General features: G+C 48.2%; 2 protein-coding genes across 2 annotated transcripts in view; both read left to right on the forward strand.

Annotated features, from left to right (window-relative positions):
• The window catches only part of LOC147115344 (TPR and ankyrin repeat-containing protein 1-like), a 136,084-nt gene extending 131,935 nt beyond the window's left edge, over positions 1-4,149 (forward strand). The window contains exon 16 of the mRNA XM_085993999.1: positions 2,107-4,149. Coding sequence (XP_085850125.1) covers positions 2,107-2,228 — 122 coding nt within the window. The 3' untranslated portion in view covers positions 2,229-4,149. The remainder of the gene's footprint in view (positions 1-2,106) is intronic.
• A 20,264-nt stretch (positions 4,150-24,413) lies between these two features.
• On the forward strand, positions 24,414-105,000 carry LOC147115346 (serine/threonine-protein kinase DCLK3-like). The gene is made up of 5 exons (XM_085993815.1): positions 24,414-24,814; positions 83,155-84,965; positions 96,024-96,156; positions 98,725-98,892; positions 103,417-105,000. Exons 1-5 carry the CDS (start codon positions 24,478-24,480, stop codon positions 103,656-103,658), a joined length of 2,691 nt encoding a protein of 896 aa, XP_085849941.1. The 5' UTR covers positions 24,414-24,477; the 3' UTR covers positions 103,659-105,000.
• Positions 105,001-144,179: the final 39,179 nt, after the last annotated feature.

Here is a 144,179-nt window from a genome sequence, read left to right on the forward strand (position 1 = left end):
CAGTCACTGTCTCTTTGCCCAGTGTTTCCAGTCACTGTGTCCCTTTGCCCAGTGTTTCCAGTCACTGTGTCTCTTTTCCCAGTGTTTCCAGTCACTGTGTCTCTTTGCCCAGTGTTTCCAGTCACTGTGTCCCTTTGCCCAGTGTTTCCAGTCACTGTGTCTCTTTTCCCAGTGTTTCCAGTCACTGTGTCTCTTGGCCCAGTGTTTCCAGTCACTGTGTCTCTTTTCCCAGTGTTTCCAGTCACTGTGTCCCTTTTCCCAGTGTTTCCAGTCACTGTGTCTCTTTTCCCAGTGTTTCCAGTCACTGTGTCTCTTTTCCCAGTGTTTCCAGTCACTGTGTCTCTTTTCCCAGTGTTTCCAGTCACTGTGTCCCTTTTCCCAGTGTTTCCAGTCACTGTGTCCCTTTTCCCAGTGTTTCCAGTCACTGTGTCCCTTTTCCCAGTGTTTCCAGTCACTGTGTCTCTTGGCCCAGTGTTTCCAGTCACTGTGTCTCTTTTCCCAGTGTTTCCAGTCACTGTGTCCCTTTGCCCAGTGTTTCCAGTCACTGTGTCCCTTTGCCCAGTGTTTCCAGTCAGTGTGTCCCTTTGCCCAGTGTTTCCAGTCACTGTGTCCCTTTGCCCAGTGTTTCCAGTCACTGTGTCTCTTGGCCCAGTGTTTCTAGTCACTGTGTCCCTTGGCCCAGTGTTTCCAGTCACTGTGTCCCTTTGCCCAGTGTTTCCAGTCACTGTGTCCCTTTGCCCAGTGTTTCTAGTCACTGTGTCCCTTGGCCCAGTGTTTCCAGTCACTGTGTCCCTTTGCCCAGTGTTTCCAGTCACTGTGTCCCTTTGCCCAGTGTTTCCAGTCACTGTGTCTCTTGGCCCAGTGTTTCCAGTCACTGTGTCTCTTTTCCCAGTGTTTCCAGTCACTGTGTCTCTTGGCCCAGTGTTCCCAGTCAGTGTCCCTTTGCCCAGTGTTTCCAGTCACTGTGTCCCTTTGCCCAGTGTTTCCAGTCACTGTGTCTCTTTTCCCAGTGTTTCCAGTCACTGTGTCTCTTGGCCCAGTGTTCCCAGTCAGTGTCTCTTGGCCCAGTGTTTCCAGTCACTGTGTCCCTTGGCCCAGTGTTTCCAGTCACTGTGTCCCTTGGCCCAGTGTTTCCAGTCACTGTGTCCCTTTGCCCAGTGTTTCCAGTCACTGTGTCCCTTTGCCCAGTGTTTCCAGTCAGTGTGTCCCTTTGCCCAGTGTTTCCAGTCAGTGTGTCCCTTTGCCCAGTGTTTCCAGTCACTGTGTCCCTTGGCCCAGTGTTTCCAGTCACTGTGTCTCTTTGCCCAGTGTTTCCAGTCACTGTGTCCCTTTGCCCAGTGTTTCCAGTCACTGTGTCCCTTTGCCCAGTGTTTCCAGTCACTGTGTCCCTTTGCCCAGTGTTTCCAGTCACTGTGTCCCTTTGCCCAGTGTTTCCAGTCACTGTGTCCCTTTGCCCAGTGTTTCCAGTCACTGTGTCCCTTGGCCCAGTGTTTCCAGTCACTGTGTCTCTTTGCCCAGTGTTTCCAGTCACTGTGTCCCTTTGCCCAGTGTTTCCAGTCACTGTGTCCCTTTGCCCAGTGTTTCCAGTCAGTGTGTCCCTTTGCCCAGTGTTTCCAGTCACTGTGTCCCTTTGCCCAGTGTTTCCAGTCACTGTGTCTCTTTGCCCAGTGTTTCCAGTCACTGTGTCCCTTTGCCCAGTGTTTCCAGTCACTGTGTCCCTTTTCCCAGTGTTTCCAGTCACTGTGTCCCTTTGCCCAGTGTTTCCAGTCACTGTGTCCCTTGGCCCAGTGTTTCCAGTCACTGTGTCTCTTTGCCCAGTGTTTCCAGTCACTGTGTCCCTTTGCCCAGTGTTTCCAGTCACTGTGTCCCTTTGCCCAGTGTTTCCAGTCAGTGTGTCCCTTTGCCCAGTGTTTCCAGTCACTGTGTCCCCTGGCCCAGTGTTTCCAGTCACTGTGTCCCTTGGCCCAGTGTTCCCAGTCAATGTCTCTTTGCCCAGTGTTTCCTGTCGCTGTGTCTTTTTGCCCAGTAGGCATGTTTAACAATGTGCATCACAAGTGATATATTGGTTGTTAAATTTCTCATGTATGTACAATAATATTTTGCCAGGAGTTGAAGTTAACCAGAACACAGCTGATTTTGAAGAAGGCTTGGAAGACTGTCAAGAAAACTTCGATGAATTACGCTCCAGGAAAAAAAGGAAGTGCTCCAAAAAAAAGCGAAAGAAGTAGCTCGGGACCAATCTTGTACAGTGGGGGGGCGGGGGGGGGGGGGTTGTAGGAGTAGATCCGAATATCACTGTATACCAGCTGTCATAAATCACATGTATCTCTTTGATCCTGCAGCTTGAGTGTAGACACATTATTCTGCATTTGCCGATAATTATATACAGAGATAATTGTTAGATTTCTTTTTCTATTTTCTACCGACTTCATCATCTGCATCTGGTGAGCCCTTCATAAAGGCCAGGCTTTCTCAACATACTGACCTGGTGGTACAGTGTCCCTTTGCCAAGATGGTATGTTTAAAGAGATGTACTATTGATACCCCTTTTTTTTAAAAAAAATCAAAACACCAATAGACCTATTCATATCAATATGTTCTTTCTCATCCTTGAAAAAGGTGTTGTTGAGTATCAGTGTTTAGGTCGGAGGGATATCTGCTGGTGGGAGTTAGTGGGACCGATGAGCCGCAAGACTTGTGCTGTTGCCCCTCTGAACCAGTCCTGCCGATGAGGTGATAACATGCTCGCCATTAAACAAAATCATCTCCGAGACATAACCGAAAGGATGTCAACATTGGTCATTTTTAACTTTTGATAATTTTTTTTAAGCAGGGTACCAATCTCTCCTCAAATGCTCATTCAGTGTACGACCACTAAATGCCAGTGCCTCCTCATGGTAGTGCAGAGATGATGTTTCCTGGATTGTTTTAGACCTTTTTTAAACATTTCTCATTATTATTGCACCTCAGTTTACGCGAGGCTGTTTGTTGTATTTGACATTTTACATTGATTTGTCGGTATGTATGCAAAACAAAGTCATTGCCGAATGTATTGTAGGTTTATCATTGAAGTATGATTGTAATATTTACCTGTATGAATTTAGTTTTTGGATTCTTTTATGAAGTTAAGCCGTTTGTTTTAAGGTTTAAATGTTTTTGCTTACATTTGGAATAGATGTTTATAGATAGATACTTTTGGACCAAATTACTTACTTTAAAATAAACTTAAGCTCATTCTCTTAACAACCGAAATGTAGAAAAGGCATGTGCGGTCTACTCCTGTTAATGCAAAGTAACATTTTCGTTGAGGGAAAAAAAACTCTCTCTTACCCAGTAGTTTGAATTCAGCAATTCAGACCGCAACGTGAGGTGATTTTTGCAAGATTGAAACTTGAATTAACATCACTTGAATGAACGATGCCATTTCGAATTAAGAGCAGGCCAATTTGTAAAAATCGCTTGAAACGGCCAAAAAAAAAACTTCCAAATGACTCTTACTGAAAGTTTGCAACTTTTTATCAGCGTTCGCAAGTTGTGAAATCTCTGGTTTAAGATTTTAGGGGTTTGTTTTTGTTTGTTTTTTTAGCCATTTTTATCCTTTATTGTTGAAATGAGAACCTGTCAAGCCAGCAGATGTAAATTAATCTTTTTTTGCACGCATCTGGTCAGTTTACGTCTTCAGGTGAAATGAGCGATTACCAAACTGAATCGCTCTTTCCACGTCCATGAAATCTAAAACCAGCAGTCTGAATCAATGTCAGGATAGCAGTGCTTGCTCTGCAAGAAGCTGCCTTTCAAGATTAAAACAATTCACTTCTTGAAAAGTTCTGGATTTTAAAGACAAGAAAATGAGCAAATAAATTGCTCACCAAGTTGTGCATCTAGGTTTAAAATAAGTGTATTTTATATTTTGCCAATCGATTTGATTTTCTCTAGGGAATCGTGGGTATAATGTTTTACCAACTGACTGAAGCTTTAGTTTTTCTACACACTGTCCTTTTGAAGAGTACTGAAGGAGAATTTTCTTTCTAAATCTTTATTTTTTACTGAGATGCCTTTTCTGGTGTCAAGTTTGTAATAATTGTTCTAAAGATTCCAGTGTTTTTGGCCTGTAAGATGTTTTACTGAAGTAAATCATTTTCCACAGAGTGTTTTTATTTTGTGACATTGATTGCTTAATCTGTGTAAAAAAAAACAACCACCAAGAAAAACCAACAGGAGGGACACTGTCCAACGATGGACTTAAAGCCAACAGACCGACAATCTTGTTTTTATTCATTCTCATTATATTTTTCCAAAGATATTAATGTGAGCTGATTCATTTTCTGTTTGTGTTCATTTATAGGCCCGTGAGTGCCACCAAAATTAAATTGTATGATCAGCGTCTTCTCGCTTCCAGATTATGTGCCCAAGTCCCGAAGTGTGTCAGGAGGCCGTGACCGCCTGACTCAGAGGCAAGCGTACAGGGCCTTGGTGAGACCACACCTGGAGTACTGGGCACAGTTTTGGTCCCCTTATCTAAGGAAGGATATACTTGCCTTGGAGGCGGTGCAACGAAGGTTCACTAGATTGATTCCTGGGATGAGAGGGCTGTCCTATGAGGAGAGATTGTGTAGAATGGGCCGATACTCTCTGGAGTTTAGAAGAATGAGAGGTGATCTCATTGAAACATACAAGATTCTGAGGGGGATTGACAGGGTAGATGCTGAGAGGTTGTTTCCCCCTGGCTGGAGAGTCTAGAACTAGGGGGCATAGTCTCAGGATAAGGGGTCGGCCATTTAAGACTGAGATGAGGAGGAATTTCTTCACTCAGAGGGTTGTGAATCTTTGGAATTCTCTGCCCCAGAGGGCTGTGAATGCTGAGTCTTTGAGTATATTCAAGGCTGAGATCGATAGATTTTTGGACTCGTGGGGAATCGAGGGATATGGAGATCGGGCGGGAAAGTGGAGTTGAGGTTGACGATCAGCCATGATCTTATTGAATGGCGGAGCAGGCTCGAGGGGCCGAATGGCTGACTCCTGCTCCTAATTCTTATGTTCTTATGTGCTACCACTGAGCCAAGCTGACACTTAAGGAAACAGGGAAATGGGACAGAGTTGATAGCTTCAATGAAAGAGCCAGCACCACACAGACACAAGGGGTTGAATGATCTCCTTCACATTCCACAGCTTTGTTCCCCAAAATTCAAAGGATTAATTTGTATTTTATTTGTTGATGTTTTATGGTTTTTCAGCCATTCAAACTCACTCCTTCGACAGACCAGGTACAATCTAACCTTTTGTGGACTCTACCCAACACGTTTAATCTGTTGTGGAAAGGTTCTGCAGAAATACGTTTCCAATGGTAAAAAGCAAAATACTAGAATCTTAACACATCCACACCAGACCCAGCAACACTGGCACCATCATAGAAATTACAGCACTGAAGGAGACTATTGAGCCCATTGGAGCCATCGGGGTCGATTTCCATTGACCCGTGGAGTCGGGATTGGAGGCGTGCGGGGGGTTAAAGTCCCAAATTCGGGGGACCCGCCTCCATGTAAATTTCAAAGGAGGTGGGTACCCGCCCCGCACTGGGACCCGCCTACCCGAGGCAGGAAGGGATTAGTGCCAATTAACTGCCTGTTAACAGGCAGCTTTTAGCCTAATCCCTATTTTTAAGGTTGAAGTGTGGGATTCCCGATGGCTCCAAACCACGCCAAGTTAGAGGAGGCGGGCCGTCGGGTTGAAGGACTTGGAGGGGTCGAGATGTCGGTGTTCAGGTGAGTGATGTGTGCATGAGTGCAAAGGTAAGTGTGTCTAAAGTGTGTAAAGCAGTTTAAATTACCTTTTCGGCCTTCCTTCAGGTCTCGGGAGTCCATCATCTAACCGGCACAGAAAGCAGAATGGCTGCGAACTGTCAAAAGTGACAGCCTGCAGCTCTCTGTGCAGGAGAGATTTCTGAGTCTGTGTAGAAGGACTCAGGTTAGAAGTAAGACTGTCAGTGTTTGACAGCTTCAAAAAGCTGTGAAACACTGATATTTCATCTGTCAAAACCTCTTGACAGATGAAATTTCAGTCTGTGACATCACCTGTTGCAGGGTGGCCCTTAATTGGTCTGCTGAGTCCGCTGGCCTCTCGATGGAGGCGGGACTACAACCCCGAAAGTTGTAGTCCCGCCTCCTTCCCGACTTCTGAATGAAAATCACCCCCATCATCTCTGTCCCAATCCCCTGTTTCGTTAAGTGTCAGCCTTGGCTCAGTGGGCAGCGCTTTCATCTGAGTCACAAGGTCGTGGGTTCAAGTCCCACTCCAGAGACTTTAGCACATAATCTAGGCTGACACATCAGTGCAGCACTGAGGGAGTGCTGCACTGTCAGAGGTGCCGTCTTTCAGCTGGGACGGTAAACCAAGGCCTGGTCCGCCCATCCAGGGGGACATAAAGGATCCCGGAGCAGCAATTGCACAAGAGCAAGTTGTCCCGATGTCCTGGCCAACATTCAGCCATCAACCGACACTGCGCAATACTGATTAACTGGTCACTTCTCTCATTTGCAGTTTGTGGGATCTTACTGTGGACAAATTAGCTGTTTTTCTTTATATGCTTTCAGCTTGTAAGTGGCACTGGCAGGCCACCTTTACTTCCCTGTGAGGCCGGTAGAAGGCCGCCTTCTTGAACCGCTGCAGTCCTTGTTCCCACATGGAGTTAGGTTGGGAATCCCAGCATATTGAGGTTGGGAACCCCAGCAGTGATGATGAAGGAATGGCGATATATATCCATGTCAGGATAGAGTGTGACTTGGGGGTGTTGTTCCCATGATATTGATGCTCTTGTCTTTATCGGTGTTAGCGGTCGCAAGAGAGAGAGTTGCTTTTGAAGTAACTTTGTGAGTGGCTGCAGTGTATCCTGTAGATAGTACACACTGCAGCCACAGTGTGCCAGTGACTGAGGGGGTGAATACAGGAAACTCTTTCTTAACCGGCAAAATTCAAGAGTAGGCTCAGGTAAGTTTTACTATATATTAGTGGCTGTGTAACCGGGGTTCCTGGATCTGTGGCCGTGTAACCGGGGTTCCTGGATCTGTGGCCGTGCAACAGGGACTCCTGGATCTGTGGCCGTGTAACCGGGGCTCCTGCACCTGTGGCCGTGTACGGGGCTCTCGTACCTTTTACTATACCTCTCTGTAATCCGGACTTTTTGATCAACCGGCACCACGCCGGTCCCGTCGGTGCCGGATAAAAAAGAGTTTCCTGTATTGAGTCCAGTGGCTGGGTCGCCAGTCAAGCAAACTGCTTTGTCCTGGATGCTGTTGAGCTTGTGTGGTGTGGTGATTAACCCATCACAGCCCTGATTTGAGCCTTGTAGATGGTGGTGAAACTGAGGGGTCAGCAGGTGACCAGAGTACCCAGCCCACATGACAACTGACTACAGTTCAAAAATATTTCATTGGCTGCAAAACACTTTGGGCTGCCCTGAGGATGTGAAAGGCGCTAAATAAATGCAAGTTCCTTTTCAAACACTCAGCCAATTCTCTTTAGATTTAATCTCTGTCTCAATATCCGAACAACCCTCTGTGTGGAAAAGTTTTTTCAAACTGCCACCCCATTGACCCTCTGCATCTCTGCTCACTTTGGGAACTCTCAACTGTTGAGATAGGCCCCTAGAGGGGGTGTTGCAACTCCGGGATCAGTGCATTTGCGTTCATCTGCATCTAAATCACTTTGTATCAATGTTGAAATGTCGGTATAATTGCAGTCCAACTGGCACAGTATTAGCTAACTTATTTTGAAAGGTGAAGTCATTCCTAAAATGTTTCACATTTCATGTTAACTGTTCAACATCTTCTGATGACAGTCTGGACCTCGGAGCCCACTAAAGAAATACGAAAACGAATTCAAATCCAGTTTGGAAGCTGGAATGTAGATCCCGTACACCTGGAGTACTGCGCTCAGTTTTGGTTTCCGCTTCTGCGAAAGGACATGCATGCCTTCCAGGCAGTGCAACGAAGATTCGCTCGATTGATCCCTGGGATAGGAGGGCTGATGTATGATGAGAGGTTGTGGAGAATCTCTGGAGTTTAGAAGAATGAGAGGGGATCTCAGAATCACAGAAACCCCACAGTGCAGATAGAGGCCATTTCGGCCCATCGAGCCTGCACCGACACATATCCCACCCGATCCCCGTAACCCCTACACCAACACATATCCCACCCTATCTCCGTAACCCCACATATTTTAATCCCCCTAACACTAAGGGTCAATTTATCATACCCAATCAACCTAACCCGCACATCTTTGGACTGTGGGAGGAAACCGGAGCACCCGGAGGAAACCCACGCAAACACGGGGAGAATGTGCAAACTCCACACAGACAGTCACCTGAGGCCGGATTCGAACCCGGGTCCCTGGCGCTGTGAGGCAACAGTGCTAACCACTATGCCACCGTGCATTGAAACATACAAGATTCTGAGGGGGATTGACAGGGTAGATGCTGAGAGGTTGTTTCCCCTGGCTGGAGAGTTTAAAACTAGGGGGCATAGTCTCAGGGTAAGGGGTCGGCCATTTAAGACTGAGCTGAGGAGGAATTTCTTCACTCGGGGTTGTGAATCTTTGGAATTCTCTACCCCAGAGGGCTGTGGATGCTGAATCATTGAGTATATTCAAGGCTGAGATAGATTTTTATACTCTAGGGGGAATCGGGGATATGGGGATCGGGCAGGAAAGTGGAGTCGAGGTTGAAGATCAGCCATGACCTTATTGAATGGCGGAGCAGGCTCGAAGGGCTGGATGGCCGACTCCTGTTCTCATTCCTTATGTTCTAAATACTTCCTACTCGTTCTACAGTACTGGTTGTCCCCCGTAGAGGGAGCTCTAACACCACAGAAATGTTAGCAATCCCTCTGGCAAACAGCAAGTATCACTGGGATGAAGGAGTGATAGACCTGAGTGTCCTTTCCTGCACCAAGTCTCCCACAATATCAGCAACAGTCTGTTCCAATCATTCAGGATCGACACCTCCAGTGTCATTTTAGAATCAACATTAAGCAACTGAATAAGGTATTTTTTTATTCATTCTCGGGATCTGGGCGTCGCTGGCAAAGCCAGCATTTATTGCCCATCCCTAGTTGCCCTTGAGAAGGTGGTGGTGAGCCGCCGCCTTGAACCGCTGCAGTCCGTGTGGTGAAGCTACTCCCACAGTGCTGTTAGGGAGGGAGTTCCAGGATTTTGACCCAGTGACGATGAAGGAACGCCGACATATTTCCAAGTCAGGATGGTGTGTGACTTGGAGGGGAACTTGGAGGTGGTGGTGTTCCCATGCGCCTGCTGCCCTTGTCCTTCTAGGTGGAACGGTAGCATAGTGGTTATGTTACTGGACTAGTAACCCAGAGGCCGGGACTAACTAATGCGGAGCAGTGAGTTCAAATCCCACTGCAGCAGACCAGGGAATTAGCTCAAATGGTAGAGCGCTCGCTTAGCATATGAGAGGGAGCGGGATCGATGCCTGCATTCTCCACTTTCCTTTCAGTAGAGGCCAATTCATTAAATATATTCAAGAAGGAGTTGGATATATTTCTTACGGCTAAAGGGATCAAGGGATATGGGGAGAAGGCAGGGACAGGGTACTGAGTTTGGATGATCAGCCATGATCGCATTGAATGGCGGAGCAGGCTCGAGGGGCCGAATGGTCGACTCCTGCTCCTATCTTCAATGTTTCTATGGAAGAGGTCGTGGGTTTGGGAGGTGCTGCCGAAGAAGCCTTGGTGAGTTGCTGCAGTGCATCTTGTAGATGGTACACACTGCAGCCACGGTACGCCGGTGGTGGAGGGAGTGAATGTTTAAGGTGGTGGATGGGGTGCCAATCAAGCGGGCTGCTTTGTCCTGGATGGTGTCGAGCTTCTTGAGCATTGTTGGAGCTGCACTCATCCAGGCAAGTGGAGAGTATTCCATCACACTCCTGACTTGTGCCTTGTAGGTGGTGGAAAGGCTTTGGGGAGTCGGGATGTGAGTCACTCGCCGCAGAATACCTAGCCTCTGACATGGAAGAGCATGTTATAAATGGACAAATGTCTTGCAGTGACATGGATAATGAAGTGGGTTTAAATAGTACACGATTGTGAACGTAGTTTTTAAATTTCCATTGTCCTCAATCTGCTGAGCATGTGAACTTGGTTTTAATCCTTGATCCTGCAATTGGAACAGTGTGACTAAGCACTTGGATAAATATGAACTAATCAGAGAGAGCCAGAATGGATTTGTAAAGGCTAAGTCATGTCTAACGAACAGAGTTGAATTTTTCAGGAGGTAACTAATGTAAAGTCTGTGTGTTCTAGTTGTAATTAATAACACACAGGCTACAAGATTAAAGTTCAACAGGTCTCTACTGGTTGGAGGTCAGGACTATATCTGAAATACATCTTACTACACGGTACTTATATACCGGTATTACGTATACAGCAGCCAGAGAAAGTAGTACATCTCTTAAGGTGGAACAGGCTTAAGTTCTCTTAGGGTGGAACAGGTTACATACACCACAATCCTCCCTTTTTAGCTTAATAGTCATATCCCCATTTAACATAACATCATAACATATACACATATAACTTCAGGTATAAACAGTTCAAAGGTTCAGTCTCTCAGGAGGCCTTCTGATTCAGTCTGGATAACGCCTTTCAGTGGTCTCTGATTCTTGTTGCTGAGGTGACTCTGCTTGTTGGTTCCCTATGTATTGGACGTCATCATCAGGTACAGTCCCTGCCGAGGTAGATGCTTCAGGTTCATTAACGTCTTCCACAGTTGTCTCTGTCGCAACCATGGGTTCGACTCTTGCTCTTGATTCTACCAGTTGATCCGCATGACGCCTTATCACATTGTTACCAATATCTACTGTGTACATCAGAGGTCCTTGTCTGGCCCGAATTGTTCCGGGCTGCCATTTTTCGTTTCCATAGCCCCTTGCCAACACTGGTTGTCCTACTTCGAAACTTCGAGTGGACTTGTTATTAATATGCCGGAACTGTTTGTTTTCCACTTCCCTCCGCACATTTGGTTTTAACAAGTCCAACCTGGACCGCAACCTCCTGTTATAAAACATCATGGCAGGACTTTGGTTAGTCACTGCATGAGCGGCGTTTCGATACGCCATTAGGAAATTGTCCACCTTGTGCTGTAGCGGAATCTGATCATCGTTCATGACCTTTATTGCCTTTTTGAATGTTTGGACAAATCTCTCGGCCAGCCCGTTTGTCGCCGGGTGATATGGGGCAGAGGTATAATGTTTCACCCCATTCTTCTTTAAGAATTTTTGGAATTCTTCCGACACGAACTGTGGTCCGTTGTCCGAACAGTTCTGTTCTGGCAATCCGTTCCTTGCGAATATTGTTCTTAACACCGCAATTGTCTTTTCTGAAGTAGTGGTATTCATCTTGATCACTTCTGGCCATTTGGAATGTGCGTCCACCGCAATTAGGAACATGGAGTCCATGAATGGACCAGCAAAGTCAACATGTACGCATTGCCATGGGGCTGAAGGCCATTCCCATGGGTGTAGTGGTGCGATCGGAGGTGCATTTTGCACTTTTTGGCACCCAGCGCAGCTTTTCGTCAACTCCTCTATCTGTTGGTCAATACCCGGCCACCATACATAAGCCCTAGCAAGACTTTTCATCTTAACTCCCCCCAGATGACCTTCATGCAGTTCTTTTAGAACTCTTTCCCTTAACTTGGGAGGAATAGTCACTCTTGTCCCGTACATTAAAGTACCATGGCAGACGGACAGCTGGTCTCGCCTTGCCGAGAATGCCGGAAACAGAGGATCACCACGTGTTGGCCATCCTTTCACTGTCACCTCGTAGACTCTGGACAGTGTCGGGTCGTTCCTGGTTTCTCTTTCAATACTTGCATTGGTGACTGGTAAACACTCGATGATGGTCGAATGAAATAACTCAACAGGGTCAACTTTCGTCGTTTCTTCTTCTTCAGGTAGTGGCAGGCGCGACAGCCCATCAGCATTGCCATGCTGCTTCGTACCTTTGAATTCTATTTGATATTGATGTGCCCCTAGGAAAAGGGACCATCTCTGGAGACGCTGTGCTGTCATCACTGAAACACCCTTCTTAGGGTTAAAAATGGATACCAACGGCTGATGGTCTGTCAGAAGTGTGAATTTTTGGCCCTGCAGGTAATGATTAAACTTCTTCACTCCCCATACAAGGCTGAGAGCTTCCCTATCGATCTGCGCATAGTTGCGCTCAGCGGAGGTCAATGATCTGGATGTAAACGCGACTGGCCTTTCCGTGCCATTTGGCAACTTGTGTGAGAGTACTGCCCCAATACCATATGGAGAAGCATCACAAGCCAACCGAATAGGCAGTGTCGGGTTGAAGTAAGCCAACACTTCCTCTGAGGTGATCAATTCTTTGCTTTTGCGAAATGCCTTCTTACAGTTTTCGCTCCATTCCCATGGTACCCCCTTCTGTAAAAGAGCGTTTAGCGGGTGCAGTACCGTGGATAGATTTGGTAGAAATTTATGGTAATAGTTAATCAATCCTAGAAACGACCTCAACTGAGAGACATTATCCGGAGCAGGAGCCTTTACAACTGCCTCTATCTTGTCAGGAGACTTATGAAGCCCCTCCCGGTCAATGACATGACCACAGTACGAGATCCACTTCTGGAAGAACTCGCATTTCTGCCGATTAACTCTAACTCTAAGTCCATACTCTTTCAGTCTGTTGAGCACCAGTTCCAAGTTTGCGAGGTGTTCTTCATCACCATCACCTGTAATCAGAATATCGTCCAGGTAACATTGTGTGCCTGGAATTCCCTGTAATACCTGCTCCATGGCCCTCTGCCAAATTGCTGGAGCCGATGCCACTCCAAAAACCAGTCTATTGTACCGGTACAAACCTCGATGCGTGTTGATCGTGAGGTATTGGCGTGACTCTTCTTCAACCTCCATCTGCAAGTACGCCTGCGCCAGGTCTATCTTGGTGAAGTGTTTCCCTCCAGACAACGAAGCAAAAATATCCTCAATCCGCGGAAGCGGGTACTGCACCGTGTGAAGCACCGGATTAACGGTGATTTTGAAATCTCCACAGATGCGAACCTTCCCTGGTTCTCCTGGCTTGTTGCTCGAAGGACGTTTCATAACGGGAACAATGGGCGTAGCCCACTCACTCCAATCTACCTTAGACAGTACACCTGAACGTTCTAGCGCTTCCAGTTCCGCTTCTACAGTAGGTCGTATTGCATAGGGTACAGGTCTGGCTTTAAAAAATTTTGGTTGTGCATGTTCATCAATCTTGATGTTTGCCGTAATTCCTCTGTGTTCCCAGTCCCTGCTGGAACACCTCTTTGGCATCATCCAATATTCTGGACAATCGTTTAGGTTTGACATCTGTTTCCCCGGAACCTACCGTTAGTGCCTTCAAGGAGTGCCAGTCCATATTCATTTTCCTAATCCACTCCCGTCCCAGTAGTGGTGGACCTCCTTCAGGTAGCACATATAAGTCCATTACTTGGCTTTCTTCGCCCTTGTGGACCACTTTTACCTCTATCTTTCCGACGGGCTACACTCTTTGCCCCGTGTAGGTTTTCAATATAATCTCCGTATCCCGTAGGGGAATATGTTGGAATAACCTTTTGAAATCTTTCTTATTCATGACCGTCAATGCCGATCCAGTGTCCAATTCCATCTTTACTTGGACTCCTGCTATCTGAAGGGTGACCCAAATTGTCTGGAGATTTGCATCCTTACCAACGTTGTGTACTCTTAAGCTACCCAGTTCATTACTGCTAGCGTCTGAATCTGACTTCTGTTCGTTCGAACTGTTCTTTGTCACCTTGTGCACCTTTATGTATTTTCCTTGCGGTGACTTTTTGTTGTTGGTCTTCTTTCCTGACCGGCATACTTTAGCTATGTGGCCAAGCCTGCCACACGTTCTGCATTCTTGGTTTTTAAACCAACACTGGTTCTGATCGTGCGTTGTCTTTCCGCAACGATAACATTTTACAGTACTCAAACCCAATTTATTTGTACTGAGTTCCGGTGACCATAGCTGCATTACTGCCGTGCCTCTCGCTGCGGCTTCGTGTGCTGCTGCCATAGTGACCGCTTTCTCAAGCGTCAGCTCATTCTCCTCGAGCAATCGCTTTTGTGTATCTTCTTTTACTAAACCACACACAAATTTATCTCGTAGCGCCTCTGTCAATCTCGTTCCGAATTGACAGTACTTTGCTAGCTTACGCAATGCCATTAAATATTCAGCATTGCTTTCATCCTTCAGCTGCCTTCTGCTGTAAAATTTAAATCGTTTCGCTAGCATCAGCGGCGTGGGGTTTAGGTGATTTTTCAGGACAGTAACAATCTCCTCGAACGTCTTATCCGCCAGTTCATCTGGTGATACAAGGTGTTTCAATTGCCCGTATGTCTTCGCACCCATTAAGTTTAATAATGTTAGTGCTTTCTCTGCAGCTGGGATTTTATTTGCTTTACAATAATTTTGTATGCGTTCTACATACATAGCCCAATCTTCGATGTCGCTATCAAAGGTATTAATGTTCCCAGGTTTAGGCATCGTTGCAATTTAATTTCTTTTTATTTTTATCCAAGATGGCGGCTTCCGCGCTCTTTTCTTCGTCCTCCGCCTACAAAATGGCGGTTTTCCCGCGCTTGGCGGTCTTCACCCTTCCCCCGACGCTGTCTCCGCTTCACCGCGGCTCTCGCGCCTTCAGTTGCCCCCAGACGCTGCGCCTTTTTAGCCCGAATGCGGCCCGGCCCTTATCACCAGCCGCGATCGATGTCCCCGCGCTGCGCCTTTTGGCCCGAATGCGGCCCGGCCCTTATCTCCGGTCGCGATCGATCTCACCGCCCTTATTCCTCCGTCTTCCCTCCCCGTCTGTACAGCCAACGTGGCCGATTTTCTGGTCGCGTCGCTGCCCGGCTTACCCACTACCGAGGTAGAAAGAAGATAGCTGACAGCCGCTGATGGAGGCTTCGAGTTCAGGGTGTCTTCTGCACTCTGGTTTCTCGATGTCTGCCGCGCGACGTGTCTTCCAGCAGGGTGATGAGGGTGGAAGCCTCTCTTCGACGTCCGTTCAGTGGACGAAGCCGCCGTGGATATAACTGCCGCAGGGTAAGAATCCCATCCTCGTCGCCACTGTAAAGTCTGTGTGTTCTAGTTGTAATTAATAACACACAGGCCACAAGATTAAAGTTCAACAGGTCTTTACTGGTTGGAGGTCAGGACTATATCTGAAATACATCTTACTACACAGTGCTTATATACCGGTGGTCACCACCGGTATTACGTATACAGCAGCCAGAGAAAGTAGTACATCTCTTAAGGTGGAACAGGCTTAAGTTCTCTTAAGGTGGAACAGGTTACATACACCACAACTAACATGGTAGAAAAGAGAGTGTCTGTGGATGTTATTTATATGGATTTGCAGAAAGCATTCGATAAGGTTCCACATAAGAGGCTTAATAAAAATGAGAGCGCATGGAGTTGGAGGCAACCACTGACATGGGTAGGGAATTGGTTAGGACATAGAAGACAGAGAGTAGGGATAATGTGTATGAACTCGAATTGGCAGGATCTGACTAGTGGTGTTCCCAGGGATCTGTACTGGGCCACAGCTTTTCACTATATTTACAAATGACTTGGATGAAGGGAGAGCGAGTCATATATCCGAGTTTGCTGTTAGAATCATAAACTCATCGAATGGTTACAGCACAGAAGGAGGCCATTCGGCCCGTCGAGCCAGTGCCTGCTGTATGCAAGAGCACTTCAGCTAGTCCCACTCCCCCCGCCCTTTCCTGTAGCCCTGCAATTTTTTTCCTTCAGGTACTTATCCAATTCCCTTTTGAAAGCCACAATTGAATCTACCTCCACCACCCTTTGGAGCAGCGCATTCCAGATCATAGCCACTCGCTGTGTAAAAAAGTTTTTCCTCATGTTGCCTTTGGTTCTTCTGCCAATCACTTTAAATCTGTGTCCTCTGGTTCTCGACCCTTCCGCTAATGGGAACAGTTTACCTCGTCTACTCTATCCGGACCCCTCATGATTTTGAACACCTCTATCAAATCTCCTCTCAACCTTCTCTGCTCCAAGAAGAACAACCCCAGCTTCTCCTTCGAGCAGAGAAGACCGGTACCTGCTCCGCTCCACCCTGGCAGGGGAGCTGTAAGATAGGCCATAGGCCTCTCATTTACATTTGTAATGCATCTAACGGCTGTTTGAGTGGCCACCAGGGACACCTGAAAAGTCGTCCAACCCAACTTTAAGATGAACATCTTCTAGGCGTCCTTGGCACACAGGACATTGGTCGCCAGTTTTCCGTTTCTAAAATGGGTGCAACAAGTCCAGTTTCGACCCCATTATCTTTTCATTTATCTCATTGCTGTTTGTGGGACTTTGTGTGCAAGTTGGTTGCCAAGTTTGCTTCCATAATAACACTTCAAAAGCACTTTATCAGTGGCGAACATGCAATGCCTAATGTAAGTGCAAGTTCTCTCTTTCACGAACACAAAATGATGTGTCACATCAAAGGTGGATTGTCTAATTGCTATGTAGAGACTCCAGTTGGAAGTGTATCGGGGTGGGATTGTACTCGGCCATGAAACTCGTCCACTAAATTACTGATACTGCTGAGGCTCGCACCTGAACACTGGCCCTCTACCTATGGAATTGTGTACAAGCAAAGATTCAACATCAGAAATGGCGGGGAAAGGAAAAAAAATTACAAAAAAAATAAATCTACAGTTTTATTTCAAACTAAGGAGTTTGCGATTAAATGATTTTGAAAATAAAATGAATTTTAAAATGAGCTATTTTGGATGAGCTGTTATGATCACAAGTAATCAAAAATTTCAGTCCCTGACCATATCCTGCAGTGATAACTCAACCTGCAATATCACCCACCTGTCCTGTGCCCCCAGTTGTTTGTACTTCCTACTGTTTTATTCATTTGTGTTTTCTTCTAGTGATAAATACAAAGAACCGACATCAGTTGTACTGTGGACTTGGTGCTAAATTCATTGATGATGTTGGTGCAGATTTATTACAGCGACTCTATAACAGAAGAATTAACAACTGTTGCTGCGCCGCTGCTGTACACTCAAGATAGTGATCTGAGACCAGACTCACCGCCGGCCCGCCGAGACCAGGCTCGCCGCCCGCCCGCCGAGACCAGGCTCACCGTGAGCTGAGCCAAGAGCAGAAAATGGTTGAAAACTGAGCAGGACAAGGAGCACCTGTGGAGAGATGTTGATGTTTCAGGGATGGACTCTTCATCAGAACAGGGAGATAAAACAGATGAATAGCATTTAAAAATGAACTGAACTAGGGGAAGGGCAAGGGGGAGAGGGCAAGGGGGAACAAACAAACATAGGTAAAGAAATGGAATGGCCTGTAAAATGATTAAGTGGAAAACAGGAGACGGCTAATTGGCATAAGAGGCTAGGAGGTCAAATGCGAGAAATCAAAGACAAGATACATACGAGACACAGACCGTGTGTGATTGGTAAAGGGATGGGGGATAGGCTGGTGGAAAGGGAAGTATCAAAAACTGGCAACATGGAGCAGACTCCAGGAACCTGGCAGAAGAAAAATGTAGGTGGACAGGAATGGTGAAGCACTGTTTTCTGAGAGGGGGTCTCCACCCCAAGCACCAACTAGAGGAAACACTCTTTTAACCGACAACTAAATAACCGGAAATCTCTGTTAACCGGCAAAATTCATATTAGTGGCCGTGTAACCGGGGCTCCAGCACCTGCGGCCGTGTAGCAGGGACTCCTGGACCTGTGGCCGTGTAAAAGGGACTCCTGGACCTGTGGCCGTGTAAAAGGGACTCCTGGACCTGTGGCCGTGTAAAAGGGACTCCTGGACCTGTGGCCGTGTAAAAGGGACTCCTGGACCTGTGGCCGTGTAACTGGGACTTCTGGACCTGTGGCCGTGTAACAGGGACTCCTGGGTCTGTGGCCGTGTAAAAGGGACTCCTGGACCTGTGGCCGTGTAACTGGGGCTCCTGGATCTGTGGCCGTGTAGCAGGGACTCCTGGATCTGTGGCGTGTAAAAGGGACTCCTGGATCTGTGGCCGTGTAACCGGGACTCCTGGATCTGTGGCCATGTAACAGGGACTCCTGGATCTGTGGCCGTGTAACAGGGACTCCTGGATCTGTGGCTGTGTAACAGGGACTCCTGGGTCTGTGGCCGTGTAACAGGGACTCCTGGATCTGTGGCCGTGTAACAGGGACTCCTGGATCTGTGGCCGTGTTACTGGGACTCCTGGATCTGTGGCCGTGTAACAGGGACTCCTGGGTCTGTGGCCGTGTAACAGGGACTCCTGGATCTGTGGCCGTGTAACAGGGACTCCTGGACCTGTGGCCGTGTAACAGGGACTCCTGGATCTGTGGCCATGTAACAGGGACTCCTGGACCTGTGGCCGTGTAACCGGGGCTCCTGGACCTGTGGCCGTGTAACCGGGGCTCCTGGACCTGTGGCCGTGTAACCGGGGCTCCTGGACCTGTGGCCGTGTAACCGGGGCTCCTGGACCTGTGGCCGTGTAACCGGGACTCCTGGATCTGTGGCCATGTAACAGAGACTCCTGGGTCTGTGGCCGTGTAACAGGGACTCCTGGACCTGTGGCCGTGTAACAGGGACTCCTGGGTCTGTGGCCGTGTAACAGAGACTCCTGGACCTGTGGCCGTGTAACTGGAATTCCTGGATCTGTGGCCGTGTAACAGGGACTCCTGGATCTGTGGCCGTGTAACAGGGACTCCTGGACCTGTGGCCGTGTAACTGGAATTCCTGGATCTGTGGCCGTGTAACAGGGACTCCTGGATCTGTGGCCGTGTAACAGGGACTCCTGGACCTGTGGCCGTGTAACAGGGACTCCTGGACCTGTGGCCGTGTAACAGGGACTCCTGGATCTGTGGGCGTGTAACCGGGACTCCTGGACCTGTGGCCATGCAACAGGGACTCCTGGACCTGTGGCCGTGTAACCAGGGCTCCTGCACCTGTGGCCGTGTACGGGGCTCTCGTACCTTAGTAAGTATACCTCTCTGTAATCCGGACTTTCTGATCAACCGGCACCACGTCGGTGCCGGATAAAAAAGAGTTTCCTGTACTCCACCCCCACCCCCCCTGTAGGAAGGCAACACTTTGGGTTGGGTTGGCCTAACCCTCAAGGCACTAAAAATCAGCTGAATAGAGGGCGAATTTCCTCTGGGATTCTGCTGCCCCTCTGGAACGTCGAGGGAAATGCCGATTGTGCGCATAAACGGGATTTACGCTGACGTGGCACAGGAGAAACCCCAAGTAAGTTCACCTCCGGTGAGCCAGTGTCACCCACACCCCAACAAGTTGAACTGTTTGATGCTCAAATTGTTATTTCCCATAAAGCCTGAGACATCTTTTTTTCATAATTTTAAAGGTATGGAGTGTCTACGTGGCAGATGCACTATAATGTGGATAAATGCGAGGTTATCCACTTTGGGGGTAAAAACAGGAGGGTAGATTATTATCTAAATGGCAATAGATTGGGAGATGGGGAAGTGCAGAGGGACCTGGGTGTTCTTGTGCACCAGTCACTGAAGGAGAGCATGCAGGTGCAACAGGCGATTAAGAAGGCAAATGGTATGTTGGCCTTCATATCAAGGGGGTTCGAGTATAGGAATAGGGATACCTTACTACAGCTGTACAAGGTGCTGGTGAGACCGCATCTGGAGTATTGTGTACAGTTTTGGTCGCCCCATCTGCGGAAGGATGTTCTTGCCATGGAAAGAGTGCAGCGGCGATTCACCAGGCTGATACCTGGAATGGCGGGAATGACCTACGAGGAGAGATTGAATAGTTTGGGCTTGTACTCACTGGAGTTTAGAAGATTGAGAGGGGATCTCATCGAAACATATAAAATTATGGCAGGCCTGGACAGGCTGAATTCAGAGAGAATGTTTCCAATGGCAGGGGAGCACAGAACCAGGGGCCACAGTCTAAAAATAGCGGGCAAATCATTTAAAACAGAGATGAGGAAGAATTTCTTCACTCAAAGAGTGGTGAGCCTGTGGAATTCCCTGCCACAGAGGGCTGTGAAGGCTAATTCAATAAATATTTTCAAGAGAGAATTGGATATATTTCTGAAGGCTAAGGGGATTAAGGGTTACGGAGAAAAGGCGGGGACGGGGTACTGAACTGGTAAGATCAGCTAAGATCTCAGACGAAGATCAGCCATGATCTCATTGAATGGCGGAGCAGGCTCGAAGGGCCGAATGGCCTACTCCTGTTCCTATCTCTATGTTTCTATGTTTCTATGTCTACCGAAACAGTCCCTACAACTTAAACACAGCAGATTCAGAGTTTAGTTTAGAACAGGGATAAATGGGTCATTTTCTGGTTGGCAGACTGTAGCCAGTGGGGTGCCGCAAGGATCAGTATTGGGGCCTCAGCTATTCACAATCTATATTAATGACTTGGATGAAAGGACCGAGTGCAATGAATCCAAGTTTGCTGATGATACAAAGCTCGGTGGGACAGTAAGCTGTGAGGAGAACACGGAGAGTCTGCAAAGGGATAGAGATAGACTGAGTGAGTGGGCAGTAAGGTGACAAATGGAGTATAATGTGGGAAATGTGAGGTTATTCACTTTGGTAGGAAAAATAGAAAAACAGAATATTTTTTAAATGGTGAGAAACTTAAATGTTAGTGTTCAGAGAGTTTCAGGTATCCTCGTACAGGAAACACACAAATTTAGCATGAAGGTACAGCAAGCAATTAGAAAGGCAAATGGCATGTTGGCCTTTATTGCAAGGGATTGGAGTATAAGAGTAAGGAAGTCTTGCTACAATTGTACAGGGCCTTGGTGAGACCACACCTGGAGTACTGGGCGCAGTTTTGGTCTCCTTATCTGAGGAAGGATAAACTTGCCTGGGAGGCGGTGCAGCGAAGGTTCACTAGATTGATTCCTGGGATGAGAGGGCTGTCCTATGAGGAGAGATTGTGTAGAATGGGCCGATACTCTCTGGAGTTTAGAAGAATGAGAGGTGATCTCATTGAAACATACAAGATTCTGAGGGGGATTGACAGGGTAGATGCTGAGAGGTTGTTTCCCCTGGCTGGAGAGTCTAGAACTAGGGGACATAGTCTCAGGATAAGGGGTCGGCCATTTAAGACTGAAATGAGGAGGAATTTCTTCACCCAAAGGGTTGTGAATCTTTGAAATTCTCCACCCCAGAGGGCTGTGGATGCTGAGTCGTTGAGTATATTCAAGGCTGAGAGATAGATTTTTGGACTCTAGGGGAATCGAGGGATATGGAGATCGGGTAGGGGGGGGGGGAATTGAATTGAGGTTGAAGATCAGCCATGATCTTATTGAATGGTGGAGCAGGCTCAAGGGGCCGAATGGCCGACTCCTGCTCCTAAAACTTATGTTCTTATGTTGACACATTAGTGTATCTGACTCACTGTGATCTGCTAATATATGAACTAAATACTGTACACAGTTGTTGAATATTATACTCATTTTACTTGTGAAATACCCACTGTATGCAACAGCTTCATGTGAACTAGCCTCTCTTCATCACAACAAAAATGAAAGATATACATTTTAATAAGAGCAACAATTGGGTGCCATCGTTTGTCATTGATTACAATCTGGAAAAACACGAGCACTATTAGCCCAGAATTTGCTGGAGTGGGGCATCTCGCGGCGAGCTCCTGGAGCGGGGCATCTCGTGGGGGGCACCTCGCGGCGAGCACCGTGAGCGTGGCACCCCGCGGCGATATTTTTCCTTATCTTTCAGCTCCAATGAATGTTGTGCTGCATATTCTGGACAGGACAGGTCCAACAGTCTATCTCCTTAATCAATGAGATTTAAGGATAGAAAAAGAAACAGCAAATGATGGCAAAGGAAAGAGGGTGATTTAGAGTTAAATTAGATACAGAAAGGGAAATAAAGAGAGGGAAAGAAAGTTTCGATTAAGAGAGAGATTTAAAAAAAAAGACCAGAAAGGAAAAGTAAGAAAAAAATTTAACATTTAAATGAGCTCTAGGAGCAATTTACTACCTGCCGGAGTGAGATTCCACAGTTTCAATTGTTCCCTTTCTGGGCCTCCGAGGTTGAGTGGCTTTGCAGGAACATAAACCGCGTCATTAAAAAGGGTCCATATGCCATGAAATAGCAGCCCTAACTTTCTGTGGTGAGTTTAATTCGTATTTACGCCGCAAATGCAGCAATTTTTTGAAATTCACAGGGCGACTGATGGCAGAGACAGATGGCGGAGCACATTATGGCAATTCGCAACTCGCGCTGTATCGCTTGCTCGCCGCAAATTGCTGGAGTTTTACACCCTAATAATAGCAGGCGCATTAAACGCGCCTGCTATTTGTCAGTAAATTCTGGCCCATTTGTTGTTCTGAGTTAGTTTAACATAAGAAATAGGAGCAGGAGTCGGCCATTAGGCCCCTCGAGCCCGCTCCGCCGCGCGGCCCCTCGAGCCTGCTCCACCACACGGCCCCTCGAGCCCGCTCCGGCGCGCGGCCCCTCGAGCCCACTCCGCCGTGCGGCCCCTCGAGCCCGCTCAGCCGCACGGCCCCTCGAGCCCGCTCAGCCGCACGGCCCCTCGAGCCTGCTCCGCCATTCAATGAGATCATGGCTGATCATCGACCTCAACTCCACTTTCCCGCCCGATCCCCATATCCCTCGATTCCCTTAAAGTACTGCTGTAGATTGGAGTATGCCCCGTCCATCCTGCTGTTTGATGTGACACAATTAAGGGTTTGACACTGAGATCTGATCTGCACGGAAAATATGATGATTCATTCAAATTTAAGCTGTACTCGTGAGTTCCTGCGGGTGGAATGTTATCTGGAATGCGTCAATCCAAGTAAAATGTGTTTTCTCCAGCAGACCCCTCAGATAAAACTTTTTTCTTTGAATCTATTATCTTTGAACCACTCACTACGTTGCCCCGGCAACAGTTTCAACCATACACGATTTAAAAAAAGAATCATACACACGATTCCCTGAGACAGGCAATTATATGCCCAGCGAGAGCTGAAGTCCGGCACTTTACAAAGTCGTGTTTTGGGAATGAATCAGTGCGGTGGTCGTGCTTTTGCTGGTTGCTGACTGTAGGTCAGACTCTCTGCAGGCTGTGTGCCCATTTTATTCCAGTAATAACCCCCCAATTCACTCTCGCCCTCAGTGAAACAACAACTTGTATTTATATAGCGCCTTTAACGTAGTAAAACGTCCCAAGGTGCTTCACAGGAGTATTGTAAGACAAAAAATTTGACACGAGCCACATAGGGATAAATTAGGGCAGGTGACCAAAAGCTTGGTCAAAGAGAGCGGTTTTAAGGAGCGTCTTAAAGGAGACAGTCTTAAAGGCTGTCTGTGTGGAGTTTGCACATTCTCCCTGTGTTTGCGTGGGTTTCCTCCGGGTGCTCCGGTTTCCTCCCACAGTCCAAAGATGTGCGGGTTAGGTTGATTGGCCATGATAAAAATTGGCCCTTAGTGTTAGGGGGGATTAAATATGTGGGGTTGTGGGGTTACGGCGATAGGGCTTGGGTGGGATGGCTGTCGGTGTAGGGACCGGGTGCTAGGGTTTGGATGATCAGCCATGATCTCGTTGAATGGCGGAGCAGGCTCGAAGGGCCGAATGGCCTACTCCTGCTCCTAGTTTCTATGTTTCTGTGAAAGCGAGGTAGCGAGGTGGAGAGGTTTAGGGAGGGAATTCCAGAGCTTAGGGCCCAGGCAACAGTAGGCACGGCCACCAATGGTGGAGCGAAACAATGAAGGGTATTTGAATAAAAGCTTCAAAGTTGGTGACAGCCTTTACAATGTACTTTGCTCGCCGGTGCAGTGGAGCAGCGATCGTTGCGGGAAGCGACGGCGGAGGAGTCTAAGTTGCAAATCCAGTTAGGGAGCGAGACAGCTGAGGCTTCAGTGGGCTGCATTCATTCAGCAGGAGACTGACTGGCTGACAACTTAGCGTAAAGCAAAAGGAGAACCTGGTGCATCAAAACAGAGAGGAGGGACGGGGAGGGGAGGGTGCAAGCGATTGGGCCAGAGGCATTTCAAGGGGGGTGGCTTTTTTTTGGGGGTATTAGCAACATTTGGAGGAGGAGGAGGAAGAGGAATATTGTTCAGCTGGTAGATCAAAGCAAAGGTGCTTGTGACAAACCACACTGCTGCTCAGACAGGAATACAAAGTATTTTTTTAAAAACTTACTTTCTGCATTCAAGAAACTATCGATTTTTTTTTGGAAAACGAATTAACTTCCAATATTTGACTGGGACCAGGGCAAACACTGCAGGGTCAACTGGCAGCCAACACCCCCTTGAAACTTGGGCAAGAGACAGAAAGAAAACTCCCCCCCCCCCCCCACACACCAAGTGAGGCTGGAGCATCATTTGGGGAAAGTTGGATTGGATTGACTGGAGGAAGGCTGCTGTTTTTGCAGAAGGTGCCCCAGGAGCTGAGTGAGCGACGGCCGATGTCCAGGCTGGGGCTCCAGCACTGCGGGGAGCGGCGGCGGCCCCGGCTCGTCACTTTCTACAAGAACGGCGACCGCTATTTTCGGGGCAAGGCGCTGCGCATCACGCCGCAGCGCTACCGGTCGCTGGAGGGCTTGCTGGGCGAGCTGAGCCGCTGGATCCCGCTGGCCAGCGGAGTCAGGCGCCTGTACAGCCCGCCGGGGGGCCGCGCCGTCAGCAGCCTGCAGGAGCTGAGGGACGGCCAGGGCTATGTGTGCGCAGCCTTCGAGCCCTTCTGCAGCCTCAGCTATGGCCAGGGCAACCGGGAGCAGCCAGGAGCAACGCCTCGCACCACAGGTGAGGTTGGGCTGGGCAGGGTTGGGTTGGGCTAGGCTGGTTTCGGCTAGGCTGGCAGGGCAGGGTTGGGCTGAGCTGGCAGAACAGGGCAGGGCTGGGCTGGGCTGGATTGGGTTGTGCTGGGCCAGGCTGGGTTGCTTTGGGCTGGCAGGGCTAGGCTGGGCAGGATTTGGTAGGGCTGGGCTGGGTTGGGTTGTGCTGGGCCAGGCTGGGTTTCGTTGGGTTGGGCAGGGCTGGTTTGGTTTGGGCTGGGCTGGGTAGGAGTGGGCGCATGTCACCCATTTGTCACCAGCACCTTTCATATCCATGTGCAAAAAAAAAATGGTTTCGAGGCTCGTGTGTGCCTGCCAACTGCACAGGGCGGTGCCCGTACGTTGGCGACCAGACCGTCAGCACGGCTCCCATCTCCTCTCCCACCACCGCCATTCCAATGCCCACCTGTGTCAGCTGTGGCTCAGTTGGTAACACACTCGCCTCTGAGTCAGAAGGTTGTGGGTTCAAGTGCCACTCCAGGGACTTGAGTACAAAAATCTAGGCTGACACTCCCAGTGCAGTGCTGAGGGAGCGCCGCACTGTCGGAGGTGCCGTCTTTCGGATGAGACGTTAAACCGAGGCCCCGTCTGCTCTCTCAGGTGGATGTAAAAGATCCCATGGCACTATTTCGAAGAAGGGCAGGGGAGTTCTCCCCAGTGTCCTGGGGCCAATATTTACCCCTCAACTAACATAACAAAATCAGATTATCTGGTCATTATCACATTGCTGTTTGTGGGAGCTTGCTGTGCACAAATTGGCTGCCGCATTTCCCACATTACAACAGTGACTACACTCCAAAAGTACTTCATTGGCTGTAAAACACTTTGAGATGTCTGGTGGTCGTGAAAGGCGCTATAGAAATGCAAGTCTTTCTTTTTAGCAGTAGGATTTTCTGTTGTTTTGCATGTCACCCATTTGTCACCAGCACCTTTCACAGCATGTGCAAAAAAAATGGTTTCGAGGCTCGCGCGTGCCTGCCAACTGCAGACAGGGCAGTGCCCGTACGTTGACGACCAGACCATCAGCACTGCTCCCATCTCCTCTTCCACCGCCGCCATTCCAATGCCCACCTCTTGCCACTCATAGCGATTTGGACACCGCCCGTACACTGGGCAGGATTTTCTGTTGTTTTTGCAAGATCAGAAATTCCCCTTGTTGACCAGCAGGACTTGAGAGCTGGGAGTGAAGCGAAGGGTGGAATTGGGAAAAGAGAGTGCCAGTGTGCACTGGGAAGGGTGGTGGGGGGGCGGTGGTGAGCAGTGCCAGCATGAAATGGAGGGTTGAGTGATGGTGGGGAGGGGAGCGGGCCTTTGTGTCACTGTGACTGTTGAATTGTTCATGCAGCTATCAGATTTAGATATATTGGCCCAGAACTTGGTGTCGGGGGCTTGCCGCGCGTGCAAGCCCCCCGATGTGCACTTACCCGGCGCGCCGACATCTGAAACCTGGCCCGCAGTGGATTTCCTGTCACAGGCCCGGTTCTGATGTCGGCGCGCTGTGCTAACCTGACCCGCGGCGTAGTTAGTGCGATGCGCCGGCTGGGATCAGGTGAGCACTCTGCAGCCAATCAGGGGAGGAGAAACTTCATTCATGAGTTTGATAGTAAAGACTGTCAAACTCATGAAAACTACGGGGGCCCAAAACACTAGTTAAACTTTAAATAAAATTTTAAAAAACATCCCACTGATTAAATTAACTATAAATAAGTTAAAAAAAATATTTTAAACAATTAATCAAATTTTTGAAAAAAATAAATTTTTAAAAAATAGGGTCTAAAACTAAACTTACCTTACTGTAGATTCTTTAAAAGTAATAAACCTGTGGAAATTTTTTTTCTAAATTGTACTAAAAGACCACTTACCTGTAAAACTAAGTACTTACGTGTGGTTTTTCAATGCGTAAAAACCGGAGGCCTTTACACACGCGCAACTCTGTAAAAATACAGGAAATCCAAGTCGCACGCGCTGCCCGATACCGCGCACGCATTCAGCCTCTTAACCCCTTGGGTCAGAGGACAGGAAATGCCGGTTTTCAGCGCGTGCGCTGTGCATGCTGAAAACCGGCAATTCCTCCGGGCACACGCGTGAGTACCCCGTCCGTACTCACGCGTTGTGACAGGAATTACTGGGCCAATGTAATACTCCACAATAGCCTGCAATTTCTCCGCAAGAAACAAGGGGCAATTCCCTCAAATAGTCTAGTAGCAGTGGTGCGATGGAAAGCAATCCATCAGATCTGAACTGATTCTGGTCCTGTTCCCTCCTACAACTTGATGTCAGCACAAACACGTGTCTCCAGCTCAACATAAGCTTCTTTGCAGTGTATCCATATATTCATTGGAAGAAAGAAATACAAAACTTCCCAATATTTAAGCAAGGGAAAGCTTGGTTTTTTTTTTTGCGAATTGACCCATTCAATCTGGATGAGTTTTAAAGAAGAAATGTATAGGATTTTAATTCAGCACAGAATTTGTCCTTATTGGTGTGTGTGTGTGTGTGTAACGTTCCCTCCAATACATTGTTCTTTAATGAGTAAGCAAGTGCCACATATTGTATAAATTATGAAGGCACATCTTCTACCCAAGCTCTGATGTGTTGTAACTGATATTGGAAGCTAATACTGTGTGAAGCTTCCTGCTTCTTTTAAGGTGGAAGTTAAGGTTGTATTAAAAGCACTGAACTTTTATGTTCTCAACAATATTTACTTTCTGAACAAAGGAAAGGTGCATTTGCATTCTTAAAGTAGGGCGGTTGTATGATATGGAAAGAGGAAGTGAATTCCAATACCCCTCATAGAAGCATAGAAAACTAGGAGCAGGAGTCGGCCATTCGGCCCTTCGAGCCTGCTCCGCCATTCAATATGATCATGGCTGATCCTCTATCTCAATACCATATTCCCGCTCTCTCCCCATACCCCTTGATGCCTTTTGTGTCTAGAAATCTATCTCCTTCTTAAATATATTCAGTGAATTGGCCTCCACAGCCTTCTGTGGTAGAGAATTCTACAGGTTCCCCACCCTCTGAGTGAAGGAATTCCTCCTCATCTCAGTCCTAAATGTCCTACCCCGTATCCTGAGACTGTGACCCCTCGTTCTAGACCCCCCAGCCAGGGGAAACATCCCCCCTGCATCCAGTCTGTCTAGCCCGGGCAGAATTTTATACGTTTCAATCCTCGCTGTCAGGATCGATGTTCCTTAGCTACTCCATGAACATTCCTTACAGTTGACTTGCCAGACCCCCTGGGAAACCATTCCTCAATGTTCCCAACTAGGACGTTATCTGCGTCTAAAGGCATTTTAATCTACCTCACCCCTTTCTTGGACAGTTAGAGAAATTTATGCCAAGAAGCAAGTTAGATTAGTCTGTCACCCAGCATTTTGAAAGTAATAAAGATAAAATTCAAATGAAAAAGGAAAACGTCATAGGTGTACTAGATTTATTTTTACTTTAAAAAATAAATAAATTCCCAAGCGCTTTACCACCTGGATCAGTGGTTTCTCCTGCCTTGGGTATTATGGTCTGTTAAGGGATGCCATATTTTTATTTCATTGGGTTAATATTATTCTGTGATTGAACTTGTGTTGGCACATCAGAAAATCACAATGTTTTAACTTACATTCAAAGCAGACAAAAGATCAGAAGTGAGTGAGCATTTTGAGTTTGGTTCAGATTAAGTATCTATAGTAAATATTCATAAAAGGCAGTATTATTCACTTTAATATCCTGCTATAAATATTGAACATTGCTCTTTATTGCACCTGCTTTGAGCATGCACGCAGTCTTTTATTTCAGACCCAGCATTGGCAAAACAGGCCTTTGTTTTTGCCCTAATACCAACTTTCAGAATTAATGAGCAGCCACTCTTGAAACTGCCCCTTTTTTTATTTCTTCCTATGATGTGATTCCTGTTGTCGAGCCTCCAACACCGAGGAGCAAGGTGGCTGTTGTGTGTATTTTTGCCTCCCCATCATTCATTTTAATAACAATAGCACCGCATATTTAGCAAGTGCCAGACAGTCCTTTTATCAGCAAGTCTGAAAGTTAAGACATGGGTTGATGAAGTACTGATGATGATGAAGAAGGATGCTATGAATGGGCTGCCTTACTATATACTTACTCGTAGCTTCAATAAAGTTGTGTCTTGCAAGATTTTCCACTTATCGGCATGTAGTTTGGAAAAAAATGCATCTATGTTCCATGTACTGTATCAGTGTTTTTTACTCATTAATTTACATCTAGTGGGAATGAATTGCACATTGTTCAGTCAGTTCTCTGCAAGTAAATTACATGTCTCGCTGTAGAGAATGAGTAATATTTGAATTTATTTGCACTATTTGGCCAATTCAAACCTTGGAAATTGTAGAAGTGATCCCTTAGAATTTAATGCTGCCATTTTAGAATTCTGAAAAAGAAATAGCTTTTCAACTCTCTCTAAAACACTTAACCCACTGCAAGCGACTCCCCCAACAGATTTGTTGCAAGTACGGGGTATGTTACCAGATGTGTCCGTTTGGCTGTAATGATAGCACTCTCGCCTCTGGATTGAGGTCCGTTTGGCTGTAATGATAGCACTCTCGCCTCTGGATTGAGGTCCGTTTGGCTGTAATGATAGCCCTCTCGCTTCTGGATTGAGGTCCAAACCCCAGTCCAGGATGTGAGCAGATACTCTAGGTTGGCAGTACTGAGAAAGTGCTGCGTTGTCAGAGGTGGTGGTTTTTGGATGAGCGGGAAGCCCGAGGTTCTGGAATCATACAGCACAGAAGGAGGCAATCGTTCCATCGTGCTTGTGCTGGCTCTTTGAAAAGGGCTATCGAATGAGTCCGACTCCCCTGCTCTTTCCCCACAGGCCTGAAAATCGTTCCTTTTCAAGTTTATTTCCAATTCCCTTTTGAAAGTTACCATTGAATCTGCTTCCACCGCCCTTTCAGTGCATTCCTGATCATAACAACTCAGCATTAAAAAAAGAATCTCCTCATCTTCACCCTAGTTCTTTTGCCAATTACTGTTTATTGGCCCTCCTGCCGGTGGAAGTTATGTCTCCCTGTCTACTCTAACAAATAGAGCCGTGTGTAAACCAGGCTACCAATGTGCTATCACCTGATTTATACCACCACCCAAGATTAACTTCATACTCATTGGGCTGGATTTTGCCAGCCCGGGGGAGGCGGGTTTGGAGGCGGGACTGCCGGTAAAATGGCAGAATCTGGGGGCGGGTACCCATCCCGCCCCCAACCCGCCTCCGTGCCATCTTCCCGGGAGGCGGGTACCCGACCCGCACCGGGTCCCGTCTCCTCGAGGTGGGAAGGGGATTACAGCCACTTAACTGCCTGTTAACAGGTCATTAACAGGCAGTTAAAAGGATTATCCCCATTTTTCCCACCAGAGGTGCGGGCTTCCCGAAGGCTGCAAAGCCCGCCAGGGTCACCGAGGCGAGCGGTGGGTCTGCGGGGGTCGGAGGGGTGCAAAAGTGTGCTGTGAAGGTAAGTGATGGGTGCACGTGTGGAGAGGTAAGAATGTGAGGTGAGTGGAAAGTGATAGAAAATGTTTACTTACCTTTGTTTCTTCCTGCAGGCTTCAACAGTTGGGGATGCGGAGAGTCTCGGATCTCACCGGCAGAGATGACAGAATGGCCACTGCATTCTCCGATGCAACAACCATCTAATTTCTGCTCACAAAAGAGGTTTGATGAGTCTTGACTACAAGGACTCATCAAACAACAGAGAATGTCAGAGTTTGACAGCTTCACAGAGCTGTCAAACCATGACAATTCATCTGTCAAAAACTTTTGACAGATGAAACGTCATACACTGACGCTCTCTGTAACCGGCTTCCCCTTAATTGGCCTGCTAAGCCCGCTGGGCAGGCTTAACCAGGTCAATCAAGGGAAAATAGCGTGGGTTGGTCAGAAGTCGATGGAGGTGGGACTGAAACCCGACAAGCAGCAGTCCTGCCCCTAACGCGCCCCCATTGATAAAATCATTCCCATTGTCTCTGAGCCGTACAGACAAGGAAGGTGAAGCTCTAGTTTGTGCCCACTGAACTTAATCGGGCAAACAATTAGCTGCATTACCCCAATTGAGGGAAGGGAGAATGGATTGGAGTTCTCGTCTCTGATTGCTATCCAGTGGCCCCTACTCAAAGTGCACGTGTGAAATGAGAACAGGGCCAGAATTGGCTATGGAGTGCTTTACAGTGGGAAATCTGCGGGCACTCACTGTCAAGACTCACCCATGGGCGTTGGTCACTTGGGCGAGGTGGCAGAGGGCAACTGTCACCTGCGGAGCTATACCCCAGCAAGGGAGTCGATGTTGCCCGAGGAAGAGGAGAAAAGTTGGAGAGGGCAAAAAAATAAGTCAGCCTAGCGATCACTGCCCCGGAGAGGAAACGCAAAGGAAATGTCCAGTTTCTAAGCAACGGTTTGTTAGATAAACAACAGCAGGGGACCATTCATTGAACTAACCAGATATTTACTCCAGCTGGACGAAAGTCTGTGTTCCGCCTCGGAGTAAATAGTCCCTTCAGAGTGTGTAACTCTTTCAGGTCCTGTGCGGATCCAGGAGTGGATGTTTTTTTAAAGGTTTTTCTTTGTCCGTGTGCAGGAAGCCATTCCAGGTTTTGTAAGCTGATTGGCCATTCCGGAGGGCCACTCGATTGGAGCACTTATTCCTGCCATTCAGTTTGATGCTCTTCCAACTCTGGACAATTCAGGCTGGCAAATGCACCCAAAGCAGCTGGCTGGCTGGCTGAGATGCATCTATTCCCAGAAACCTCACGTCACTAAAGCCCCCTCCAGGATATCCCTGGAATAGGATCCCCGCAGTCCGGTGCTGTTTTCGGAGGAGTTTGTGGGGTGATTTGAATGAAGGTGTTTAAATTATGCAAGGCTTGCGAGTAACATAGAAATGTAGAAGATAGGAGCAGGAATAGATGGAAACAGACTGTGATTGAAGCGTCTAGAACAAAGGGACAATGATATCAGATTTAGGACCGAGCAGGAGAAGATTTTTTAGAGGGTTGTGAGGCTGTGCAATGTATCGCCAGACCTAGTGATTGAAGCACAGACTATGCAAACATTCCAGAGTAGATTAAAGAGGTGGATGAAGGAAAGTGAAAAGGGATATGAGACCAGGGCGAGAACTACTGATCATGTAGAGGATAAACACTGACACAGACTGCTTGGGCCGGCCGGCCTGTTTCGGTTAAAATTAAATAGAAATTGCATTGCAGGTTTTGCCTGTTTGGCTCCCGGTCAAGCAGCACCTCAATTTTAAAATTCTCATTCTTGTTTTCAAATCCCTCCATGGCCTCACCCCTCCCTATGTCTGTAATCTCCTCCAGCCCCACAACCCTCAGATCTCTGCGCTCCTCCAATTCCGGCCTCTTGAGCATCTCCGATTATAATCGCTCTACTATTGGTGGCCGTGCCTTCAGCTGCCTGGGCCCTAAGCTCTGGAATTCTCTCTCAAGCTCTCTGTGTCTCTACCTCTCTTTCCTCCTTTTAAGACGCTCCTTAAAACCTACCTCTTTGACCAAGCCTTTGGTCACCTGTCCTAATATCTCCTTATATGGCTCGGTGTCACATTGTGTTTGCTAATCGCTCCTGTGAAGCGGCTATGGACGTATTACTACATTAAGGACGCTATATAAATACAAGTTGTTGTTGTTGTTTGTTTCGCTCAATCCGTGTCAGGTTCGTTAAACCAAGGCCTTGTCTGTCCTCAAGTGGACGTAAGACATCCCATGGCACTATTGGAAGAAGAGCAGGGGAGTTCTCCCAGCGTCCCAGCCAATACTTAGCCCTCAACCAGCGCGTTGGGATGGCATGAGGTTGTGAAAAGTGCTATATAATTGTAAATTTGTTCTTTCATAAGAACATAAGAAATAGGAGCAGGAGTCAGCCATTTGGACCCTCGAGCCTGCTCCGCCATTCAATGAGATCATGGCTGCTCTGATCTTGGGCTCAGCTCCATTTCCCTGCCCATTGGAACCCTACAACCTGAAGTGTGTTGTATTATGATGATAGATTAACGTGCAGCTGCAAGGTCAGGGTGGCAGAGAGCCACAGGATCTGTGGCTGCCTTGAGAGGCACTTTGTTAGATCTTTCTACAGCCAGGCCACATGCTGCTGGAGCCCAGAGATCCAACAGCCCGTAGGGTGACTGCAAGGTGAGTGAAGCCTGCCGCCTCACAGCTATTTCCAAACCATCGCCAATTCCTTCCAATCCATCCACGAGAGGCTCTGGTGGCCAAGGAGGGAAAGATGTGGTCAAATGAAGGAGACTTGCTGAAAGGTGGCACCTATCCTCCAAACTTGCTGTCCCCAGTTCCTTCCGCTGTCTCCCGCAGAAACAGAGCTTGGATCATTTCTTCCTGGGGGGGGGGGGGGTGCGGGGGGGTTGGAGGTAAGGTCCTTGAGACTAAGTGGTTCCCCCACTTGTCTGATTTCTCTCATGACAGTTGTGATCAGCCTTCGTCTGCGATCAGGACAGTGAAGAATATTAGCGCACTTGAGTCAGCCCCTGGAATCGCACCCAGCTGAACAGGAGACTTCCCTCCTGGCCTTCACCTTGCCCAAAGCCACAGTCTGTTCTTTGTAGTGAGTGGGAGCTGAGCTTGCAAGTATGAATGACCACCTGTTAGGATGGCCCAGTACGAAGGGACATTGCACCTTGTATGATGTGCAAGAATGCTGTGGAAAGGGCCAGAAGTTGGGCTCATGCTGCATTCCCGCGGGGCCAGAGTGTCTATAAGTGCATCTTGTGCAACACTCCTCCTGTAGAGAAAGAGGCTTCATCCGTCCAAACAAGGATGTTGTTCCCTTGGCACTTTGGCACATTTCAGAAAACTGCTCCCAGGTTCAGTAGACCTGGGAGATGATTGTGAACTGTGCTGCTAACTTCTTCCATGCTGCTTTCACAGTGACCCTCACGAGAAGGTGAGCCTCTGTCCTGATCATAGTCAACATCCTTTACAGGACCTCTCTGAGCAGGACCTCCCAGGGTTTCTCTCCCGAAAGAGGCAGCCTTGGGCACTTTGCTCCTTTTAGCCATGCTAACTGTTGCCTTGATGGCCAAAAAGGGGTCTCCCCGCCAAGTGAGCATCCTCTTTTTCATATGCAGCTGCCTTGTCCAACTGTGTGACTGGCAGTCCATCAGCTTTCAGGCTTGACTTCACGGGCACATTGTCCTCGTGCTGGGAGCCCAGACAAGTGAGGGAGGGCGTGGGGCCTGTATCAGGACCTTGGACACTACAGGTGTGCACAGCCTTCAGTTTGGATGGTGCTGGAAAATTGCAACTTTGGTGCAATGTGTAACTCCTTTCCGCCGAACTGTACAATCTTAGTACAAAAAGAAAATACTGCAGATGCTGGAAATCTGAAATAAAAACAGAAAGTGCTGGAAATACTCAGCAGGTCAGGCAGCATCTAGAGTCATCTTTTGTTTCTTAACTTGTCCCATTACCATCTCCTTTTGCCTCGCACCATCATCCCTTTTGTCTCTTAATCTGCATCCTATCACAGACCTTCCCTTTTGTTCTTTCCTCCCTTTCCCTGCCCCTACACTTGCTTAAAAACCTGCTCCATCTCTGATGAAGGGTCATCGACCTGAAACGTTAACTCTGTTTCTCTCTTCACAGATGCTGCCTGACCTGCTGAGTATTTCCAGCATTTTCTGTTTTTATTTTATGTAGAATCTGACATGAATCAGTCACTCATGAAAGAAAGACTTATGAAATAATGCTGAGCGGCCTGCGGGTGGCGCTGTCCAGGGAGAGTATAAATACTCGGGCACGGGCCCAGCTTGCGCAGGACATTCTTAACAGGAACTAGTGAAGGACACAACTAGACCTCCATGTTGTAAAACAGTTGATTAAAGCTTTGTTTAACGCTTAGACCAAGTGCCTAGTAGTTTTCTTACGCCACAATCTTAGTGTAATTGCACCTCTAATTAAATTATGATGAAATTGAAATACAGTGGAACTTAACTAACGAACTCCTCGGGGCGGACAGTAAAGATACAGGAAACTCTTTTTTATCTGGGACCGGCGTGGTGCCGGTTTATCAAAAAGTCCGGATTACAGAGAGGTATAGTTAAAAGGTACGAGAGCCCCGTACACAGCAACAAATCCAAGCTTCCCTGTTGCTTAGCAACAGCTGCAAGAAGCCCGACCACAGACCAAGCGTCCCTGTTGCTTAGCAACAAGTGCAGAAACCCCCGATTACGCAGCCAAGAATCAAGAAACGGTCACTAATATGAAGAAAAACTTAACTGAGCCTACTCCTGAATTTTGCCGGTTAACCGAGGTTTCCGGTTGTTTGGGTGCCGGTAAATCGAGAGTTTCCTGTAGTTACATCAGGGCGCTCACTATAGTTGGCTTTGATGATTTGCTGCATCAGAAAAATGAAGAAACAGCCAATTTGAATTGAACAACATTTAATTCTGTTATAAACTATACAACGTGGATTGCTTCATATTATTCCTGCTTTCTCCAGCAGACGCTGTCTGTATCTTGTTGCAGCAGTGCTCTTTGCTAAGCTGAGTTCTTTGCAGATTGCGTCTTGTTATTTTTCCGTTATGGTCCGCATCATCACTGATTTGAAGTTTTTGTTCGAGACAGTCTCTTACTCAACATCTTCACGCCTGTTGCCTGGCTGCAGTTGCCACCTGCCAGTTTCCTCATTGCAGATACTGCTAGATGCTTGTTGCTGTTTGCGTGCAGTTGACGACCCATCTTATCAGGCAACGAGTGCAACGAAGGTTCACTAGATTGATTCCTGGGATGAGAGGGCTGTCCTATGAGGAGAGATTGTGTAGAATGGGCCGATACTCTCTGGAGTTTAGAAAAATGAGAGGTGATCTCATTGAAATGTAGAAAATTTGTCGAAGGCTTGACAGGGTAGATGCTGAGAGGATGTTTCCCCTGGCTGGAGAATCTAGAACTAGGGGGCATAGTCTCATAATAAGGGGTTGGCCATTTAGTACTGAGATGAGGAGCAATTTCTTCACTCAAAGGGTGGTGAATCTTTGGAATTCTCTACCCCAGAGGGCTGTGGGTGCTCAGTCATTGAGTATATTCAAGACACAGATCGATAGATTTTTGGATACGAAGGGAATCAAGGGATGGGGCTGGAAAGTGGAGTTGATGTAGAAGATCAGTCATGAACTTATTGAATGGCGGAGTAAACTCGAGGAGCCGTATGGCCGACTCCTGCTCCTATTTCTCATGTTCTTAAGTTCTTGTGTTCTTGTGTGTGATGCGGGATTCACACTACAATAGGTTATCTTTCAATTAGCTTCAGCTTGAATTCCATCGTTGTGTCCGGGGCAATCCTCCTTGAGTGTTTGTTGGAGTAGGGCTGGTTTCCATTGAAAAAAATCAAGTCTTGCTGTTGGGATCGTTAAAGCTGGGGGTTTGTTATAAATAGGATGTGTTCTAGTGAAATGATACTGTCCGCTCAGTGCACTGACTGGCACTTGTAATTACTTCGATTGCACAGATGTCGGTCAGTTAGTTAAATGTTGCACGGACTTTGCCTCTCCTGCCCTATCTAAAAGGCCGAGAACATCAGGCTGTCAGACTGTATTGTTCAGGCTAAAACTAGTAATCACATTTATTTAAGTGTGATTTTTAATTACACAGAAGCGGAAGCTCATTTCTCTGACCTCTCCAAGTACTCCATTGTGCCACATTTCTATGAAATGCACTGTCGGAGGCGCCGTCTTTCGGATGAGACGCTAAACCGAGGCCCCGTCTGCTCTCTCAGGTGGACGTAAAAGATCCCATTTCGAAGAAGAGCAGGGGAATTCTCCCCGGGTGTCCTGGCCAATATTTATCCCTCAACCAACATAACTAAAACAGATGATCTGGTCATTATCACATTGCTGTTTGTGGGAGCTTGCTGTGTGCAAATTGGCTGCCGCGTTTCCTACATTGCAACAGTGAATACACTCCAAAAGCGCTTTGAGACGTCTGGTGATCGTGAAAGGCGCTATATAAATGCAAGTCTTTCTTTCTAACTGATTACAAACCAGATTAGCTCCAGTCACAGACGTTTATCTACAGGTAGCTGACGTCTCTGGGTAAGAATGGGTCAAAAATCAGCGACCAGAGAAACCCCTGGCTGTAAAGTTTCATACAACAGCGAGGAATTCAAATACCCTTGAAAGTCGGACAGCAGCAATTGCTAAAATCTGTGATATGTAATTGCTGACTGAACTTGTTCATTAAACTTGTACATATACCCATGTTATACTTCAGACAACCACCTAAAAAGAAAACTAAGAAGTACATTTTTTAATGTTGAAATGTTTTAATAATGTTAATGTTGAACACGAATGAAATAAGGAATTGCTTTATGTATAAATACACTTTTGGCCACTAATGCTTTACAGGACTGGAAAAAAATGTTGCAGGCCATCTCGCCAGCCCGGAAAAACACACACATCCTGATTTCAAGCTGTCTGAATTTCACAATAAAACATATTTAAAACTTTTAAAATGTTTCTTTCTTTCTCTTTCTCTGTCTCCTTTCCTTACTCTCTTTCAGTCCTGGTCTTTCTCTTCTCTCTATCTCGCACAGACACGTTCCCCGGTTGCTTGGCCTTTCAGACAGACACCCAAGTGCTTTGGAAATTCCTGGGTGAAGATAGTGTCCAGTCTGCGAAGGTTGCCAGGTTACTTTGAACCCTCTTTGAAACTCTTGCAAGTGCACTTGGTCATCCGGTTTGAATAGCATTGTTCCCGACCAGCAGCCCGGTTGCCTGGTACTTACTGAACTGTCCTCCACCAGGGATCCCAAACTCCGCCTCCGGCTTCTTAAACCACTCTCCGATGGTGGAACAAAAAGAGTTCTTGTGTTGTTCTCTGCGGGCTGTGTACACTGCTACTTGTCAAAGAGAACCCTGTGCGGAAGCAGCGGTAGGTGACCGTGCACAGGGAGAGACAACTAATAGTTGCAAGTTGTGTTAAAACCAGTGACTCTTGACCACTGTCTAATGCCAGTTCTGCACAATGGTGGGTGCCCAGATATTCCTACCTCAGGCTACCTCCGGAGCATCGGTGAGTTGTAACCATTCAGTTTTATACGCATGTTAAATATTGCATGTGCTGGGCTTGTTTGTAGATTATAGAGGGACTCTTAGAAATGAAAACAGTGGCAAACTGGAGTGTAGTATTTTTTATTAGAGGAGATCTTTGCCTGGAATTTAGTGATTTGTTTTAAGAGAACATTTAGTCCACATAATAAAAATGACTATAGTGCACTGCTCCCCCAGCTGAAGACTGTCTCTGTCTAGACCAGCTGTCCCCGCGGAAGCCCAGTCCGTTCACACTTGAGCGAGTGCCGTCACATGTTGATCACCTGACACCATCATCCCTTTTGTCTATTAATCTCTCCTGCCTTCCATCCTATCACAGACCTTCCCTTTTGTTCTTTCCTCCCCTCCCCCCTCTCCCCGCCCTACACTTGCTTAAAAACCTGTTCCATCTCCAGCTTTTTCCATCTCTGACGAAGGGTCATCGACCTGAAACGTTAACTCTGTTTCTCTCTCCACTGATGCTGCCTGACCTGCTGAGTATTTCCAGCACTTTCTCTTTTAATTTTAATTTTATATTATATAAGAAGAAAGAACTTGCATTTATATAGCGCCTTTCATGACCTGGGGCTTTAAAGCCAATAAAGTAATTTTTGAAGTGTCGTCACTGTTGTAATGAAGGAAACACGGCAGCTAATTTGCAAACAGCAATGAGAAAATGACCAGATCATCTGTTTTCTGGTCTGAGCTGAGGAATAAATATTGGCCCAGGACACCGGGGAGAACTCCCCTGCTCTTCTTTGAAATAGTGCCATGGGATCTTTTATGTCCACCTGAGAGGACAGACGGGGCCTCGGCTTAACGTCTCATCCGAAAGACGGCCCCTCCGACAGTGTGGCACTCCCTCAGTACTGCCCCTCCGACAGTGCAGCTCTCCCTCAGTACTGCCCCTCTGACAGTGCAGCACTCCCCCAGTACTGCCCCTCCGACAGTGCGGCGCTCCCTCAGTACTGCCCCTCCGACAGTGCGGCGCTCCCTCAGTACTGCCCCTCTGACAGTGCAGCTCTCCCTCAGTACTGCCCCTCCGACAGTGCGGCGCTCCCTCAGTACTGCCCCTCCGACAGTGCAGCGCTCCCTCAGTACTGCCCCTCCGACAGTGCAGCGCTCCCTCAGTACTGCCCCTCCGACAGTGCCGCGCTCCCTCTACTGCACCCCGACAGTGCAGCGCTCCCTCAGTACTGCCCCTCCGACAGTGCGGCGCTCCCTCAGTACTGCCCCTCCGACAGTGCGGTGCTCTCTCAGTACTGCCCCTCTGACAGTGCGGCGCCCCCTCAGTACTGCCCCTCCGACAGTGCAGCGCTCCCTCAGTACTGCCCCTCCGACAGTGCAGCGCTCCCTCAGTACTGCCCCTCCGACAGTGCAGCTCTCCCTCAGTACTGCCCCTCCGACAGTGCGCGCTCCCTCTGTACTGCCCCTCTGACAGTGCAGCTCTCCCCCAGTACTGCCCCTCCGACAGTGCGGCGCTCCCTCAGTACTGCCCCTCCGACAGTGCAGCGCTCCCTCAGTACTGCCCCTCCGACAGTGCAGCTCTCCCTCAGTACTGCCCCTCTGACAGTGCAGCTCTCCCCCAGTACTGCCCCTCCGACAGTGCGGCGCTCCCTCAGTACTGCCCCTCCGACAGTGCAGCGCTCCCTCAGTACTGCCCCTCCGACAGTGCAGCTCTCCCTCAGTACTGCCCCTCCGACAGTGCAGCACTCCCTCAGTACTGCCCCTCCGACAGTACAGCTCTCCCCCAGTACTGTCCGTCCGACAGTGCGGTGCTCCCTCAGTACTGCCCCTCCGACAGTGCAGCTCTCCCTCAGTACTGCCCCTCCGACAGTGCAGCACTCCCTCAGTACTGCCCCTCCGACAGTACAGCTCTCCCCCAGTACTGTCCGTCCGACAGTGCGGTGCTCCCTCAGTACTGCCCCTCCGACAGTGCAGCTCTCCCTCAGTACTGTATGGAAATTTCAGCCTAGATTTTGTGCTGAAATCTCTGGAGCGGGACTTGAACTCACAACCTTCTGACTCCGAGGCGAGAGTGCTAGCAACTGAGCCAAAGCAATGGGTCCAAAACTATGGGCTGTAAATATACCTGGGGTGGCAGGAATGACGTGTGAGGAGAGATTGGGTCAATTGGGCTTATACTCGCTGGAGTTTAGAAGAATGAGAGGGGATCTCATTGAAACTTATAAAATTCTAACAGAACTAGACAGACTAGATGCAGGAAGGATGTTCCCGATGGTCGGGGAGTCCAGAACCAGGGGTCACAGTCTAAGGATAAGGGGTAAGCCATTTAGGACAGAGATGGGGAGGAATTTCTTCACCCAGAGAGTGGTGAACCTGTGGAATTCTCTACCACAGAAGGCAGTAGAGGCCAATTCATTTAATATATTCAAGAAGGAGTTGGATATATTTTTTAAGGCTAAAGGGGTCAAGGGATATGGGGAGAAAGCGGGGACCGAGTACTGAATTTGGATGATCAGCCATGATCTCATTAAATGGCGGAGCAGGCTCGAGGGGCCGAATGGCCTACTCCTGCTCCTATCTTCTATGTTTCTATAAGATAGTCACTATTAAATCCAATAAGGAGTTCAGGAGAAAAGTCTTTACCCAAAGGGTGACAAGAATGTGGAACTCGCTCGCACAAGGCCTAGTGGTGGCAAATAATATCGATGCACTTCAGGGGAAGCTAGATAAACACACGAGGGAAAGGAATAGAATGATCTGCTGACAGGGTGAGATGAAATGGGGTGGGAGGAGGCTCGTGGGGCATAAACGGCAGCATAGATCAGGTGGGCCGAATGGCCTGTTTCTGTGCTGTGGACTCGATGTAATGGGGTAAATTTTGGTCTCTACCACCTGATATCTGGGCAGAGCACCGAGAGGAAGATTGGGTGGGGAGGAGGGATTGCACACCTTTACTGGGCCTGCCAATCTTTTTCCATTAATTTAAATGGAAGGGGCAATGCTCTGTCACGAGCATGTGATCCTCTCTGCCCAGTCTCCCCCCTTTTGCACTCCGCCCAGGCACCATGGACAAAAGTCGACTCCACACCATCGGTAACGGCTGATGTCTTGACATTCGTAATATTCAGAGATCTGTAGTCGTGGGGACAAGCTGAATCCGACTTGGCAAACAATCTCGGTAGATCCGAGAATCAGCGGGAGACGGGGAAATCTAGCCAAATCCATGCGTCCTCCGCTGTCGCACTTCCCCCAAGATGGCTGTGGATGCTGGGTCAATTTAAATTGTCAAGTTGGAGATTTCTGTTGGGTAAGTGTAGTCAGAGATATGGAGCAACAGTGGGTACACGAAGTTGAGGCACAGTTCAGCCATGAAAGAATTGCATTTCTATAGCGCCTTTCACAACCACCGGACGTCTCAAAGCGCTTTACAGTCAATGAAGTACTTTTTGAAGTGGAGTCGTTGTTGTAATGTAGGAAACGCGGCAGCCAATTTGCACACAGCAAGCTCCCACAAACAGCAATGTGATAATGACCAGATTATCTGATTTTGTTATGTTGGTTGAGGGATAAATATTGGCCCCAGGACACTGGGGATAACTCCCCTGCTCTTCTTCGAAATAGTGCCAGGGGATCTTTTACACCTACCCGAGAGAGCAGACGGAGCCTCGGTTTAACATCTCATCTGAAAGACAGCACCTCCAACAGTGCGGCACTCCCTCAGCACTGGGTCAGCCTAGCTTTATGTGCTCCAGTCTCTGGAGTGGGACTTGAACCCACAACCTTCTGACTCAGAGGCGAGGGTGCTGCCCACTGAGCCATGGCTGATTTGATTGAATGGTGAAACAGGCTTGAGGGGCTGAATGGCCTACTCCTGTCACTATGTTTTGATCTCTGTAGGCTGTGCGGGACGCACACGTTGAGAGAACACAGCACGAACATAAACTGAAAGTGCCTTCAAAGTACTTTTAGTCCATTTAACAATGTGCTACACTTTGAAGGGATATTGAATTGGAGTTATAATAAATACTGAAGGGGACAATGTAACCTGCCTTTATTCATTTCAACTTGAGAAAGAAGGATTTCTCCTGATCAATCTCAGAGGAAAATGAAAGGCAGACTTCTGTTTGATTACATCAAAGAGCAGTACAGTGAAGGGACCTGCGTCATTACTAGATTAAGCTGGGGATACACGGCCAGATCTCTTATTGCAATACTTCTGCTCAAATAGGTTTTAACTGTTTCCTTGGCATTTTCTTTTGAAAGACAGAATTTAACTGAACTTGCCCAAGCTCATAGTCCAGCTGCCGTAGAAGGTAGCAAGCCCGACATTCACTGATTCCACTCTTGGGTCACACAGGAAGTACCCGGAATGACACTGCAGTTCAGATGATGGGGTAGAAATTTAGGCTGGGCCCGTTTTTAGGTCCCGACCCGGCGAGTGCGCGCAGCGTACGCCCGAGCCAAGGGGCTCGAGGATCACGAGAAATTTGTCCTCGGGCCTCATCTACGTATTTGGGGTGAGCTGCCACTGTTGGTCGTGCCCCCACAGGCGGCTCGGCCCACAAGAAAAGTCAATTTAGGGGCACCTGACTGGGCAGCAGCGGACCTGGGTATGAACTGGGAGGGGAGTTGGAGTGGGCAGTGCTGGGCACTCGCTATGTGACGGAGCACGCCAAGTCAGATTAATGCATTCCATGTTTGCTACCATCCTTGGTCCCCGCAGACCCATCGCCAGAACTTGCCTTTAGCCGAGGGCCACAGGGGCCACTGAAGGATCATTGGGCCAGAAATTCGGGTCGGGGGCTTCCCGCGGGTGCAAGCCTCCGACCTGCACTTACCGAGCGCGCCGGCCGTTGAGCTGTGGGCCCGCGTGGGATTCCGATCCTGGGCCTGCTCCAACTGCCGGCGCGCAATGCTTGCGTATCCCAGGGGTGCAGTTAGTTCGAAGCGTCCCCTGGGATCACGTCGGCCATGGAGAGCTAATCGTAGCAGGGAATCTCTATTCATAGATTTGACAGGAAGACCTGTCAAATCTATGAATAGAATTCGGCCCCAAAACATCACTAAAACTTCAAATAATTTTTTTTTTTAATCTCATTTTTAAAATAACTATAAATTACATAAAATAACTATTTTAAACAATAATTTAAATTTTTGAAAAAATTAATTACAGTTTTTAACGGGGCTAAAAATAAACTTACCTTTCTTTAAAGTATTTTGAAATAATAAACTTGCGGAAAAATTGTTTCAATTTTACTTAATTCACCACTTACCTTGTTAAAAGCAGGCCTTGCGACTGCTTTTTAAAAGTGTAACTGCTGGAGACTTGCCCTCCCGGAGAAACCTGCAAAAACAATGGAAGTTCCAGGCGTACGCGCTGCCTCACCGGCGCACGCGTTCGACCTGTGAACCCCTTCCTTTAAGGGAACGGAAGTTCCGGTTTCCCGCGCATGTGCAATGCTTGCACGAAACCGGCACTTTCGTTGGGCCTACGCGTGAGTACCCAACGCGTACTCACCCGTGGGGACCCGAATTTCTGGCCCTAGTTTCCGCCCCTGCCACAGCACTGAAATGGTCCTTCTGTAGCCTGGCCCATCGAAGTCCTCATCTGAGCAGAACTAGTGTGTGCCCTCGTCCTCCGGCGAGCTGGCATCTGCGCTATCCTCCTCCCCCCCGCCCTGGCTCTTGCACACTTGTGCCCGGTGTCTCGCCACGTGCACATCCCTCCTCTATTCTAGCCTCTAACATACGCGCAGCGTCAGTCTCTGAGTTGGCGGCTGCGAGTGTAAAGATCGAGTGATGGCGTCTCTTCATCGTTACTGCCCTCTTCCGCTTCCTGCACTGCCCGGGCAGGTTCCGTTTGTTGGGTATCTGAAATGAAAACGGGGCAAGGGTTGGGTTATGATGAGGGGAAGAGGAGAAAGTAAGAAGTGTGTGCTTACACCCTCTGCAGCTTCTCAGTCCGAAGAGACTGAGCAATGAGAGAAGGAGGATTAAGTATGCCGGTACCCTCCTCCTCAGTCACTCAGTGCCGCCAGCGGCCACGGCCTCAGCGATGCCCCCTCCCATGATGGCCAGCACCGTCTCCTCCATGAGTGTTAAAACATGCAGGCGCGCTTGTCCTCCTCTAGTTCTTTATGCATCACTTTCTTCTGCAGGAAAGAGGGAAGTGTGTCAATGAGTGTCGTGCAATATTTTGGGGCGATGTGGCTGTCATGGTGAATAGTTGCCAGTGTGGGCGAGCTGTGAGTTGTGGGTTTGAGGCTTGCAACAGTGCTAAGTGTGTGAGGATGAGGGAAAGCATATGAATGGTAGGGTTGAGTCCTGATTGATGAAGATTGTTGGTAGGTGAGTGATGGGGGGTGTGGTGCATTGAGCAGTGGACGAGGCTACTGGTGCAGTTGGTAGGATTTGCCATTTGAAGATGAACTCATTCATGTTGACAACTCGTGTGAGATCATTAAACTTCCTGCACTGCATCCATGTTCAACGAGCAACATTCCTGGCATTGACATCCGCCGCTATTTCTTCCCAGTGCCACCAAGGCCTCCAGTGCATTGTCTGAAAATCTCGGTGCTCGCTCTCTCGCTGGTTCAGCCATTGCTCAAAGTATCATAGCCCAACAATTTCAGATCATAACCTCGGCCTCTATTATATTTTTATATATTTTTCATCCACACCTTTGGTTTGTGCCTTTTCCTTTTTTTCTCTCCCACATGGCAGCTGTCTCCCACTCTGCCAGCGCATTTCACACTTCATCTAGAGCCATCTTTTGTCTCTTTACCTGTCCTATTACCATCTCGTCTCGTCTTGAATATCTCTTAATGTCTCTTCAGCTCCCAGACCTTCCCCTTTGTTCTTTCATCCCCTCCTCCATTTCCCAGCCCCCAAACTGGCCTTTTAATCTGTTTCATTTCCTGCCTTTTTTTTCTCAGTTCTGAAGAAGGGTTTCGGCCTGAAACGTTAACTCTGTTTCTCTCTCCACGGATGTTGCCTGGCCTGCTGAGTTTTTCCAGCGTTTTCTGTTGTTATTTCGGATTTCCAGCATCCGCAGTATTTTGCTATCGTATCACAGCCCAGATTCAGTTATGAAAAACCTCCCACCACTTGTTGCAGCCACAGTGCACCTCCCCTTTAAGAGGTGCAGGCTGCCTTTAAGTAACGCTAGAAACTCGCAATATCAGGCCACCTGCTGATGCGTGCAGTGAATGAACTGCGATGGTAGCACTGGATGCAAGCAGAAATCATTTAAAAGAGCAGATAACACAAATTTAACGCTCTGCCTTCAACGCTCTGAAAGGGCGTGGGTTTAATCGTGCCTGATTTCAGGTCTTGAATTCAAGTTCTCCCCCAAAGTGTGTTATAGAAACATAGAAGATAGGAGCAGGTGTAGGCCATTCGGCCCCTCGAGCCTGCTCTGCCATTCAATGCGATCATTGCTGATCATCCAAATTCAGTACCCTGTCCCTGCTTTCTCCCCATATCCCTTGATCCCATTAGCTTTAAGAAATATATCTAACTCCTTCTTGAATATATTTAAAGAATTGGCCTCAACTGCCTTCTGTGGTAGAGAATTCCACAGGTTCACCACTCTCTGGGTGAAGAAATTCCTCCTCATTTCTGTCCTAAATGGCCTACCCCTTGTCCTTAGACTGTGACCCCTGGTTCTGGACTCCCCGACCATCGGGAACATCCTTCCTGCATCTAGTCTGTCTAGTCCTGATAGAATTTTATAAGTTTCAATGAGATCCCCTCTCATTCTTCTAAACTCCAGCGAGTATAAGCCCAATCGACCCAATCTCTCCTCATACGTCATTCCTGCCATCCCAGGTATCAGCCTGGTGAATTTTCGCTGCACTCCCTTATTATCTGAGCAGCGTCTTTTGGAATGTATACCCCATAGTTTTTAGTGTGAATGCTAATGAATGGGTTGAGAAAGTTAGCGCTTTGAATATATCAAAAAGGAGAATAGAATTGCAGTTACTAAGATATGAGGTGATGTTTCCAGGAAATATGAAATAATATAGCAGGGACGGACTGGCCAGTGCAATGGATTAGACCGTGGCTTTTTACTCCTGCGATCTGGTTTAAATCTGGCCCAGACTAATATAAAAAAACGTCTCTCTGCAGGGTGTAGCGCTCTGATACAAAGGAGTGTGGGCAGCTTGAATCCAATTCCTGGCAGGTGTGGGTCCACAGCATGAAACCTCTCTAATTGGTGGGTTGCAGGTTAGATTCTCCCCAGCCCCAGTTCTGATCTGTGCTCATTTCTGTGGGAAAGGGAGCGAACCTTCGGGAACGATGGCCTGTAGCTGGGGTTCCTGCAGCTGCCTCCAATGGCAGATGGCCCACTCGCGTTCTCGGCAACCGTCGGTGTGTGTGGCCTCGGGAGATGAAGGAAACTGAGGAGGAACTAGAAGCATTTCACATCCTTACAGAATGGGTGTGGGGAAGAACACTAATAGTGGACAAAAGCAGACAAGATCAGCTTCAAAGCAACAGAAGATCCATAGCGAGACACTAAATAAATTATTTGTATTAACTATATTTATATAACTATATCCCACTCCAGGGACTTGAGCACATAAAAAGCTAGGCTGACACTCCAGTGCAGTGCTGAGGGAGTGCTGCACTGTCGGAGGTGCCGTTTTTCGCATGAGACGTTAAACCGAGGCCCCTCTGCTCTCTTGGGTGGATGTAAAAGATCCCGCGGCCACTATTTCGAAGAAGAGCAGCGGAGTTCTCCCCGGTGTCTTGGGGCCAATATTTATCCCTCAATCAACATCACTAAAACAGTTTATCTGGTCATTATCACATTGCTGTTTGTGGGAGCTTGCTGAGTGCAAATTGGCTGCCGTGTTTCCCACATTATAACAGTGACTCCACTTCAAAAGTACTTCATTGGCTGTAAAGTGCTTTGAGATGTCCGGTGGTCGTGAAAGGCGCTATATAAATGCAAGTCTTTCTTTATATTGCGCCTTTCACAACCTCAGGACGTCCCAAAGTGCTTCACAGCCAATGAAGTACATTTTGAAGTGTAGTCACTATTGTAATGAAGCACTCCCTCAGTGCTGCACTGAAGGGTCCAAGTAGATTTTATGCTCAGGTCTTAAGAGTGGATCTTAAACCCACAACCTTCTGAATCAAATGCGAAAACACTACCACTGAGCCATGAGAATAAAACAGGAATGGTGAACAATTGAAAGTTCAAGGGGAAAAATGCATTGGAGATATTGGGGGTGATTTTCTCAATGGGGAGCTTTTGGAGGCGGGACTCCCACTTGTCGGGTTTTAGCCCCGCCTCCATCAACTTCTGGCCAACCCACGCTATTTTCCCTTGATTGACCTTGTTAAGTCCGCCCAGCGGGCTTAGCAGGCCAATTAAGGGAAAGCCGGTTGCAGAGAACGTCAGCGTATGACGTTTCATCTGTCAAAATTGTCATCGTTTGACAGCTCTGTGAAGCTGTCAAACACTGACATTCTCTGTTGTTTGATGAGTTCTTGAATTCAAGACCTCATCAAACCTCTTTCTTTTGCAGAAATGAGATGGTTGTTGCATTGGAGAATGCAACGGCCATCTGCCATCTCTACCGCGGAGGTGCGAGACTCTCCGCATACACACCGACTGAAGCCTGCAGGAAGAAACAAAGGTAAGTACACTTTTTCTAACACTTTCCACTTACCTCAGATACTCACCTCTCCACACTTGCACCCATCACTTACCTTCACAGCACACTTTTGCACCCCCACAACCCCCGCAGACCCACTACTCGCCTCGGTGACCTTGGCGGGGTTCGGAGCCTTCGGGAAGCCCGCACCTGTGGGGGCAAAAAGGGGATCATTCTATTTTCTGCCTGTTAACTACCTGTTAATAGGCAGTTAATGGGCTTTAATCCATTCCCGCCTCCAAGGAGATGGGACCCGGCGCGGGTCAGCTACTCGCCTCCTGGCAAGATGGCACAGAGGCGGGTTGGGCACCCACCCCCAAATTCTGCCATTTTCCCGGCAGCCCCGCCTCCAAACCCGCCTCTCCAGGGCTGGCAAGATCGCCCCCATAGTTCTAGATGTATCTTGATCCACTTAAGAGAAATTAGAGACCACAAAACACGAGGGATTGTTTTGAGAGGACGTTTTAGCGGAAAAGGAAAGGTTAGTAAGAATAACTTTTATAGCCTGAATTTTCAGAGTAGTGAAGAAATTCTCCTGCCATCAGCGCTAAATTTGCAGGCGTCCGGCTTGCTGTTTTCTGTGCTTTAACTAATGGGCTGAAAACCGCAGGGAACGTGCTTGTAGTTTCCTGATTAGGTGCTGCTGGTCAGGGCCAGGGTCCCTCACTGCTGGCACCAGATTGGAACTTTGCTCCTTTAATGTTTGTGATGTTAATTATGGAGAGCCCCTTAATCCTAGTGGATTTTATGAAGCTGCTCCTCCTTTCTGTTAGAGCCGTGATCCTTGATGCTTGATTCGAGCTGTAATGTTTGATTTATTTATAGCATTTAGTGGAAGAAACTGGAGAATAAGTGAACTGATTTCCTCCCCACCTCTTCACCTGCCTCATCATTTTACTGCTCTGCATTGCAAATGAGTACACCTGAGCTTGAGTTAATTAATTGTTTACTAAGGAGCTAGACTCGCAGACTTCAAGTTTGTGAATTGACGCTGGGGAAGAGCGAGTTTGGAAACAATTCTTTCCTGAAGTTGCCAATCAGGTGGTATAAAGGGAGCTGGTCGTGTGTCAATGTGTCAATGATACATTTGGTAATTGGCACCCAGTTTGAAAACCAGTTCCATTTGAAGGCAAAGATTCAAAGTTCTAGAATTTCTGGAATATACTCTGTAAAGCTATACACCTGCAAACTAATTTACTATAGTGATTTATTCAAGATGCTTGTGAAGATTTAACCTTCCCCGTTATTTCCATTGCACATGAGTATGTCACTGATCAAGCTGATGTCTAGCGTGTCGTACTTTGTTGGGGAAAGTGCAGTTAAGGTGAAGAAAATGTTACTTTTATTCCGTCAGATTTTATTTCTGATATGAGCTAAACGGGGTAAAATGAACAGACGAAGAAACAGATCCAAGGGCAGCAAACAAAGCATTGCTGCTATGCATGTAACCCCCAACCTGGTCTGTACATGTGTGGTACTGTTGAGGCCTGTAAAGCACCACAGGCTAGAAATCCATTATAGCCCAGGAATGGGCGGTATCATTCGAAAAGTTTGAGAATTAGCGCCAGGCGTTAATGCTTTAGACTGCAGGCAAAATTCATTCTCACTGCTCAAAGAAATGATTGGGGTGCTAATTCAAGTCTTAAAGGCCTGGCTCAGTGGCATTACACTCAAAGGGTGGACCAATATCGGGTGCAGTCTAATCGCAACTCATCATTGCCACAGGCTTTTCCCAGTACTTAAAGGGGAGGTTCATTGATGGTGCAGCATCTCATTCTCAGCATTGCTGGCTGTGCAGCTGCCTCAGTGAGGAGAAGCACAACAAGGAGAAGGAGCTGGAGGACTATAAGAACATAAGAAATAGGAGCAGGAGTAGGCCAATCGGCCCCTCGAGCCTGCTCCACCATTCAATAAGATCATGGCTGATCTGATCCTAACCTCAAGTCTTCTATCACTCTGCATCCACCCGAACCCATGTGATCTCCCGGGAGAGGCGAAAAACCAGATAAAAGACCCAATGGCCAATTTGGGAGAAAAAAATCTGGGAAATTCCTCTCCGACCCATCTAGGCGATCGAAATTCTTCCAGGAGATCACTCTGTCCCTATATTTTCTACAGTACTTACCTTCTGTAAAGGCAATCTCCACCCCAGCCAGGAACAGGAATAAAACCATCTCCTGAAATCTAACACAGAATTAGAACACAGTAGGAGCAGAACCAGGCTACACGGCCCCTGGGCCCACTCCACTACCCACAGGGCCATGACCATTCCGAACCTAGACTCATGTCCAATTTCCTGCCCGCTCCCCGTAACCCTTAATTCCCTTTACCTCTAGGAAACTATCTATTTCTGTTTTAAATTTATTTAATGATGTAGCTTCCACAGCTTTCTGGGGCAGCAAATTCCACAAACCTACCACCCTCTGAGTGAAGAAGTTTCTCCTCATCTCAGTTTTGAAAGAGCAGCCCCTTATTTTAAGATTATGCCCCCTAGTTCTAGTTTCACCCTTCATTGGGAACATCCTCACCGCATCCACCCGATCAAGCCCCATCACAATCTTACATGTTTCAATAAGATCGCCTCTCTTCTGAACTCCAATGAGTAGAGTCCCAATCGACTCAACCTCTCCTCATATGACCACCCCCTCATCCCCGGGATTAACCGAGTGAACCTTCTTTGTACTGACTCGAGAGCAAGTATGCCTTTTCTTAAGTATGGACACCAAAACTGTATGCAGTATTCCAGCTGCGGCCTCACCAATACCTTGTACAACTGCAGCAATACCTCCCTATTTTTATATTCCATCCCCCTAGCAATAAAAGCCAACATTCCATTGGCCTTCTTGATCACTTGCTGCACCTGCATACTAACTTTTTGAGTTTCGTGCACCAGGACCCCCAGATCCCTTTGTACTACAGTACTTTCCAGTTCCTTGCCATTAAGATAATAACTTGCTCTATGATTTTTCCTGCCAAAGTGCATAACCTCACACTTTCCAGTATTGTATTCCATCTGCCAAATCTCTGCCCACTTACTTAGCCTGTCTATGTCCCTTTGCAGGTTTTTTATGTCCTCCTCACTCACTACTTTCCGTCCCATCTTTGTATCATCTGCAAACTTTGATATGTTACACTCGGTCCCCTCCTCCAAATCGTTAATATAGATTGTAAAGAGTTGGGGACCCAGCACTGACCCCTGCGGAACACCACTAGTTACTGGTTGCCAATCTGAGAACGAACCATTTATCCCAACTCTCTGCTTTCTGTTAGAGAGCCAATCCTCCACCCACGCCAGAATATTACCCCCAATCCCGTGATTTTTTATCTTGAGCAATAATCTTTTGTGTGGCACCTTGTCAAATGCCTTTTGGAAGTCTAAATACACTACGTCCACTGGTTCCCCTTTATCCACCCTGTATGTTACTTCCTCAAAAAACTCAAGCAAATTTGTCAAACATGACTTCCCCTTCATGAAACCATGCTGAGTTTGTCCTATTAAATTATGTTTATCCAAATGTCCCGTTACTGTCTCCTTAATAATGGACTCTAACATTTTACCAACCACAGATGTTAGGCTAACAGGTCTATAGTTTCCAGCCTTCTGCCTACTACCCTTTTTAAATAAGGGTGTTACATTAGCAGTTTTCCAATCTGCCGGGACCTTTGCTGAGTCCAGGGAGTTTTGGAAAATTATTACCAATGCATCCACAATCCCTACCGCCACTTCCCTCAAGACCCTAGGATGCAAGCCATCAGGTCCAGGGGATTTATCCGCCTTGAGTCCCATTATTTTACCAAGTACCACTTCCTTAGTGATTTTAATCGTATTTAGTTCCTCCCCCCCTAGAGCCCCCTGTTTGTCCAGCGTTGGGATATTCTTAGTGTCCTCTACTGTAAAGACTGATACAAAATAATTGTTCAGCGTTTTTGCCATCTCCATGTTTCCCACCATTAATTTCCCGGTCTCGTCCTGTAAGGGACCAACATTTACTTTAGCCACCCTTTTTCTTTTTATATAACTATAGAAACTTTTGCTGTCTGTTTTTATATTTTTTGCTAATTTACTTTCATAATCTATCTTCCCTTTCTTAATCAATCTTTTAGTTATTTTTTGCTGTCTTTTAAAGACTTCCCAATCTTCCATCCTCCCACTAGATTTGGCTACCTTATATGCCCTTGTTTTTAGTCGGATACTATCCTTAATTACTTTACTTAGCCACGGATGGCTATCTTTTCTTTTACACCCTTTTTTCCTCAGTGGAATATATATTTTTTGGAAGTTGTAAAATAACTCCTTAAATGTACACCACTGATCATGTACCGTCTTACCCTTTAATTTATTTTCCCAGTCCACTCTACTCAATTCCGCTCTCATACCTTCATAGTCTCCTTTATTCAAGCTCAGCACGCTTGTTTGAGATCCAACCTTCTCACCCTCTAATTGAATATGGAATTCAACCATGTTATGGTCACTCATTCCAAGGGGATCCTTTACTAGGACATTTTTAATTAATCCTGTCTCATTACACAGGACCAAATCTAAGGTTGCTTGCCCCCTGGTCGGTTCAGTTACATACTTCTCAAGAAACCCATCCCTAATACACTCAATGAACTCATCCTCAAGGCTGCTCTGCCCAATTTGATTTGTCCAGTTAATATGATAATTGAAATCCCCCATAATTGTAGCTGTTCCCTTATTACAAGCCTCAACTATTTCCTGATTAATACTCCGTCCAACAGAGTTGCAACTGTTCGGAGGCCTATCGACTACACCCACTAGTGTTTTTTTCCCCTTATTATTCCTTATCTCCACCCAAACTGTTTCACTATCCTGCTCCTTTGACCCAATATCATTTCTCTGTATTATAGTGATTCCTTCCTTTATTAACATAACCACCCCACCTCCTCTCCCTTCCTGTCTGTCCTTCCTGATTTTTAAATAACCTGGTATGTTTAATTCCCAGTCATGGTCACCCTGCAGCCATGTTTCTGTAATGGCCACAAGATCATACCCATATGTCGTTATTTGTGCCGTTAACTCATTCATTTTGTTACGAATGCTACGTGCATTCAGATAAAGAACTTTCAAATATGTTTTGTAACACTTAGTTCCTGTTTTTTCCCTTTTTAGTACTTTACTTTTTACTCCATACCTTCTGTCCCTTCCTGACACGTTCTGTTTATTAATTCCCCCACTGCTACCTAAGTCTATGACCTTCTCTGTTGTTATTTCTATTATTTGCTCTCTAGAAACCTCCCCCCCACTAATTAGTTTAAAGCCCTCTCTACAGCCCTAGTTATATAATTCGCCAGGACTCTAGTCCCAGCACTGGCCAAGTGGAGTCCGTCCCAACGGAACAGCTCCCTCCTGTCCCAGTACTGGTGCCAGTGTCCCAAGAAGCAAAACCCATTTCTCCCACACCAGTCTTTGAGCCACGCATTTAACTCTTTAATTTTATTTATCCTAGCCAAATTCGCTCGTGGCTCAGGTAATAACCCAGAGATTATTACCCTTGAGGTTCTGTTTTTTAATTTGACCCCTAGCTGCTCGTACTCCTTTAACAGAACCGTCTTCCTTGTCCTATCTACGTCGTTTGTACCAACATGGACCACGACAACTGGATCCTCCCCCTCCCACTCCAAGTTTCTTTCCAACCCAGAAGAGATGTCCTTAACCCAGGCACCGGGCAGGCAACATAGCCTTCGGGACTCCCGCTCTTGACTGCAGAGAACCCTATCTATCCCCCTTATGATACTATCCCCTACCACTACAACATTTCTTTTTACTCCCTCCACTTGAATGGCCCCCTGTACCACGGTGCTGTGGCCAGGTTGCTCAACCTCCCTGCAGTCCCCGCTCCCGCCCTCACAGGGAGTAAGAACCTCGATCCTGCTGGACAAGAGCAAGGGCTGCGTCTCCTTCAACACTACATCCTGGATCCCTGTACCTTCCTCACTCATAGCCACACCGTCCTGTCCCTGACCACGGACTACATCTGCAGTAATTAACTTCATAGGTGTGACCATCTCCTGAAACATAGAGTCCAGGAACTTCTCCCCCTCCCTGATGTGTCGCAGTGTCTGAAGCTCGGTCTCAAGCTCCATAACATGGAACTTGCGTTCCTCTAGCAGCAAACACTTGTCGCAGATGTAATCACCGTGAGCCTCAATGGGGTTCACCGGCTCCCACATCTCGCAACAGTAACACATCACCTGCTCCATTCTATATAATTAATTAAATTTCTTATTATTAGTTATGAAGACCCTGCCTGGATATAGATGATAATATCACACCACTATTCAATAGGACTTACCAACTTAAAGGTATAAAAGAGAAGAGAAGGAAGAAAACCAACCAACCAGCTGATCACCAACCTCCTCCTTGAATACTGTCTGTGGGGCCTGTTTGGTTGACTCGTCTCGCTGCTCCGCTTCCGCAGTGCTGTCTAAGCCTGGGAGTGGGGGGAAAAACAGAGCAAAAAGCACACCCTCACCTCCCACTTGCCCGAACTCTCCCACTTACCAAAACTCCAGCAGCACTCAATGCACAAAGCACTCCGTGCACCGCACTAGCCCCGCCCCTTTTATTCCCGGATTCTACTTCCGGTTTCAACTGCCCAATAGTTTAATATACCCTTAAAAAATTAAACTTACTTCAAATAATTGACTTTTTAACACACTAAAATTCACAAAATACTCTTAAATGATTTTTCTCCCACTTACCAAAACTCCAACAGCACTCAATGCACAAAGCACTGAAGCAGCTGTGCTCATGGTAGATCCACCTCAGTCGGGTGGTCAGGGTGATTGAATGCTTTAACAAATGCTACATACCACCATCTGGACCACAGGCTTCACACACTGCCCAAAGCACCAGACCCCCAGCACTCACCCACCAACAATCTCTACCTACCAACTCTCACACCCACATCTCACACACAATGACAGCTATTCAACTATGGCAGGCACAAGGGTCATTAGAATGAATATATGTGTGATATGTTTATGCATAAATTTATTGATGGAGTTTGCAATATTTTATGGTCTCATTTCACCTTTGTGTCCAGGAGGACGCTGTGATAGGGCGTGACACAGGGATGGTATGATGGTATGTGGTGAGCAAAAGGGATCTGGGGTATAAGTCATCCTGGTGTGAGGCTGTAGGTCTGTTTGGAGGAGGTGGTAGAGTTCTGTGACGAGTTGGTGATGTGGAACCATCTAATACACTGCTCTTCATTTAATTGAAGGTAGTAGAAGTGCTGTCGGAATACCCTCGGGGGGTAAGGCCTCCTGGTGAGAGCCCTGATATCCCTCCTCATCCCTCTGCGCATATGTTCCTGTATTTTTGGCTGACTATGCTCCCTCCGCCATAGACCCTGGAGGGCAAGGTAGCACTAGAACAGCCCCCATTAATGTTGCCAAGTGTAGCAGTTTGAATCTTTGAACAATAAATGTGGTTACTTTGCACTTGCCAGAAGACTGCTGATACAAAAGAAGCTTGAAATTACTCATAGAAAGTGTTGGAGTGGGTGAAACTGACAAGAAACCACTGAAACTAACCTGCCCTGACAGCTGAGAGTGATTAATACTGATGCCTTTAAATAAGGTCGCTGGAGCCAGCTTCCTGGAGCTGCATGCCAGCTCTCCCTGTCGCTGTCTGGTCCAGGCGCTAAGGTAAGTGGCATCAATGAATTTTCCAGATCAGGCAGCCAGTCCACTGATGTCATGATCTGCCTGGCGTTGAAGACCCCGGCGGTACCTCGTACCGGTGGTGCAACAGAGGGGCTTGATTTGCCGTTTGGTGCCGGATTCACCTCGCCCCGCCGCTACTGCGTCAGTGCCTCGCTACTGCCACCTGCAGGCGCTAATGGGAGGCGCTAAGGTCCCGAATGTTCCCCCCCCCCCCCCATGTGCCTTTATACTCGGATAGTGTGTACCAGTCCACAGATGCTGGCATGTACTTAAGGCATAATTGTTGGTAAATTCAGACAAAGTGAATCATTTGATTTTGATATGGGTATGGTGGTGTCGTGGTTATCTTACTGGGCTAGTAATCCAGAGGCCTGAACTACTAATCCAGGAAATGTGGGTTCAAATCCCATCATGGCTGTTTGAAAATTTGAATTGTGTTTTTTTAAATCTGGAAATGAAAATCTGGTATCAGTAAATATGACCATGAATTGTTGGATTGTCGTTAAAAACCCAATTGGTTAGAATCATAGAAACTTGCAGCACAGAAGGGGGCCATTCGGCCCATCGTGCCTGTGCTGGCTCTTTGAACGAGCAGTGGTGCTCAGTCCCACACCCCCGCTTTGTGTCTGTAATCCTGTCAGTTCCTCATCCTCAAGAACCCGTCCAACTCCCTTTCAAAATTATTTATGGAATCAGCTTCCACCACCTTTTCAGGTCGAGCGTTCCAGATCCCGACAACTCTCTGAGTGAAAACATTTCTCCTCCTCTCTGCTCTCGATCTTTTGCCAATGATTTTAAATCTATGACCTCTGGTTATTGACCCACTCCTCAGAGGGAAGAGTTTTTCTCTCTCAAAATCTCATAATCTTGGTCACCTCTTAACCTTCTCCTAACTTTTCCAACCTCTCCTCATAACTGAAGTCCCTCACCCCTGGTAAACCTCCTCTGTACCTGTGCTAAGGCCGCTACATCTTTCCTGAAATGTAGTTTCCAGAATTGTCCACAATACTCCAGCTGAGGCCAAACCACTGATTTATAAAGTTCTAGCATGATCTCTTTGCTTTTATATTCTATGCTTCGAAGGTGAACCCAAGTATCCATTATGCTTGTCTAACCATCTGATCAACTTGCCCGGCCACCTTTAAAGATTTGTGTAAATGGGCACCGAGGTCTCTCTGCTCATCGACACTTTTCAAAATCACACCATTTATAGTAAACTGTCTTTCCAGATTCGTCCCCCCAAAGTCCATCACTTCACTCTTCTCCGCATTGAACTCAATCTGCCATGCTTCTGTCCATTTCACCATCCTGTCTGTGTCATCCTGAAGTCTTCAACTATCCTCATCACCATCTACTACTTCGCCAAGTTTTGTATCATCTGCAAACTTTATGATGCTGCTCCCTACACCCAAGTCTAGGTTGTTTATAAAATTTGAAAAAAAACATCCATCCTCCACCACCCTCTGCTTCCTGTCACTGAATCAATTTTGTATCCATCCCACCACTTTCCCCTTAATTCCATGGGCTTCCATCTTCTTAACAAACCTCCTGTGTGCCACTTTGTCAAATGCCTTCTGAAAGTCCATATATACAACATCTACTGCACTACCTTGATCAACCTTCTCTGTTACCTCATCAAAGAATTCAATCAAGTTAGTCAGACACGATTTGCCTTTAACAAATCCATGTTGGCTCTCCTTGATTAACCCATGCATTTCCAAATGAAAGTTTATTTTGTCCTTGATAATGGTTTCCAATAACTTCCCCACCACTGATATTATGCTACAGCAAAATACTGCGGATGCTGGAAATCTGAACTGGAAGTTCTGACGAAAGGTCTTCGACCTGAAACGTTAACTCTGTTTCTCTCTCCACGGATGCTGCCTGGCCTGCTGAGTTTTTCCAGCATTTTCTGTTGTTATTACCGATATTATGCTGACTGACCTGTAGTTTCCTGGTTTATCTTTCTCCCCTTTCTTGAATAGTGATATAACATTAGCAACCTCCATTGCTGTGGCACATAGCTTACTGTTGAACTGTGGGGACCATAGAAGACCTATTACCTGTATCTGTGCCCAGAATCTCCAATGCTGTAGTATAGGTTCCCAGAGTGAGCCTGGTTCCAAATGATTCGAGGTTGACCTGTATTGGGGACAGTGATTTAACTTTATTCAGCACAAGCAGGATTTAATACATTACAGTATTTGAGCAACAGCTTAGAGTATAATTGAGACATATGCAACCGTGAGTAAGCTGCACCCTGTATGTCTTGTCTCTCGTCTCTCTTCATCTCCCAGGTGTCTCCTTGAATCTTTCTGAAATCTTCTACTCTTTCTGAAATCTTCTACTCTGTAAGATTAGGATCACAGGTCACACACAGATTACCCAAAGGGTCTTAGGAGTTGTAAGGCTTTTTATTAAAGAGCTACAGTTTTAAAGCATAATCAGATATTAGATGTGGTTTAAGCTGAGTATGATATACAACCCGTGACAGTAGAGAGCGATCTACGACTCCCGAAGCAAAACGTCACGACTGGACGGACAGTGAGGCAGTACGGTGGTCTTGGATTGGGTAGATTCCTGCAGTCTGCTGCAGCGGTCATTTCTGTTAGGTCATCCTTTGAGATGTTGGAGGTGTTAGGCCGTCAGCCACCTCAGAGGCTAAACTTGACCAAGGTGTTAGGCCGTAGCCACCTGGGGAAGCCTTCACCCCTAGCTGCCTGATTTCCTCTCTCGGTCGTCTATATTTATAGTTATTTCGGTGGGCTGGTGGATACCTGGTGTCGATCATTTGTACCCCATCCTATTGTCCAATTACAAGGGAGAGTCTACCTATGACAGCCCCCTTCCCAGCCTCATGAGATCATTTTCCCCCTTATCTCGGTTCTAAAGGTCTTGTTGCCCTCTCATAGACAGCTTGTTTATCCTACAGCTCCTTGCTACATCCCGTATCAGGCCTAGTTATGCCCACTTGAAGGCCTGTTTTTTTGTTCTGACCTTGTAATTCGACTCTCTGTACAGCGATTTTTCTGACGTGACTGGAATCTTTCTGTGTCATCAACTTAGGCAAACTGCTGATCTAGGGAACCCGTGACAGACTATTATTTCTTTCAATCCATGATTTCTTACATCTCCCCACCATGAGAAGGAAATATCCTTATTGACTTCTCACAATCGGCTCTTGACTAATCTAGTTAGTTCTTATTGCTCTCTCAGCTTGGGCATTAGTTAGTAGGGAGTCTCGAAAATGAAGATTTCCCGCTTCCTTACAGTCCATTCCTTTGAGGGGTTGGAGTAACTTCTGACCCCTTACTCAAATTCAATTCACTGTTCTGGTGTTCCAATTATGCCCCGTCTGGGGTATCCTCGATTTCTTCTATCTTTCCTGATGTTACCCCACCTGGGGTCTCCTCTACATTGCTTCGGATCTTCTCTTTCGGTGCGCTCAATTATTTTCTTGGTGCTGGTTAGTCATGGGCATGAGTATCCAATTGGCTTATGTATCAAAATCTTACTACACAGGTTACACATATCAAATACACTATCATTACAAGTTGGAAAACTACCAGAGCGTGTGAAATAATATGAACCTAAGGGTGTGCTGATGTATTAAGCCCAATATCCCACCAGTGTGAGTTGTCCTCTATGCTGTCAATTTCAATATCCATTCTCAAGTTGTCTTGCTCCAAAACATAAAAAGGAGTTCAGTCGCATCATGAGCTCACTGAAGCCCTCAGGCAACAGAGGAATGTCGTACTCGAATTGTGCCACATAATTGTGCAGCTCATACTTAAGTATCTCAATTACTGTCAGTTTCACTTGAGCATAGGTTTTGATATTATGTAAAATGTGTTGATTGATGAGACAGGTCCTGTTAGACCTGTAAAGCATGGTAGTTGCGGTAGTAGTGACACAGGAGGCACCACCAAAACCACCTCATACTGGATTCGTACTGGTTTTTCCCACGCTCTGTTACCTACAAAACACAATTATTACAGCTACAGTTATAATTCAGACACGAAGCTGGGTGGGCGTGTGTGCTGTGAGGAGGATGCCGAGAAACTCCAATATGATTTGGACAGGTTGGGTGATTGGGCAGAAGCATGGCAAATGCAATATAACGTGGATAAATGCGAGGTTATCCACTTCGGTGTCAAAAGCAAGGCGGCAGATTATTATCTGTTTACTGCCCTTGCAGTGCGTTCCTATGCAGAGCTAGACAGGTAGCTAACAACTTGATATCTTCCCATAAAAATCACAAGGCTTGACTTTTCTTGTAAACTTTACTGAAAGATTCTTATTGTGAAACTGAAATACAATACAGAAGTGGAAGCACACATTAGTACACAAGCACATAACTGATATGCATACACAAATTTAGGTAAGCCTGAGCAACACAGTGCATTTGGCATGTAACTTACCAAAACACGTGAAAACACAGCTTACTGTGAATATACATTTAGCAAACTGAAAAGCATTCTCTTATATTCACTTTAAATTGGCCCTGTACATAGCGCATCAAAATACAGCTACAAGCTGACAAGTTAGATACAGAGAGCAAGCAATTCACGGCTAGCTATGTAAGGTTTGCTTACAGAGAAAGGTTACAAACTAAACATTTTCTGCAAAATACAGTGTACACTAATCATCTATAACATTCTCAAGTACTTACAGACAAATAGTGTCCAAGGCCGAAACGTAACAGGAAAATAACTTGCAACACCATGTGTCCAGCTGCATGTCTTGTGATCTACAGCAATTTACTTTACATCACTTTACTTTACTGCACTTTACTGCACTTGCTAGGTACCAAATATCCACTAGGTGGTGGCACACAATGGGAATCGACCCAAATTAATTAAACCCCTGAATTAACTTGAAAACTAACATAAATTCCTAAAGGAAGGCAGCACAATCTGAATGGCAATAGATTGAGAGAAGGGGAAGTGCAATGAGACCTGGGCATCCTTGTGCACCAGTCGCTGAAGGTAAGCATGCAGGTGCAGCAGACGGTTAAGAAGGCAAATGGTATGTTGGCCTTCGTAGCGAGAGGGTTCGAGTACAGGAACAAGGATGTCTTGCTGCAGTTGTACAGGGCCTTGGTGAGACCACATCTTGAGTATTGTGTGCAGTTTTGGTCGCCTTATCTGAGGAAGGATGTTCTTGTCATGGAAGGAGTGCAGCGAAGATTCCCCAGGCTGATACCTGGGATGGCAGGAATGACGTATGAGTAGAGATTGGGTCGATTGGGCTTGTACTCGCTGGAGTTTAGAAGAATGAGAGGGGATCTCATTGAAACTTATAAAATTCTAACAGGACTAGACAGACTAGATGCAGGAAGGATGTTCCCGATGGTCGGGGAGTCCAGAACCAGGGGTCACAGTCTAAGGATAAGGGGTAGGCCATTTAGGACAGAGATGAGGAGGAATTTCTTCACCCAGAGAGTGGTGAACCTGTGGAATTCTCTACCACAGAAGGCAGTAGAGGCCTAATTCATTAAATATATTCAAGAGTTGGATATATTTCTTAAGGCTAAAGGGATCAAGGGGTATGGGGGGAAAGCAGGGACAGGGTACTGAATTTGGATGATCAGCCATGATCGCATTGAATGGCGGAGCAGGCTCGAGGGGCCGAATGGCCGACTCCTGCTCCTATCTTCTATGTTTCTATGTTTCTTACAATCATTTCAAGCGACACTACAGTTTAACATCTAATCAACAAGTCATGGACTTAAAAGATTCTCCAGATCTCTCCTTTACTCGTATCCCTCTTGTGGATAATTCTTACTAAACATGATTTCTCCTTAGCCCTCAATTGTCCCAATCCAAATTCCATGTAACTCTCCACTTCAACTTCAATTTCAACCCCTCTAACAGGTACCAGTGTGTTTAACTCTATTGTGATTGTTTCATTAATTAGATAGTTTCTCGATGGAGTTATGTGTCAATGCTTTAAAGGTTGTCTCACTCTCCTGAGCCACATTAACCATTTCATGTTTTGCTGTTGTCAAGTAACTGAGCATGTCGGAGACTCGTTCTTCAGTGCAAACTCACCATACATTCCTGGATGGTAATTGCTTCATACGTAACGAATCACATTTACACACTCATATCGGTATCTCAATATCGTGCCATGCGTGCCATCCGATACAAGCCATTCTCAGGGTTTCAGGTGATCTTATCAAAAGATTATCTGGAGATCTTTGTTCATCTTCCTCTGCATGGTCCCAATGCCTTGGGCAGTGGCTGGACTATCAAATTCAGTTTTCTTTAAAAGTTCATTATAGGCAACGGGTCACATTGTCCACATGCCCAATACGAGACTCCCAGAACAAGCACTCTACCCAGAGCTCCGGCACAGCAAGAGAGCCCCAGGTGGGCAGAGGAAACGCTTCAAGGACACCCTCAAAGCCTCCTTGAAAAAGTGTAACATCCCCACCGACACCTGGGAATCCCTGGCCCAAGACCGCACAAAGTGGAGGAGAAGCATCCGGGAAGGCGCCGAACACCTCGAGTCTCTTCGCCGGGAGCAAGCGGAAGCCAAGCGCAGGCAGCGCAAGGAGCGCACGTCAACCCAAGCACCCCACCCACCCGCCCCTTCAACCACCGTCTGCCCCACCTGTGACCGAGACTGTAGGTCCCGCATTGGACTCATCAGTCACCTGCGAACTCATTTTTAATGTGGAAGCAAGTCATCCTCGGTTCCGAGGGACTGCCTAAGAAGAAGAAGATGATTATAGGCAAGGACACAAATGTCTCCAAGAGAAAGCTATCAATTTATTATTCGTAACTACACTTTCCTGACTTTCACTAGAATGAAAATTCCCATTAATATCAGATTCTCATTCATGAGCGTCTGGAGAAACTTTACTGTCCAAGACAATATCAAAGATAGAAAACATAGATCAAAGTTGTTTGGTGAACCAATTTAAAAACACAGCTGCCAGCAGCAAGGGTTAACTCCTTTGCAGGTTTATAAGGCGGCGGAGCAAATATTCTTAAACACGATACAGAACAGAAAATAAAACAAAAAAAACACAGTAAGTTACCTAATATTTCTCTTTCTTCTTTCTTCAGATGCCTTTTCAAATGATTGTAAAAATACTGAATACAACTGGAGAAAAATTAGTTTTCACATTTAAACAAAACAAATCAAACTGCTTTGGAAAATTTCACCACAGCGACCGCGACTCCAAGGTTAAATCTTAGACTGAAACTTAATCTTTTGTTAAACAAATTTTTTGTTTTCCTCAGTTTTTCCACACCAGCTTAACTTAAATTGTGGTTCAAAGTTTTTTTTTCAATTCCGGGTACACAATCTTATTCGTACATTCATACATTCTTCTTAAACATTCATAGATGCTTTGTAAAAAGACATTAACATTCACACCTTGACTGAGCGCTTCCTCAACTGAGGCATATACCAAAAGAATGGGAACCATTTATTTCCTTTCCTCCTGGACATCAGATTCGGATGAAGACCAGCCGTGGCAGCAGCAGCAACAGCAGGATCAACAACAACAGGAGCGCCTGCATAATCAAACACTTTTGCCTCGCACCTTCTTAGCATCGACAATGGCCAAGAACCTGTGGATTCCTATCACTCTGACCACCATACTGACAATTGCAAGTCGCTCTAAACCCTCAATGTGGAAGCCCCATTTGCGAAATGACACAGGCCACAACTTCAACAGTTTGCCATCAGAATTTTTTTATCACAACAAGCAACTGATGGCATTTCAAAAATAAACACAACATAACACCCAAGTGACTACCCTTGTGACTATTTGTGCAGTATCTTTCTCTTACGCGTGCTCCTACGTGGTGCTTCCCCTGTGGCTTCAGCAGATGTGGAGGCCCCTTGCTCACTTTCTTGCTGCTCCTGTCTCGACACCTTTGGCGGCCGTCCTCTGGGGTTGCGAACCTGTGAGGGCTCGCCCACAGTCTGCTGCTCCTGCGGCTGTGCAGGGGTTGAGACGTCCATCTCAGTTGGGTGAGGAATCTGGTGGGGCTCTAACCGAGGGCTCCGCAGTGGCATGGTCGTGTGAGCGCTTGAAGAGGAGCCCCCACTCCCTTGTTGTCTGCCACCAACATCCCTCTCATGGGTCAACCCCACATCAGAGCTAGCAAGTGGCTTGACAGCACCTTGCTGCACTTCAGGGGGGTCATGAGGACCCGTTTCTGCACTGGAAGTCCTACTCCAGAGGACTTCCATGAAGGTCTGGTTTGTTTGCTCAATAGCTGACCAACGCTCCTCAAGAGATGTCAGTCTATTCTGAATAATGACAATGTTTTCAACACTCTGGTGACTTAGCTCCTCCATGGCCATAGCCATCCTCTCCTCTACCGTAGCCATCCTTTCCACGGAGGTTGCCATCCTTTCCGTGGTGATGCGTGTAAAGTCTGTGGGTTGTACAGTTAATTACGACACAGGCTTTAGGAGTAACAATAAACAGGACTTTACTATTCGAAGGTCAGGGCGAATCTGCCCTATAAATCATGCCACAGCACTTATATACCGGTGTGGTCACCGTCAGTATTACCGTATACAGAAGCCAAACAAGTAGTGCCACACCTAAAATAGTTCTCTTAAAGGTGAACGGTTACATACAATAGTCTCTTAAAGGTAGACGGTTACATACACTACAATCCTCCCTTTTTAGCTTACAACATACTATTTCTCATTAACATACATATATTCAACTTCAGGTAAACAATTTACAGATATAGGCCTAGAAATTGAGTGCCCTTAGCGCCGATTTTGCGGCGCTAGAGGGCCTAGCGCTGCAATTGGCGCCGGCGCCGAAATTGCCTGGGGCCCTTCCGCCGCGGTAGACCGGTAGCGCTGCGCCGGCACCGATGACGTCATCGGTGTGCGCAGCGTCCCGGTTGCCATGCCGACGGGCCCCAGCGCCGAAATTCAGTTGCGGCCGCCTCGCCCGTGGCAGCCGCAACTAAGACTCTGGCAACAGAGTCTTACAAGTCTTTGCGCCGGCGCATTAAAGGCCCCGCGGCGGCCGGCCGCTTTCCCGCCGGCCGCCTGGCCGCAGCTCCCTCCCCGGACATCCCCCCCCCCCCCCCCCGGAACAGAAGCAAGCCCGGCACTTGTCCGAGGTGCCGGGCTCATTTTTAAAAAGATTTTCGCGGGCCGCGGCCGGGTGCAGGCAGCTCCTCCTTAAGGGAAGGAGGAGGCCTGCACTTCCCGAGCCTGCCGCACCGCATCGGGTGCCGCAGCGCCGGAATTGTGGCGCGAAACGGCAGTTAGCGCCGATTTACTGCCGCAAAGACCCTTCAGTAGCGCCGGCAGCCGTTTGGGCGCGGCCCTGCTGAATTTTTGGCGCGCGCAGGGGGACTTAGCGCCGGCACTAACTTCCGGCGCTAAAGCCATGGCTAAGCCAAAACTCAATTTCTAGGCCATAGTCTCTGCGGGAAACAGTTCACAGGTTCAGTCTCTGTGGGAACAGTGTATAGATTCAGTCTCTAGTCTTGACTCGGTCCGAACAACATCGCTGTGGTGTAGCCGGTTCACATTGCTAGCGTGACTCCTCCACTAGTCTTCCCCTTGACGTAACAGCTTGAACTTTCGTCCTGCTGAACCAGCAATGCTGACTTTTACAAACAGCTGTATTGCCTTGGTAATTTTTCTTACTTTCCAACTGATTTATCTCCCTTTGTAGGGCCCACGTGCATGATCTGGTAGGAGTGATAATGATTTAGACTTCCCAACTGATTTATCTCCCTTCGTAGGGCCCACGTGCATGATCTGGTAGGAGTGATAATGATTTTGATGGTTATCATCTTCTGCTTCTTCTTTTTCTTTTCTGCTTCTTGGAGACTCTCGGGGCTCCCTTATCAGCTGCCAGCTGTAGCGCCACCATCTCTCTATGTTCCTTAGACTTTAAGTGCTTCATCCTGATTTCTGCACTTTGGGAGTTTTCATCACAAGCTGGGCAGACCAGATCCTCGTAATATTCAGTGTCACTCAACAGGTCATGGTAATATTCGGGTTCGTCCTGAGTTAGGCCAACGAGAGGACCTTCTCCTTCCTCCTTACCCATCTGGACGTTAGCCGACTGTTGTTCCAACTGTTGTTCCCTCCCTAGACATCTTTCTTGAAGAGACTTCTTCATGCGTTCATATTCATCCCGCTCTTCCTGGGTTTCCTGCAAACCCTTCACTACTGACCTCATTTGTGATTTCAATACCTTCCCTTCCATCGGGGATTGATTGATCGGGCTATTCAATCCTTCTACTGAAGCAGCTGTTTCAACATTCTGTTGTTCACATAGACGTGATTCAGCGTACTTTTGGCATCCCAGTAAAGTCTGTGTTGCAACCTCAGCTATTTCCATCACTTTTGAGAGCTCCGAACTCCTTCCCTTTGAAGATTGAAGCTCGTGTTCCGATTGTTCCCATTGCAGAGTCTTGTCCCTCAGCATATGAAGGAGTTGGCTGACCGTTAACTCTTCCATGGGAACACTGTGGATCAGAGTCTTCTCCATTTCATCCACCTTTTCCTCCCATGCTTTCACCTCCTTTTCCTCTTGTACTTTGGCTTCCAGCGCTCGGAGAAGTTGCGCCTTGATGCTCTCTAACTCATGTTCAGGGGCCATTCTTACAGTCTCTGTGTTTCTTACAGTTTCCTTTTCTTCCACTGAAAGGATTCCCAGTTGAATCTGTTCTTCAAGTTGTTGAACCTCGGTCATTGCCGCCTCATATTTGTCTTGGGTTTCCTTCACTATTTTTATGAGTTCTTGGACATCTTGTCTTTCATGTTCTGCCATGTCTTTCACCTCTAATTTCTCATCTATGGATGGGACTTCTACCGATGAGTCTGTCTTGGCCTTGAGCTCATCAAGAATTTCCTGCAGCCTTTGGACTTCTTGCTCATGTTCAACCTTTAGTTGCTCATATGCTTCTACTGAAACTAGCTTTTCGGAGGTTGCCGAGTTAACCCCCTCCAGAATTGTAGCCTGGGCCTGTTCATACTGTTCTTTCAACTTCTCACACTCTGCTTGTAAGGAGTCGTAGAGAAGAACTGGAATAAAATCCTGGCTTCCTGAAGATTCCTCTTCATTTGCTTCTTTCACAACTTTCTGTTGGAGTTCAGCCAAGGCTGCTATGCTATCCGCCTCTCGAAGTCTCACTGCCATCAAATCTTCTTTATTCTTGCGGTCTATCTCAGCCATTTTCCCTTTACTTTCATTTAACTGAGTGAGTAGTCCCTTATTCTGGGCTGAGAGATATTGCACCTTCTCTGCTCGACATAGCTGGTTACTGCTGATTTGGTTCTGTGTTTCAAGTTCCAACATCCTTTGCTTAGCTTCTTTGAGTTTCGCCCCTATAAGCTCCTCTTGCAACATGGCCACATTATTCTCATCAGGTAAAGAAGCGTTTCTCTTTTCTATGTCCAAGATTTTTTTTCTGCATCTCTTTAAGTGCACACTGCGATTCAGCTTCTCTTAACCTTGCCTGCACTAGCTCCGTCTCCAATTGCAGAACAAAATCCTCAGTGTAGCGTGGTTTGCCTGTATGCTGTATCTCTAGATCATGCAGATATTCTAACTCCTGAACATCATAAGGGAGATGTGATCGGTAATTGGTCACGATGGCTCTATGGTCGCTCTCTGCTTGAGCCAGCAGGTTCTGTTGTCTTTCCAGACTCTCCCATTCGGTGTCGTAGAACTTTTTCATTGTTTTCATCTCTTGTACGAGACGGTAACTCAATTGTTCTAATTGTTGCCGTACTTTGAGATAACGTTGAGTTCGAGCCCGGTGTTCCTCCGTAATGCATATGTCTGTAACTTGAACAGACTCAGAATTCTCTGTCTTTATACACGCCATCGTTTTTCCAACCTTAGTCAGTGAGTTCATGTTAACCTTGTTTTTCATACTTGGGCTGGACTTATCGTCTTCCGGCTCAGAGTCTGAGCTGCTTGTCTGCACCGAGTCCTCACTCGTCATTGCTTGTAGGTAGGGCCATTCCCTGTCTATTTTCTTGATCCACTCCCGTCCTAGAAGTGGTGGTCCTCCCTCAGGTAGTACGTACAAGTTCATTCTTGGGCGTTCTTTACCCCTATCTCTCACCTTGACTCTTATCTTTCCCATGGGGTATACTTTATGCCCCGTGTATGTCTGCAATACGAACTTGGTATCTCTTAAGGGTATGTGAGAGAATAGCCGGTGGTAGTCCCTTTGATTTATGACTGATAGAGCTGATCCCGTGTCCAACTCCATTCTCACTTGGACTCCAGCTATTTTTAGTATGACCCAGATAGTTTGTAGGTCAGCTTCCTTACTCACATTATGAATTCTCAGACTACCCAGCTCCTGACCGTTTGGGTCTGAGTCTGAATTCTGTTCGTCTGAACTCTTCTCAGCCACCTTGTGTACCTTGTTGTACTTTTCCTGTGATGGCTTCCTTTGGTTGTTGGTCTTCTTCCCTGACCGGCATACCTTAGCGATGTGACCCAGTTTGCCACATTTCCTACATTCTTGGTTCTTAAACCAGCATTGGTTCTGATCGTGTGTTGTCTTCCCACAGCGATAGCATTTGGTTGTACTCGAGGTAATTTGGTCCACCCCGAGTGCCGCTGCCTTTAGCTGTATTTCCGCAGTTCCTTTCGCTGCGGCTTCGTGCAATGCTGCTATAAGGACAGCCCTGTCAAGTGTAAGGTCGTTCTCTTCAAGTAGTCGCTTTTGCGTCCCTTCCTTGGACAATCCGCATACGAACTTGTCTCGCAATGCCTCTGTCAGATTCCCTTCAAACTGGCAGTATTTCGCTAGTCTACGCAGTTCGACCAAGTATTCTGCGTTGCTTTCGTCCTTCCGTTGCGTTCTCGCTAAGAATTTGAATCGTTCAGCCAACATCAACGGTGTGGGGTTCAAGTGATCCTTCAGAACAGTCACAACCTCATCGAAAGTCTGATCCGCCGGTTTAGCTGGGGATAGTAGATGCTTCAAGAGCCCGTATATCTTTGCCCCCATCGAGTTTAGCAAGGTGATAGCTTTGTCGTCTTCTTCTATTTTGCTGGCCTCACAATAGATCTCAATGCGTTCCACATACGTGGCCCAGTCTTCTATCTCCGAATTAAAATCGTTGATGTTACCACGCTTAGGCATCTTCCTCTCTTTGGAAACAACACAAGTATTTCTTTGAATTATTACTTCTTTTTTTTTCTAAGATGGCGGTTTTCCCGTGAAAATGGCGGTTTCCCGCTCTTATCTTCTCTCCCCGCCCACTTCAATGGCGGTTTCCCGCTTCTGTCTTCCCTAGCGGGAGGGGTACACTTTCCCCACGGGCGAGTGCCGCTGGCTTTCAGGTTCACAGCCTGCGCGTCGGCTTCTTGCTCGGCTCTGTCTCTCTCCCGCTCGCTCGGCTCTACCGGTGCTGGGTACACCCCGTTGATGGAGGACAGTTCAGCCGCTGGACTGGCTGTCGCACAGTTCCCGTTGCTCGGCTCTGTCTCTCTCTCCTGCTCGCTCGGCTCTACCGGCGCTGGGTACCCCGTTGACGGAGGACAGTTCAGCCGCTGGACTGGCTCTCGCGCAGTCTCTCTTGGTCGGCTCTGCCTCCCCCGCTCTCTCACAGTCCGGTGTTTCCCTCCCCGGCTGCGGCTGAGTTCCTCTCTTCCCGCGCCTACGCTCCCGGTCGCAGCGCCTCGTGGCTTCGGTCACTGCTCGGCTTTCCCCCCCGGTCGCGGTCTCTCACGACGCCGTTGGACCCGACTTTTTTTTCTTCGGCTCCTTTTTCCCCTCGACCGTGGTCGAGTGCTCAGCCCTTAACCTCCGGCTATTCTTTTCACTTTCCCCTACTCACAGTCACCGTGGCAGAAGGGACAGTCAGTGCCTGTTGCAGATGGAAGTTTTCTGTCGCTACAGTCTTCCTCCTTTCTATTGTTGCAGTCTTGAGTTTTCTCCCAGCCGAATGACGAGGGCGGTTGCCTCTTTTCGATGCTCTTTCGTTGCTTTGAAAGTAATGTTGCCGCAGGGTACGATCGGACTCGTCGCCACTGTAAAGTCTGTGGGTTGTACAGTTAATTACGACACAGACTTCAGGAGTAACAATAAACAGGACTTTACTATTCGAAGGTCAGGGCGAATCTGCCCTATAAATCATGCCACAGCACTTATATACCGGTGTGGTCACCGTCGGTATTACCGTATACAGAAGCCAAACAAGTAGTGCCACACCTAAAATAGTTCTCTTAAAGGTGAACGGTTACATACAATAGTCTCTTAAAGGTAGACGGTTACATACACTACAATGCGTTCCTGCGCCAATGCCTCCATAAAGGCTTTGCTCATGTTCATGATGGACTCCTCCATTCGCTCCACACTCGCAGCGACCCTAGAGACAAAACCTGCCAGAGACTCCTGCACCTGTTCCTGGAGTTCCAGCACCGCTCTCCTTCTGGATGGACCCGGAGGCACAGGGTCGACATGCAGCTGAGCCGAGCTGGGAGAGTCCTGCGCCCTCTGACGAGGACTCTCTACTGCTGTCCCTGTCTCCACCATCTGCTGATGCTCACTTGTGAGCTGTGATACACCAGGTGACAACACTACTCTATCTCGCGAAGGTCCCACCGAGGTGTGAGTGTCTGCGCTGGGGCTGGGTGTGCTGAATTCTGCTGATGCTGTGCCCTCAGATGTTGCAGATTCCTCTGAGGAGTCTTGAGGCTCAAGCTGTTCCTCCTGGACAGTGGGGACAGGGGCTGTCGATGGTCCTGTGGGGGAGTAAAGGAAAGAGTTAGACATGTGAGGTAAAGGTTACATGCACATTGAATTGTGCAGATGATCATAAGTCAATCTGTTAGAGCATCAAAATCATTATCAGTCACTCATGCAATGTTAATGAGAGATGCCAAACTATTCTGTCACCAGCTTGCTGTGATGCGTTCATCTGTCTGCCCCCCACGTGCGAATCTTCCTCGACACCGGCGATTTCCAGGGCCGCCTCCTCCGAGGTGGTGAGCTGGGCTACTGAGGGTGGCCCTCCTCCTGTCCTCGCTCTTTCCCTCTTATTGTGGGCTCTCTTTTCCTGCAATGAGGGACACAAGTGGAGTTTGAGTGAGAATGAAGGAGTGTAGAGAATCCATAGATGCTTAGAAGGAGACAAAGGGCCCTCCCTGTGTGTTGTAAGTTGTTGTCATTGCATCACAGTGAGAGGGAGTGCGAGGGCTGCATGGTTGAATAGTTAAGTGAATGTGACCATAGAGAGAGAGAGGGAATGGGTAAGGGTGCAGGGATGTCAGTGTCAAGTGGGATGTGGAGGAAGAGGTTGGCAAAGCAGAGTGCTGGTGAGGAGAGACAATGGGGATCAGATGGAGGGTGATGGGAAAGTCATACTCACTTTTCCTGTGCGGAGAAGGTCATGAAACCTCTTCCTGCATTGCAGCCAGGTTCTGCTGCACATAGAAATTGCATTGACCTCTTGGGCCACTTGCATCCACACAGCTTTAGTCTGCTGGGTAGGCTTTTTCCTCCCTGAGGAAGGGAAGAGCACCTCCTTATTTGATCTTCCTCCCTCCACCAGAGCTTGGAGGGAGGCCTCATCGAACCGTGGAGCACAGTTTGGCCTGCTGCCGGACATTGTTGCTGAATGAAGCGATCACAACAATGGGCATAAAGTTTAAAATCTCCAGAAGAAGCAAGGCTGCTTGCAGGCCTTAAATCCAGCAGCATTGATGACGTCATCGGAGGCGGCTTTCTCTATGAAAAGACTCATTGGGCCAGGGGTTCCCACACACAGGAAATCAAGGCCTAGAAATTCATTGACGCCACTTCTGGGGCGCTAAAGTGGGGCGTCCGCTAAAGTTTGCGGCCGCCGCCAAATCTAGGCCACTTCTCCGATATTCATTAGCTTCGCCCTACTAGTTCGGGCGAGCGCTAAAACTGCTGTTGGACGCCTCTCTTTGGGCGCTAAGCCGGAGGTGGTGATCGATAGCGCCGAGGCCAGGTGCAGCGCAGGTGCGGCCATCTCGTGACTGACAGCAGACACCCTGGCGCCGGCCAGCTCTTAAGGGGGAAGGGTCGACTGTGTCTGCTGCCACGCCCTGGATAGTGGAGCCCTCCAGCTAGGCCTGAACACTGCTGCTGTACCCAAATAGCGCCTGAAGACATGGAGAAGGCCTGTGAACGTGCGCAGCGCTTCTCAGAGCGTGATCTGAGTGTGCTGCTTGCTGCTGTGGAGAAGAGGCGCCATGTTTTGTACCCGGACAATGGCAAGAAGGCGACGGTCCGCGTCTACAGGAGAGCCTGGAGGCATGTCGCCAGCAAGCTGTCAGCCAACAGCGATGTCCCCAGGACCGGTGCCCAATGCCGCAAAAAGTTAAATGACCTCACACGCATTGTCAGGGTGAGTACCCTTTCCAATGACCTCCTCATCCTTGCATGTGCACCTCACATTATGGGCAAAGGGACCTGAAAGCTCTAATGGCCAGCCTTCATCCAGCAGCTATGGCACAGGCATGAGCATCAATTGCACATTCTGCACTGAACACACTGGCCAAGCTATTCCACCATGGGAGGCAGTGCACACCAGATCATGGCGACACACTGGCCAGGCTATTCCACCATGGGAGGCAGTGCACAGCAGATCATGGCGACACACTGGCCAGGCTATTCCACCATGGGAGGCAGTGCACAGCAGATCATGGCGACCCACTGGCCAGGCTATTCCACCATGGGAGGCAGTGCACAGCAGATCATGGCGACACACTGGCCAGGCTATTCCACCATGGGAGGCAGTGCACAGCAGATCATGGCGACACACTGGCCAGGCTATTCCACCATGGGAGGCAGTGCACACAAGATCACGGCGACACACTGTACTTAGAGGCCGTCCTTTCTCTTGCAGGCCAAGCTGGCGAATAATCGCAAGAGCCGGACTGCGACCGGGGGAGGATGACCCCATATCCAGCCACTCACCGACCTGCAACATCGCATGGAGCGCCTCATGGGTCGCCGGGTGATTGGGCCCGTTGCATGTGGAGATGCCGACCCTGTTCTGGGAAGCAATGGTAAGGACATCACCTTTTGCACCTCTCTCGTCCCACTTGCGGATCAGATCTACATCCTTTGCCACTGTCCGACCAATGCGCTGAATGCCACCACTCATGCATCCCGCACTGACGCCCTCTCCTCACTCTAAAGCTACTCTTGTGCCTTCCTGCTTTCAGATGGTCAAGAGGAGGTCCCTCAACTTGCCAGTGACAGACCCTCCGAGGAGGAGCAGGAGGAGGAGCAAGAGGAAGGCGGCCCATCAGGGGAACCCTCAGCCGCGGCCACCCAGGCCAATGTAGGGGACACGTCTTCCCTGGAGGGCAGCGTGGCGGAAGTGTCGAAGGGGAGGGGAGCTCCTGGGACCTGCGTGCTGCAGAAAGGCGGGAGGGGGGTGGAAGCTCGGCGGCCTTCTCCCCAGAGGGGGGATGCGTCGGAGGGGAGTCCAATTGCTGGGCCCAGCGGCCTCCAGCAACGCAGGAAGGGTCGGCCAGCTCGGCGGCCTTCTCCCCAGAGGGAGAGCCCGGCCTCCAGTCAGGAGATGCTCTTCGCCGAGGAGATGGAACGCCTCGAAGACTTGTCCGCGGACTCGGAGCGCCGGCACACGGAGCTCATGGCGGCAGTGGCACGGTTGCCTGAGTCCATCGATTCCCTCTCTCGGAGTGTGGCCGAGTTCGGGCCCTTAGAGGCCACCAGTCGGGCGGAATACCGGGCAGATCTTTCAGCGACTGGCCAGGTGATTAGTGGTGCCGTCCAGTCACTGGCTGCTCTGCTGCGGTCAGTGAACAGGTCAACACGGGCACTCACTGCTGCCACACTCGCTGTGTCAGCCAGGCATCGCCAGGGCACCCGGCGCGCTGCAGCAGCACATCGGTCTGTCCCTCGGCAGATTGGTGCGCATGCTGCAGTGCTGGCCCGGGCGAGTGCCAGTGTCTCAGGCGACCAGCGAGCGCCTGCCATCCGCCAGCTTGCCGCCATTCCTCCAGCCGCCACTGCCACTCCCCCAGTGGAGCTGCCAGGAGCTGCTGCAGCGACTGATGCTGGCCAGCCACAGCTGCAGCAATCAACAGCCGGCCGCTTGACGGCCAGACCTCGACTAGGCCGACCCCCAAGGGCATCTGCCGTCACGACACGTGCCCCTCAGGAGCCTGCCCCCAGCCTTGCAGCAGCCAATGGCCTTACTTTGAGGCGGAGCAGCAAGGCGGGCAGGGGCCACCCAAAGATGGCCAAGGCATCGCCCTAGCGGGCCAAATAGTCGAATGTGTGGCCATTTGTGTTTGTTTCTTGAGGCCGAGAATTGGATGTTTGTTTTGGACGAAGGCCGAGAATGACGGCCATTTTAGTTGCCCTATTTTGTTAATCCTCCCCAGGTTGTGGGAGCGAGTAATGTGTTTGAGTGTTTTTTGGGGGTTTCCTCTGTTTTTGGTTTTCATGTGGGAAGGGCCCAGAGTTTGTACAATAAAGCATTTTATTTATTCACATTGTCCATGTTTGATCTTTGAAGTGTTTGTTGCCTTAACCGGCTGAGGGCTTGCGGAGCGGCTGCAATCATGTTCTATCATTGGCACAAGCCATTCCCTGACAGGGGGCCTAGAAGTGACGTTCAATAAGCCGACGACGGGCGGCCCTTGGACCTTGTGCGTCCCTCCTGGGCTGGTACTCCTCGTCCTCGTCGTCCTCATGCTCCTCCTGCTCCTCCTCCTGAGGTGGTGGTCCAACGTGAGGTGGCAGTGCCTGAGTCCTGCGGATAGCCAGGTTGTGCAGCATGCAGCAAACGATGACGAATTGGGAGACTCGATCCTGCGAATACTGGAGGGCTCCCCCGGAGCGGTCGAGACAGCGGAACCGTTGCTTGAGCACGCCGATTGTTTGTTCTATGAGGCTCCTCGTCGCTTGATGGCTCTCGTTGTATGCCTCTTCAGCAGGGGTCGTGGGCGCGCGGAGCGGGGTCATGAGCCAGGTACACAAAGGATAGCCTTTGTCCCCGATAAGCCATCCTCTTGGGGGAGGCTGTGCCTGGAACATGTCAGCCACAGTTGTCTGTCGCAGGATAAAGGCATCGTGGCTGCTGCCTGGAAAGCGGGCATTGACAGCTAGGATGCGCTGCCTGTGGTCACACACCAGCTGTACATTGAGGGAATGGTAGCCCTTCCGGTTGCGGTAATCCTCGGCATGCTCAAGAGGTGCCCGCAAAGCCACATGCGTGCAGTCAATGGCGCCCTGCACCATGGGGAAGCCCGCTATTCTTGCAAACCCCACTGCACGCTGCTGCTGCTTGTCCAGGGTCATGGGGAAGGAGATGAATTGATGTCTCCTTCTGAAAAGGGCTTCGGTCACCTGGCGGATGCAGCAATGCACGGCGAACTGGGAGATGTTAGCGATGTCCCCAGTAGCGGATTGGAAGGAGCCGGAGGCATAGAAGTTGAGAGCCACCGTCACCTTCACTGCCACCGACAGAGACGTCCTGCGCATCAGCTGTGGCTGCAGATCTCTCTGAAGCAGCCGGCAGATGTCTGTAACCACCTCCCTTCGGAATCGCAGCCTCCTAACACACATCGCGGCAGACATGGTCAGATAGGAGGTCTGCTGGCGGTATACCCTGCGTGGGTAAGGCCTCAGTTGGCGACGCCTGTTGCCCCCTCTGCGTCTAGCCAGGGCTGCCACTCTCTCACGGCGTCTGTAAGCCCTTCTGGCATAAGGCTGAAATTCAGCGTTGCCACCCAATGCAGCCCCCATTATATGCTGGCAAACACTGAGCTCTGAATGAAGGCTAAGATAATTGGTAAGCTCTGGCCTGAGCCAAAAATACCTGTCCAAGTGTTGGTCCAAAGCAGTAAACTCTCCTAAATAACAACAGAAAATGCTGGAAAAACTCAGCAAGTCAGGCAACATCCGTGGAGAGAAATTTGAGTTGACGTTTCGGGTTTGACCCTTCTTCAAAACTGGAGAGAAAAGGAACTAGATCGAAGGCAGGGCTGCGATCGGACAAAAGAATAAAAGAACCAAAAGAAGTAAAAGAGATTAGAAGCTAGACGAGATGGTAATAGGCTGTGATTAGGTGTAAAGTGTACTGGCAGGGCAAAAGATAGCTGCCAGGTCTCTGTCCAAAAAACCGTTGCACAAGAGTGAATGCTGCAAAATGGCTGGCCTTTATACTGCTGGGTAAGTGCCCTTTAATTAGCGCTCCCCCCGGCCCGGCTGGCCTGTGTACCGTTCCACTTCACAGTCGCTCGGGACGCCCGGCGCACAATGGGCCGGCGCGAGTGAAGTTCCGGTTTGGGGCGCACAAAGGGCGTTGCACTATTAAATGACGTCATGATCTGCGCGCGCAGCAGGGCGCGCGCTAAAACTTTGCGCCGGCGCTAAATGTGTCCTGAAGTTGGGGAGAGGCGCAGATCGCGCTGCGCCCGGGCGATAAGCGCCTAGCGCTCGAGATCTACTCCCCCTAAGGCGCTAACGGCTGGCGCGCCCAACTGAATTTCTAGGCCCAAGTGCCCAATTAGGGCAAAATCGCACTTTTTACCCCACTTCACATCGGAGTCGGGGTCCTGACACGAAAACCACCTGACACGCCCCAGCCCGCCCCCAATGGCAAAATCGAGCCCATGATCTTCCCTTTTCTCCTTTATTCTATCATAACTATTTTATCCTTTCTCCCAGAAGCCTATTTTCAATTTCTGATGTTTTCTACTGAATCTCATCCCATACTGATTACTGCCACTGGGGATCTGGGAGAGTAGGGTGGGTGTCTCCCGAACCACCGGGACACACGCCAAGAGTGACTGAGTTGAGCTTGCGGTAGTCGATAGTTAACCACCAACTGTCATCTGGCTTCTTGACCAGCCAGACAGGGGGAGTTAGTTGTAAATGTGCCTTTGCGGACAACACCTTGCTTTAACAATGACTCGATGGTAGTTCGAATGTACGGTCTACTCTCGGCCGGGTATGAGGACTGTTTTACGGGGGCGTGGACCGGATCATTAATCTCCTTGGGTTCGGTCACGCCTCCGCAATCATGTCTGTGGGTTGCGAATGCTTCCGGGACTGGCTCTAGGATCGCCCGGACTGCTGGGTCTGCAGAGGTGGCTGGTTTGTAGTCCTGTGATTTTTAAATCGCGAATACCGAGTGTGCGCTGGACACCGGGGTGACCAGCTTATCAGTACCTCTTGCATGAATCAATTCACCATTGCATCAGTAAAACACATCTGGTGCGTGATCATCAGCAGCGAATCATGCGGGTCTGTGCCTGTTACCCAGGCGATTGCCATAACGCTTTTATATTATAAATCCCCTCCCCGCCCCCCCCCACCAACTCTCTGCCCCTGCACAGCAAGTGAGAGGTTGGCTGCTTGGAGAGAGACGAGGGCAATCCCCTGCACAATTAGCTTATGACACCCCTCAGAAACCCACACTCGGTGATTGAACTGCGCTCCAATCAGATCCACTGGTCAACTCAAGCCCTCATGGAACAGGCCACTGAATTCTTCAAGCAATGATTCTGCTGCTTGCACTGGTGGCTTCCTCCAATACAGCCCAGGAAGAGTATCCCATGCGATACTGGTTTGTTGCATAACACTGGGGGCAACACGTGGAGTCACCATTGGAAGAGGATCTTCAGCAAGTTGAGAGGACCCCGATGACAGTAAGAATGACAAAGAAGTGGACGGGCTCCCACACCAGCCTGCAGCTAGAGCTTTTTTGGCAGCAGCTATTAAAGAGAGCTTCAGCTGAGTAATCCCTGCCCCTCCGCATTAACAGCCATGTCCGACATCTGTCACTGTCCTTGCACCCTCCAATAAACTGCATTTGCTCGAAGACCCACGTTGATATTTATGTCCCCTGCCACTGCAGCGTAACCAGTTTCTACAGGAACATTCTGCACACGGTGGCCTAAACATTGCGGTCAGCGGTGTAGCTACGGAGTACGCGGCCAACCTCCAACGAATCTTCTCTTAGGCAGTCCCTCGGCACCGACTTACCTTGTGTGCGAGAGGCCCCACACATAGACTTGCTGTTCGGCGCTGCAGAGTTGTGCTCATCGTATTGCATCGCTGAGCTCAGGAGCGCAGCGGGCAGCCTGTGCGTAAGGGAAGACCTGCCCACAGAATCTGTCAAAACCAAGCCACGCCCGCAGAAACTTCTTTCAGTCTCTTGCATTGAAATTACATTTAAAACTTCTAAAAACTTTTCATTATAACTGGTACTTGGACTTATTTCATATATCAGCAAATAGTTGTGTTTTCACCTTATGAAATTCACGTGCAGCTATGTATATGTACTTGTCGCAATGTCTGCATAGATATTTGCATATAGTTCTATGGAATGTGTGGCTATTTGGTATATTTGCAATAAACATAATGAAACATTTTGTGTGTACAGGGCTCCGTATCATTTACAAACAGTACGTGAGATGCTGGAATATGATGAGGCTTGTTGGTACGTGATGGAAGAAAACTACTAGGCACTTGGTCTAAGCGTTAAACAAAGCTTTAATCAACTGTCTTACAACATGGAGGCCTAGTTGTGTCCTTCACTAGTTCCTGTTAAGAATGTCCTGTGCAAGCTGGGCCCGCCCGAGTATTTATACTCTCCCTGGACAGCGCCACCCGTAGGCCACTCAGTATTATTTCATAAGTCTTTTTTTCATGAATGACTGATTCATGTCCGTGCGGAATACTAATAAAACGTGGTATGTGTCCAGTACAAGTAGTTTGTTTCTGTGGGTGGTTTTCTGGTAACAGTATCATTTCAATTTTGTTTAAGCTTACTGAACGATTTGCAGGTTTTAGGGTAAAAGTTGCATTGCTTACAACTATATCCACTGCTTGCTGTCAATGTTCCACACCAATGGGTTCCTTTCACAGTGAAACAGGCTCCTGCGCCCACTTTCACTCACCGTAACATTTTCGGACGTAATTGCCGGGCAGCCGGAGGGCAATTAGCCCAACTCTGCGCCAGCAACGAGTATTTCCCCGTCGGTTGCGTACCTTGACAGATCGCAAGTTCGGGATTCAGCGCGCGCGTAAGCATATTTCAAAGGCTGTACGATGGCGTACACTCAGAATACGCAAAACCTGTACCAGAGATTTCAACAATTATCACCAGGTATGAGCCCATAATACCTGTCTTAAGTGACGTCTTACCTCTTCCAGTACTCTTACGCGGCGCTCCCTCTGATCTGCGGGAGAGCAGACTTTAGGATCTAATTAGAACATAAGAGGTAAGAGCAGGAGTCGGCCGTACGGCCCCTCGAGCCTGCTCCGCCAATCAATATCGCATTGAATGGCGGAGCAGGCTCGAGGGGCCGAATGGCCTACTCCTGCTCCTATCTCCTATGTTTCAATAAGATCATGGCTGATCATCGACCTCAACTCCACTTTCCCGCCTGATCTCCATATCCCTCGATTCCCCCTAGAGTCCAACAATCTATCGATCTCAGCCTTGAATATACTCAAAGACTCAGCATCCACAGCCCTCTGGGGCAGAGATTTCCAAAGATTGAACCCATTCAGTCTCCCAGCCTGTCCAAGGAGAAGTAATGGAGCCCAGAGCCTGCGTGACCCACTATTAACAACCTGAGAAATGCTGCCACTGGTACTAGAGACCCTAATGGTTTACTGAAGGGTATCGATGCCATGCACCGCGCAGGTTGGCAGAAGACTCCTTCAAAACCTCCAACATGGTGCAGCAGTTACTTGGCAGGCAGTCCAGTACAATTGCTGGTGTGCAGAAAGCATTTTTCTTTGAAAGGCCGGGTTCCTAAAGTCTGCATCTCTGTCCTCTTCATCAGAGCTAGGACCTGAGCTGGCTGATTCCTGGGCTGCCCTTTCGACTTGCACCTGCTCACTATCGCCCTGTGAAAACACTGTGTGCAGGCCTCTCTACTTGTATCTACCTATCTATAACACTTTATTAGATCTACATATATCTACCTTATATCTATCTGTATCTCAGGATACGGGGTAGGACATTTAGGACTGAGATGAGGAGAAATTTCTTCACTCAGAGGGTGGTGAACCTGGGGAATTCTCTACCACAGAAGGCTGTGGAGGCCAAGTCACTGAATATATTTAAGAAGGAGATAGATAGATTTCTAGACACAAAAGGCATCAAGGGGTATGGGGAGAGAGCGGGAATATGGTATTGAGATAGAGGATCAGCCATGATCATATTGAATGGCGGAGCAGGCTCGAAGGGCCGAATGGCCGACTCCTGCTCCTATCTTTCTATGTTTCTATTTATAACACTCAGTCCAAATTTCTGGGCTGGTTCTTGGGTAGTTATGAACAAGTGACACTACATCTTCAGGACAATTGTTCTGCTCCATCTGTACAGCTACAGAGCCTCAGTTGTCTGAAGGACCTAGAAGAAAGGCAGAGAGACAAGGATTAGCCTGTAGAGGCAAGGATTAGCCTGTAGAGGCAAGGATTAGCCTGTAGAGGCAAGGATAAGCAGTAGCAGCTGAGTGGCAGTGTGATGCAATCCTAGTTGCCATGCTGTGTGTGTATGTAAACTAGTGAGTTAAATGGAAAGAGAAAAGGCAGGGTTAATTCCCAAATACCCTGCTGTGAGTGGCCTTAAAGCTTGCCTATATATCTATAGGGCAGCATGACCTCTCTGCCAAAGATGTCAATGGCTGCTTACTCCATTGGAGTCAAAGGACTTGATTTTCCAAGGCCCGAGGAGGCGGGAGTGGTGGGAAAATTGCAGAATCGGGGGGCAGGAACCCATCCCGTCCCCAACCCACCTCCGTGCCAATGTCCCAGGAGGTGGGTATCTGACCTGTGCTGGGAGCCGCCTCCCCGAGGCGGGAAGGGGATTAGTGCCAATTAACTGCCTGTTAACAGGTAGTTAACGGGCAGTTTTTTGCCTAACCCCTATTTTTAGCCCTGAAGTGTGGGCTGTCTGACGGCTCCGAACCACGCCAAGTTAGCGAGGTGGACCGTCAGTCTGCAGGGGTTGGAGGGGTTGAGATGTCCGTTGTGCAGGTGAGTGATGGGTGCACGTGTGCAGAGGTAAGTGTGTGAGGTAAGTGTAAAGTGTTTTAATAGGTTTTACTTACCTTTACTTTCTCCTGCAGGCTTCCTTCCTTCAGTTCTCGGGAGTCCCTCAGTTCACCGACACAGAAAGCAGAATGGCCGCTGAACTGTCTAAAGCTGCAGCCTCTGCTTTCTGGTCTGGAGAGATCTCTAACTGAGTCTGAGTAGAAGGACTCAGGTTAGAAGACAGACTGTCAGTGTTTGACAGCTTCACAGAGCCGTCAAACGCTGATTTTTCATCTGTCAAAAGCTCTTGACAGATGAAATGTCAATCGCTGACGTCACCAGTAACCAGGTGTCCCTTAATTGGCTTGCTGAGCCCGCTGGGCGGGCTTAACAAGGTCAATCAAGGGAAAATAACGTGGGTTGGCCACAAGTCGACGGAGGCGGGACTACAACCCAAAAAGTGGGAGTCCCGCCTCCAAAAGCTCCCCATTGACAAAATCGAGCCCAAAGTTTGCAATGCGGCAGGATCGCTTTCCTATTCTAAAGGTCTCCCGCTGATTGTGTGCCAGCTCCCCCTGCAAGAGGAGCGAGAGTGAGCTGGTGTGCGCTCTGTTTGAAGGGTTGTGAAGATGTGTGAGGCTGCTTAGCATAGTGAGCATGCTGAGAGGAAGAAGCAGCAAGTGTCGGGAAGAGGGGGGGAAGCCATTGTGAGGGCAGTAGCAGGTGTTCAGATTGTGAGTTGAAGCTGAAGTGTCCCATTGTGCTTGAAGGGGAGGCGAGTGAAGGGTGCTCGGGCACAAGTCTGGTGTTTGCAGGGATGTCCAGAGAGTAAGAGAGATGTGAAGAGGACTCTCACCTCAGCAACCCTGGTAAGGTTATTGAATTTCTTGCTGCATTGCCGCCAGGTTCTAGGAACTACACCCTGCTGGCATTGACCTGTCCAGCCCCCTTTCTCCACTAATGCTGGCTAACTAACCAAGGCACCCTTTGCCCATCCAAAGGAAACAGGACTTCCTTCCTGGTCCTCACTTGCTCCAGGAGGACACCCATGGCAGTATCTGAGAATTGGGGTCTACTGGCCGTTGTCATTGTCCCTGCTGCTTCAGTGACATGCTGTCCACCCATCGCCACTGAGAACTCCCCCTCCCAGACAAGATCTGCAGGCTGGCTTTAAGAAGCCCACCCGATTTCTCACCTTCCCAAGCGGCGAGCTGCCTATAAAAGGTACGATTAACGCTGGTATCTCAACCTCCGGTATTTAGATGAGGCCCAGTTCTGAAAATTGCTCGGGGCCTCCCACTGATATCATCGGGCATGCGTTGAGGGTGCAATGCCCACCGCCCGATCCACAAAAATCCGTAGCTAAAAGTCTCTGCGATGTTGCAGAATTTCTTTTGATAGGGTCAAGAGGTTGAATCTTAGCTTAAGATCCAGAACTGTTTCTTAAATTTAACGAGTGATGGGCAACATGACCTGCTGAGAGGAAGCCCCAGACCTTTACCGGTTCATATATTCATCTCATTTGATGACCCATAAGTGTATTAAAACTCTAAATACCAAACATGTAGAATCTCCCTCCCCGCCCAGTCCCTTAACAGCTTAAAAAGGAATATTTTAATTATCTGTTCAGTTCCCTTTAGTTCACTTATTCTTGTGCAATCATGCTAGGAAGTGTTACTCTGTAGGAGTTGAAACATATAAGATTCTGAAGAGGCTTGACAGGGTAGATGCAGAGAGGATGTTTCCCCTCGTGGGGGAATCTAGAACTAGGGAGCATAATTTCAGAATAAGGGGAAACCCTTTTAAATCGGAAATGAGGAGGAATTTCTTCTCGGAGGGTCGTGAATCTTTGGAATTCTCTTCCCCAGAGAGCTGTGGAGGCTGGGTCTTTAATGGGCCAGAAATTCGGGTCTCCACGGGTGAGTACGCGCTGGGTACTCGCCCGTAGGCCCAATGAAAGTGCTGGTTCCGTGCATGCACTGCGCATGCGCGGGAAACCGGAACTTCCGTTCCCCTAAAGGAAGGGGTTCACAGGTCGAACGCGTGCGCCGGAGAGGCAGCGCGTACGCCTGGAACTTCCGATTTTTTTTACAGGTTTCTCCGGGAGGGTAAGTCTCCAGGAGCTACGCTTTTAAAAAGCAGACGCAAGGCCTGCTTTTAACAAGGTAAGTGGTGAATTAAGTTCAATTAAAACATTTTTTCCACAGGTTTATTATTTTTAATTACTTTAAAGAAAGGTAAGTTTATTTTTAGCCCCATTAGAAACTGTAATTAATTTTTTCAAAAATTTAAATTATTGTTTAAAATAGTTATTTTATGTAATTTATAGTTATTTTAAAAATGTGATGTTTTTTCTTAAATTTATTTGAAGTTTTAGTGATGTTTTGGGGCTGAATTGTATTCATAGATTTGCCAGGTCTTCCTGTCAAATCTATGAATAGAGATTCCCTGCTACGATTGGCTCTCCATGGCCCACGTGATCCCAGGGGACGCATCGAACTAACTGCGCCCCTGGGATACGCAAGCACTGCGCGCCGGCGGTTGGAGGAGGCCCAGGAACGCAATCCCACGCTGGCCCACAGCTCAACGGCCGGCGCGCTAGGTAAGTGCAGGTCGGAGGCTTGTACCCGCGGGAAGCCTTCGACCCGAATTTCTAGGCCAATATATTTAAGGTGGAGATAGACAGATTTTTGAAAAACAGGGGAGTCAAGGGTTTTGGGGAGCGGGCAGGGAAGTGGAATTGAGGCCAAGGTCAGATCAGCCATGATCTTATTGAATGGCGGAGCAGGCTCGAGGGGCCGAATGGCCGACTCCTGCTCCTACCTCTTATGTTCTTATGGGTTTTTTTGATTTTAATTTTTGAAAACAGTTGGTGTAATACTTCACAGACTAAATTGCTTAAATCTTTTTTTTTTCCAGAGAAACAAGCCTCATTTAATGACTTGAGCAGTGAGCCCCAGGAAAATAACCTGCGGGCCACATATCCACCTCTAGGACGAGGAACTTTTGGACCGTCATTGTCAGGTGCAACCAGTTGCAATACACTTATTCATAAAGGGAGCTGCTGTCACACTGTCCATTCCGAGATCAGTCCGACAAAGCCCAGGATAATGACGGTGATAAAAGCAGGTGGGCAATCGCGCAAGAAGGTGACCATCCTTTTGAACAGGCATTGCACGCAGACATTCGAGCAACTTGTTGGTGATATTGCAGAAGCTTTGGGACACCTCCAAGGCAAAAATGAATGTGTGAAGAAACTTTACACTTTGAAAGGGAAAGAAGTGAGAAGTATTTCTGACTTCTGCCGAGGAGATGATGTGTTTATTGCTGCTGGGAGAGAGCAGCTAACGATAACTGATGTACAGAAAGCCCTAAGAGAACTCTACCCCAGCGATCCGTATGCCCGAAGCTTGATCCAGCGACACTGGTGTCAGTCTGAGAAACCTCGCCACAGGTACAGTGAAATGGGATTAAAGACTGCAGCCGAGTTGGGGCGGACCGAGGCGGCCCCGGCCGAAAGACAAATGACCAAAAAGATGGAAGAAGTCAGAGCCAGAGTGGGACAACAGGAAAGAGAGAAGGCTCGGAAATGGGAACAGGAGAGGTGGGAAAGAGAGCGCAGGGAGCTGGCAGAGGCAGCAAGGCAGCAGAAGAAGCCCAGAAGCTTTGTCAGGGACAAAGGAGAAATGGAGAAGTGCCAAATCAACAAAAAGGGGAAGCAGCAGAAACAAAAAGAGAAAAGAGAAACTGAGAAGGATGCAAGAAGATGTGAAAGAGAATGTAAAAGAACAAAAGAACAAAAGATATTGCAGCCAGGAGGACCTGAATGGGAAGAAGACAGAAAAGAAGTCACCGGTGAACAAAAAATGCCTTCTGAGGTTAAAGAAATAGGAAGGAGAGAGGAAGCAAGAAACAGAAGTAGGTGGAAAGAAAATAAATGTGATACCGAAGGCGAGCAGCCAGGGCAGGATCTAAAGGAGGGACAGAAGAAAATTAAAGAGGAAGAAGAAATATACAGCTGGGAGAAAGTGAAGCCTGAAAGGGGACAAGGACAAATGGAAGAGCACCAATGGGATACAGAAGATAAACTACCGAGAACAGGAGATGAAGTCTGTAAAAATACCAAGCAAGAGGAAACAAGAAAATGCCGTTGTAGTCATGAAAAGTCAAGGAATGAGGAAGAACCAATATGGGGTGATAAAGAAACTCAAAAGCAACCTGTGAAAACTATTGGAATGGAACAGCCTATAATCCGAAAAGACCACAGCATTCACACTGGACAAACAGAACTACTAGTGTCAAGACCACAACAACCAAGACCTCAAAGAGAAATTCAGCGTTCTTATGAAATTGGCAGAACTATTGGAGATGGTAACTTTGCTTTAGTAAAAGAATGTAGGCTTAAGAATACAGAATACGAATATGCAGTGAAAATCATTGATAAATCCAAGTTAAAAGGAAAAGAGATTATGATTGAAAATGAGATTGCAATTGTGAGGAGCCTTTCTCATCCTAATATTGTGAGGTTCATCGAGGAGTTTGAGACGGAGGGTGAGATATACCTCATCATGGAGTACATTCACGGAGGAGACCTATTTGATACAATTACAGACAGTGTTAAATTTACTGAACACAATGCTGCCCTTATGATGGACAACCTTTGTGATGCATTAGCATACATCCACAGCAAGAACATTGTACACAGAGATTTGAAACCAGAAAATCTTCTTGTAAGTACTGACAGGTGTATGTATATATTGGGGAAGACACCTAGGGGGAGAAATTCAGTATCGCCCTGTTTGGGGTGCCATTATCGGCCGTGCGCAAAGTTTAGCGCCTGGCACTAATTATCGCCTCCGACGGCAGACTTGGCTTTTATCGCCCTTGGAGGTGATTGGAGCGCTAAATCAGGCGCTTCACACCTGTCTTAAGGCGCAAATGCCGAGGAGCGAGGCGCTACCTCAGAGCACTGGTGAAGCAAGGAAGAGCAAATCAAAATAAACCTGCAAAGTGCTGCTCGGTACTCAAAACTCCTTCACACAGCGTTGAATCTCTCCAGAAGTCTCTCTCTCTCTCTCTCAGAATGCGTGGTGCAAAAATGTCACCAACAAAAAAAGGCAGGAAGCGGTTGCCTTTAAATAGCGCTCCCCCAGTCCCTTCCCGACTGCAAAACGCTCCCCTCAACCTGTCGTTGCTAGCAGCAGGCGGTAAGGCAGGGGGCGCCACTCAATATCCGGTCCGGGGCGTTGCGCACTCGACTGACGTCACGATCTGCCGACGCAGAAGATCGTGGCGGTCGTGTTTAGCGCCGCCGCAAAATGTCTAGTTAATTTTGAAGCGGCGCAAACGTCGCCGCGCCCGGGCGCTAGTTGCTTTGCGCTCCATTAGCGCCCTCTTAAGGCGCTAACGGGAGGCGCAAACAACTGAATTTTTCCCCCCTATTCTTAATCTTGCATTCTTCCTCATTCATTTAACCCCCACAGTCCAATGAATTACAGTGATAAATGCTCAATGTCCAATGCCCCACCATGGGCGGCCGTGCCTTAAGCTGTTTAGGCCGTAAGCTCTGGAATTCCCACTTCAACCCGCTCCACCTCCTTTAAGATGCTCCTTAAATCTTACCTCTATGACCAAGCGTTTGGTTACCTGTCGTAATATCTTCTTATGTGGCTCGGTGTCAAAGTTTGTCTGATAACACCTTGGGATGGTTTACAGAAGCAAATTGTGGTTGAGAGAAAAATCATGGTTTTGTCCACATTGTATTTTGAGCACCGCTGTAATAACATCCATTTATATTTGGAGGATAAGTGCGAGGAAGAAAGTTCAGTGTGATCCCCCTTACTCTTTAAATGTAATTTATCCTTCACATATCAAGCTCCAACCTTTCCTTTCTGCTTATTTCTTTGCTTCGGATGGCTTGGAGATTTATCAAAGGCAGTGGATGGCTGGGCATGGATTACAAGGCCTCTGTCTGATCGTGTTATAAACCAGGAACAAAATGACACAAGGCTTCACAATACATTGGCCTATTTCAGATAAGGGATTACAAAGCCTACCCCTTTGAAGCCTTAGAGTAAATTTTAGGGTTTCGAGCTTCTTATGTCAGGAGAGTATATTGGGAGTTCAGGCACACACCCGAATCGCCCTCGAAATGGATTTCCATCTATTAAAATGAATCATGAATATTAGGATATCTTCATCAACTCCTGATGAGGACAATATAGAATGGGGACCAGTGGAATTTGCATTTTATTTCAGAAGTGAGGAAACCATTGTGAGCAGTGAATTCTAAAAGTTGTCCTCATGGCTTGGTTCTGGTTTGGACAATGTTCACTCATCCACTGCTAAACAACGGGGCAGTAATTCCTCCCCAAACGCGTGAGTACGGAAGGGGTACTCACGCGTCTGGCCGGAGGAAATGCCGGTTTTCAGCATGCACAGCGCATGCGCTGAAAACCGGCATTTCCTCTCCTCTAACCCAAGAGGTGAAGAGGCTAGCGCGTGCGCTGTAGGGGGCAGCGCGTGCGTCTTGGATTTCCTCTGTTTTGGGGGATTTGCGCATGTGTAAAGGCCTCCGGTCTTTACGCTTGTAAAAAGCACACGTAAGTATTTATTTTTACAGGTAAGTGGTGTTTTAGTGCAATTTAGAATTTTTTTTTCCACAGGTTTATTATTTTAAAGAATCTACAATAAGGTAAGTTTAGTTTTAGACCCTTTTTATTAAAAATTTATTTTTTTCAAAAAAAAAATTGTTTAAATTATTTTTTTAAACTTATTTATACTTAATTTAAAGATTGGGATGTTTTTTAAATTTTTATTTAAAGTTTAAATAGTGTTTTGGGCCCCCGTAGTTTTCATGAGTTTGACAGCTATTACTCTCAAACTCATGAATGAACCTTCCCCTCCCCTGATTGGTTGTACAGTGCTCACCTGATCCCAGCCGGCACATCGCACTAACTACGCCGCTGGATCAGGTAAGCACTGCGCGCCGACATCTGAACCGGGCCTGTGACAGGAAATGCAAGCAGGCCCGGGCTTCAGATGTCGGCGCGCAGGGTGAGTGCACATCGGGGGCTTGCACACTCAGCAAGCACCCGATCCTAATTTCAGGGCCAATGTTGTTAAATACATTTTAAGTTCTTACTAACTTTTTTAATCTTATTTTAATGGCGATTATTACAAGTATAATAGTGCCCACCCTAGTTTCCCTATTCTTTGGGCTCACAGTAGATGGTGGAAGTGTACCTTTTTCACTCGTGTGATACTATTGTACTTCTTTTGGCTCCAGAAACTGGATTAGAATTTGATGATTTTCCCAGCAGTTTAGTTCCCAGTGATGAACATTGTCCATGACACTATTCAAGTGCGGCCATTGACTTCCAGCCATTGTTGTCCATAGAATTCTTGAGGCTTCGCTGTCAAGAGAGCCAAGGGGGGAGTAACATTAACTTTTGACAATGGTGTAAAACATCAATAGAAAGGAAAATCGGGTGGGGTGGACATTGTGCGACCAATCTAATATGCCCCAATAACGCCATCGCCAAAAGTTAAAATGACCCCCAACCAACCCTACCCGTCCTCCTGGAGGTGATGAAGTCTGGTTTCTCCAGCCCACTGATGAAGCAGGAGGAGGACCTCTCTTTGATACCCAAACTCATTTTGGACTCATGAAACATAGAAACATAGAAGATAGGAGCAGGAGTAGGCCATTCAGCCCCTCGAGCCTGTTCCGCCATTTAATGAGATCATGGCTGATCATCCAAATTCAGTACCCTGTCCCTGCTTTCTCCCCATATCCCTTGATCCCTTTAGCCTTAAGAAATATATCCAACTCCTTCTTGAGCTGGGACATTCATTACTGTAAGATCTTAATGATCTCTGAGTTCTTGGACAAGACACCAATAGGCAGCAGCCAGTATGTTTGGGCAATAGATCAAGATTTATTAAGCTTACAGCGCAATTAATACTTAATATTAGGCGATAGTTTTAATGAGTAGCTCACAGCCCTTGGTCCCTGGAACCTCTTGGACACAGATGAGGTCATCTTAAGCCTGTTCCTTTGTTCTCGCAGTAAGTCTGTGTAAAGTTGTTCTTTGAGTATCGAGGTTTTAACCCTTTTCTTATCAAAAGTTGTTTTGGCCAGTGTCCATATATGGTCTTTAACAAAATCACCTTCTTTAATTGGTTCTAATGGTCAAAATACCATTGTCACTCAGAATAAGGGTAGCATCCCTCCTTTCCAGTATTTTTCCGCCAACCCTATTCTGCTGTCTTGTTATCTTGTTTATAGTTTTTCACCCCATTGGAATTTACCACATCTGTTTCATTTCATAGCCTCCCTGGTACAAGGCCTTTATACCAAGGGCCCATATCATCCTGCTGCCTCACTTGTCTTGAGGTATCCAGACTATCTCACTTTAATCTACCAGATAAATACCTTAACTCTCTCATTTTATGTCCTTCTACTAATTATCCTTTAAATATTGTTGCAATTAGTTTGATTAAACGAATTCTAAGTTTTATACAGCATTATAATATGTTATTTAATGATTTAACCTTCACTCGCAGTCTGTGGCTGTTATCAAAACTTAGTCAAAACTGCTTTAGACTGAGCAGCTACATTTTGAACAAGTCTTAGCTTTTTAGTTACCCAGGAGTAATTATGGGTAATTTTATTTGGTCAGTGGCTACACTTGAAGTTATACGTATATGATTCTCGTCTACTAAATATCTTTAAATATCAGCCTTTCCTACATTACCTTCAACCCAAAGGAGGCCTACCTACTTAAAGAAAGAAAGACTTGCATTTATATAGCGCCTTTCACGACCATCGGACGTCTCAAAAAGCACAATTTGTACAGGGAGCTTCTTTGTGGACCATGAGAACGGGAATGTGGCACATCCTTGACCAAGAACAGCCGAGGACTGATAAGCATCTCTGAGTAGAAACTTCTATCCTAGGCTGGAATAGAGACATTTGGGCTCGATTTTCATTGGGCCGTTGAGGCGTGTTTGGAGGCGTGTGGGGGGTTAAAATCACAAAATCGGGGGGCACGAACCCATCCCGCCCCCAACCCGCCTCCATGCCAGTTTCAAAGGAGGTGGGTACCCGACCTGTGCTGGGAGCCGCCTCCCCGAGGCGGGAAGGGGATTAGTGCCAATTGACTACCTGTTAACAGGTAGTTAACGGGCAGTTTTTAGCCTAATCCCTATTTTTATCCCTGAAGTGTGGGATTCCCGACGGCTCCAAACCACACCAAGTTAGCGAGGCGGACCGTCGGGCTGAAGGGCTTGGAGGGGTCGAGATGTCCGGTGTTCAGGAGAGTGATGTGTGCATGAGTGCAGAGGTAAGTGTGTTTGGTGTGTGTAAAGTGTTTAAATAAGTTTTACTTACCTTTACTTACCTTTACAGCCAGCCTTCCTTCAGGTCTCGGGAGTCCCTCATCTCACCGGCACAGAAAGCAGAATGGCCGCGAGCTGTCAAAAGTTGCAGCATTCAGCTTTCTGTTCTGGAGAGATCTCTAAATCAGCCTGAGAGGAAGGAATTAACTTAGTGTACAGATTGTCAGTGTTTGACAGCTTCAAAGAGCTGTCAAACGCTGATATTTCATCTGTCAAAAGCTCTTGACATATGAAATGTCAATCTGTGACATCACCTGTTGCCGGGTGGCCCTTAATTGGCCTGCTGAGCTTGCTGGGCGGGCTCAACAAGGTCAATCAAGTGAAAATCGCGTGGGTTGGCCACAACTCGATGGAGGCGGGACTACAACCCCAAAAGTTGTAGTCACGCCTCCAGTATCAAAATCCAGCCCATTATACTCATGGGACAATAGAGTCTTTACATAGGGAGCCTTTCAGATGAAAGTAGCCCGCCACCATATCCATTTGGAGGATTGTGACCCAGAAGGGTTCTCATAATCTGTCTAGCTATCCTTGTACCTGCTAAAGACCTGTTCATCTGAGGAAAACCTCATAAAGACCACAGTGGTCATCTTGGATTTAATTTGTAGGTCTAAAAGAAATCAAAAGGTACCCAGCCAATCATGATTAACCTTTTATCGGGATTGGGGAGGATCCAGAGGAGCAAGTGAAAATTCAAATGCTGTAGAAGGCCAGGGGGAGGAGGGACGCAGTCAACATCATGTGACACAGTGAAGATGGATCACCTCAGATGCTTGGGTCAGCGAGATAATGGAGCAGCATTATCCTTGCCATTTCAGGTTTAAATTCTTCAGGATCACAGCAATTGTTTGGATCACACCATGACTGCTTACAGATATGTCACAAAAATACTTACGTAGGGTTTTGTAGGAATATCTATCTAATAAGAAAGGGAGATAGAAGGTTAATCTGTTTGTTCATTGGCTATCATCTATTGAACCCACCTCATCATCTTCATTTCTATGCTCTTAGTCACATTTCCTGCAGGTTATTTCCATATGAAGTCCTCTGCCTGCCACCATGGGTAGGTTTCCAAATTGAGATGGAAGCCATTAGAGTAATAATGTATTGACCAGAATTGGGTACAGATATGCTGGCCAACAACATCTCTTGCCATATATATATTAATGTCCTCATTGTGTTTGACTTTTTTAAAAAGATTAAACCCTCCAAGGTTGGTTTAAAATGGTCACGCCGTGCCTGATCAGGTGTTCACGTCTCCTCTTTGGTAAAATAGAGCTCTTTGATGAGGCCTGTGTCATATGTAGGGGTACTGAGTTTAGCTGGTTTCCTGTCGTTTCACAATGCAGTTGACTACAAGATCGAACCCGCTTTGTCAGCAGTGAGCTATTCTGCAGGGAGTGGATGGTGGGAAGTTGCAGCTTGCAATGAAGGGCTGCGTGTGTGCGCCACTTGAGCCCCAAGTACGAGCACGGCTACCTACTGGCAGCATCTGATTGCAAAATCAGTCCTTATATATTGATATTCCAGTTTGTTGTCTTGTGTGGTTTGGTGAGGATTGGCCGCACTGTATATGCAGTCTGTGTTACACAGACACCTTTAACGACTATGGGTGAGGGTCCTGCCCAAGCCCAGACCTGGAGGTTTCAGACACACACCCGATGCTACAAATTGGGCCACTCCCAACAGTCTTTACCCATGCTCACAGCCAAAGGCATCTTCCGTAAGCAGGCCCCTGTCAGCCGTGGCTCGGTGGGTAGCACTCTTGCCTCGGAGTTGGAAGGTTGTGGGTTCAAGTACCACTTCAGGCTGTCACTTCAGTGCAGTACCGAGGGAGTGCTGCACTGTCGGAGGTGCTATCTTTTGGACTCCCCATGGGATCTCTCGAGTGGATTTAAGAGATCCCACGACACTGTTTTGAAGAACAGCGGGAGGGTGTCTTGGCCAATATTTATCACTCAACCAACATCACTAAAACAGATTTATCTGGCCATTATCTCATTGCTGTTTCCTACATTACAACAGTGATTACACTCAAATGTACTTCATTGGCTACAAAGCGCTTTGGATCATCCTGAACTTATGAAAGGTGCTATATGAATGCAAATTGTTTCTTTATTGCCTCTTTTGAAACGAAACATACCGTATGTTTATGGTAAATGAGATGTAGCATGACCTCGGGGAGTAAGAACTTAAGAAATAGCAGCAGGAATCGGCCACTCGGCCCCTCGGCCCCTCGAGCCTGCTCCGCCATTCAATAAGATCATGGCTGATCTTGGGCTCAAAGCCACTTCCCCGCCCGCTCCCCATAACCCTTCACTCCCTTATCTTGCAAAAATCTGTCTATCGCCACCTTAAATGTATTTAATGACCCAGCCTCCACAGCTCTCTGGGGCAGAGAATTCCACAGATTTACGACCCTCTGAGAGAAGAAATTCCTCCTCATCTCAGTTCTAAAAGGGCGACCCTTTATTCCGAAACTGTGTCCCCGAATTCTAGATTTCCCCACGAGGAGAAACATCCTCTCTGCATCTACCTTGTCGAGCCCCCTGTAACCTTTTACTATTGGGTTATACTGAATATACTAAGAGTCAGGCACCTATGTGGAATTAGAGTTATATGTAGGCCAGATCGGGTAAGGGTGGCAGGTTACCTTCCCTGAAGGACAGTAGTGAGCCAGTTGGATTTTTACAACAAATAGGCTGCTTTCATGGCCATTTGTCTAGTGCTAGCCAGCAAATGCTTTGTCTCGCAGGATTCCAATGATGAAGACAGCCATTTCCGATAATGCCTTTGTTCATTCCTTGCAGTAGCTCCTATTCTCTGAAGAATTAATCGAAACAATTTTGCCTCGTCTTCCTTCATCTAATTAATACAGACTGTGGTAGGCCTGTCTTTGTAGCTGGCACGCATACTTCAGACAGAATCTATAGATTTGTCTCCCCCCCACTCACTTATTCAAAGACAGCAACAAATCCTGCAATTATATAGCGCCTTTAACATAGAAAAATGTCCCAAGGTGATTCAGAGGAGTGTAATCGGATAAAAATTGACACTGAGCCAAAGAAGGAGACAATAGGACAGGTGAAAGATGTAGGTTTTAAACAGCGTCTTGAAGGAGAAGAGAGAGGTAGAGAGGTGAAGAAATTTGGGGAAGGAATTCCAGAGCTTAGGGCCGAGACGGCTGAAGGCACAACCGCAAATGGAGGGACGAAGAAAGTGAAGGATACACAAGAGGCCAGAGCTGGAGGAATGTAGCCCTCAGGAGGTTGTAGAGCTGCAGGAGGTTACAGAGATAGGGAGGGGGCGAGGAGGCCATGGAGGGATTTAAATTCGAGGATGAGAATTTTACAATCGAGGCGTTGCCGGACCGGGAGCCAATATAGGTCAGCGAGCACAGGGGTGATGGGTGAACGGGACTTGGTGCGAGATAGGATACGGGCAACAGGGTTTTGGTTGAGCTCAAGTTTATGGAAGATGGGAGGTAGGCCGGGAGAGCGTTGGAATGGTCGAGTCTGGAAGTAACAACAGAAATTTTTTCCGAACAGCAGTTAATAGAAATCAGTTTAAATTTGTTATTGGTGAATAATGCTTCCAGCCAGAGTTGTATGCATTTGCTTCAAGTCCACATAGACACACACACACACATGTGTGCAAAATAAACCTCTTCCAGGCAGAAGTTAACACACTAGTATAAATTTTCCAACTGAGATTGGAAAGGAAATGATATAACCTGGAAAAATGAGGAGAGTTGCACTTTGCATCTGACTGTGATATACCGGACCCAGGGGTGGTTTTTTTTACACTACTGGTCCCATTTCCCACTCCCCTTGATGAGTAAACAAATCTGCTGAAAAATAAACCATATAGAAAGAGGATGGTCTCAGTAGAGGCGACCCTAATGAATCAGGAAAGCGACCTCACTCCTTCCATCAACCAATGAATGGTGCCGTGTTTGCCCAAAAGATCAGAACACATGCAGGGCGAGTAGCGGGGGGGGGGGGGGGTGCGGACATGGGGGTGCCATTTCCCAAACATTGTCATTATCAGATCAAACAGCATTAATAAAACAACATACACTGAACTTTACACACTACAGGAAACTCTTTTATCCGGCACCGACGGGACCGGCGTGGTGCCGGTTGATCAAAAAGTCCGGATTACAGAGAGGTATACTTACCAAGGTACGAGAGCCCCGTACACTGCCACAGATCCAGGAGTCCCGGTTACACGGCACTTGTGCAGGAGCCCCGGTTACACGGCACTTGTGCAGGAGTCCCGGTTACATGGCACTTGTGCAGGAGCCCCAGTTACACGGCACTTGTGCAGGAGTCCCGGTTACACAGCCACAGATCCAGGAACCCCGGTTACATGACTACAGGTGCAGGAACCCCGGTTACACGGCCACAGATCCAGAAACCCCGGTTACACGACTACAGGTGCAGGAACCACGGTTACACGGCCACTAATGTATAGTAAAATTATCTGAACCTACTCCTGAATTTTGCCGGTTAAGAGAGTTTCCTGTAACAGTAACAAGTGGAAATGCTATGTGTAGTCAGGTGGAATAATGAGGGCAGTTTTAACCTAGCCCGCCCAATTTTACTCTCCATTTAAGTAATTGACTTCAGTGGAGCTAACAATCGGGAGATCTGTAAAACCAACTGCCGACTCGCAAAAACTCATTTTACACTATCGCACAAAGTTAAAATTGTGGGCCTAGGTTGACATCCAGCTTAGACTGATAGGATGAAAGTCTCCTCTTTGTAGAGCCTTTAAGGATACTAGATGAAATGAGATCGGGTAGCCTCAGTCCAGTTCCTAAGGGGAATGGCCCCACAACTTTACAGTGCCCCTAATTTTCGCACAAAATCTGTAATGTCTCTTACAGAGGCTACAGGATGGCTGGTGTAGGAAAAGGAAAAGTCACGCCACTGCTGTAGGAGCTGTGTCATGTTAGCGCAATGGAGAGGGAGTTTTACTCTGCATCCATGTATAACATAAGAACATAAGACGGAGGAGCAAGAGTCGGCCATTCGGCCCCTCGAGCCTGCTCCGCCATTTAATAAGATCATGGCTGATCTGATCTTGGCCTCAACTCCACTTCCCTGCCTGTTCCCCATAACCCTCGACTCCCTTATCGTTCAAAAATCTGTCTATCTCCACCTTAAATGTATTCAATGACCCAGCCTGCACAGCTCTCTGGGGCAGAGAATTCCAAAGATTCACGACCCTCTGAGAGGAGAAATTCCTCCTCATTTCCGATTTAAATGGGCGAACCCCTTATTCTGAAATTATGCCCCCTAGTTCTAGATTCCCCCACGAGGGGAAACATCCTCTCTGCATCTACCCTGTCGAGCCCCCTCAGAATCTTATGGGGGAAAAATTCAGTATCGCCCCGTTTGGGGTGCCTTTGTCGGCCGTGCGCCAAGTTTAGCGCCTGGCGCTAATTATCGCCTCCGAGGGCAAACTTGGCTTTTATCGCCCCTGGAGGTGATTGGAGCGCTAAATCAGGTGCTTCACACCTGTCTTAAGGCGCAAAAGCCGAGGAGTGAGGCGCTACCTCAGAGCACTGGCGAAGCAAGGAAGGGCAAATCAAAATAAACCTGCAAAGTGCTGCTCAGTACTCAAAACTCCTTCACACAGCGTTGAATCTCTCCAGAAGTCTCTCTCTCTCTCTCTCTCTCAGAATGCGTGGTGCAAAAATGTCACCGACAAAAAAAGGCAGGAAGCGGTCACCTTTAAATAGCGCTCCCCCAGCCCCTTCCTGACAGCATAACGCTCCCCTCAACCTGTCGTTGCTAGCGGCAGGCGGTAAGGCAGGGGGCGCCACTCAATATCTGGTCCGGGGGGCTAACGGGGCGTTGCGCACTCGACTGACGTCATGATCTGTCGGCTCAGGAGATCGTGGCGGTAGTGTTTAGCGCTGCCGCAAAATGTCTAGTTAATTTCACGAGCGGCGCAAACATCGCCACGCCCGGGCGCTAGTTGATTTGCGCCCCATTGGCGCCCTCTTCAGGCACTAACGGGAGGTGCAAACAACTGAATTTTCCCCCCTATGTTTCAATAAGATCACCTCTCATTCTTCTAAACTCCAATGAGTAAAGGCCCAACCTGCTCAACCTTTCCTCATAAGACAACCCCTTCATCTCTGGAATTAACCTCGTGAACCTTCTCTGAACTGCCTCCAATGCAAGTATATCTCTCCTTAAATAAGGAGACCAAAACGACCTGTTAGTGCTTGATGCTGCCTGCAATGGAAAGTGTTCCATTCCCCAGCACCAACAACCTTTACGTTGACCCGCACAGCATTTACTGTGATGAGTGTCTGTGGCCAAGGGCGGTATCATTTTAATGGTTTTGCTGTGTTTGTCTTCCAACTGTAGGTTCAGCACAAAGCCGATGGAAGCACATTATTAAAACTAGCCGACTTTGGCCTCGCTCTGAAAGTGACCGAGCCCATATTTACTGTCTGTGGGACACCGACATATGTGGCTCCTGAAATCCTCTCTGAGACAGGTATTAAAGAGTACAAGAAAAACGTATCCTTACGTCCGGCATGAAAATATTGTAGACTTGTATACTCTGCAATTCTGTTAGTCACTATCCCGATCACCCCCCCAGAAGCTTTGCAGGATAGAGCTTTACACCAGACAGTTACTCGTTGTGCAGACTCGTTTGTGCAGTCTGTGTTTCTATAGTTTGGATGATCAGCCATGATCTCATTGAATGGCGGAGCAGGCTCGAGGGGCCGAATGGCCTACTCCTGCTCCTACCTTCTATGTTTCTATGTTTTGTTACTTGTACTCCATCTTGGTAATGTTTCTTCAGTTGTCTGTATTACATAAGAACATAAGAAATAGGAACAGGAGTAGGCCACTTGGCCCCTCGAGCCTGCTCCACCATTCAATAAGATCATGGCTGATCTTGGGCTCAAAGCTACTTCCCTGCCCGCTCCCCATAACCCTTCACTCCCTTATCTTGCAAAAATCTGTCTATCTCCACCTTAAATGTATTTAATGACCCAGCCGCCACAGCTCTCTGGGGCAGAGAATTCCACAGATTTACGACCCTCCAAGAGAAGAAATTCCTCCTCATCTCAGTTCTAAAAGGGCGACCCTTTATTCTGAAACTATGCCCCTGAGTTCTAGATTCCCCCACAAGGGGAAACATCCTCTCTGCATCTACCTTGTCGAGCTCCCTCAGTATCTTATATGTTTCAATAAGATCACCTCTCATTCTTCTAAATTCCAGTGAGTATAGGCCCAACCTGCTCAACCTTTCTTCATAAATCAACCCCCTCATCTCTGGAATTAACCGAGTGAATCGTCTCTGAACTGCCTCCAATGCAAGTATATCCTTCCTTAAATAAGTGTTATCTTCATTCCTGTGCCTCGTGTATTGCTCTCCATTACCCACCAATTTCGACAATACACCAGAGGACTTCCATCCCTTGTGGTGGATGATAAAGTAACTCCGTGAGCCATTTAAATGGGAGGTAGTGAGCACTGCATGTGGGCAGTACCTCCCAATAAGTACACAAGGTATGGAATGAGCAAAGGCCATTCGACTCACCAAACCAAAACCTTCAACCCACCGTGAATAATGGAGCTGTTTGCAGATTCTGTACCATCTATTTGAAGTTTCTGGGGGAGAATTCTGTATAATTACTCATTGCTCAGACCTCATCCGCCCCAGTACTGCAGGAATCACTGGGGTAAATGTCACCATGTAGCCCCCTCTCCCCCCCCGGGCAGGAATGTGGGTGTGGTGCTCAGTTTGACCAATTTTCCATCGACTCGTTTGAATGAGTAGGTAGTGGCTCCTCTTCCCCCAGACTTTCCTCCTCCTTTAAGGAATTTCATTCGGTTGTAACATATGAAGGTAGATTATTTTGTGAAAATGTACTTCCTGATGTCACTGCTGAATTTGATTACCCCCTCCCCCATTTCCCAGCCCCTAAACTTGCTTCAAAATCTGTCCCTTTTCCTGCTTGTTTCCAGTTCTGACGAAAGGTCTTCGACCTGAAACGTTAACTCTGTTTCTCTCTCCACGGATGTTGCCTGACCTGCTGAGTTTTTCCAGCGTTTTCTGTTGTTATTTCAGATTTCCAGCATCCGCAGTATTTTGCTATTGTATTAAGATTTATGCCGTCTGGTTCTGGATTCCTCCACCAGACGGAACAGTTTCTCTCCATCTACTCTGTTGAACCCCTGTACATTGTAAAGACCTCAATCAGATCGCCCCTCAACCTTCTAAACTCAAGGGAAAACAAACCAAGTTAATGCAACCTGTCTGCACCATTTAACCCTTTAAGTGCCATTCTGGTGAATCTGCGCTGTGCCTCCTCCAAGACCAACATGTCCTTCCTGAGGTGCGGTGCCCAGAGCTGAGCGCAGTTACTCCAGACGGGCTCTGACCAAGGCTCTGTACAACTGAGGCATCACTTCCTCCTCTTTGGTACCCAGCCCCCCGAGATCAAGGCCAACACTCCGTTAGCCCGTTTAGATTGCTTTTTGCACCAACACTAACATTCAGTGACTTGTGCACCTGGATCACTAAGAGCTGGTCCAAAAAGGCAAATGGAATGTTGACCTTTCACCAGTATGTGCATTTAATCATTTAGTGATCTTTTTGATACATTTAACTTTACTCAAGGCTATAATTTTACGGTACTGATGTCATTTTGCGGCAGTAAGTTAAACTTAACCTCCTCACGTTTGTAACGTGTTCTGATTACATACATAGAAGATAGGAGCAGGAGTCGGCCATTCGGCCCCTTGAGCCTGCTCCGCCATTCAATGAGATCATGGCTGATCATCCAAATTCAGTACCCTGTCCCTGCCTTCTCCCCAAATCCCTTGATCCCTTTAGCCTTAAGAAATATATCCAACTCCTTCTTGAATATTTACCATTGCACTACAAATAATAAACAGAGGAGCTCTCCCGCCCCCCCTTGTTTGTGATGCTCAGGTCAATAGATTTACTGCTATGGCCCTCAACTACAGTTAGTATCTGTGTAGCTGTCGTAGACTGAGTGACGCCAGTCCACACTGACTTCAACACTGGGTCTTATTCTTTTGATAGGCTATGGGTTAGAGGTGGATATGTGGGCCACCGGTGTCATCCTGTTTATCCTGCTGTGTGGCTTTCCTCCATTTCGCAGTCTGGAGCGCGACCAAGAGGAGTTATTTGAAATCATCCAACTTGGGGAATATGAATACCTCTCTCCATACTGGGACAATATTTCTGATGGTGAGCATTATTTCATTTCTAGCCGTGGCTAGTCAGTGTAATCAGCTGAATGGTGATGAGTTGACAGACATTGTCTGCACTTATTTGGAGCCATTGCCCAGATTAATGATGGGAGTTGCTTTTATAGAAATGTTTCTGATTACTTCGAGAGCTTTCTGTTTTACACTAACAAAATGTGCGGGGACTAGCACTACCATCGCTGTACTTAGCAGCATGAGAAAATGGTGGAGTTTAATTCTTTCCCCCTCGCTCAGCAGCCGTGGCAGGAATGTGCAAGCTTTGTGTGTTGGGCAGCATTGGTGAGTATCATGGACCCTCAGGGCAACATATAGCCGGGGGGCACAGGACTGGCAGTAGCGGATCAGCCTCCCATTGTACATCCCACCCTAATTTACATATCACTGAAGCCAGGTTTGACACTCCCGCCTAAGTTGAATTTTACTCCCATAATGTTTAAACCCTGTTCCCATTAATTTGCATATATCTCCAGTTTTGATAATAACAGGTGTTCTGATTTTTGGGGAAACAGCCCTTTCCAAAACTTCAGGTGTCAGCCTTGGCTCAGTGGTAGCACTCTTGGCTCTCAGTCACAAGACCATGGGTTCAATCCCCACTCCAGGCACTTGAGCACAGAATCTTAGCTGACATTTCAGTGTCGCGCCGATGGAGTGTCGCGCCGATGGAGTGTCGCGCCGATGGAGTGTCGCGGCGATGGAGTGTCGCGCCGGTGGAGTGTCGCGCCGATGGAGTGTCGCGCCGATGGAGTGTCGCGGCGATGGAGTGTCGCGCCGGTGGAGTGTCGCGCCGGTGGAGTGTCGCGCCGGTGGAGTGTCGCGCCGGTGGAGTGTCGCGCCGATGGAGTGTCGCGCCGATGGAGTGTCGCGGCGATGGAGTGTCGCGCCGATGGAGTGTCGCGCCGATGGAGTGTCGCGCCGATGGAGTGCCGCGCTGTCAGTGGTACTGTCTTATTGATGAGAAGTTAATCTGAGGCCCTGTCTGCCCTCTCAGGTGGACTCAAAAGATCCCAATGGAACTATTTGAAGAAGAGCAGGGATTTTCTCCAAATTGGCCAATATTTATCCCTTAACCAACATCACCAATTGATTATCTGGTCGTTGCTGTTTGTGGGACCTTACTGTGCAAAATTGGCTGCCAAATTTGCATAAATAACAACAGTGACTACACTTCACAAGTACTCTTGTTGGCTGTAGAGCACGTTAGGATGTCCCAAGGTTGTGAAAGGTACTGTATAAATGCAAGTTCTTTTTCGTTCTTTCAGTCCCACAGATTTCACAAGGGACAAACCAGAGAATAAGAAATGTCGATACAAATGGCACTGAATTATCTTGGCTTCAAGGCCTAGGTTCCCAGGGATTCGGGCTGCAGCTTGGATAGTCCTTCACTAACAATTCTTTTGATCTTTTCTTTCTGCACTAATTCTCGCCCCTCCTTTGACTCCTGCCTGGGGTAGAGTGCCAAGGGTGCCTGGCATTCACTGGTGCCTCCCCAAATGGGCATTTGTTCATGTGTGGAGCTTAGCAGCGAGAGTCAGGGGGCTGTTTAACTGGGTGTGAAGGGGAGAACCTCAAACCCAGCCCAACTAACCGAGGCTCCCCCAACCCACACTTCCATCAGATATTGATCAGGAGCGAGAGCTCAGACTTCCGCACACTCTCCACCCAAGCCCAGAGGTGCTGAGGCCAATTGTAAAACCCTACTGTGACCTCAACCGAGCTTAGCTAAAACAGTTCAGGGATCGAACATGGACCTTTTGTGGTTTGCATGGCTCCGCTGGATAGCATAAAGGAAGATTTTGCATTTTTATGGCACCTCATCACACCCTCGGGGTCATATGCAATGTCGACCTCACAAGTGACTTCAAAAGTAATTCAAACACAGCAGTCAAATTGTGCACAGTATGATCCCACAAATAGCAAATAAGGCAAATCCCAATTTTGGTTAGGTGAGGAACTTCTTGCTTTTCTTAAAATAATGACATCAGAGCTTGTCTACCTAAATCGGCCAGCAGGATCATAGTTTAACATCTCATCCGCAAGCCACCGCCTCCAACAATGCAGCACTCCCTTAAAAGAATGAGAGGCGATCTTATCGAAACATATAAGATTGTGAGGGGGCTTGATCGGGTGGATGCGGCGAGGATGTTTCCACTGATGGGCGAGATTAGAACTAGGGGGCATAATCTTAGAATAAGGGGCTGCCCTTTCAAAACTGAGATGAGGAGAAACTTCTTCACTCAGAGGGTAGTAAATCTATGGAATTTGCTACCCCAGAGAGCTGCGGAAGCTGCAACATTAAATAAATTTAAAATGGAGATAGACAGTTTCCCAGCAGATAAGGGAATTAGGGGTTACGGGGAGAGGGCAGGGAAGTGGACGTGAGTCTAGATTCGGATCAGCCATGATCCTATTGAATGGCGGAGCAGGCCCGAGGGGCCGTATGGCCTACCCCTGCTCCTATTTCTTATGTTCTTATGTTCTTATGTAACTCTGAAGTAAGCAGGACACAGTCTCGCCTGGGGTGGAACTCGGACTCACAACCTTCTGACTCAGAGGTGAGAATGTCAGCTGCTCACTGGATAGCATTGCACATGGTTTTAATCCTCTTCATAAAACCAGGCTGCCTGTGTCTGTTCTTGTCGCTTCCAATGTGACTTTAATTTCTTTAGTAGCGCGTTGTAGAAATTCTAGGCCCAGGTAAATATAGACCAAATAATTTGAGTTTACAGCGTGGCCACCACCTCATTGCAAAAAAGTCACCAGAGTTCCATCTGTCTTCAACCGTCAGTGCAGGCCAATATCCTAGTCTAGCCGTGTACAGTCAGTACCGGACAATATCCTAGTCTAGCCGTGTACAGTCAGTACCGGACAATACCCTAGTCTAGCCGTGTACAGTCAGTACCGGACAATACCCTAGTCTAGCCGTGTACAGTCAGTGCAGGCCAATACCCTAGTCTAGCCGTGTACAGTCAGTACCGGCCAATACCCTAGTCTAGCCGTGTACAGTCGGTGCCGGACAATATCCTAGTCTAGCCGTGTACAGTCAGTACCGGACAATACCCTAGTCTAGCCGTGTACAGTCAGTGCCGGCCAATATCCTAGTCTAGCCGTGTACAGTCAGTACCGGACAATATCCTAGTCTAGCCGTGTACAGTCAGTACCGGCCAATATCCAGTTTAGCCGTGTACAGTCAGTGCCGGCCAATACCCTAGTCTAGCCGTGTACAGTCAGTGCCGGCCAATATCCAGTCTAGCCGTGTACAGTCGGTGCCAGCCAATATCCTAGTCTAGCCGTGTACAGTCAGTGCCGGCCAATATCCAGTCTAGCCGTGTACAGTCAGTGCCGGCCAATAGCCAGTCTAGCCGTGTACAGTCAGTACCGGCCAATATCCAGTCCAGCCGTGTACAGTCAGTACCGGACAATATCCTAGTCTAGCCGTGTACAGTCAGTACCGGCCAATATCCAGTTTAGCCGTGTACAGTCAGTGCCGGCCAATACCCTAGTCTAGCCGTGTACAGTCAGTGCCGGCCAATATCCAGTCTAGCCGTGTACAGTCGGTGCCAGCCAATATCCTAGTCTAGCCGTGTACAGTCAGTGCCGGCCAATATCCAGTCTAGCCGTGTACAGTCAGTGCCGGCCAATAGCCAGTCTAGCCGTGTACAGTCAGTGCCGGCCAATAGCCAGTCTAGCCGTGTACAGTCAGTGCCAGCTGGTATCCTTTTCCTAGATGTTAAGTGACAGGTATTTGTAACTTGAAAACTGTGTAGCCTTTCTGTTAAGTACAGTAGCTGACTTGAAATCAATAACAGATGCTTTGCTCTATCTGTTTCACCAGTTAGTTGATTAATGAGTTTCACCTGCAGGGTATTATAATCAAATCTTCAAGAATCCTACAGGATTGTAAACATGCTGTAAAAATGGCCCTGCTCATCTTTGAAGAGTGCCTCAGGATCTTTTACGTCCATCTGAGATGGGAGATAGGGCCTCGGTTTATCGTCCCATCTGAAAATGTCACCCCTGACAATGCGGCACTCCCTCAGTACTGACCCTCCAACAGTGCCGCACTGCCTCAGCACTGCCCCTCCGACAGTGCTGCACTCCCTCAGTACTGCACTCCCTCAGTACTGCACTCAAATGTTAGCCTAGATTGTGAGGTGGTGAGGCTTGAACTCATGACCGTCTGACTCCGAGGTGAGAGTCTACCAACTGAGCCAAGCTGACACCAGTTAACAAAAAAACTTTTATATGTAATGAGGGAATCTATTAAATGCAGAGTACCTATCTGCTACTACTAGCTTTATGTAGCAAATATATCAAAGGATAGAAAACTGTGGGCTGTGCATGCATGATTACCCAGTATGTGCTCCAGGCAGGTACAACTCCGCTCCGGGAGCCCGCAACTGAAAAAGTTACCTTCCAAAATGGTCCTCTTGTTGCAGTTGGGGATGTGTTGGTGCTTCAGTGGTAGGTGGCATGATTTGGGTGACTCTTTTCCTGATCTGCTCAGGTGCCAAGGATCTCGTGAGCAAGCTGCTGGTGGTGAAGCCCAGGAATCGGTACACCGCGCAGCAAGTCCTCCGGCATGCCTGGATCTGGTCGGCTGGCAAAAGGAACGCTCACAACTTGCAGAGGGAAGTGAGTATGTACATCAAGCAACATTTCAGGAGCTGCTGTCGTCGGGAGATTCTGAATTCTGCAGCGTACAGCCGGCACCTGGACCCCAAAACTCTCAAGTGCCCAGGCTTCTAACAAGGGCACAATTGCCTACAGCAATTAGAATCTCCAGCATCCATAAATGAATGTATCTGGAGTAGCCAAAATAAATAGACGCTAGATATGAAAAGCATTGAACTCGTTTTTGATGTGATTGTGACAATGCTGTGTTTTTCTATACAGTTGTAATGAATATTATTAATTGTGGTGGGAGGGTAGACCTCTTGCCTGCTCACTACCAATTTTCCAGCGGATGTAGGACAGGCATGGGTCGAAACTGGCCTTCCCCTTCCCCCCCTACCCCCCCCACCCTGCTTGAATGCTGCGCAAGGGCTGCCTGTTAGGCCAATGGTATCTGTCTGTTGCTTGGTCCTTTTTATTGCCGGTGACGCTCAAAGAATGAGGCCCTGTGCAGGGCCAAGGACAAAATGGAGCTTTTTTATTCTTCAAAATTCTTTTTGCTAGCTGCTAAAATCCTGATGCTGTGGTATTATTATACCAGATAATCATGATTTTTTTTTAAGTGATGTTGATTGAGGGATAAATATTGGCCCCAGGACACCGGGGAGAACTCCCCTGCTCTTCTTCAAAATAGCGGCCATGGGATCTTTTCCGTTCACCTGAGAGAGCAGACGGGGCCTCGGTTTAACGTCTCATCCGAAAGACGGCACCTCTGACAGTGTGGCATTCCCTCAGCACTGCACTGGGAGTGTCAGCCTAGATTTTGTGCACCAGTCCCTGGAGTGGGACTTGAACCCACAACCTTCTGACCCAAAGGCAAGAGTGTGCTGCCCACTGAGCCATGGCTGACATCTTTGCAGGTCAGTCAACCCATTAGCTCCCTCTCCACATACCGATTCTCTCCCTTTTCCCCATTTTTCGCTTCCTGCCTTTACAATGTTGTGCCCTGTGCCCTGGTGGATAAAAGGTGCAATGACGGCAGTCACCACACCCTCCCCCCGAGGCCCGCCTTCTCAAAACTCCACCTCGCTTTCAGCCGACTCCCCCAGACGAGGCCTTATTATGCTAATAACCCAAATTAGGCCAGGGTTCAGAGGGGCATCTGTGTGGGAGGGGAATGTCCTGCCCCACCAGAGTATGCCCCCCCAAATGAAAAGGACTGGTAAATTCCAGCCAAACCATTTGATGTACAGCGTTTTAACTCGCCAAAATCTGTACTTTAATATAAACAAATACTGCAGCCTGACTGCAGTGTCTAAACTGTTTAGAGTTTTTATACTTAACCGTACTGAGCGCAGCAGCAGGCTGAACATGCACAAGTACAACTTGTATTCTCCTGGGAAGCTGACTGACTTTGGTTGTCAGGGTTTACTTGACTCAAGCAGCTTCTGTAGGTTTATCTCATTGAAACTTATAAAATTCTAACAGGACTAGACAGACTAGATGCAGGAAGGATGTTCCCGATGGCCGGGGAGTCCAGAACCAGGGGTCACAGTCTAAAGATAAGGGGTAAGCCATTTAGGACAGAGATGAGGAGGAATTTCTTCACCCAGAGAGTGGTGAACCTGTGGAATTCTCTACCACACAAGGCAGTTGAGGCCAACTTATTAAATATATTCAAGGAGTTGGATATATTTCTTAAGGCTAAAGGGATCAAGGGATATGGGGAGAAAGCAGGGACAGGGTACTGAATTTAGATGATCAGCCATGATCTCATTAAATGGCGGAACAGGCTCGAGGGGCCGAATGGCCTACTCCTGCTCCTATCTTCTATGTTTCTATGTTTACTTCAGGTTCGATTCTATTTGTATGTGTAAGCTGATCTGGAAGCACGGTCTGAGGGATGGGATACCAGGTAGTTGAATGCAACCTTCACCATGGTCACTGTGCACCGTATAACGTGTTTCGATTCTGCAGATTCAGTAAACTCTTGTTTGAACGGCACTTCATCACCCGGAATTCTTTAATAACCGGCAAAATAGATAACCGGTAATCTTGCCGAATCCATCCATTTTTTGATTTTCCGAGTCCGACTTTCCCGCGGTGGCTGAGTTAGTCAGTGGTTTTTATTTTTTTTTGTGTTAAAAATTGCCTACCTCTCTGTTATCCAGAATTTTTCATCAACCGGCACCATCCCGGTCCCGTAGGTGCCGGATAAGAAAGAAACATAGAAACACAGAAGATAGGAGCAGGAGTAGGCCATTCGGCCCCTTGAGCCTGCTCCGCCATTTAATGAGATCATGGCTGATCATCCAAATTCAGTACCCGGTCCCTGCTTTCTCCCCATATCCCTTGATCCCTTTAGCCTTAAGAAATATATCCAACTCCTTCTTGAATATATTTAATGAATTGGCCTCAACTGCCTTCTGTGGTAGAGAATTCCACAGGTTCACCACTCTCTGGGTAATGAAATTCCTCCTCACCTCTGTCCTAAATGGCCTGCCCCTTATCCTTAGGCTGTGACCCCTGGTTCTGGACTCCCCGGCCATCGGGAACATCCTTCCTGCATCTAGTCTGTCTAGTCCTGTTAGAATTTTATAAGTTTCAATGAGATCCCCTCTCATTCTTCTAAACTCCAGCGAGTACAAGCCCAATCGACCCAATCTCTCCTCATATGTCATTCCTGCCATCCCAGGTATCAGTCTGGTGAAAGAGTTTACTGTACATCATTTCAGAGCACTGATGATGACTAGAGTGTGGGTTTGTTTGAAGATAAACATGTTTTCTTGTCCTTTTGGAAACAAAATAAAATGGACTACCTAGAAAGCTTTTGATTTGCTAATTGTAACCATTATTGATTAAATATTTTACTAAACTAATGTATTCTCTCCTTTAGCTCTTTAACCGATCTGGGTGTGCCTCCGAGGTCTGGGGTTGAACCATTTGTAAAACTGAGTTTATTAACTGTCACACATTTCAGCGGTGTAAATGGCCACTTACCTCTTCTAATACCTGATACAGGTTGGTCGTGCCAACGTAATCTGTGGCAGACAAGGGCTGAGATGTTGCATTGGGTTTGAAAATTCACGCTCTCTTTGATCCAGTGCGGCTTCGACAGACCTCTCCAGACTCATCCACCCTGACCCAATAAACATTTGAACCTCTAGAATGCCTTTCAGTCACCCACGAGGCATTTAAAACACTGGAGAAGGGCAGAGTGCCAGCAAACTGAGAACTGGGCCCTGGAGATGGGTAGCAGTGAGTGCGCAAGGCCAGACTCAGTCCTTTCAAATGATCATAATCATAATCAACTTTATTGTCATTGTTAATGCACAAGTGCAGTACAATGAAATGTAGGCTTGCGGCTCCCGAGAGTGTACATTTAGATTAAGACATTTAAACATTCAACATTCATTTGGCTTGTAATACATTAACATAAACATTATAAAGTGCATTGGCAGATGTGCAGGCTTTAGAGTTTATTTGTGGAGTTCAGTAGGATGACAGCCCTGGGAAAGAAGCTGTTCCTAAATCTGGTCGTACGGGTGCGAATGCATCTGTAGCGTCTCCCAGATGGCAGGAGGGTGAACAGACTGTGGCTGGGATCTGACCAAAATCTGCTGGAGTCATGAAGTATGAGTTAGATACAAACATGCGATTGTAAGGGTTTTGAAACTTCTGTCTTCACATGTAAGCAGGTCACAGTAGTGGAGAAGTTCTGTGCTCGGAAGGATGAAAGTATATAGAAGAGACAGATGACTCTCTCATCAATTGGTGAATGGAGAGGAAGCAATGGCCTAGAAATTCGCTTTGGGTGGCGGCGCACACAGGGCGGTATCGGATGGGCCGCTCGTCACATGCAGCGCCTGATGTTCGGTTCCATTGCAGTCAATGCAACTGAATGTATCGGGCTCTGCGTATAATGGGCGGACAATCTGATACCGCCCCGTTACACCACCGCCCGAAGCGACTTTCTACCCCAATGTCACAAGTTTGTAACCCTGGTGTGGCATATCTGTTTTTTGGCTGTTGCAATTTGACTGAGGACAGACTGCTGGACATGAATCAGCACTGCAAATCCCTTTTTTTTTGTTAACTTCACTCTCTGTCCAAGATTAATCAGCCCTGACCTTTGTGCTGCTTAGATATGAACTGAAGCCTCTGACGTTAAAAAATCGATTGTGGCCAATTCTCCACCGACAAAGCATGTGCCCCGACTGGGAGACCTGAGGCTGGTCCATGTTCCAGTTTCGGACCGCCTGCCTGCCTGGCGTCGGTCCTCGGGTAAGTCCGCAGGAGAGGGAACAGGAAGGGGGCCGACAGCAGCCCTCGGGGGGTGGGGGGGGTGGGGGTGGGTGCTCTGAAGCTGGGAGAAGCACTAAAAAAAAAACATACTTTTTGGTCCCTGTCACTGCTTAGGTCACAGCGGTGGTTGAAGAATCCTGCTCGACTCATCGGTTACCAATTCAGCGCAGGGGTCCCGAAACAGGCGATAGGCCCCTCATTTACATACTAAAGGCGCCTAACGCCAGTTTCAGGTCAGCGTCACGGGTGCCCGCCAATGCTAATATGGTGTCCCTGGGAACCCTTATGCTGATCGGGCGGGATGTTACTCCCCGAAATTGGCCCTAGTTGCACCTGTTTTATGCCAGTAAATTGGTCGCAACAAGGTCCAATATCCACCCACTTCGTGTTTTTAAGTTACGGAAAACGCTGTTGCATCCAACATCTCCAATGTCATTTCCTCTAGAATGTACTGCTGTTTGCGCAGTCCTTTATTCTTTCAGCCTGCCACAGGGAAAGTCATCGCAAGAATCCTCCTCAATCGCCTTCTCCCAGTGGCCGAAGAGCTCCTCCCAGAGTCACAGTGCGGATTCCGCCCACTAAGGGGCACAATGGACATGATCTTCACCGCACGTCAATTACAAGAGAAATGCAGGGAACAGCACCAACCGCTGTACATGGCCTTCTTTGACCTCACAAAGGCCTTCGACACTGTCAACCATGAGGGATTATGGAGTGCCCTCCTCAAATTCGGCTGCCCTCAAAAGTTTGTCACTATCCTCCGCTTGCTTCACGACGACATGCAAGCCGTGATCCTGACCAACGGATACACCACAGACCCAATTCACGTACGAACCGGGGTCAAACAAGGCTGTGTCATCGCACCAACGCTCTTCTCAATCTTCCTTGCAGCAATGCTCCAGCTCACCCTCAGTAAGCTCCCCACTGGAGTGGAGCTAATTTACAGAACAAACGGGAAACTGTTCAACCTCCGTCGCCTCCAGTCCCGATCCAAGGTCGTCCCATCCTCTGTCGTCGAATTACAGTATGCAGACGATGCTTGTGTCTGCGCTCACTCGGAGGTCGAACTCCAAACCATCGTAAACACCTTCACCGAAACATACGAGAGCATGGGCCTTACACTAAACATCCGTAAGACAAAGGTCCTCTACCAACCTGCCCCCGCCACACAGTGCTGCCCCCTGATTATCAAAATCCACGACAAGGCCTTGGACAACGTGGACCACTTTCCATACCTCGGGAGCCTACTGTCAACAAGGGCAGATGTCGACGACGAAGTCCAACACCGCCTTCAGTGTGCCAGTGCAGCCTTCGGTCGCCTGAAGAAGAGAGTGTTTGAAGACCAGGACCTCAAACCCGGCACTAAACTCATGGTCTACAGGGCAGCAGTGATACCTGCCCTGCTGTATGCCTCAGAGACATGGACCATGTACAGCAGGCACCTCAAAGCACTGGAGAGGTACCACCAACGCTGCCTCCGCAAGATCCTACAAATCTATTGGCAGGATATGCGCACCAACGTCAGTGTTCTTGCTCAGGCCAACATCCCCAGCATCGAAGCTCTGACCACGCTCAACCAGCTCCGATGGACGGGTCACATCGTCCGCATGCCCGATACGAGACTCCCAAAACAAGCGCTCTACTCGGAGCTCCGGCACGGCAAGAGAGCCCCAGTTGGGCAGAGGAAACGCTTCAAGGACACCCTCAAAGCCTCCTTGAAAAAGTGCAACATCCCCACCGACACCTGGGAATCCCTGGCCCAAGACCGCACAAAGTGGAGGAGAAGCATCCGGGAAGGCGCCGAACACCTCGAGTCTCTTCACCGGGAGCAAGCAGAAGCCCAGCGTAAGGAGCGCACGTCAACCCAAGCACCCCACCCACCCACCCCTTCAACCACCGTCTGCCCCATCTGTGACAGAGACTGTAGGTCCCGCATTGGACTCATCAGTCACCTGCGAACTCATTTTTAATGTGGAAGCAAGTCATCCTCAGTTCCGAGGGACTGCCTAAGAAGAAGAAGACAATGCATTCTGTACAGCAGAAAGGGAGCACTTTGGCCTAGAAATTGGATATGGCCATGAAACGGGCAGTGTTAAGGCCCAACGATGTTAAACTGCACCAAGTCAAAATGGTCTCGGTAGCATGCAAAATTAACGTTCAGTCCTTATTAACATGATTGTCGGCTTGATCTCAGCGCTAAAACCACTGCTCATTGGCTGAACGCTCAACAGGCGGGTCAATATCAGGTCCAGTCTAATTCCCAGTCATGTGTGGCACAGGCTTTATTCAGTACTTAAAGGGGAGGTGCATTGATGCTACAGCATCTCATTGTCAAGCCACTTACAACTTCAGCTGGAAGAAGATGGCTGCACAGGAAACACATGGCTGAGCCTTTGCACAGAGAGTGAGCCCGCAGATTCTCAGCACAGGGACAGCCCACAGATTCTCAGCACAGGGATATCCCACAGATTCTCAGCACAGGGACAGCCCACAGATTCTCAGCACAGGGAGAGCCCGCAGATTCTCAGCACAGGGACAGCCCACAGATTCTCAGCACAGGGAGAGAGCCCACAGATTCTCAGCACAGGGACAGCCCACAGATTCTCAGCACAGGGAGATCCCACAGATTCTCAGCACAGGGAGAGCCCACAGATTCTCAGCACAGGGAGAGCCCACAGATTCTCAGCACAGGGATATCCCACAGATTCTCAGCACAGGGAGAGCCCACGGATTCTCAGCACAGGGAGAGCCCACAGATTCTCAGCACAGGGACAGCCCACAGATTCTCAGCACAGGGACAGCCCACAGATTCTCAGCACAGGGACAGCCCACAGATTCTCAGCACAGGGAGCGAGCCCACAGATTCTCAGCACAGGGAGATCCCACAGATTCTCAGCACAGGGAGATCCCACAGATTCTCAGCACAGGGACAGCCCACAGATTCTCAGCACAGGGATATCCCACAGATTCTCAGCACAGGGAGAGCCCACAGATTCTCAGCACAGAGACAGCCCACAGATTCTCAGCACAGGGAGCGAGCCCACAGATTCTCTGCACAGGGAGATCCCACTGATTCTCAGCACAGGGAGCGAGCCCACAGATTCTCAGCACAGGGAGATCCCACAGATTCTCAGCACAGGGAGAGAGCCCACAGATTCTCAGCACAGGGAGATCCCACAGATTCTCAGCACAGGGAGAGAGCCCACAGATTCTCAGCACAGGGAGATCCCACAGATTCTCAGCACAGGGAGAGCCCACAGATTTTCAGCACAGGGAGATCCCACAGATTCTCAGCACAGGGACAGCCCACAGATTCTCAGCACAGGGAGAGCCCACAGATTCTCAGCACAGGGAGATCCCACAGATTCTCAGCACAGGGAGATCCCACAGATTCTCAGCACAGGGAGAGCCCACAGATTCTCAGCACAGGGAGCGAGCCCACAGATTCTCAGCACAGGGAGAGAGCCCACAGATTCTCAGCACAGGGAGAGCCCACAGATTCTCAGCACAGGGAGATCCCACAGATTCTCAGCACAGGGAGATCCCACAGATTCTCAGCACAGGGAGAGCCCACAGATTCTCAGCACAGGGAGCGAGCCCACAGATTCTCAGCACAGGGAGAGAGCCCACAGATTCTCAGCACAGGGAGATCCCACAGATTCTCAGCACAGGGAATCCCACAGATTCTCAGCACAGGGAGAGCCCACAGATTCTCAGCACAGGGAGCGAGCCCACAGATTCTCAGCACAGGGAGCGAGCCCACAGGTTCTCAGCACAGGGAGAGATCCCACAGATTCTCAGCACAGGGAGATCCCACAGATTCTCAGCACAGGGAGAGCCCGCAGATTCTCAGCACAGGGAGCGAGCCCACAGATTCTCAGCACAGGGAGAGAACCCACAGATTCTCAGCACAGGGCGAGCCCACTGATTCTCAGCACAGGGAGATCCCACAGATTCTCAGCACAGGGAGAGCCCACAGATTCTCAGCACAGGGAGCGAGCCCACAGATTCTCAGCAAAGGGAGAGAGCCCACAGATTCTCAGCACAGGGAGAGAGCCCACAGATTCTCAGCACAGGGAGCAAGCCCACAGATTCTCAGCAGAGGGAGAGCCCACAGATTCTCAGCACAGGGAGATCCCACAGATTGTCAGCGCAGGGAAAGAGCCCACAGATTCTCAGCATAGGGAGCGAGCCCGCAGATTCTCAGCACAGGCAGCGAGCCCACAGATTCTCAGCACAGGGAGCGAGCCCACAGATTCTCAGCACAGGGAGATCCCACAGATTCTCAGCACAGGGAGCGAACCCACAGATTCTCAGCACAGGGAGATCCCACAGATTCTCAGCACAGGGAGCGAGCCCACAGATTCTCAGCACAGGGAGAGCCCACAGATTCTCAGCACAGGGCGATCCCACAGATTCTCAGCACAGGGAGAGCCCACAGAATCTCAGCACAGGGAGCGAGCCCGCAGATTCTCAGCACAGGGAGCGAGCCCACAGATTCTCAGCACAGGGAGAGCCCACAGATTCTCAGCACAGGGAGAGCCCACAGATTCTCAGCACAGGGAGCGAGCCCGCAGATTCTCAGCACAGGGAGCGAGCCCACAGATTCTCAGCACAGGGAGAGCCCACAGATTCTCAGCACAGGGAGAGCCCACAGATTCTCAGCACAGGGAGAGCCCACAGATTCTCAGCACAGGGAGATCCCGCAGATTCTCAGCACAGGGAGCGAGCCCACAGATTCTCAGCACAGGGAGAGCCCACAGATTCTCAGCACAGGGAGAGCCCACAGATTCTCAGTGCAGGGAGCGAGCCCACAGATTCTCAGCACAGGGAGCGAGCCCACAGATTCTCAACACAGGGAGAGAGCCCACAGATTCTCAGTGCAGGGAGCGAGCCCGCAGATTCTCAGCACAGGGAGCGAGCCCACAGATTCTCAGCACAGGGAGAGCCCACGGATTCTCAGCACAGGGAGAGCCCATGGATTCTCAGCACAGGGAGATCCCACAGATTCTCAGCACAGGGAGATCCCACAGATTCTCAGCACAGGGAGAACCGACGGATTCTCAGCACAGGGAGAGCCCACAGATTCTCAGCACAGGGAGAGCCCACAGATTCTCAGCACAGGGAGCGAGCCCGCAGATTCTCAGCGCAGGGAGAGAGCCCGCAGATTCCCAGCACAGGGAGATCCCACAGATTCTCAGTGCAGGGAGAGAGCCTGCAGATTCCCAGCACAGGGAGCAAGCCCACAGATTCTCAGCACCGGGAGATCCCACAGATTCTCAGCACAGGGAGCGAGCCCACAGATTCTCAGCACATGGAGCGAGCCCACAGATTCTCAGCACAGGGAGCGAGCCCACAGATTCTCAGCACAGGGAGATCCCACAGATTCTCAGCACAGGGAGAGCCCACAGATTCTCAGCACAGGGAGATCCCGCAGATTCTCAGCACAGGGAGAGCCCGCAGATTCTCAGCACAGGGAGCGAGCCCACAGATTCTCAGCACAGGGAGAGAGCCCACAGATTCTCAGCACAGGGCGAGCCCACTGATTCTCAGCACAGGGAGATCCCACAGATTCTCAGCACAGGGAGAGCCCACAGATTCTCAGCACAGGGAGCGAGCCCACAGATTCTCAGCAAAGGGAGAGAGCCCACAGATTCTCAGCACAGGGAGAGAGCCCACAGATTCTCAGCACAGGGAGCAAGCCCACAGATTCTCAGCAGAGGGAGAGCCCACAGATTCTCAGCACAGGGAGATCCCACAGATTGTCAGCGCAGGGAAAGAGCCCACAGATTCTCAGCATAGGGAGCGAGCCCGCAGATTCTCAGCACAGGCAGCGAGCCCACAGATTCTCAGCACAGGGAGCGAGCCCACAGATTCTCAGCACAGGGAGATCCCACAGATTCTCAGCACAGGGAGCGAACCCACAGATTCTCAGCACAGGGAGATCCCACAGATTCTCAGCACAGGGAGCGAGCCCACAGATTCTCAGCACAGGGAGAGCCCACAGATTCTCAGCACAGGGCGATCCCACAGATTCTCAGCACAGGGAGAGCCCACAGAATCTCAGCACAGGGAGCGAGCCCGCAGATTCTCAGCACAGGGAGCGAGCCCACAGATTCTCAGCACAGGGAGAGCCCACAGATTCTCAGCACAGGGAGAGCCCACAGATTCTCAGCACAGGGAGAGCCCACAGATTCTCAGCACAGCGAGATCCCACAGATTCTCAGCACAGGGAGAGAGCCCACAGATTCTCAGCACAGGGACCAAGCCCACAGATTCTCAGCACAGGGAGAGCCCACAGATTCTCAGCACAGGGAGCGAGCCCACAGATTCTCAGCACAGGGAGATCCCACAGATTCTCAGCGCAGGGAAAGAGCCCACAGATTCTCAGCATAGGGAGCGAGCCCGCAGATTCTCAGCACAGGGAGCGAGCCCACAGATTCTCAGCACAGGGAGCGAGCCCACAGATTCTCAGCACAGGGAGATCCCACAGATTCTCAGCACAGGGAGCGAGCCCACAGATTCTCAGCACAGGGAGCGAGCCCACAGATTCTCAGCACAGGGAGCGAGCCCACAGATTCTCAGCACAGGGAGCGAGCCCACAGATCCTCAGCACAGGGAGCGAGCCCACAGATTCTCAGCACAGGTAGATCCCACAGATTCTCAGCACAGGGAGAGCCCACAGATTCTCAGCACAGGGAGCGAGCCCACAGATTCTCAGCACAGGGAGATCCCACAGATTCTCAGCACAGGGAGAGCCCACAGATTCTCAGCACAGGGAGCGAGCCCGCAGATTCTCAGCACAGGGAGCGAGCCCACAGATTCTCAGCACAGGGAGAGCCCACAGATTCTCAGCACAGGGAGAGCCCACAGATTCTCAGCACAGGGAGAGCCCACAGATTCTCAGCACAGGGAGATCCCGCAGATTCTCAGCACAGGGAGCGAGCCCACAGATTCTCAGCACAGGGAGAGCCCACAGATTCTCAGCACAGGGAGAGCCCACAGATTCTCAGCACAGGGAGCGAGCCCACAGATTCTCAGCACAGGGAGCGAGCCCACAGATTCTCAACACAGGGAGAGAGCCCACAGATTCTCAGTGCAGGGAGCGAGCCCGCAGATTCTCAGCACAGGGAGCGAGCCCACAGATTCTCAGCACAGGGAGAGCCCACGGATTCTCAGCACAGGGAGAGCCCATGGATTCTCAGCACAGGGAGATCCCACAGATTCTCAGCACAGGGAGATCCCACAGATTCTCAGCACAGGGAGAACCGACGGATTCTCAGCACAGGGAGAGCCCACAGATTCTCAGCACAGGGAGAGCCCACAGATTCTCAGCACAGGGAGCAAGCCCGCAGATTCTCAGCGCAGGGAGAGAGCCCGCAGATTCCCAGCACAGGGAGATCCCACAGATTCTCAGTGCAGGGAGAGAGCCTGCAGATTCCCAGCACAGGGAGCAAGCCCACAGATTCTCAGCACCGGGAGATCCCACAGATTCTCAGCACAGGGAGCGAGCCCACAGATTCTCAGCACATGGAGCGAGCCCACAGATTCTCAGCACAGGGAGCGAGCCCACAGATTCTCAGCACAGGGAGATCCCACAGATTCTCAGCACAGGGAGAGCCCACAGATTCTCAGCACAGGGAGATCCCGCAGATTCTCAGCACAGGGAGCGAGCCCACAGATTCTCAGCACAGGGAGCGAGCCCACAGATTCTCAGCACAGGGAGAGAGCCCACAGATTCTCAGCACAGGGACAGCCCACAGATTCTCAGCACAGGGAGAGCCCACAGATTCTCAGCACAGGGAGCGAGCCCACAGATTCTCAGCACAGGGAGAGAGCCTGCAGATTCTCAGCACAGGGAGGGAGCCCACAGATTCTCAGCACAGGGAGCGAGCCCACAGATTCTCAGCACAGGGAGAGCCCACAGATTCTCAGCACAGGGAGAGCCCACAGATTCTCAGCACAGGGTGAGCCCACAGATTCTCAGCACAGGGAGAGCCCACAGATTCTCAGCACAGGGAGCGAGCCTGCAGATTCTCAGCGCAGGGAGAGCCCACAGATTCTCAGCACAGGGGGCGAGCCCACAGATTCTTCGACGCGGCTCTTGAGGCACTGGTCATGGCCGTGGAGAGGAGATGGGCTGTCCTCTTCACACACACTGGCAGGATGACCTCACCGCACACCTCTCGAAGGCTCTGGCAAGAGAAAGCCGTCTATGTGACGGCCAGCACTGTGGTCCCCAGGTCGGCCATTCAGTGCTGAAAGAAGTTTAATGACCTCACACAGCAGGTCAAGGTGAGTGAAGGTTCAGCAAATGCCATATTCCACCATCTGCACCACAAGCCTCACACACCGCTCAATGCACCACACCCCCAGCACTCACCTACCAATAATCTCTACCTATCACCACTCATACATCACAATCAAAGCTTCACTTCACCCTCACAACCTTACTACTGCTGCAACACTCACACCCACAGCTCACACCTTGCACACACTGACAGCTATTCAACTATGGCAGGCGTATCACCCAAACACATTGCACCACACTCATTGACACACTTCACCCAAACACATTGCACCACACTCACTGACATACTTCACCCAAACACACTGCACCACACTCACTGACACACTTCACCCAAACACATTGCACCACACTCACTGACACACTTCACCCAAACACATTGCACCACACTCACTGACACACTTCACCCAAACACACATCACCCAGACACATTGCACCACACTCACTGACACACTTCACCCAAACACATTGCACCACACTCACTAACACACTTGGCGACAATAACGGTCTGCTTATTCCTAATGCTTCTTCCCGTATCTCACTTCCCCACATTCCACAATCTCTTCTCACTTGCAGGCTGCTGATGGTGTACGCATGGATATCTTGCTCTCCCCACCCTCCCCTCTCCATTACCCGACCCTTGTGCCTTTCTGCTTTCAGATAGCCAAGAACAAGCAGCAGCAGAACCTGTCCCCGAAGCATTGGTGGAGAGCGAGAGGGGAGAAGAAGACACACCATCACTGCATCTGACATTCGCAGACACCAGCTCAGAAACTGGCACTGCGCGTAATTTAGAGGGTTGTGTAGAAGCGGGATCTGCAGAGGGTGAGGCACGAGTGGGCTGCAGCAAGGCCAGGGGGCAAGGGTAGCTCAGGGGCCAATTCCCCGGAGAGCAAGTTCCCGCATGAGTTCTGCTGCACAGGACTCAGGTGAGGACCTCAATGGGGCAGCCTTCAGAAGAAGCGTGATGGGCATGCACACCAAACTGCTAGGTACAATGGCAAGCCTGCCAGAGAGCCTCTTGGCAATGTCGCATTGAGGAGTCCACCTCCAACATTGCCCGGGGCTTTACGCAGAGCTTGGAGCCCAGGATTTCCAGGCTGGAAATGATGGAAAACTCCCGAAGAGACCGTGTCGACCCAGACATGATGCTGCGTGTGATGGGCGATGTCGCAGCTGCCATTGCAGCACAGGCGGAAGCGACCCAATGCCTCAGTGCTGCAGCAGAAGCGCAGACCACTCTCATGAAGTCGCAGCGTGATGCCACCCAAGCTTAGACCACTGCCATCGTGGCTGGGTTTACCAGTGTCGTCCGGGGCTTGCAGGGTGTCGCAGCAGGCCAGCAATCTGTGCTCCAACAGATTGCTAGGAATGCTGAGGTGCTGCCCCGGAGGAGTGGCAGTGGGTCAGTGGCGCAGGACCCTTCTGTTCTCTCTCAGGATGACGGCATTCTTGTTCCCACCACTGCCACTCCGCCAGTGCCCTTGCTGCTGCCCATCAGCCAGCCCAGACTGCTGCCGCCCATGCCGAGGTGGTGCAGCCTGCAGCCGGGCCTTCCCAGGCCAGAGCTGCTCAAGGTCGTCCTGCTAGGCCATCTGAAGCTCAGCAGCCTTCCACCAGCCATCCTGCAGCCACTGGAGAGCACTTCGTAGGAGCACTAGATCAGGAAAGGGCACCCGAACGACAGGGATTGCACGAGGGCGATTAGTTCCTATCATTAGTGTAAATATGTGTCAATTGATTTTGGATGAATTTATTAATTTTGTTTGGAATCTTTTGTGGTGGCTCCCATTTAAGCTTTGTGCCCAGGGGGAGGCTGTGATATTCCGTGACAGAGGGATGGTATGATGGGGATGTGGTGAGCAACGGGGATTTTTAAAAAATTCATTCACGGGATGTGGGCATCGCTGGCAAGGCCGGCATTTATTGCCCATCCCTAGTTGCCCTTGAGAAGGTGGTGGTGAGCCGCCTTCTTGAACCGCTGTAGTCCGTGTGGTGAAGGTACTCCCACAGTGCTGTTAGGGAGGGAGTTCCAGGGTTTTGACCCAGTGATGTTGAAGGATCGGCCGATATATTTCCAAGACAGGATGACGTGTGACTTGGAGGGGAACTTGGAGGTGGTGGTGTTCCCATGCACCTGTTGCCCTTGTCCTTCTAGGTGGAAGAGGTCGTGGGTTTGTGAGGTGCTGTTTAAGAAGCCTTGGCGAGTTGCTGCAGTGCATCTTGTAGATGGTACACACTGCAGCCACGGTGCGCCAGTGGTGGAGGGAGTGAATGTTTAAGGTGGTGGATGGGGTGCCAATCAAACGGGCTGCTTTGTCCTGGATGGTGTCAAGCTTCTTGAGTGTTGTTGGAGCTGCATTCATCCAGGCAAGTGGAGACTATTCACTCACACTCTTGACTTGTGCCTTGTAGATGGTGGAAAGGCTTTGTGGAGTCAGGAGGTGAGACACTCACCATAAAATACCCAGCCTCTGACCTGCTCTTGTAGCCACAATATTTTTGTGGCTGGTCCAGTTAAGTTTCTGGTCAATGGATACCCCCAGGATGTTGATGGTGGGGGATTCGGCGATGGTAATGCCATTGAATGTCAAGGGGAGGTGCTTAGACACTCTCTTATTGGAGATAATTGTTGCCTGGCACTTCTGTGGCGCGAATGTTACCTGCCACTTATCAGCCCAAGCCTGAATGTTGTCCAGGTCTTGTTGCATGCGGGAATGGACTGCTTCATTATCTGAGGAGTTGTGAATGGCGCTGAACACTGTGCAATCATCAACGAACATCCCCACTTCTGACCTTATGATGGAGGGAAGGTCATTGATGAAGCTGCTGAAGATGGTTGGACCTAGGACACTGCTCTGAGGAACTCCTGCAGCGCTGTCCTGGGACTGAGATATTTGTCCTCCAACATTCATGGCCACCTTCCTTTGTGCTAGGTATGACTCAGCCAGTGGAGAGTATTTCCCCGATTCCCATTGACTTCAATTTTACTCGGGTTCCTTGATACCACACTCGGTCAAATGCTGCCTTGATGTCAAGGGCAGTCACTCTCACCTCACCTCTGGAATTCAGCTCCTTTGTCCATGTTTGGACCAAGGCTGTACTGAGGTCGGGAGCCAAGTGGTCCTGGCGGAACCCAAACTGAGCATCGGTGAGAAAGGAGAAAGCTCCACGGAGCCAGTCAATTTGAACAAACATGGCAGCTGCAAGTAGTTGCTGATGATCCCTTTAAATAACGCTGCTGAAGCCTCTTTCCTGCTTCTCAACGCTTGATCAGCTGGTCGTACTTAAGGCATGCCGGTAAGTGGAACGGTGAAGTTCAAACTCACAGATCTGGTGTCAAGTGAGCGTTGCACACTCACTGACGTCACCATCTACATAATCTACATTTCCCTAGCAAGCGCGGACATTGGCCATCCAAAAATTGCGGCCGTCGCGGATCCCGCCGGCAGCAAGTGGAAGAGCGGCAGGCGCCATTTCTTTGCCCGAATCTGGCGGTAATGGGTGGCGCTAAACCCCCAAATTTCTAGGCCTTAGTCTCATAATTTGGATCCTTCCATTGCTTTCAACTTCTGTTCGGTCCGACTGTACAACTGGCTAACATTCTACTGTTGGTCCAACACTCTTAAAGGCTGCCTCCCTGACCTTCATCTGGATTGCTTTTCTGTTCGTGTCTCAATTCCAGGACACTTATGACCATGCAATTCACTTTCTCGTCTGCCTTCTACCAGTAAAAGGTATTACACCCTTCACATGCAGTGAATGTTTATTCCATCATCTATTAATGCTAGTTCCTGATTAATTGAAATCTAGCAATGACAGTGAAATTCATTAAAAGGGATCAATGGCTGTGTTATTGATCAGTGGCAGTGACTCACTGCCATTATTCATATTGAGGGAAATGTGAAAATCTTAATGAATTCAAATGCAGCGCGACATGAACGGATCAAAATTAAACCATCTTGGGAACTGAAAGAACAGTTCAGGCATTAATAGACCAGAATGGAAATAAAGGAAATTAAACATTCTCATCGCTTGCTTCTCAATTACAACATGCGATGGATATTAGCTGTTCAATATGTGTTAGGATTTCTAGAAGTCTTAGATCTTTCCTTCTGAATTACTGGCAAAGCAGTATGCTTCCCACTGTGAGCCTTCATAAATGTTGGCATCAGAAGGAGCACAGATGATTTCATGAATATGCTTATGGACAAAATAGTTGGCAATGATAACCTCCTCATAATTCCCTGATTTCCATACACAAATTTCATTTATATAGTGCCTTTAACATAGTAAAACATCCCAAGGTGCTTCACAGGAGCGATTATCAAACAAAATTTTGATCGTGGAATAGTGAGCAGTTTTGGCAGAGGAGAACACGACCCGATGGTGCTTTACGTGGTCCAGCCAGATCTGGCGGTGAATGGCTCAACCAGTTGTCCATCATATCCGTTGAAGCCTGCGTCCCTTGGACGTAAGGGAGTGGAGATGAGGGCCGTACCAGGGGGAACAGCCAGAGTGAGAGAGAGTAAAGGTTTTAATGGGGTCTAGGGCATCAAAGGTGGAGGTGAGGGTGTGGTTGGGCAGGTCGGTAGCTGCAGAAATCTTGTGGTGAATGGAGGGCCAAAGGCTGGACAGTTGGGATTTTGAAAGTGCAGCTGTCAGTGAATTGGGGGAGAGTTTTTTCCAGGGGGAGACACAGAAGGATGGCTTTATCTATGATTGACACAATGGGGTAGTGAGGCCATGTGAAGTGACAAAGTCAAGGGGGTGGCCGTGAATATGGGTAGGAGAGTTTATATGGAGGGGGAGATTAAGGGAGGATAGTAGGGCAGTGAACCCAGGGGAGAGAAAACATGATGAGTTGAAATGGAGGCTAAAATCACCAAGGACGAGAAGTCACTCGGTGAGAAGGGTGGAACAAGATGAGATGCTCTAAGGATGAGAAGGTGCCAGAGGAGTAGGGGAACAGACCAAGGTGTGATTTGGTGATGAGAGCCACACTCCCTTAATCTCCCCCTCCATATAAACTCTCCTACCCATATTCACGGCCACCCCCTTGACTTTGCCACTTCACATGGCCTCACTACCCCATTGTGTCAATCATAGATAAGGCCATCTCTGATCACTTCCTTATATTGCTCTCCACCTACATAATCCTACTTCCTTCTGTGTCTCCCCCTGGAAAAAACTCTCCCCCAATTCACTGACAGCTGCACTTTCAAAATCCCAACTGTCCAGCCTTTGGCCCTCCATTCACCGCAAGATTTCTGCAGCTACCAATCTGCTCAACCACATCCTCGGCACCACGGGGGTTTGGGCGGGGCAAGTGGTGGAAGGTATAACCAGGTGGGGTGAGGCTTCATTTAGGGGGAAGGTATCATTACCCCTCAGCCCAGTTTCTGTCAGGGCCTTGATGTTAATGCAATCATCCACAATAAGCTCATGGATGGCAAGGGCCTTGTTCACAAGTGAACGGACATTCTGGAGGGAGATGCGGAGAGGGGCGGTGATGGCTGATCCAGTGGCAGAGTCCACAGGGTCAGCATTGGGAGGGGTGAGTGGGACGGGAAGGAGGTAGGAAAGGTTAGCCGCCGGGGGGCACGTTGGGTGGAAAGGTCAGCAAGAGTGGAGGATGGGGCAGTTGGGGTTGCTGCTCATAAGGAGGCAACGATGAGTTCCTCGATGGGCCCTTCGGAGGATGCCAGGAGAGGCACAGAGGGAAGCTGTGGGCTTATCTAAGAGGGAGTCAAGCCTGGGACAGCGGCAGGAGAGGAGGAAGGTCAAAGGGTGCTGAAGGGTCGGGGTCGGGACTTAGGAGGGCAGAGTACCCGAGAGGGGAGAGATGAAAGAAGGCATGACAGAAGGAAAGAGGGATCTAGCAGGGGTAAAGAGAAAAGAAGTAAATGGGGGAGAAAAAAGTGGAAATAGAAGTGATGGGCTTGGGTCCGAAGCAGCAGCCAAATTGTGCAAGCGAATGGATACAGCAAAACTCAAGTTACATTGGCCTGGTTACGTAACTAGATTAGGATGCATATATCCTGTTTGTAAATGGGGAATAGAGAGGAGACAATTGGAGGGAGTGCAGAGTCAGAGGTCCTGTGGTGGGATAAAGTTGAAATAGGTAGGTTGGAGTCAGCATTGAGCATCAACGAATTGATGTCCAGGTTCGGAGACAGGTGTGGCGGGCGAGTGAGTCCAGAAGCTATTTGAAAGGTAGAGAATCATTGGATGCACGGCTGGAGGTGTTTCTGTGGGAATGAAGATCCAGGAGGTTGTGGAGCAGATAAACGGAGGCGAAGTTAGATGTCACCATAGGACCCAGAAGCGGCGAAGAAATTTACTTCAGCTCAGAAGAGTGAATCTCTGGCCAGGAAGCAGACAAAAGCTGAAGCTGAAAAAACAGTAGGACCCGTAGGACAGGCACAGACTCAGCAGGTAACAGCAGCGGTGGGGGGGGGCTATAGGCTGGACAAAGTTACTTTGAAATTTAAACAACAGAGCAGCAGATCAGAGACACAGCAGCTAAGTCTTGTGGTGCAGTCCAGTGCAGAAGTGTAGTCTTGATGCCCAGATAAGTTCAGGTATTTGGAAGCTAAATATGAGAAAGGATCCAGTGCTGACTGAGGAAAGCAAAGAGCTGGCATGGTCGGGGGACGGGCAGTGGCAGCTCAAACTTGCAGCTCACTTGTGGTTAGGGCTAAAGTGCCCCCACTATTAAAGCCAGGGGAACTTAAACAGTGGAAGAGAGGAGAGGCAAAGGATGGCAGCGGATGGCCAAGGATAGAGGTGCACAGCAAGGAGCCCCCTGGGGAGCGTCCTAGCAAGGAGCCTCTTGAATTTTGGACATGCGTGCTTGGAAAATCGACCCTGATAACAAGTTTGTGGCTGTGTTCAGATGCACAAGGGGGCGAGAAGTCAGGTTTATACTGGTCCGTTTCTGTGGCTCGGCGGTGTAATAATTATATATCATAGGGTGAGACTATTGGCCCACTGAGATAATGAAAGAAGAGCCAAGACATTAAAATACACTTGGCTGCCAGCTTTCATACTTTACTTTTGGAAGGAGGCATCAATTGTTCCATCAGGCAATACCTGATCACCAATAAATTGCTCGGTGATGCTTGACGTAATAACACTCACTACGCACTTGGTTTGAGTATGTTTCAGAACATGGAGGTCTAGTTGTCCTTCACTAGTTCCTGTTTTACAAAATGTCCCTGGGCAAGCTGGGCCCACGCCCGAGTATTTATACTCCTTGGACGGCGCCACCAGCTGGCCGTCCAGTGTTGTTTCATGAGTCGTTTCTTCATCATGATGAGATTTATAACAATGCTCAGTTCAGATTTTGTTAGATAAGACAAGACCTCACCGCAGCCTTGATTTAGACATGGGTGCAGGAGCTGAATTCTCTGTTAGATGGGGTGTGGCTACTCTCAACATCAAGGTACCATTCAACCGAATATGGCACCAAGGAGCCCTCGCAAAACTGAAGTCAGTGGGGATCATGGAGAAAACTCTCCAATAACTGGCATCAGACTAAGACAAAGGGAGGTGGTTCTGGTTGTTAACCATCACAGCTGCAGGACATTGTTAACGTAGTTCCTCAGGGCAGCGTCCTCGGCCCATCCAGCTTCAGATATTTCCTCAATGACCTTTCTGACATAAAGTTGGAGTGTGCCTGTGTGCTGACAATTCCACCGTGTTCAGTTCCGTTCACAATCCTCCAATAATGAAGCAGCCCATGCCGACCTACAGTAGGACCTAGACAACATCTAGGCTTGGGCTGACAAGTGGTAGGTAACATTCACACAACATACCTGCCAAGTAATGACCCTCACCAACAAAAACAGGGCCAACCAACTCCCTCTGACTTTTCAACAGGAGCATCACCTCTCATTCTTCTAAACTCCAATGAGTAGAGGCCCAGCCTGCTCAACCTTTCCTCATAAGACAACCCCTTCATCTCTGGAATTAACCTCGTGAATCATCTCTGAACTGCCTCCAATGCAAGTATATCCTTCCTTAAATAAGGAGACCAAAACTGTACGCAGTACTCCAGGTGTGGTCTCACCAATACCCTGTACAGTTGTAGCAGGACTTCCCTGCCTTTATACTCCAACCCTTTGAAATAAAGGCCAACATTCCATTTGCCTTTTTGATTACTTGCTGTACCTGCATGCTAACTTTTTGTGTTTCATGCACAAGGACCCCCAGGTCCCTCTGAACTGTAGCATTTTGTAATCTCTCTCCATTTAAATAATAATTGGCTTTTTTATTTTTCCTGCCAAAGTGGATAACCTCGCTCTTTCCCACATTACACTCCATCTGCCAAATGTTTGCCCACTCACTTAGCCTGTCTACATCCCTTTGCAGATTCTTTGCATCCTCTGCACAGTTTGCTTTCCACATGTTCTTATGGAAACAGTGCCAGTCAAAATGCACCTGTGAAATTTGATGCAGTTATTTGATTACATGGCCCATTTCATCCGCAAACTTGGCTATATTACACTCGGTTATTTCATCCAAGTCATTAATGTAGATTGTAAATAGTTGAGGCCCCAGCACTGATCCCTGCGGCACCCCACTAGTTACCGTTTGCCAACCGGAAAATGACCCATTTATCCCGACTCTCTGCTTTCTGTTAGTTAGCCAATTCTCTATCCATGCTAATATACTACCCCCAATTCCGTGAGCTCTTATCTTATGCAGTAACCTTTTATGTGGCACCTTATTGAATGCCTTCTGGAAATCCAAATACACCACATCCACTGGCTCACCCTTGTCCACCCTGCTCGTTACCTCCTCAAAGAACTCCAACAAATTTGTTAAACATGATTTCCCTTTCATAAAACCATGCTGACTCTGTCTGACTGCATTATGATTTTCCAAATGCCCTGCTACTGCTTCTTTAATGAAGGACTCCAGCATTTTCCCAACGACAGATGTTAGGCTAACTGGTCTATAGTTTCCTGCTTTCTGTCTCCCTCTTTTCTTAAATAGGGGTGTTACATTTGCGGTTTTCCAATCCGCTGGGACCTCTCCAGAGTCCAGGGAATGTTGGTATATTGCAACCAACGCATCCACTATCTCTGCAGCCACTTCTTTTAAGACCCTGGGATGCAGGCCATCTGGTCCAGGGGACTTGTCGTCTTTTAGTCCCATTATTTTACCAAGTACTATTTCCTTAGTGGTAGTGATTGTCTTTAGTTCCCCCTCCCCTGTGGCCCCTTGATTATCCATTATTGGGATGTTGTTAGTGTCTTCTACCGTGAAGACAGATACAAAATATTTGTTCGGAGTCTCTGCCATTTCCCCGTCCCCCATTATTAATTCCCCAGTCTCATCCTCTAAGGGACCAATGTTTACTTTAGCTACCCTCTTCCTTTTTATATACCTGTAGAAGCTCTTACTTTCTGTTTTAATATTTCTTGCCAGTTTACTCTCATAATTCATCTTCTCTCACTTTATTATTTTTTTAGTCAGGATCCTGGGCTTCATAAATAGAGGTATAGAGTACAAAAGCAAGGAAGTTATGATGAACCTTTATAAAACACTGGTCCGGCCTCCACTGGAGTATTGTGTCCAATTCTGGGCACCGCACTTTAGGAAAGATGTAAAGGCCTTAGAGAGGGTGCAGAAAAGATTTACAAGAATGGTTCCAAGGATGAGGGACTTCAGTTACGTGGATAGACTGGAGAAGCTGGGGTTGTTCTCCTTGGAGCAGAGAAGATTGAGAGGTGATTTGATAGAGGTGTTCAAAATCATGAGGGCTCTGGACAGAGTAGATAGAGAGAAACTGTTCCCATTGGCGGAAGGGTCGAGAACCAGAGGACACAGATTTAAGGTGATTGGCAGAAGAACCAAAGGCGACATGAGGAAAAACCTTTTTTACGCAGCGAGTGGTTATGATCTGGAATGCACTGCCTGAGAGGGTGGTGGAGGCAGATTCAATCACGGCTTTCAAAAGGGAGTTGGAGAAGTACCTGAAGGAAAAAAAATTGCAGGGCTACGGGGAAAGGGCGGGGGAGTGGGACTAGCTGAAGTGCTCTTGCAGAGAGCCGGCACGGGCTCGACGGGCCGAGTGGCCTCCTTCTGTGCTGTAACCATTCGATGATTCTATAATTCTATACTGAGTAGTTCTATTAATACAACCCAATACCCTGCTAGCTTCAGCTGCAGTTTCTATACATCAGTCATGAACCTACAGTGATCTGTGCATAATAACACCAAGATCTTTTTCTCTTTCAAACTCTTTCTTTATTGTTCCCTGCAAATGATACGTGCTTTCTGTGTTGTCCCTACCAACATATTTATCTAAATTAAACGCTATTTGCCATTGTGTGGCCTACACCCCTAGCACATCTAAATCTTTTTGGATTTGAGGAGAGATTGGGTCGATTGGGCTTATACTTGCTGGAGTTTAGAAGAATGAGAGGGGATCTCATTGAAACGTATAAAATTCTAACAGGACTAGACAAACTAGATGCAGGAAGGCTGTTCTCGATGGCGGGGGAGTCCAGAACCAGCGGTCACGGTCTAAGGATAAGGGGTAAGCCATTTAGGACAGAGATGAGGAGGAATTTCTTCACCCAGAGAGTGGTGAACCTGTGGAATTCTCTACCACAGAAGGCAGTGGAGGCAAATTCATTAAATATATTCAAGAAGGAGTTAGATATATTTCTTAAGGCTAAAGGGGTCAAGGGATATGGAGAGAAGGCAGGGACAGGGTACTGAGTTTGGATGATCAGCCATGATCTCATTGAATGGCGGAGCAGGCTCGAGGGGCCGAATGGCCTACTCCTGCTCCTATCTTCTATGTTTCTATGATTGCACTCCTCTGCTGTCTTAACCCTTACACAGATTTTGGTATCGCCTGCAAGCTTACTGACCACACTCCCAATGCTAGTAATAAAGTCCGTGAAGAATAGTGGGCGTAGAACCGACATGTCTCCAGGCTGAACTACGTGCGTTAACTACAAGTTTTTGCTGTGTTTAACTACAAGTTTATGTACACTGAAGTGTCAGCCAAGATCATGTGCTCAAGACCTGGAGTGGGGTTTATACACTTAGCTTTCTAAGTCAAAGGAAAGCATTCTGTAATTGAGCCAAGCTGACACTTATAGATAAATATTTAACTGGAGAAGTGTTAAAGTATAATATTAACTATAAAGAAATGTTATGGTTTGTGTTTCAATGTTTTGCTTCAACATGTCTTACTTGTGTGAAATATAGAGAAGTGCTTGAGTTTCAGGCCAGATGCATGAGACTTTATGGGGGTAACTCTTTTCTGTTGCTGGCATGAGGTGAAGTTCGGGTTATAACATTAAAGCCTTGAATCCCAAACCCACATTTGCCCCCGTGAAGCTTGATATTGTGGCAACGCCTCACAAAACTACTCCTGACAGGTCATGAGAGAAAATAGTCTACCCTGCCAGAGTATATACTGCAACCCACCACTGGGTGGCACTCCTCAGCTGAAGATAGTTTCATAGCGTGGGATCGAAAGTGCCAGGTGCCTGTAGGAATGTATCACCAAAGGAAGTTAATACCTGCCAATTTATTCTCCGTTAATATTTATAATGACATTTAAATGAGTTTATTTTTGAATGAAAGTCTCAAAAAGCATTAAAATATAGGAGTGATGTCATCGGCTTCGAAATGACTTAGGCTAATCGGAGAGCTCTATCGAAGCGCCGGCACAGGCATGATGGGCCGAATGGCCTCCTTCTGTGCTCTGTCGTTCTAGGATTCTATGAACTTCGTCCATAATGACAGTGCATTTTGACTGGCGCTGTTTCCATAAGAACATAAGAACTAGGAGCAGGAGTCGGCCATTCGGCCCCTCGAGCCTGCTCCGCCATTTAATAAGATCATGGCTGATCTGATCTTGGCCTCAACTCCACTTCCCTGTCCGCTCCCCATAACCCTCGACTCCCCTATCGTTCAAAAATCTGTCTCTCTCCACCTTAAATATATTCAATGACTCCGCCTCCACAGCTCTCTGGGGCGGAGAATTCCACAGATTTACGACCCTCAGAGAGAAGAAATTCCTCCTCATCTCCATTTTAAATGGGCGACCCCTTATTCTGAAACTATGCCCCCTAGTTCTAGATTCCCCCACAAGGGGAAACATCCTCTCAGCATCTACCCTGTCAAGCCCCCTCAGAATCTTATATGTTTCAATAAGATCACCTCATTCTTCTAAACTCCAATGAGTATAGGCCCAGCCTGCTCAACCTTTCTTCATAAGACACCCCCTCATCTCACTCCATTCGCATTCTCTCCAAAAGAACCAGACCTTAATACGAACGGTAGCCTGTGACACTGCCATATAAACACACCACAAACATGTAGCGTTTACTATTTCTGTACTGGAGCTGTGACAGATCGCACTGTTCTGCTCCCAAAACAGGCCACTAGTTTTCTATCCACTCTGTGTGAAGCATCGGGCTTTTGGCAGTCGAGGATTTTTGACATGTGTTGCTCCACAGACCTTGGTGCAAACTGTGAGATATTTCCTGAAGATTTGCTCTGAGAGACACAAATAAGGCATCAGCTAACGAGAAGCGGCGGAACAAATGTTAGTGTTTGTTGCGTTGAACAGTAATTTCTCCTTTGCCCTGTTGGCAGCAGCCTCAGCAGTAAATGTTGAAACATCCCTGGATGTGAGTGCACTGCTCGCATCTGCACTCTGTCGAAGAGATTGATGTCATTTACAGGGCTGAGAACATTGTCATCTCCCTCTTTGGTATCTGTTACTACTGCTTACAAAGTATAAATAATACTTAGAAAGTCTAATTTTAATGATGTGTAAACCAACACCATATCTAGCAGCATTATAATTAGATTCATAGAATCATAGAATAGTACAGCACAGAAGGAGGCCATTCAGCCCATCGAGTCTGCGCCGGCTCTTTCGAAGAGCAATCCAGTTTGTCCCACTCCTCCGCTCTTTCCCCATATCCCTGCAATTTTTTCTCCTTCAAGTATTTATCCAATTCCCTTTTGAAGGCTGCTATTGAATCTGTATCCACCGCCCTATCAGGCAGAGCATCCCAAATCCTCACCACTCGTTGTGTAAAAACATTTTTCTTCATGTCGTCTCTGGTTCTTTTGCCAATCACATAGAAACATAGAAGATAGGAGCAGGAGTAGGCCAATCGGTCCCTGCCTTCTCCCCATATCCCTTGATCCTTTTAGCCTTAAGAAATATATCCAACTCCTTCTTGAATATATTTACTGTTATGAATTGGCCTCCACTGCCTTCTGTGGTAGAGAATTCCACAGGTTCACCACTCTCTGGGTGAAGAAATTCCTCCTCATCTCAGTCCTAAATGGCCTACCCCTTATCCTTAGACTGTGACCCCTGGTTCTGGACTCCCCGACCATCGGGAACATCCTTCCTGCATCTAGTCTGTCCAGTCCTGTCAGAATTTTATAAGTTTCAATGAGATCCCCTCTCATTCTTCTAAACTCCAGCGAGTATAAGCCCAATCGACCCAATCTCTCCTCATACATCATTCCTGCCATCCCAGGTATCAGCCTGGTGAATCTTCGCTGAACTCCTTCCATGGCAAGAACATCCTTCCTCAGATAAGGCGATTAAAAATTGCACACAATACTCAAGATGTGGTCTCACCTTAAATCTGAATCCTTTGGTTATCGACCCTTCAGCCATTGGAAACAGATTTTCTTTACTTACTCTCTCTAAACCCTTCATGATTTTAAACACCTCCATCAAATCTCCTCTTAACCTTCTCTGCTCCAAGGAGAACAACCCCAGCTTCTCCAGTCTATCCACGTAACTGTAATCCCTCATCCCTGGAACCGTTCTAGTGAATCTCTTTTGTGCCCTGTCCGGGGCCTTCACGTCCTTCCTAAAGTGTGGTGCCCAGAATTGGACACAATGGGGGGAACTTTAACCTAAAAAAAAGGGTAGGTTTGGAGCAGGGTGCAATTAAATTGTTAAAAATTGGAATCACGACCTGAACCTGCCTCCAACCCGCCCACTTCGGTTTTAATGGAGGCGGGACAGAGGAGGTGGGATGGGAGCGGGCAGCCAATCCGCTGCCAGGAGGTGGGACGTCAATTTAAGTATTACAATGAGGCTGGAAGCCTCTTTAATCTCCATTTTGTGTTTAACTGTAGCTGGTTGGGTTTTGCACACCTCGTGAAACCAGGTAGTTACAGCAACGTGAGGACTGCTGCATCCAGGAGGTAAGAGCCTTTTTACCTACCTCCAGGATCCAGGGTCCCTGCCTAACCCACCCCCCGATAAACATGAGGCTGGCCACGATCCTCCGGTGGCCGGACCCAATCTTCCCTCCCCCCCTGATCTCTCAAAGGCCCCGATCTTCTCTTCTCTTCCCCCCCACCCCCAGTCCCTCGACGACCCCGATCTTCCTTTCCCCCATCCTGATCCTCTGGAGCCCGGCACCATCCCCCACCCGATCCCTCCCTCCTCTGTGCAGCCGAGTGCCACAGGCCTACCTGCTCAGAGCCAGGCAGGCAGCCTCTCCATCTGGCTGGCTGCGGGCAGGAAACAAAGGCTTCAGATGCAGATCAGGCCCTGCCATTAAAGTCGACAGGACCTGCGGGAATCCCGGGTTTCCCGCCCCCCTCCGTCCCTAACCCGCCTTCCCCATGAAAATCCAGCCCAATACACCAGCTGGGATGAACTAGTTTTTATAACTTTTTTCCAGTTCTGACGAAAGGTCTTCGACCTGAAACGTTAACTCTGTTTCTATCTCCACAGATGCTGCCTGACCTGCTGAGTATTTCCAGCATTTTCTGTTTTTATTTCAGATTTGCAGCATCCGCAGTATTTTGCTATTATATTAGTGTTTAATTCACTGCCACCACTCCTCTAGGAATTCCCACCTTGAAGAAGTTCTGCTCTTCTCTCCAATGGGATTTCCATTGATCTCTTTTACCTTGTTCATCTTCATTGCTTTCTGTTTCATAGAAACATAGAAAATAGGAGCAGGAGTAGGCCATTCGGCCCCTCGAGCCTGCTCCGCCATTCAATGAGATCATGGCTTATCATCCAAATTCAGTACCCTGTCCCTGCCTTCTTTCCCTTCTCGTGTCTGATCAGGTATCTACCAAGACTTGCTTTCACAGCCACATCTCTTTCCTCAGCAACTGTCTCTGACTCCGACTTACTCCACGTGGATTCCTGAGGTCCACGCTCAACACCATGAGCTGCCACATGCACCATCTCGACCTCTCTCTTCAGCAGCACCGACTCACTCTATCTCAAAGCTGTCCTGGTCCGCAGTTCCATTTCATCCTTTGCCTCATCCGGTGCTTTAACATAAAACTTTTTTTCTTCCTGTCAGGTGTCAAGGATCACAAGCTTCAACAACTCTTGGACACCAACATCCCTCCGGAACTTTCTTCCCCATCACTTTCCTCTGACCCCATCCCTTCTCCCAATCTCACCCCCTGCCGTGTTTTCACTATCCCCTCTGACCTTCCCCTCTCTGACCCCGAACGATCAGTCCTCAGCAAAGACCTGAGCTTCATCCCCTTACGCCCCCATCTGAATGAATTTCGCGCTCGGCACGATGCTGAGCTCTTTTTCCATCGCCATCATCTCCGTGCCCACTTCTTTGGTCAGGAGCCTTGACCCCGCACAGCTGACCCTTTCTCCCGCTTTCAGAATTCCCGTTCTACCTGGACCCCTCCCTCTGGTCTCTTACCCTCTCTAGGTCTTTTCATTGCAAACTGCCGGCGTGACATCGGCTGTCTCCATTTCTCTGCTCCCCTCACTCACTCCAATCTACCTCCCTCTGAACTTGCAGCACTCCATTCTCTCAGATCCAACCCCGACATTGTCATTAAACCTGCTGACAAGAGTGGTGCTACTGTTGTTTGGCAAACCAACCTCTACCTAGCGGAAGCTGAACGCCAACTCTCCGACACCTCCTCCTAACTCCCCCTGGACCATGACCCCACTACCGAACATCAAACCACTGTTTCCAAGACTGTTACTGACCTCATCTCCTCTGGAGATCTTCCCCCCGCGGCCACCAACCTCACAGTTCCCCAACCCCGCACAGCCCGCTTCTACCTCCTTCCCAAGATCCACAAACAGGACTGCCCTGGTAGACCCATCGTTTCAGCCTGTTCTTGCCCCACGGAACTTATTTCTTCCTATCTCGACTCTATCTTTTCTCCCCTTGTCCAGTCTCTTCCCACCTACATCTGCGACTCTTCCGACGCCCTCCGCCACTTTAACAGTTTCCAGTTTCCTGGCCCCAACCGTCTCCTTTTCACCATGGACATCCAATCCCTCTACACCTCCATCCCCCACCAGGATGGCCTGAGGGCGCTCCGCTTCTTCCTTGAACAGAGGCCCAACCAGTCCCCATCCTCCACCACCCTCCTCCGCCTGGTTGAACTTGTTCTCACATTGAACAACTTCTCCTTTGACTCCACTCACTTCCTCCAAATTAAAGGCGTTGCTATGGGTACCCGCATGGGTCCTAGCGATGCCTGCCTTTTCGTGGGATATGTGGAACACTCTTTGTTCCAGTCCTACTCAGGTCCCCTCCCTCACCTCTTTTTCCGGTACATTGATGACTGTATCGGTGCCGTTTCCTGCTCTCGCCCTGAACTAGAAAGTTTCATTCACTTTGAGTCTAATTTATACCCTTCCCTCACCTTCACATGGTCCATCTCCGACTCTTCTCTTCCTTTCCTAGACTTCTCTGTCTCCATTTCTGGGGATAGGCTATCGACAAACATCCACTATAAGCCCAGAAAATGCTGGAAACACTCAGCAGGTCAGGCAGCATCCGTGGAGAGAGAAAAACAGAGTTAACATTTCAGGTCGATGACGTTTCGTCAGAACTGAGTTATTTCAGATTTCCAACATCCGCAGTATTTTGCTATTGTATCCACTATAAGCCCACTGACTCCCACAGTTACCTGGACTACACTTCCTCCCACCCCGCCTCCTGTAAGGACTCTATTCCATTCTCCCAGTTTCTCTGTCTCCATTGCATCTGCTCTGACGATGCCACCTTCCATACTAGTGCTCCCGATATATCTTCCTTTTTCCTCAACCGAGGATTCCCCTCTACCGTAGTTGACACAGCCCTCGACCGTGTTCGTTCCATTTCCCACACTTCTGCTCTCACCCCTTCCCTCCTAAAACCACGATAGGGTTCCCCTTGTCCTCACCTTTCACCCCACCATCCTCCGCCATTTCCGCCACCTCCAGCGTGATCCCACCACCAAACTCTAGACACAAAAGGCATCAAGGGGTATGGGGAGAGAGCGGGAATATGGTATTGAGATAGAGGATCAGCCATGATCATATTGAATGGCGGAGCAGGCTTTAAGGGCCGAATGGCCTACTCCTGCTTTTATTTTTCTATGTTTCTATGTTTCAAACATATCTTCCCCTCCCCTCCCCTTTCAGCATTCCGAAGGGACTGCTCCCTCCGCAACACCCTGGTCCACTCCTCAATCACCCCCAACACCCCCCCTTCCCATGGCACCTTCCTGTGCAAGTGCAGGAGATGCAACACCTGCCCTTTTACTTCCTCCCTTCCCACTGTCCAGGGCCCCAAACACCCCTTCCAGGTGAAACAGCGATTTACTTGTACTTCTTGCAATCTAGTATACTGTATTCGCTGCTCACGATGCGGTCTCCTCTACATTGGGGAGACCAAACGCAGATTGGGTGACCGCTTTGCAGAACACCTCAGTTCAGTCCGTAAGGGTGACCACGAGCGTCCGGTCGCCTGTCACTTTAATTCCCCGCTCCACTCCCACTCTGACCTCTCTGTCCTCGGCCTCTTACATTGTTCCAACAAAATTTAACGTAAGCTCGAGGAACAACACCTCATCTTTTGATTAGGCACTTTACAGCCTTCCGAACTTAACATTGAGTTCAACAATTTCAGACCATAACCTCGGCCCCTATCTTTTCATATGGCAGCTGTTGATGATTCTGCCATTGCCATTTACACCTCATCTAGACTCGGCTTTTGTTCCTTAACTTGTCCCATTACCATCTCCTTTCTCTTTGTACTTTCTTACCTTTTGTCATTTAATCTCTCCTGCCTTCCACCCGATCACAGACCTTCCCTTTTGTTCTTTCCTCTCCTCCTCCCTCTCCCTGCCCCGACACTTGCTTAAAACCTGTTCCATCTCCAACTTCTTGCAGTTCTGGTGAAGGGTCATCGACCTGAAACGTTAACTCCGTTTCTCTCTCCACAGATGCTGCCTGGCCTGCTGAGTGCTTCCAGCGTTTTCTGTTTTTATTCAGGAAACTCTTTTATATCCGGCACCGACGGGACCGGCGTGATGCCGGTTTATCAAAAAGTCCGGATTACAGAGAGGTATAGTAAAAGGTACGAGAGCCCCGTACACAGCAACAAATCCAGGCTTCCCTGTTGCTTAGCAACAGTTGCAGGAACCCCGGCCACAAAATCCAAGTGTCCCTGTTGCTTAGCAACAGATGCAGGAACCCCGGTTACACAGCCACAGATCCAGGAACGGCCACTAATATGAAGTAAAACTTACCTGAACCTACTCCTGAATTTTGCCGGTTAACAGATTTCTGGTTATTTAGGTGCCGGTAAATCGAGAGTTTCCTGTATATAGGTTTAGCATAACTTCCTGGCTGTTGTGCTCTCTGCCTCTATTTCCAAAGCCCAGGATCCTGTATACTTTATTAACTGCTTTGTTAACCTGTCCTGCCACCTTCAATGATTTGTGCACAAACACCCCCCCAGGTCTCCCTGTTCTTGCACCCCTTTTAAAATGGTACCATTTAGCTTGTATTGTCTCTCCTCATTCTTCCTACCAAAATGGATCACCTCACACTTTTCTGCATTGAATTTCATCTGCCATGTGTCCGCACATTCTACTGGCCTGTCTATGTCCTCTTGAAGTCTATTACTATCTTCCTCACTGTTTTCTACACTTTCAAGTTTTCCGTCATCTGCAAATTTGAAATTGTGCCCGGTACACCCAAGTCCAAGTCATTAATGTATATCAAAAACAGCAGTGGTCCCAGTACTGAACATTGGAGAACTCCACTGTATACCTCCCTCCATCTGAAAAACAGTCATTCACCACAACTCTCCCGTAGCCAATTTTGTATCCATGCTGCTACTGCCCTTTATCCCATGGGCTTCAACTTTGCTCACAAGCCTAGTATGTGGTACTTTATCAAATGCCTTTTGAAAGTCCATATACACAACATAAACTGCACTGCACTCATCCACCCCATCTGTTATCTCATCAAAAAACTCAATGAAGTTAGTCAAACACGATTTGCCCTTAACAAATCCGTGCTGGCTCTCCTTTATTAATCCGTGCTTGTCCGAGTGGCTGTTAATTTTCTTCCGGATTATTGTTCCTAAAAGCTTCCCCATCACCGACGTTAAACTGACTGGCCTGTAATTGTCGGGTTTATCCTTCTCCCATTTTTTGAACAAGGCTGTAACATTTGCAATGCTCCAGTCCTTTGGCACCACCCCAGTATCTAAGGAGGATTGGAAGGTTGTGGCCAGCACCTTCCCTCAGTAACCGAGGATGCATCCCATCCCAACCGGTGATTTATCCACTTTAATTACCGTCAGCCTTTCTAGCACTTCCTCTTTATCTATTCTTATCTCATCCAGTATCCCAGCAACCCCTAGTTTGCCATAGCTTTGGCAAAGTCCTCTTCCTTGGTAAACACCGATGCAAAGTACTCATTCAGTACCTCAGCCATGCCTTCTGCCTTCACTAATAGATCTCCATTTTGGTCCCTAATCGGCTCCACTGCTCCTCTGACGACCCTTTTACTGTTAATATGCCGATAGAAGACCTTTGGATTCCCCTTTATGCTAGCCACCAATCTATGCTCATACTGTCTCTTTGCCCCTCATATTTCATTTATCACTTTTCCTCTGTACTTTTTATATTCGGCCTGATTCTCCCTTGGATTATCAAGCTGTACATCTGTCCTACCCACTTTTTCTGCTTCATCCTACTCTCCAACTCCTTCGTTATCCAGGGAGGACTGCCTTTGGTTGCCCTCCCTTTCCCCCTTGTGGGAGTCATTAGAAATGCTACCATCTAAATGCTCTACACGCAAAATAGTTAATGGACCAGAAATTCGGGTCCCCACGGGTGAGTACGCACGGGGTACTCACGCGTAGGCCCAATGAAAGTGCCGGTTTCGTGGATGCACTGCGCATGCGCGGGAAACCGGAACTTCCGTTCCCCTAAAGGAAGGGGTTGACAGGTGGAACGCGTGCGCCGGAGAGGCAGCGCGTACGCATCGAACTTCCGATTTTTTTTGCAGGTTTCTCCGGGAGGGTAAGTCTCCAGGAGTTACACTTTTAAAAAATAGTCGCAAGGCCTGCTTTTAACAAGGTAAGTGGTGAATTAATTAAAATTAAAACATTTTTTCCACAGGTTTATTATTTTTAAATACTTTAAAGAAAGGTAAGTTTATTTTTAGCCCCGTTAGAAAATGTAATTAATTTTTTCAAAAATTAAAATTATTGCTTAAAATAGTTATTTTATGTAATTTATAGTTATTTTAAAAATGTGATTTTTAAAAAATTTATTTGAAGTTTTAGTGATGTTTTGGGGCTGAACTCTAATCATAGATTTGACAGGTCTTCCTGTCAAATCTATGAATAGAGATTCCCTGCTACGATTGGCTCTCCATGGCCCACGTGATCCCAGGGGACGCATCGAACTAACTGCGCCCCTGGGATACGCAAGCACTGCGCGCCGACAGTTGGAGGAGGCCCAGGATCGGAATCCCACGGGGGCCCACAGCTCAACGGCCGGCGCGCTAGGTAAGTGCAGGTCGGGGGCTTGCACCCGCGGGAAGCCTCCGACCCGAATTTCTGATCCATTGTCCTCGTAGCCTACTGCAAAAATAAAAGGAAATCTGCTCTTGTACAAATGTTCCTTCCTCTGGGGGGATGCTCTGAGTGGGTGTCCCAGAGCTGAATGTTGATTCAAGCCAGATTCTGGCTTGAATCAATGACTTGGATTCAGAAACTCAATGCAAATCCGTCAACTTTCCAGATAATACCAAACTAGGAGGGGTAGTAGAATCAAAGAAGGAAGTTCAGAAATTACTGGAGCTAGACAAAATATGTTTGTGGGCAAAACAATGTCAGATGAAAATTAATGCAGACAAGTGTAAAGTACTGCACATAGGGAGAAAAAATGGACAACACACATACTTCATTAACGGTGTTGAAATTCAATTAAAAAAAAAGTTGAAAAAGACCCAAGAAACTTAGTAGACTCAACATTCAACATGTTCAACCAGTGCAGAGCAATAATCAACAAAACAATGGAATCTCGAACGGCGTGGCCACAACAGTAGAATATAAGTCAGAGGAAATTACAGCCAAACTCTACAGTGTTCTGCTCAGATCACATCTTGATGACAATGGCACATTCTGGACACTGAGGGCTAGAAATTCATTATAGCCAAGAAATGGGCAGTGTTTAGACTAAAAATGGTTAAATAGCGCAGTTGAAAATTGTCTAGGCTGCACGCAAACTTTATCCTCACTCCCCATTAAAATGATGCAGTCATAATACTAGTCTAAAAGCTCAAGCTCATTGGCGTTACACTGAAAGGATGGACCAATATCGGGGGCAGTCTAAACGCAAGTAATGATTGCCACAGGCTTTTTTCACTCCTTAAAGGGGAGGCCAATTGATGTTGCAGCACCTCATTTTCAGCATTGTTGGGTGTGCAGCTGCCTCAACAACCATAAGAGGAAGGACAAAGAGAAGGAACACTTATTTACAAAGCCTGATGGCAGCCTCCCCGGGGAGAGAGCTCGGAGGTTTTCTGATGAAGCTTTGGAGGCATTGGTTTTAGCGGTGGAGAGAAGGCGGGTAGTCCTGTACCTGTCAACTGGCAGGAGGCCTTCGCTACAAGTCTGCCGGACTATGTGGAGGGAGGTGGCACACCACATCACGGGCAGCACTGTGGTCCCCAGGACCCACATACAGTGCAGGAAGAAACTCACGAGTGGTCAGGGTGAGTGAAGGCTTCAACAAATGCTACATACCACCATCTGTACCACAAGCTTCACACACTGCCCAAAGCACCACACCCCCAGCACTCACCCAGCAACAATCTCTACCTAGCAACACTCACAACCACATCTCACACCTTGCACACAATGACAGCTATTCAGCTATGGCAGGCACACGGGTCATTAGTTATTAGAATTCATGTGATATGTTTATAAATAAATTTATTAATTGTGTTTGGAATATTTTGTGGTCTCTCTCATTTCACCTTTGTGCCCAGGAGGATGCTGTGATACGGCGTGAGGCAGGGCTGGTATGATGGGGATGTGGTGAGCTATGGGGATCTGGGGTTTCATTCATGTGAATCAGAGTATGATGAGCCGGTCACGGACAACCCATCTGGAAGGCCGATTATCTCGCTGCCTCCGCTCCCTCCACCATAGGTCCTGGAGCGTGAGGTCCACGGCCAGTACAGCCCCCATGACTTTTAGCAAGTGTTGTAGGTTGAAGCTTTTCAGAAATAATTATGGAGTTTTGTACTTGCCACAACACTCCCTGATACCAAAGAACCTTGAAATGAATAAAGAAAACTCTTCAAGTAGCAGGAAGGAGAACACAGCCACTCAAACTTCAAAAACCTGTCAGGTCCGAGTGATTGGTGATGATGCCTTTAAATAGCATCGCTGGAGCCGGCTTCCTGCTGCTGACCACCACCTGAAGCTGTTGTTGTTTTCACCAGCCGGCAAGTACATTGGCTGTAATGAAGTTGGGAGATTGGGTGTCAAGTGAGCGTTGCACACTCACTGACGTCACAACCACCATGATGGCGAGGTTCCGGCGATCTCATTCAGCGACAGAGCTACCGGCAATACCGATATGGCGTGCGGCCCTGGAACCGGCATCAGGTGGCGTTAAAGCTCTCAACGGCGTTTGTGTGGCTCAAACCACACGAATTTCTCCCCCTTAGAAAGAAAAAAAGAAAGACTTGCATTTATATAGCACTTTTCACGACCACCGGATGACTCAAAGCACTTTACAGCCAATTAAGTACTTTTGAAGTGGAGTCACTGTTGTAATGTAGGACACGCAGCAGCCAATTTGCACACAGCAAGGTCCCACAAACAGCAATGTGATAATGACCAGATAATCTGTTTTAGTGATGGTGATTGAGGGATAAATATTGGCCAGGACACCGGGGAGAACTCCCCTGCTCTTATTCGAAATAGTGGCTGTGGGATCTTTTACGTCCATCGGAGAGAGCAGATGGGGCCTCGGTTTAACGTCGCATCTGAAAGACGGCACCTCCGACAGTGCAGCACTCCTTCAGCACTGCACTGGGAGTGTCAGACCAGCTTAGAAACAGAAGAGGCATTTGTGAATTGGAGGCAGAGCAGAGAAGAGCCACAAGGCTGATCCCTAGTGTGAGAGGGCGAAGTCATAAAAAAATGTACAGGGATACTTAGGCTTTTAAGACATGATTTTACAAAAGTATATAAAATAGTTAAGGATATGGAAAAGGTAAATTGGAATATTATTTTAAACTGTGAGAGAAGGACAAGAGGCCACAGGTTCAAACCAGTGAGAAGTAAATTCAGGACAGGAAAATCTTCACACGAAGATCAAAACATGGAATGGACTCCCAGAGAGAGAGAGTAGTGGAAGTGAAAACCGTCAAATCTTTTAGGATCCAATTGGATGCCACAATGGAGGGACTTTGGGACCTTTCTGGATGAATGAATTAAGTAGGGCCAAATGCTTTCCTCATTGTAACTGGCTTGTGATCTTGCGATTGCCATTAGGAAACTGGCTGTAAGCCCCTCCCCGCTCCATATTGATATCGTGACTACGCCTGCTTCATGTAAGAGCTCTTGTCCCAAGTTACAGGATGTCAGGTGATGGACATCATTCTGCCAGTCCTGCCTTTTTTGACAATGTCAGGATGGAAAGGGGGAACAGATGCAAAAAAAAAGCCTGTCCCTTCCCGTCGAAATCTCCCAACATTAAAAAAGGGATGAAAACATGGCAATACGGCGTCCCGCCTCAAATTCCAGCCCCCTTTGTGTTGAGTCTTCTTGTACATTCTTAACTCCTTATTATCTCCTTATTAAATAGTATAAATACAATGTGAACTGTTCTTTAGACTAACATCTAATCACTTGCCTACTGTTTATTTCTAAATGTCATGTGGTCTCCATTTAATCCATGTGACAACAAGAAAAGTAAATAACGTGTGGCAATTCAAAACACATTTCAAGAAGCTATATTTGTGCGAGGGTGATTTTCCTTTGACTTTAGTAGCATTGTTCAGACATTAAGGGGGAAAAATTTGGTTGCTTTGCGCCTCCCGTTAGCCCAAAGCAACTAGCGCCCGGGCGCAGCGATGTTTGCGCCGCTCGCGAAATTGACCAGACATTTTGCGGCGGTGCTAAACACTACCGCCACGATCTCCTGCGCCCACAGATCTTGACGTCAGTCGAGCGTCCAACGCCCTGGTAACACCCCAGACCGGATATTGAGTGGCGCCCCCTGCCTTTCCGCCTGCCGCTAGCAACGACAGGTTGAGGGGAGCGTTTTGCAGTCGGGAAGGGACTGGGGGAGCGTTATTTAAAGGTGGCCGCTTCCTGCCTTTTTTTGTTGGCGACATTTTTGCACCATGCATTCTGAGAGAGAGAGACTTCTGGAGAGATTCAACGCTGTGTGAAGGAGCTTTGGGTACTGAGCAGCACTTTGCAGGTTTATTTTGATTTGCCCTTCCTTGTATCGATTTAGAAGAGACTGTGGGGGCTGCACTGTGAGCTCCTTCCTTGGGCCTCTCCATTGTTCTTTCCAGCAGATTTGATGTACAGGTCTCTCCAGGCCGAGATTCAAGGCTGCAATGAGCAGGGTGTGGATGGAGAGCAAGATCGACCCTCCCTTTTAAGAACTGGCCAGCGCCAGTGTGTCTGTGTTCCATTGCTGACTGACATCACAGGAGCTTCGCCAGCGCTCTGAGGTAGTGCCTCGCTCCTCGGCGTTAGCGCCTTAAGACAGGTGCGTAGCGCCTGATTTAGCACTCCAATCACATCCAGGGGTGATAGAAGCCAAGTTTGCAGTCAGAGGCGATAATTAGCGCCAGGTGCTAAACATTGCGCACGGCTGATAATCGCGCCCCAAACGGGACGATACCGAATTGCTCCCCCTAACTCTCTTGCATGTACGGCAGACGTTAAAGTGCAGAACTTCCAACTGGTGACATTTCTGTATAGCCACTTAACACACATGGACGACATTCACTATTTAGGACGGCGTTAATTTGTTCATTTTACAGTACTCCACTGTGAGTTATTCTCTCCATTTCTGTAATCCATTCTCTTCCCTTTTCAAGCTGTGGGATCATTTCCTGGTTGAGAGTGGGAAAGCACAAGATCGGCTTGAGATCCCTCTCCCTCTCTGTGGGGAAGACCATCTCCTCTGGTCGGTGAGATTGCAACATACCCACACTAGGAGTTGCAGGTTTTATAGCACTGTGTGTGAGAGCTCTCTGCACCACCACTCCAACATCAACTCTGAAAGGTTGAGAGCGGTGTTTTAAGGATCTCTTGAAAGTTCATATTGTATTTTGATATGGCCTCTCATTCAGCTGAACTAATTCTAGTATTTATTTCTATTTACTGCCTTGTTGAAAGTTCAGTCAAATATTCAACAGATACAGAACAGAAAAAAATGGTGCAAGTGTCAAGAGATTCTCTTATATCAGGTAGGAAATTGTGTGTCTGGTGGAAATCTGGGTTCGGGATGAATTTCCACCAGTTCGCGAAAATGGCATCTCGCTGTCTGCCTCAACGTTAACGTGTATTGAATGACACTAAGTTCCTGTATTTGCGTGATAGATACGAACTAAACTTCATCCATTTCAGTATAAGTACCCTTTAAAATACAACAACAACTTGCATGTATATAGCACCTTTAACGTAGTAAAGCATCCCAAGGTGCTTCACAGGAGCGTTATCAAATCAGGCGCTACACACCTCTCTTAAGGCACTAACGCCGAGGAGCGAGGCACTAACTCAGAGCACTGGTGAAGCTCATGTGACATCAGTCAGCAATGGAACACAGACACACTGGTTCATTTTGGCAAACATCACCGTGCCCGGGCGCTAGTTGCTTTGCGCCCCGTTAGTGCCCTCTTAAGCAACCAAATTTTTCCCCCTTAATGTCTGAACAATGCTACTAAAGTAAAAGGAAAATCACCCTCGCACAAATATAGCTTCCTGAAATGTGTTTTGAATTGCCACACGTTATTTACTTTTCTTGTTGTCACATGGATTAAATGGAGACCACATGACATTTAGAAACAAACAGTAGGCAAGTGATTAGATGTTAGTCTAAAGAACCTCATAAGGAGATATTAGGGAAGAAGTGTAGGTTTTAAGAAGCGTCTTAAAGGAGAAAAGAGAGGTTGAGAGGCGGAGATGTTTAGGGAGGGAATTCCTGAGCTTAGGGCCTAGGCTACTGAAGGCACGGCCACCAATGGTGGAGCGATTAAAATCGGGGAAGCGCATGAGGCAATAATTGGAGGAGCGCAGATATCTCGGGGGGTTGTGGGGCTGGAGGATGTTACAGAGATAGGGAGGGGCGAGGCCATGGAGGGATTTGAAAACAAGGATGAGAATTTTGAACTCTAGGCGTTGCTTAACCAGGAGCCAATGTAGGTCAGCGAGCACAGGGGAGATGGGTGAACGGGACTTGGTGCGAGTTAGGACACGGGCAGCTGAGTTTTGGATGAGCTCAAGATTATAGAGGCTGGAAGATAGGAGATCAGCCAGGAGTGCGTTGGAACTGCTCATATAAACTGGGTACATGGGGGTCCCAGGACTTGATCAACTGAAGCAGGCTCCTTAAAGAGAAAGGTTTTTGATTTTATTTTGCATTTTCATGAACTGTATGTTGCAGTCTAGGGGTAACAAAGGCAGGGATGAGGGTTTCAGCAGCAGATGAGCTGAGGCAGGGCAGAGTCGGGCGATGTTACGGAGGTGGAAATAGGCAGTCTCGGTGATGGCGCGGATATGTGGTCGGAAGCTCATCTCGGGGTCAAACACGATGCCAAGATTGCGAACAGTCTGGTTCAGCCTCAGACAGTTGCCAGGGAGAGGGATGGAGTCGATGGCTAGGGAACGGAGTTTGTGGTGGGGACCGAAGACAATGGTCTTCCCCAATATTTAGCTGGATGTCGGACAAGCAGCCTGACAATTTAGAGACAGTTGAGGGGTCATAAGCGGTGGTGCTGAGGTAGAGCTGGTTGTTGTCTGCGTAAATGTAGAACCTAAAGTTGCGTTTTCGGATGATGTCGCCGAGGGGCAACATGTAGATGAGAAATAGGAGGAGGACAAGGATAGACCCTTGGGGGACACCAGAGGTAACGATGCGGGAGTGGGAGGAGAAGCTGTTGTAGGTGATTGTCTGGCTACAACTGGATAGATAAGAATAGAACCAGGCGAGTGCAGTCCCACCCAGCTGGATGACGGAGGAGAGGCATTGGAGGAGGATGGTGTGGCCAACCCTGTCAAAGGCTGCAGACAGGTTGAGAAGGATGAAGAGTGGTAGTTTATCACGGTCACAGATTAGAGCTGTTTCAGTACTGTGGCAGGGGTGGAAACCTGATTGGAGTGATTCAAACATGGAGTTCCGGGAAAAGTGGGCACGGATTTTGGAGGGTCAGCATGTTCAAGGACTTTGTAGAGGAAAGGGAGGTTGGAGATGGGTAAGTATTTTGCAAGGACAGAGGGGCCAAGGGTTGGTTTTTTGAGGAGAAGGATGATGACGGCACACTTGATGGGGAGTTGGACAGTACCTGAGGAGAGAGAGCCATTAACAATGTCAGCTAACATGAAGGCCAAGAAAGGAAGTTGGGTGGTCAGCAGTTTAGTGGGAATAGGGTTGAGGGAGCAGGAGGTGGATCTCGTGGACAAGATGAGCTCAAAGAGGGCATGAGGGGAGATCGGAGAGAAACTAGAAAAAGATGTGAGTTCAAGGCT

This window comes from Somniosus microcephalus, chromosome 7 (assembly GCF_052327205.1).
Source record: "Somniosus microcephalus isolate GS21.2 chromosome 7, FLI_Smic_1.0, whole genome shotgun sequence".
NCBI lineage: Eukaryota > Metazoa > Chordata > Chondrichthyes > Squaliformes > Somniosidae > Somniosus > Somniosus microcephalus.

Excerpts from the sequence above, each read along its gene's own strand:
- LOC147115346 (XM_085993815.1), top strand. The coding sequence starts at position 24,478 with ATGTCCAGGCTGGGGCTCCAGCACTGCGGGGAGCGGCGGCGGCCCCGG. Across the intron at positions 84,966-96,023 it reads TGAAACCAGAAAATCTTCTT|GTTCAGCACAAAGCCGATGG; the intron begins GTAAGTACTGAC and ends TTCCAACTGTAG. Across the intron at positions 96,157-98,724 it reads TGAAATCCTCTCTGAGACAG|GCTATGGGTTAGAGGTGGAT; the intron begins GTATTAAAGAGT and ends TTCTTTTGATAG.